The sequence below is a fragment of the Meles meles genome, chromosome 7, assembly GCF_922984935.1.
Source record: "Meles meles chromosome 7, mMelMel3.1 paternal haplotype, whole genome shotgun sequence".
Taxonomy (NCBI): Eukaryota; Metazoa; Chordata; class Mammalia; order Carnivora; family Mustelidae; genus Meles; species Meles meles.
In genome coordinates, this window is record NC_060072.1 from 7,567,992 (window position 1) to 7,691,587 (window position 123,596).

The following is a 123,596-nucleotide window of genomic DNA, read 5'->3' on the forward strand; positions in this document are numbered from 1 at the left end:
GTTTTAAAGAGCTACTTGATATTAGAATTACAGATGTGCATCACCCCTAAAAATTTCTTCATGACCTTTAGATTCCCTCCCTCTCATCCCTCTTCACCCTCAACTTGGTTCCAGGTGACCACTAAAATCTGCTTTGGTCATTGTGGGTGAGCTTGCATTTTCCAGGATTTATCTAAATAGAAGCATACAGTATGTATGTACTCTTGCTACCGTCTAACTTCTTTCAGGTGACATAATTATCTTTTTTTTTTTAAGATTTTATTTATTTATTTGACAGAGAGAGATCACAAGTAGGCAGAGAGGCAGGCAGAGAGAGTGAGAGGGAAGCAGGCTCCCTGCCGAGCAGAGAACCCGATGTGGGACTCGATCCCAGGACCCTGAGATCATGACCTGAGCCGAAGGCAGCGGCTTAAACCACTGAGCCACCCAGGCGCCCGACATAATTATCTTTTTAAAAAAATTATACATAGGGGCATCTGGGTGGCTCAGTTGGTTAAGCCTCTGCCTTTGTCCCGGGGGTCATAATCTCAGGGTCCTGGGATCACATCCAGCTCTCTGCTCAGCGGGGAGCCTGCTTCCCCACCTTTCTCTGCCTGCTGCTGCTCTGCCTACTTGTGATCTCTCTCTGTCAAATAAGTAAATAAAATCTTTTAAAAAAATTATACATATATTTTAAAGATTTTAATTATTTATCTGAGAGAGGGAGAGAGCATGGGTGGGGGGGAGGGGCAAAGGGTGAGGGAGAAGCAGACTCCCCACTGGGCAGGGAGCCCACTGTGAGGCTCTATTCCAGGACCTTGGGATCTTGACCTGAGCAGAAGGCTCATTTTAACCCACTGAGCCCCCCAGGTGCTCAGGCAGCATAATTCTCTTGAGATTTACCCATGCTGTAGTGCTGGTCAATAGTTTTTCCACTTTTACCACTGAGTGATATGGCCATTATGTTTACATGTTAGTCCATTCCCCTGTCTATGGACATTCTGATTGACTGTTTCCAGTTTCGTACTATTACAAATAAAGCTGCTATGAATATTCCCGGAAGAAAAAAAAACAAACCTCGTTTTTTTCAGTATGACCTTTTTCCAAGCTGACCTTTATAAGGTGTGTTGCATCAGTTAGCAACTTGATGTAAAGTGATAAAATAGCAGAAAAGCTGTCAATTACTACAAGTTAAATTTTAGTTAGAATGCTATCGAACTTTGTTATCTTCTGTATCAGGTGATCTTACGATTTATACTCTGGTCTCCCCCGTTAAAAAAAAGGAAAAAAAAAAAAAACGACGTGGATTTTATTGGGAGAGGGTTTACACACTGTAACTTTATTATTTGTGCACTCATAAAATGACAAAATCCGTTGGCCTTCTGATACATTCCTCGCCCTTTCCCTGCTGTTTCAAGTCTTGGGTTGGGGGCGAGGCTCACCGAGAAGTCATCACCAGCTGGTTTCTGGTTCAGCCAGTGGGACGCACAGGTGGGAAGTGGGGGGTAGGAGGGGGAAGGGTAGAAGGGAGAGGAGGGGTGAGGAGAGGAGGAGAGAGGGAGGGGAAGGGAGGGGAAGAACGGAAAGAAGGGGTGGGGAAGGGAGGGGAAGAACGGAGAGGAGGGGTGAGGCGGGGGGAAGGGAGGGGTAGAAGGAAGAGGAGCGCAGAAGGAGTGGAGGGAGGAGGGGGAGGGGAGAAGGGTGTGGGGAGGTACGGAGCAAGGGAGAAGGGGTAGGGAGGAGTAGGGAGGGGTAGGGGAGGATGGCCTAGAGGGAGTCCGGTTGTTTCCTTGCTCTCCCCTTCGCACCCCGCGCCGTCCGTGCGGTCGCCTCCCGCCAGCGGGCAGGCCTCGGCTGGCGCCGCTTCCGAGCTGACCGGAGCTCCGGGGGCTGAGAGGCGCCGGCCGAGGCTCCGCCGCCGTTGCGGGTCTTTTCGGATTTCGGGCCCCGGATCCCGCTCTCCCGCGCTTCCAGCCCCGGTGCGGCCAGTTCCTCGCCTCCTAGTGCGTCTTCCGTGTGGACTGCGGAGCGACTTCCGTCTTCCTGACGGGCTCCCGCTGGCCCTCGCTGCCCCTCGGGCTTCAGGGGCTGCGTGTGACCGCGGCTCTCGGCTCCCGGACGGTCTCAGAGCCGGAGCTGCTAGCGCGGGGCCGCATCCTCGGACGGACTGCCGACGTGCGGCGACAGAGGGTGACACACTAAGCCCCGTCCAGGGAGGTCGCGTGAGCTGGAGAGAGGCGTCGGTCTCCGGCCTGAGGCGGGCGAGGCGCCGTCGGTGCGGAGGAGGCGGGAGGGCGGGGGCGCGCGCGCGTCACGGAGGAGGCGGAGGGCGAGGGGAGCGCGCGCGCGGCAGCGGGAGCGCGCGCGGTGAGGGGCTGTTTTCCTGGAAAATGGAGGGGTGCAAGGGGCGCTCACTGTGAGGAGGGGAAGGTCCTGAAACGGTGAACAGAGTGGAAGTGGTTTGGGTTGCGCTGTGGGAGTCAGCCCGCCGCCCAGAAAAGCATCGGATCCTGGAGCGGGGACCCCGGCCGCCCTCACCGGCTGTGCGGCCCGAGGCACGGGGCTGCCGCTGTGAGGGGCTCGGACGGAGTCACCACAGCCCGCTCACCGCCGGAGCTCGGAGTCTGTGAGAGCGCGGCCGCCGGGGCTGCTGGCTCCGCGCGGCGCGGCGGCGCGAGACGCTCTGAGGACGGCTCTTCCGACGTGCGGCGCTGGCCGGCCGGTTCCCCGTACCCTTCTCCGCCCCAAGTGGCTCTGCTCGTTCCACCACTTGTTATGACACTTTCCTGGTAACTCTCACCCGGGTGTATCTTTTTAAAAAACAGGGAACTTAGGGCGCCTGGGTGGCTCAGTTGGTTAAGCCACTGCCTTCCGCGGAGGTCGTGATCCCGGAGTCGCGGGATCGAGTCCCGCGTCAGGCTCCGGGCTCTGCGGGGAGTCTGCGTCTCCCTCTGACCTTCTCCCCTCTCATGCGCTCTCTCTCTCTCTAATGAATAAATAAAATCTTTAAAAAAAAATTAAAAAAATAGGTCCCTCAAAGTACATATGACACCTCAGAATAGTCTTGATTATGGCACAGACCGGGAGATTACAAACTTCTGTTGTTGGGTGATGCCGATTTAGCATTTTATTAATTCTTACTTTAATTACTTACATACTGGTGCTCCTTTCAGCGGCACGTATACTAACATTGGAATGGTACAGAGAAGATTGGCATGGGCCCTGCACAAGGACGACACGCAAAATCAGGAAGCATTTAATTACTTCAATACTCAGTCTGCCTTTAGTTCTCGTCTTTCCCTTGCTCATATGCTAATATAATTCTTTTCCTAGTAAAAAAAAAAAAAATTTATGTGCAGCTAAATGTACACTTTGCCATTTTAAACCTCTTTAAAGGGTACAGTTCAGTGACTTTACATGTATTCCATCTTCAGAACTTTGTCATCTTCCCTTACCAGATCGTCCCCATTAGACAGTAACTCCCCACTCCTCTCCCTCAAGACCCTGGCAACCATGATTCTACTTGCTATGTCTGTGAATTTGACTACTCTAGGTACTGCATATAAATGGAATTAGTATTAGTCCTTTTTTTTTTTTAAAGATTTTATGTTTTTAACGTAATTTCTGCACTCAGTGTGGGGCTCGAACTCATAACCCTGAGATCAAGAGTCTCATGCGTCACAGATCAGAGCCAGCCAGATGCCCCAATATTGGTCTTTTTAATCTGGCTTGTTTCACAAAGCACAGTGTTTTGTTTTGTTTTAATAAAGTTTTATTTATTTATTTGACAGAGAGAGAGAGATCACAAGTAGGCAGAGAGGCAGGCAGAGAGAGGTGGGGGTCGGGGAAGCAAGCTCCCTGCTGAGCCTGATGTGGGGCTCCATCCCAGGACCCCGAGATCATGACCTGAGCCGAAGGCAGAGGCTTAACCCGCTAAGCCACCAGGCGCCCCACAAAGCACAGTGTTTTAAAGGTTCATCCATGCTGTAGTATGTATGTTACATTTTTAAAAAGTTGAATAGTATTCCATTGTATGTGTGTATCACATTTGGTTTATCCATTCATCCACTGATGGACATTTCGGTGGTTGCCATCATTTGGCTGTTGTGAATAATGCTGCTATGAATGTGGGTATACAAATATTCAGTCCCTGCTTTCAGTTCTTTTGAGTACTTACTCAGAAGTGGAATTGCTGGATCAAAAGGTACCTCTGCTTAATTTTTGGAGGAACCACCATATTCTTCTATTTTTGTCAAGAACATACTTTCTCAGGCTTCTGCAGGTGGACTGTATGCCCGTTGTATTTCACGCAGTGTCAAGTACAATTTACTCTGCATAGTGATCCCTATTGGAAAGTAGAATCGTTCATACATAATGTAAAGTCCACTGCCCAGAGTATAATTAGCGCAGGGGTTGCCTATAGTTTATTCGAGATTTTTAATTTTTATTTATTTTAATTAAACTCATATCCAATGTGGGGCTCAAACTCACGATGCCGAGATCAAGAGTTGCATGCTCTACTGACTGAGCCAGCCAGGCCTTTTTAGAGACTTTAATCTGTGTGACACGTAGATGGCACAGCCAAATACTGAGCAATGAAATCCTGAATAACATTTTCAAGATGACTAGTTTTAAAAACATTTTTGATGTATCACCGCGGGCTTCCCATTCTCAGCTCTCTTAGGAAAAGAAAGACGGCGTTTAGTGACAAGTATCCTGAACCACTAGGTTTTACAAAGGGGTGGAAATCTGCATCAATATTTACATAGTACCACAAATTCTTATGTCCAAGGTAAACTCCATTCAGTATAATTCTCAATTTTACAGTTAAATACTCTGAATGATGTGCCTTGAAATTAGTGTGTGGGGAGATGCTGATCCGCTCTGTCCTTGGGATGGCCAGGTGGATGGAACTTGGAGCAGCCAGAGCTCCCTTACTTGTCACTTTGCCACCAGAAGTCCTGGACTCCCTGAAATATGGCCAAGGAGGGGTGCTACCACGTGGTCACCCACTCTGGCGGCAGCTGCTGACCTTGCTGTTGCTCATCAAGGACAAGGGAGCCATGGCGTTGCTGTAGCATCTGGTGTTTCGGGGACCTGAGGTGCTGCTAGCCATAGGCCTCATGGGGACTGAAGACTGGGCCCGGGCTCCTGACAGGTGTAGCTCCAGACAGCCAGGCTTTCTGCTTCACATACATGAAATACTTCTGACCTTTGTGGTCAAAGCTAGGGGCAGGGTGACTGTTCTAAAAATGCATGTTTACATTCTGTGAATTAACAGCTTCATCATCTTGCAATATTTGATGTGATATCACTTTGATAAAAAATCCACGTTATAAGGAGTTTCACATTTGTCAGTGAAAGGAGTTAGGTTCTTTAAATTTAATTTCAAGGGACGCCAGGGTGGCTCAGTTGGTTAAGCGACAGCCTTCAGCTCAGGTCATGATCCCAGGGTCCTGGGACTGAGTCCCACATGGGGCTCCTTGCTCAGCCAGAAGCCTGCTTCTCTTTCTTCCTCTACTTGCTACTCTGCTGCTTGTGCAAATAAATAAATAAATTTATTTGCACAATCAATCATTTCTGTCAAATAAATAAATAAATCAAATGGGAAAAACACCGAAAGAAAAATAAATTTAAATTCAATAGTAAATTAGGGAGATTTAATCTAAATACCATAAGATGCCCTTTAAAAGTATACAATTCGAGGTTTTTTCGTAGGTTCATAGTTGTTGTTGTTTTTTTTAAGATTTTATTTATTTATTTGTCAGAGAGATAGAGAGAGTACAGGCTGGCAGAGTGGCAGGTAGAGGCAGAGGGAGAAGCAGGCTCCCTGCGGAGCAAGGAGCCCGATGTGGAACTCGATCCCAGGACCGTGAGATCATGACCTGAGCCAAAGGCAGTCGTTTAACCGACTGAGCCACCCAGGCGTCCCTGTAGGTTCATAGTTTTGCATCACCTTCTATCCAGAACATTTTCATCACCTAGAAAAGAAACTCTGTTAGTAGTCACTGTCCACACGTCCCTCTACCCTCAGGTCCTTGCAACTCCTATCTACTTCCAATCTCCATAGATTTGACTATTCTGGACATTTTATATACATGGACTAATATGTGCCTTTTGAGTCTGGCTTCTTTCACTTAGGACAGTTTTCAAGATGCGTCTGTGCTGTAGCACGTGTCAGTGCTCCATTCCTTTTTATGGCTAAATAATATTTCAGTGTATGGACATATTGCATCCTGTTTATCCATTCATCAGTTCAATAACAATTTTTAAATGATCATAAAAATGGTTTCACATTTTTTGTCACCTATTCGTAGAAATAAATTTCTTTTTAATTTTTTTGAGATTTTATTTATTTATTTGACAGACAGAGATCACAAGTAGGCAGAGAGGCAGGCAGAGAGAGAGGGGGAAGCAGGCTCCCCGCTGAACAGAGAGCCCAATGCGGGGCTCCATCTCAGGACACTGAGATCATGACCTGAGCCGAAGGCAGAGGCCTTAACCCACTGAGCCACCCCAGCGCTCCTAGAAATAAATTTCTTATAGAGGGTGATTATCAAGAATCTGAAGATATTATCACTAAAATGTCTGGATCAGGAATTGTGTATTTAAAAAAAAGTCATGTTCTCACAAGTGGGTTAAATCTATTGACATTCTAAAAATGATTTCTTGGAAGCATTATACAAATTTAAAAATTTTTGTAAAACTAGTACATACGATTTTTCTTACCACAATTACATAAAGACCATGGAATGAATTTTTTTTCTCTAAGTCATACGTATACATTCCTAGGTCCCCTCAAGTTTATTCCATTGTGCCTTACAAAAAATACCTTTTTATGTATGCCATGATGTGAAAAATGTTGGAAGGCACAACTTAGAGAAAGCCTCGGATTTTATTTAAAGATTTTAATATGGGGCGCCTGGGTGATTCTGTTGGTTAAGTGTTTGCCTTCAGTTCAGGTCATGTTCTCTGGGTCCTGGGATGGAGCCCCTGTGTCCAGCTCCCTACTCAGCGGAGAACCTGCTTCTCCCTCTCCTTCTGCCCCTCCCTCTGCTTGTGATCTCTCTCTCAAATAAATAAAATCCTTAAAAAAAGATTTTAATTTTATTATTTCTAAAATATTTTAAGTAATCTTAACACCCAGTGTGGGGCTCGAACTTACAACCCTGAGATCAAGTCACATCCTCTACCAGGTAAGCCAGCCAGGTGCCCCAGAAAGCCTGATTTTAATGAGGATAGTTCTAAGAAGAAATGGCCACACTCATGGCTGTTTATATGGCTCACTGAGAAAGTTCATAAATTTACAATTTTTCAGATTGATCCAACTTCCCTTCATTCATTCATTCATCCTTCATAAAATGTTCATGACCGAAGTTCAGTCTTGAGTGGTACAGGGGCTGACTGGGGACCTGGGGGTCAGTTTTGTGGAGTTAACCATTTCCCCCAGCTTTTTTTTTTTTTTTTTTTAAGGATTTATTTATTTGAGAGAGATAGAACATGAGCGGGGGCAAGGGCAGAGGGAGAGGGACAACATGGGGCTCGATCCCAGGACCCTGAGATCATGAACTGAGCCAAAGTCAGACCCTTAACTGATTGAGCCATCCAGGTGCCCCTCCCCCTAGCTTTCTTGAGATGTAATAAAACTGTAAGATATTTATAGTGTACATCACGATGGTTTGATATAAGTATACATTGTGAAAGCGTGTTGCACCATCTATTTAATTACCACATCTGTCAACTCACGTATTTATCTCTCACCTTCCTTTTTTTGGTGAGAACATTTAAGTTCTACTCTCTTAGCAAATTTCTATTATACAAGAGTATTATCAACTGTAGTCACCATGTTATACATTAGACCTTTGAGCCAGTTTTTTAATGGACCAGATCTAATTCATTCATTTTTCCCCTTTGATAAGATCATCTTAAGTTTTTGTTTTTAGAGATTTTATTTATTTATTTGAGAGAGAGAGCAAGCACAAGCAAGGGGAGAGGCAGACTCTGCTATGCAGGGAGCCTGATGCAGGACTTGACTCCAGGACCCCAGGATCATGACCTGAGCCAAAGGCAGGCGCTTAACCGACTAAGCCACCCAGGCTCCCAAGATCGTAAGTTGGATCATGATTTAAAAAAAAAAAAAAAAGATTTATTTATTTATTTGACGGAGAGAGAGGGAACACGAGCAGGGGGAGTGGGAGAAGAAGAAGCAGACTTCCCACCGAACAGGGAGCCCAATGGGAGGCTCGATCCTGGGATCATGACCTGAGCCGAAGGCAGACACCCAATGGCTGAGCCACCCAGGCGCCCTGAATCATGATTTATGACAGCAGTTGATAAATACTTTGTATAATATATATATATATTTTAAAGATTTCGTTTATTTATTTGATAGAGGAAGAGCACAGAGGGAGAAACAGATTCCCCCCACTGAGCAGAAAGCCCGATGCAGAGCTCGATTCCAGGACCTTGAGATCATGACCTGAGCCAAAGGCAGATGCTTAACTAACGGAGCCACCCAGGTGCCCCTAAAATATATATTTTTAAAGATTTATTTATTGAAGAAATCTCTACCCCCAACGTGGGGCTCAAACTCACAACCCCCCAACGTGGGGCTCAAACGCACAACCCTGAGACCAAGGGTCACATGCTCTTCCAGCCAAGCCAGGCAGGTGCCCCTCATTTGTAAAACAAAATGTTCTCATATTTTAAGCTATAAAGTCTAGATTTGAAAATAACACGCACACACCACACACTTTTCTATAGTTTTATAGTTTATTTTTAAAATGATAGTAATAAATGCTTTTCCCTTGTTAGGGCATGACATAACTACTTTCAGTGGGTAGAGCCTTAAAAAGTAACAGCGTTTTGTCCAAACCGAACTTACATAATTGCACAGAAGTCATACAAAGCATTAGTAAATGCTAACAAAGACTGCAGTTCTCTCAGATCCTCATGAAGCATATCCCAAGAGGCCTTGATTTCAGTGGGGATCTGAGCAGTCCCGATGCTCACCCCAAATTCCTCAGTAACACACAGGCAGAGGTAAGAACAGCCAGGAGGACCCTCGTACTATGTGACAATGGGCTTCTGCTCTAACTAAACATTAGCATTTAATCATGTATCACCTTCTCATTATATTAGGAACATGAAACACTCCAGCTTGAAGTGTTTCTATTTTCCCAGGATTAACATTTAACACTTATCAGCTTAAGTTTTGGCCTCAGATTCCAACTCGGGAAACTAAAATAAAAAAAAAAAAAATTAACCACACCATAAAAGATCTCTTGCAAGCAGGGTCCTTTACGCTGCCCCCATCCTGGGCCCTCACTTAGTTCCTAAGACACACTCAGACACAAACGAGTTCTACTATCATTGCTCATATGCCAGCTGAGGGATGGCAGACCAGGTCTAACTCAATCCCACTTTTGTTTTCTTCTACCAGTTACTGGAAGACACAATGTTACAAAGGACTCTTGAGGTCACAGCTGGCGCGGTGGGGCAGTCCCTGCGCTGTACTTGTGATCTCTGGCACAGACACAGCACTCCTGCATCAGACCTGCGATCTTTCTATTACTAAGAAAGCTAAAGACGATGTTAGTTATGTCAGCTTTGAAAAATGTAACACAACCCAATTTTTCTGTTTTAATGAGTTACAGTGTCTTCATCTGGGATTTTTTTTTTTTTTCCCTTTTCATCTGGGATTTTCTTATTTCATGGATCCTAATCTCAAATTAAGATATAATGTCTATGGTAGGAGTTTTCCCTTTCTGACCTTACAAAGGTTAGTGAAAAAATAAGGGTGTTTTCAAAGACCCAGAGAGAACTTTCAGTCACTAGGAGAAGTACCTTCCCAGCTTAGATATTATGGCCATGGGAAGAGAAGGGTTTCTACTCCAGCAGTTGCTACTACTGTCTTTCAAAAAAAAAAGTCTTGTTTCCCAATTACGAGGAAAAACACAAATTTCTGAGACAAACACACAAAAGTAAGCAGCAACGGCTATGAAGATATGCTTCCTTCATTTAGATGGCATCATCTGTGACCCAGCCATCTCGCTTCAACTGAGGGAGAAAAATCCCAGTGTCCCATGAGGACTTCTGAAGATTAAGATTTCCATTAGGAGAGCCTGGTGCGTATGTGAAGTATTATACTTAGACATGGAGGAAATGCGGGGCTTGTCTGCGGCCTGGCGAAGAATGAATGAGATTTCTACATTGTGCATCACATCAGCTTAAAAAACCCTCAACATGTCAGGAAGCCCTGAAACACTGTGTCATCCATTTCTTGATGGTTCTAGTAGTCTGATTTAATACTTAGCTACTGAGATTAATCTGGGACTCAAAGGATAATGTACTTGGCTTGGGGGTTAAAAGTCACCAGAAGAATTCTGCCACAGCCATTCTAAGCAGGACTCACAGTATCCGCAGAACTTGACTAGAATCGAAGCAGAAGCAGTCGGTTTCAGGTCAGCTGTGCTGCTATACATAAAGCCACATAGGCTTTTTGCTAGAAAGCCGAAGACCACAGAAAATGGTTTATAGGAAGGAAAGGAAATTCCTTATTCCAGGATTGTAAATGAACTAGGAAACTCAATACAAAGGAAAGGGTTGTTGGGGTCACAGAAGTGCAGAGGGTGAGAAGCTAGACTTGCGGATCTACTTCCAGTCCCCTTCTTTTAGAAAGTAGCACACGAGTTGGAGGGAGGTGGGGAGGACAGGCCCAGGGACAAGACTCCCACAGCTGCAGAGCAAAGTCAGAACGCGGCCGTGAGTGTCAATCCCCGAACCTGTTTCTTCCTTAAAATCCCTTGGATTCATGCTCTAACCATCAGCATGTTTGTACGTCTTGGGCCCATATCCAGGCTGAAAGGAGGTGAACACACTCGTTCTATGACAGAAGCTCCTGCATAAACCGTCTGGAATAATCTAGACTCGTTCACTCTGCGAAGTGAGCTCCTGTATGAACGCAGCCGGTGCTGTGTGGAGGGAGACAGGACTCCTGACGCCTGCCCTTCCAGTGCTGGTGTCGGAGAGACAAAAGGATCAGAGCATGTTTGCAGGTCCCGGGTGAGTTCCATATATCGCACTGGACACACTCTAGAATGATGATGGGCATCTCTCTGAAACCTGGGTGCTGTTCCTCTGGCATCAACAGGTAAGAGGATCTGCCCTTGGCCAGGGCAGCAGCTTCAAGGGTGTGCTATGAGGGTCAGTGCACTCAGAATCTACAAAGAAAGCATGGATGCCTGGAAAGGAATCTCCTTCAGATTGAGAACAGACAGACAAGAGGTGTAGCTCTGTAGCAGATACATACATGCTTTTCTTTCTCTTCCATTCCTTCCATCATCAAGATCTAAACACTTTCCAATCCACAGGCAACCAAATAGCAAGAAAAATTCAAAATGGTTTTGTTAGTTAGTGTTGCTAGAATCTGGATTGGAGCTGAATGGTGGGATTGCAGGACACTGGTGCCCCCAAGGGCTCATATGGCTCTGGAAGAGATGGACAGCAGACAGACAGAGATCTGGAAAAGACGGACAGCAGACAGACAGAGATCTGGAAGAGACGGATAGCAGTTATGGAAGATATGCATTGGCCACCCACAACCCCTGACAGGTGGCTTTTAGTACAGGCAGAGACACTGGTGGTTAGCTCAAAATATAAGCATCATCGACAGCTTACAATCTTAGGTAGATCTCAGATGTAGAAAGGGAAAGAGCTGGAGAGGAGAAAATTGTCTGTATGTTTAATTGTGTTAACTGGAATGCATGGACACATGTAACCACGATCTTCCTGTACATTTAAAAATTAAGCCTGCCTTGGTCATTAATTGTACAGAGTTAATGTCACTAAAGTTGTAGTAACATACCGTTCAGAAATTCGGTTTTCCAGATTTCTAGCTACTTAAAACAAATAAGGGTCACATACAGTTTCATACATTCACACAGTTGCCACACTCGCAAATGGAACACCGGAGAAACACACACGCAGAGACGCTTGGCCGGCACACGTGCACACAGATGCGGGTGTACACCCCTCTAAACCTGAGATGCACGTGGGCTGCAACGAGGGTCAAGAGCCCCTTCTGCATATCTGTTCAATGTCATTCATCTCTTTGGGGCAATCTGCAGAAAGGATGAGAGGTGAATCCTGAGTCACCACTACATCATCTTCAATTCGCACCCCAAGACCACGGAACTTCTCTGGGGCATCTCTGTCATCCTCTGGAATATAAATGCCTGAAAAGTAGAAGAAAGAATGTGCTGTTTATAAGTGGTGGTAACTGGATGATCTGGGACAGGCAAGTTAACCTCTCTGCGCTACAACTGATCTGTAAAACTGGGATCTTAGGGTATCTACCTAGAACTGTGGATATTAAATGAGAGAGTACATCTGTATAAGAGTGTGGCACATAATGGTCAGTAAATGTTGGCTGTCATTGTTAGAACTATGACTGTAGGTGTTCTGTATACCAGACTGCAGGCTCTACCAAGATTCTGTCATAGTCTAGTGGCTAAAGAAGCAGGCCACTACAGTTCCTTATGAGGATGTCAACACATGCTGGGAACCAGTAGATTATGTAAATGCGTTCTTTCTCTGCCTGATCATCCCCTGGGAAAAGGGAACTACTAAAATAGGGATATAAAGTATTTTAAAATATATTGAAAAAAAAAAACCCACTTCACTTGAACAACAAGCTGTAGAAATACTCAAAGAAGACATAAGTAACTGATGCACACGATGTAGAGTAAGAACGAAACAGGAAGACTTTAAGGAACACTTGGAAAATTCTAAGAGCCCAAGGTACCCTTTCTAATCACGAAGTCAGACAAGAACATGTCTTTTCATATTTAAGAAACTGGAACTTCTTCCATTATACTCACAGATGCTACCTTGTGATAAAAAGAAAAAGATCAGCGAAGGAATATGTAGCCAAAGCCTAAGGAAGCGCCACTGCGCCAACCAGACTGGAACTCATAGTACGTAAGGCCACAGACAGCAGTGGAGGACTGGGTAGTATAAAGTGGTGTCCCAGCTATAATTTCTATAATTTAGAGAGGAAAACACTTGAAATCTACAGCCGAAATCCATTTTCTTGACCAAAACAGAGTATTTAAAAATTCCTCTTGTATCAACAATCCTTACACTCCACTGTGACCACCACTTCTCCGCAAAATTCTGCCCACTCCCTGGATCATCAAGCTGGCGAGTCACTAGATCACCAGCTTTCCCTGAAGCTCAGGAAAAAGGACTTAGATCCTAAGGAGAGCAATGTGGGCAGTTCTGCAGAGGGGAACACCGTACGTCTGAGTAGCTTTCTGCACAGAAGCACCTGGGACCTCAGAGGCATGCGCAGCCCACCACCGCAGAGGAGACTAGTATAAATTAGCCCTGGCAAAGGCAGGGTTTAAAAAAAGATTTATTTCTTAATATCTACTTACAGAAAGTATTCCCCATCTGTTGTTTATTGGAGAAGTCAAATTAAACAAATTGTGTGATGTTAAATAAGAAAGCTCAAGAAAAAAGTTTAAAATCAAGTTCCCATCTCCACCGAAGGGATCCATTTACCTTTCTATCTGATACTATTCGGTGTCCCAAGGGCTCAGAGGCTGCTAGCACCTGGCCTTACCTGGTTCCACTGTAATCACCATACCGGGCTGGAGAGGGAGGGAACGGGGCATGTCTGGAGTGTCATGGACATCCATCCCGAGGTAATGGCCGACATGATGAGGGCAGTATTTTCGAGCAGCCTGGAAAAGGTAATCAGCACAGTGATATTAGAGCAATGACCCCTTAAGGGGAAAGCTGGGCATGTATAAGTCAGTGAGATATGGGTTAATACTTCCCCCGCGGTTCTGCCATTTTGGTTTCACCTACCCTCGGGCTAATGCTCAAGAGACCTGACAAACTTCTACCTCTTTTTTTTTTTTTAATATTTTATTTATTTATTTGACAGACAGAGATCACAAGCAGGCAGAGAGGCAGGCAGAGAGAAAGGGGGAAGCAGGCTCCCTGCTGAGCAGAGAGCCCGATGCGGGGCTCGATCTCAGGACCCTGAGATCATGACCTGAGCCGAAGGTGGAGGCTTAACCCACTGAGCCACCCAGGTGCCCCAAACTTCTACCTCTTTTTTTTTCTTTTTTTTTAAAGATTTTATTTATTTATTTGACAGAGAGAGATCACAAGTAGACAGAGAGGCAGGGAGAGAGAGAGAGAGGGAAGCAGGCTCCCCGCTGAGCAGAGAGCCCGATGTGGGACTCGATCCCAGGACCCTGAGATCATGACCTGAGCCGAAGGCAGCGGCTTAACCCACTGAGCCACCCAGGCGCTCCAAACTTCTACCTCTTGAATGCAGTTCTGCTGATGGCCTTTAAGCTAATTCACATTTCCTTTCCCATTGCTTCATATACGACATACATGCTGACGTGCGTAACCCCAGTAATGCTACAGCAAATGAGAACCTCTTTTCTTGGGGGAGGGAGGATGATTATATTCGAATGGTTCTCTTTTCAGTGTTTACAAGTCCCTCTCAAAAGCCGGCTCTGGAGACCCTGAGCATCTCACGGAAACTTGTGGAGTAGGCACAGAACAGCAAATTAACACAGTAATTATAATGCATTTACTGGGCTGGATATTCCTATCTGTTAATTAGGTTTGTTGGCTTCAACAGGAGGAATTTATAGTCTTTCCTACTGATAAAAGAAACCCTGGCAGTCTAAGCTTGGAGATGAGATGCCATAATGGTCTGTTTGGCGTGGCCACCTGGCATCTTAATTTAAAGCTAAGGTTTTACATTTTTATTGAACATCATTACATAGTGGATGCAGATGAAATTCACCAGGGACGTGGCCCCTGGGGATATTGTTCATCTCACCGATGTCGCTGAAGCAACAGACACCCTCCCCCACGACTTCTATCTTTTCAAAATCGCCACAAAGGGATTGAGAGTTAACCTCTTCTGCTTTTTGTGTCCATTCCCACCCTGTCGGCACCAGACTTCATTTTCTGTTTTCTGCACGTTGAGCTACTGACACAGATGCAATGAGCTAGAATGTGCTGCCATCTTCTGGGAGAAGTAAGTACTGACTCCTTTTGTTTAATCCATGTTCACTCTAAATCCCTCTTAAAGATGAAGACTCAAAAAGACCACTTCTAAATCTAATTAGCTTTCCATAGGATAAAACCCCAGCAGTACAGCAGTACATCAGGTGTTTTGGAGAGCCGGGGTCAAAAGAAGGGCAGTACCTTGAGGGCATTATTTCCCTTAATGTTCTTCACGATCCCCAACTCGTCCAGCTTCTGTGCGATCAGTGTCAGCATCAAGCTGTAGATGTTCTCCAAGCTCGTCCCAGGGGAGCAGAGGGTCAGACAGTCTCTCTGTATCTCTAGAACAGCTTCGTAGAGTTCTGCCTGAGGTGCTGTGAACCTGCGGACAGGAGAACCAAATAAGACATTTGGGATAATCTGATATTGCAGGAAGTTTGCTTCCAAATTTGATTAGAAAAACTCCAAGGCACTGATTGACGGCGCACTGTTGATTACTTAATCAGTACCTGTGTATCAGTACTGACAGGACCTTAATTGTGCCCTCGCCACTCAACAGGAAGAGCAATAACTCTTCAGGCCGGGGCAGCCTCTTTTCCAAATGATCAGCAGATAAACCTGAGCTGAGACTAGCAGATGGTCCCACCCAGCCATGAGTGCAGTCAGAGGACCAGACCAGGCTCACCCTTGGTCCTTTTTATTTCTACCATAAACAAACAGACAAACAACAAACCATAACTTCTTGTAGGTAAAGCATATGTTGTGAGATAAACTAGTAGATACTTTGGCTACTAGTAACTTGTAGTTTCTAGGTGTCCTTAGCATAATAATTTCTTTAGCAGTCATGGGAGAAAAAGAGAAAATATTAAGCTGGCATGGTATTTGATATGTATTTTCTACAGTTGATGGCAGTGTAAATTAGTATAGCCAATTAAATGAAAGGCCTTAATAAAGATACTCATAAAATTTGAGCTTTTAATTCTGCTCTAAGATTCCATCCTAAAAAAATATTTGAAATTCAAAAAAGCTGAATATATCAAAACATTCAGGGTGCCTGGGTGGCTCAATGGGTTAAGGCCTCTGCCTCCAGCTCAGGTCATGATCTCAGGGTCCTGGGATGGAGTCCCACATCGGGTTCTCTGCTCAGCAGGGAGCCTGCTTCCTCCTCTCTCTGCCTTCCTCTCTGCCTACTTCTGATCTGTCTCTGTCAAAGAAATAAATAAAATCTTTAAAAAAAAAGACATTAAAAACATTCACTTTTTAAAATAATTATAACAGACACACTTTAAATGCCCCTAATAAGAATGGTTAAATAGAACAATATAATTGAATATAATGAGTAATGAATAATCCATCTCCAGGTTCAGCCATTAGCAACCTTGTTATATTGGTGTCATCTGAGTGTACCCATACTCCAACCTATCACAGTATTACTAAAGAGTCACCAGTTCTTTTGTAAATTTTATATACACTTAAGTACACAAATATGATCTGTACAACTCTGACCAACGGATGTACTGATCCCAATAGAGCTGGGAACGCTGAGCCCTAAATTCTGTTGAGTCTTTGCCAGCAGAAGCAGCCCTTCTACCCCCAGCTAAGGAAACTCATTCTGTTTTGACTTAAAACCTACAGGAATCTCCCATGGGGTAGTTGCCTTAGCAGACAGTTCTAGACCTATAATCAGATTCTACCCTCAGCAGGCCCGAAAAGGTTAGGTATAAAGAGTGACCCACTAGGAGGTGCATTGTAATATAAACAAACAAACAAAACACACAAAAAAACCGATGTGGGGTAAAAAACCCAAAAACAACCAATGTAATTTTTCCTATTGACATAAACAAAAATCTCGGAATATGGGTGGGAATGTACGTGGACAGTGCAGGATAATGATGGGAGGAACATAAAGTTGGATAAGGCTGAATGTATTGATAACAGGTCCATTAAGCAGAGATTCTGGATTTAGTGTCGCAGCTCAATGGTCAGAAAGGCTCTACCGCTCTATCTGGTTGGTTGGCTGAAATACACACCACATGGCAGCCTACACTAAATGAATTCAAATGCCAGAATTGCACCGCTGTCCTAGAGAAGAAATTTCCACATCTGCAACATCAATCTTTGAGTTTCCAGCCTGCTGGCCTGCCTTACAAAATGCAGACATGCCAGCCCCAACTGCATGAACCAATTCCTTAAAAATCAATCAACCGGGGCACCTGGGTGGCTCAGTGGGTTAAGCTGCTGCCTTCGGCTCGGGTCATGATCTCAGGGTCCTGGGATCGAGTCCCGCATCGGGCTCTCTGCTCGGCAGGGAGCCTGCTTCCCTCTCTCTCTCTCTCTCTCTCTGCCTGCCTCTCTATCTACTTGTGATCTCTCTCTATCAAATAAATAAATAAATAATCTTTCAAAAAAAAAAATCAATCAACCACCCTATCTATACTTATACACACATACATAATACAGCCTAGCGATTCTGTTTCCCTGGAGAGCTCTGATCCAGATCCAGATTCCCATCATGACACAGAAAGTTTCCTCACAGTTACTTCTTCTTCTTCTTTTTTTAAAATATTTTATTTATTTGACAGAGAGAAATCACAACTAGGCAGAGAGGCAGGCAGAGAGAGAGGAAGAAGCGGGCTCCCCATGGAGCAGAGAGCCCGATGCGGGGCTCCATCCCAGGACCCTGAGATCATGACCTGAGCCGAAGGCAGAGGCTTTAACCCACTGAGCCACCCAGGCGCCCCTCTCACGGTTACTTCTAATCAGTATTCCCACACCCAGAGGCAAAGGCTGTTCTGATTCTTTTCACCTTAGTTTTCTAACATATAAATGGAATCATAGAGACAAACGGAATCATACAATATGTATTCTTTGGTGTCAAGCTTTCTTCACTGGGCACAATGTCTGTATGACCCATCATGGTATTGGTTCTATCAGGAGTCTGTTGCTTTTTATTGCTAGGTGATATTGCACTGTCTGGAGAAACCACACTTGTGCGTTCAGTCTCCAGGGGATGGACATTGAGGTTGTTTCCGGTTTGTTCTGAATATTCTTGTACAAATCTTTTTGTGGACACTTTCTCATTTCTCTTTAATCAATATGCATAAGTGGGTTTGTTAGGCCAAGGGATCAGTGTTTATTTAACTTTATAAGAAACTGGCAAATTTTTTCCCAAAGTAACTGTAGCATTTTATGTCACCACGAGCAATGTCTGAGAGTTCCAGGTGCGACGCTCATTGCCAACACTTGATATGCTTGGTCTAAGTGTAGCCATTCTAGTGCATATGCAGAGCTTTAATTTGCATTTGCTCTGTGACTAACAGTAAAGACTACCCACAGTTGCTCATATTACCTTATTATCCTTTACTTGTTTTATTTTTTTAAGTAGATTCCACACCCAGTGTGAAGCCCAATGTGGGACTTGAACTCACAACCCTGAGATCAAGAACTGAGCTGAGATCAAGAGTCAGATGCTGAACTGACTGAGCCACCCAGGCGCTCCCATCTTAGTATCTTTTTGATAGCTCTAAGACTTATAGCGATATCCCCTCCTTCATTCCTGATTATGATAATTTGCCTTCTTTTTATCTTGCAAGGGAGTTTATCAATTTTATTAACTTATTTAGGGAACAACCGTTTAGCTCTGTTAATTTTCTCTACTCACTGTTTTTTTCCTATTTCATTGATATGTTGGTCTTGTTTCCTTCCTCCTGCTCACTCTGGGCTTAATTTCCCCATCATTTTAATAGCTTTCTAAGGTGGAAGTTTATATTATTGATTTCAAACCTTTCTTTTAACATAAGCATTTAGCTATATATAAATTTCTGCTATACCTGTATCTGACACATTTTGATTTATAGCATTTTCATTATCACTCAATTTGAAGTACTTTGTGGTTTCTTCCCTTTCCCCTGTGGTTTCTTCTTTGACCCATAGGTTAAAATATATTCACTAATTTTCAAATATTTGGAGATTTAAAGATACAGTATTGGGGCACCTGGGTGGCTCAGCGGGTTAAAGCCTCTGCCTTCGGCTCAGGTCATGATCTCAGGGTCCTGGGATCGAGCCCTCCATCGGGCTCTTTGCTTGGCAGGGAGCCTGCGTCCCCCTCTATCTCTGCCTGCCTCTGCCTACTTGTGATCTCTCTCTGTCAAATAAATACATAAAATCTTTAAAAAAAAAAAAGATACAGTATTGTTATGACTTTTTTTTTTTTTTAAAGATTTAGTTATTTGACAGACAGAGCGATCACAAGTAGGCAGAGAGGCAGGCAGAGAGAGAGAGGGGGACGCAGGCTCCCTGATGAGCAGAGCCCGATGCCGGACCTTGAGATCATAACCTGAACCGAAGGTTATGACCCACCAAGCCACTCAGGCACCCCTTGTTATGACAACTAATTTAATTTCATTGTAGTCAGAGAACATATTTTGTAAGACTTCAGTCTTTTGAAACTCATTAAGACTTGTTTTATTGGTCTAGCAAATGGATTTGGTGATGTTCCGTAGGTTTTGAAAAGAGCGTATATTCTGAAGTTGCTGGGTATAGTGTACTACAAATGTCAATACCATCAAAGTGGTTAATAATGTCATTCACATCTCTAAACTGATAACTTTCACCACACTTAGTAAGTTTTTGGCCATTATTTCTTCAAAGGTTTTTTTTCTGCCCCGTTCTCTCTCTCTCCAATTTCTGCAGCTCCATACAATTAGATGTATGTTAATTTGCTTGAAAATGACTGAGAGGTTTCTGAGATTTTCTCATTCTTCTCAAATATACTTCTGTTCTTCAGACTGGGTAGTTTCCCTTTCTTTTCACGTTCGCTTGCCTTCTGCCTCCAATCTGCTGGAAGGTCCATCTAGTGAGTTTTCCATTTCAGTTATAATTTTTAGCTGTAGAATTTGCTTAGTTAAAAAAAAAAAAACTTTCTATTGCAAACAAAACAGATACAGAAAGATACAAATAAATATATACCTTAAGAAATCAGTGGAAGGTTGATTAGTCAGATAAAAGATGGAACCCGGTCAACTATTACAGAATTCCCTCCTGTGTGCTTCACTGCAATTCTCCCAGTATGTACCATTATCCTAACTTTCACAGCTATCATTTCCTTGTGTTTTTTTGTATTTCCTTATTTATTTTTTAAAAAATGTTATTTATTTATTTATTTATTTTTAATTATTTATTTGACAGACAGAGATCACAAGTAGGCAGAGAGGCAAGCAGAGAGAGAGAGGAGACGCAGGCTGCGCAGAGAGCCCGATGCGGGGCTCGATCCCAGGACCCTGAGATAATGACCTGAGCCGAAGGCAGAGGCTGCGCAGAGAGCCCGATGCGGGGCTCGATCCCAGGACCCTGAGATAATGACCTGAGCCGAAGGCAGAGGCTTAACCCACTGAGCCACCCAGGTTCCCCTCCCTTATTTAATTTTAAAAGATTTTTTTTAAAGTAATCTCCATGCCCAATGTGGGGCTTGAACTCACAACCCTGAGATTAAGACCTGGATGCTCTTTGACGGACCCAAACCAGATGCCCCACCTTGTGATTTTTTATTTGTAGGTACATGTTTCTTATTTTTTTTAAATTATTTTTTTAAATATTTTATTTATTTATTTGACAGACAGAGATCACAAGTAGGCAGAAAGGCAGGCAGAGAGAGAGAGAGAGAGAGGAGGAAGCAGGCTCCCTGCGGAGCAGAGAGCCCAATGTGGAACTCGATCCCAGGACCCTGAGATCATGACCTGAGCCGAAGGCAGAGGCTTAACCACTGAGCCACCCAGGCACCCCATGTTTCTTATTTTATTGATTTATTTTTTTTATTTTTATTTTTTTTTAAAGATTTATTTTGTTTATCATAAAATTCACCCATTTTGAAGTGTACAGTTCAGTGCGGTTTTTTTTTTTTTAAAGATTTTATTTATTTGACAGAGAAAGACACAGCGAGAGAGGGAACACAGCAGGGGGAATAGGAGAGGGAGAAGCAGGCTCCCCACCATGCAGGGCTCGATCCCAGGACCTGGGATCATGACCCGAGCCGAAGGCAGACGCTTAACGACTGAGCCACCCAGGCGCCCCTTCAGTGGTTTTTATATTTTCACAAATATGGTTGTGCAACCATGATCGCTATTTCTAATTCCAAAAGATTTTCATGTAAACCCCCTCCCCCCATATCCATTAGCAGTTCCTCCCCATTCCTTGTATTAAAAAATGCTTTATAACCCAGATATGCATCCTAGGGCAATTTTCTTCCTGCTTATTTTAAATGAATTTGATATGCCTTTTCAGTCTCTTTCAGTCAACAGATTCCTTTTTCTTTTAATTTCCTTGTAATTTATGTGTTAAAGAATCCAGCCTGTTTGACAAACAGTGTTTATCACAGTCTAGATTTTGCTAACTGCATTCACAGAATGAAAGTCGTGTCTCCCCAAAGTTCTTATGTTGAAGCCCTAACCATTAGTTTGGCTATATTTGGGGATGAGGCCTCTAAAGGAAGCAACTAAGGTATATGAGATCATAAGGTGGGGGCCCTGCTCTGATAGAATTAGTGTCCTTATAAGACACCAAAGGGATGCCTGGGTGGCTCAGTGGCTTAAGCCTCTGCCTTTGGCTCAGGTCATGGTCTCAGGATCCTCGGATGGAGCCCCAAATCGGGCTCTCTGCTCAGCAGGGAGCCTGCTCCCCCCCCCCCCCCCGGCCTGCCTCTCTGCCTACTTGTGATCTACCTCTCTCTGTCAAATAAATAAATTAAAAAAAAAAAGAAAAGACAAGACAAGACACCACGGCTTGCTTTCTCTCCCTCTGTCTCTTTGTGTAGAAGGGGTCATGTGAGCACACAGCATGACAGTGGCTGCTTAAGGCCAAGAGAAGAGGCCTCAGGAGAAAATCTACCTTGCTAGCACCTTGATCTTGAAATTCCCAGACTTTAGAAGTGTTGAGAAATAAATTTCCGTTGTTTAAGCTACCCAGTCTGTCGTGTTTAGTTATGGCAACCTAAGCCGATGAATACACATCCCCTTGGTGTAGTTCAACATATTCCTTTGTCTTTTTTGTTTCTTACAAATTGGCAGCTGGATCCCAGAACAAATCAGGCTCAGGTTCAATCATTTTGGTAAGGCTGGCTGTATGTAGTACTTGGCAAAATTATAGGAGGCACATAATATCTGATTGTCTCTTGTGGTCTTAGCAGCCACGGATCCTTAAGTGCTTACATCCATACATTAATGGGTGTTGCAAAATGGTAATAATTTTATTTATTTTTTAAAGATTTTATTTATTTGACAGAGATCACAAGTAGGCAGAGAGGCAGGCAGAGGGGAAGGGGCGGGGGTGGAGGAGGGAGAAGCAGGCCCCCTGCTGAGCAGAGAGCCCAATGAGGAGCTCCATCCCAGGACCCTGGGATCATGACCTGAGCTGAAGGCAGAGGCTCAACCCACTGAGCCACCCAGATGCCCAACAAAATGGTAATAATTTTAATTCTACAATTTCCTTTTCATTCGTTTCATGGAATTTTTATTAACATATAATGTATTATTTGTTTCAGGGGTACAGGTCTGTGATTCATCAGTCTTACACAATTCACAGCACTCACCATAGCACGTACCCTCCCCAGTGTCCACGATGCAGCCACTTCATTCCTCCCACCTCCCTTTTTTATGGAATATATATATATATATATATATATATATATATTTTTTTTTTTTTTAAAGAATCTTGTTTTTATTTGTCAGAGAGAGAGAGAGAGAGAGCGCGCGAGCGCATGCACAGGCAGGCAGAGAGGCAGGCAGAGGCAGAGGGAGAAGCAGGCTCCCTGCCGAGCAAGGAGCCCGATGTGGGACTCAATCTCAGGATACTGGGATCATGACCCGAGCCGAAGGCAGCCGCTCAACCGACTGAGCCACCCAGGCGTCCCTTTCATGGAATATTTTAAAGAGATATTTCCTCTAATCTATTTGGCTATCCAGTGACAGAGTTTATCTATGAAAGTCAGGATGAATACTTGATTCTTTCTTTTATTTACCGCTTTTCAATATAATGAATTGATTTCCATCATCCTCTGAAGATGAACAATTTTTTTAAAAAATTACTATTACAATTATGAACTTATGAATTTGAATGTATTTGATGGGTTTACGTTATTACCATTACTGAGGCCCAAAGTTTCCCATCATTGACCTGTGCAACCTCAAGTTGGTTCCTGAATCTTTTTGACAGGATGTTACTGGTTTTTGATCATTTCCTTGCTATTTGGTATTTTAAGACGTTCCAGGCTTCGTCTTATAAATTTCCTGATCCGGACCTGAAGCCAGCCAACTCTCCAAGTTTTCATTCAGTTTAGTGAAAAATTGTATTTCAAGATCATACTCCGGGCTCTAGTGATGCTCACTGCTACTAAGCTGGTCATAGTTTCTAGCCTGATTTTCAGTGGACAGAAAAGGGAAGGGGGGAAAAACATAAAGAAAATCATTTGATTCTATACTGACACTTCGATTAAAATTTGAGACTACAGAGCTTATATGCAACCTATTATAATAATGTCATTTACTTTTTTTCTTCCATATCCTGTATCCTGGTTCTCAAGGACAAAAGGAAGACAGCACTAAAATCACCCTAATTTATTTATTTATTTTCATTACTTGTTTGTTTATTTAAGTAATCTCTACATCCAGAATGGGCTTGACCTCATGACCCTGAGATCAAGAGTTGTATGCCCTTCTGACTGAGCCAGCCAGGCGCCCCTCTTACTCATTTATTTATTTTATTTTATTTTTAAAGATTTTATTTACTTATTTGACAGAGATCACAAGTAGGCATAGAGGCAGACAGAGAGGGGGAAGCAGACTCACTGCTGAGCAGGGAGCCAGATGCGGAGCTCGATCCCAGGACTCTGGGATCATGACCTGAGCTGAAGGCAAAGGCTTTAACCCACTGAGCCAGCCAGGCGCCCCTACTCTTTTAACTCCCTACCACAGACATGCACCATTTCAGAATAACAATACAAATATTGTAACAAATATAACTGCTGAAAATACTGAAGTGTTTTTTTTTTTTTTTTTTGCATATGCTCCTCCCATTCTCCATTTAAAAAAATGTAGTACTATTCTACATGATCAGAGCACAGGGTCGTTACTATGATGCTCTCTTCCTCTTAGCTTCATCTAGTCTTAGTTCAACAGTGAACGATTTCTCATGTTCTCACCAGGAGTCCTTATGTCAATGTCTCTAGTCAACTCTGGTCTACTGAAGTTCAGGCTCCAGCACAGCACTGATCAATAAACCTGTGCTGATGGGCTGCCCTGTGTATCTATCTGTTGTCCAATATGGCACCCACTAGGCACACGTGACTACAAAGCACTTGAAACGTGGTCAGTTCAAGTGAAAAACCAGTGTAAATCTGGTTTGATACTAATTTAAATGTAAGTAGTCCCATGGCATTGGTGACTAGGTTTCATATTGGATCACATGTCTAGCTCTAACAGATTCCTCGTGGGAGTAATCCTTAAGTTTCTACACAATAATCTGTGCCCTTTATAGCTTAAAGTTGCTTTTGCTGCTTATAAAGTCTTTGGCTTACACTTTTGTTCTTTGAGTATCTCTAATGTTACTTTATTCTCTACTCGTTTTTTGTTTGTTTGTTTGTTTTTTACGATTTTATTTATTTATTTGACAGAAAGAGTCACAAGTAGACAGAGAGGCAAGGCAGAGGGAGAAGGGGAAGCAGGCTCCCTGCTGAGCAGAGCGCCCAATGTGGGGCTTGATCCCAAAACCCTGAGATCATGACCTGAGCCGAAGGCAGAGGTTTAACCCACTGAGCCACCCAGGTGCCCCACTCTATTCTCTACTTGTATATAGCATTGCTTTTGAAAAGTCTGATGATAACCTGATTTCCTTCCCTTTATATATCACCCTTTATATATGTTCTTTTTTTCTGGATCCCAAAGGAATTTTTCTTTTTCTTGCAGGTTCAGAATTTTACTAGAATATGTCTTATTGTTGCTTTTTCTGGGCTGATATTCTCAGCTCCATGATGTGCTCTTTCAAAAGTAGTTTTAAGTTTTCATTTCAGGAATATTTTATTGTAGTTTTTAGGATGTGTTCTGTTCCCATGCTTTCATTTTCTTCAGAGCTTCCTTTATGCATATGTTCTAACTTTTTTTTTCTTTTTAAAGATTTTTATTTATTTGACAAATAGAGATCACAAGTAGGCAGAGGCAGGCAGAGAGAGAGAGGAGGAAGCAGGCTCCCTGCTAAGCAGAGAGCCTGACATGGGGCTCGATCCCAGGACCCTAGGATCATGACCCGAGCCTAAGGCAGAGGCTTTAACCCACTGAGCCACCCAGGCGCCCCTATGTTCTAACTTCTTAGCCCATTTTAGATATTTGCTATTTTCCCTGTAATCTTTTTCTCTTTATTTCATTTTGATTTTTAGAATCTTCTTCCCTTCCATCCTATTTGTTGTTAAGGCTTTATTGTGCTTCATTGTTAGTGCATACCTTTCAGTCCAGTCTTTTTTTCTGGTATGATTTTTTATTTCTAGTTTTTTCCTGCGTGTTGTCACTTTGTTTCTGAGATTTTTCCAATTTTGATTTGTGTTGTTCTTTCATGTCTTGAATGATGTGCTTAAAAATTCTAGCTTGCAGGGGCGCCTGGGTGGCTCAGTGGGTTAAAGCCTCTGCCTTCGGCTTGGTTCATGGTCCCAGGGTCCTGGGATCCAGCCCTGCACTGGGCTCCCTGCTCAGCAGGGAGCCTGCTTCCCTCTCTCTCTGCCTGCCTCTCTGCCTATCTCTGTCTGTGAAATAAATGGATAAAATCTTAAAAAAAAAAAAAAAAATCTAGCTTGCTTCAACATAGTAGGCCGGTTTTGATCTCTTTTGTAGCCATGTCTTTCCATTATCAGGAGGGATGTTATGTGCTCCTTATTCCTTATTTTTTTTTTTTTTTGGCCTTTAATTAACTTTGTATGAGATTAACCAAGATACTTTTTTATTGCTTACTTTACGTAAAACTCACTTTTCTGAACCTAGAATAAGGCAGGATTTAGGAAAGATTTAACATCCCAGCGCTCAGTCTTCTGTCGGTTTGCTGTAGTGAGCAGGGACGCAACGTGGCAGCTTACTTTCAATTCCTCTCCCCCGCTTTGATTGGGAGATTTTCATTCCTTCCTCTCTCTTGTCCCTAACCTGCTTACTTTCCATTCTACTTCCAGCAGTTTCTTCTGAGTGTGAGAAGGGAGCACTGCACCCTCAAACTTTGGAGTGACAAATCTTTCCCATTTTCGGCTTCTGTTCTCAAACCGGCTCACCACCTTCTCCGGTGAGTAGCTGCTGGTTCTCTGGGAGTTCCTTTGTTCTCAGATCCGTCAGACAGCTTCCTCCACTATGGGCGCTTCCTTATTTCTTCCAGACAGATCTTGATACCATCTCGGCCTTGTGGCTGTGTAGAATGTATTCATAAATGTTTGTATTTTACAGTTTAAGTGATGTCCTGTCACCTAGTATTTGGTTTTGTTACCTGGTAGCTCTATTACTATCTGATAATTTGGAGAGAGTAAGAAACTATGCTTTTGCTACCATCTCCCCAGAATCTCTGGTTATTTCTTAGTTTCTTTTTTTAAAGATTTTATTTATTTATGATAGAGATAACATAAGTACAGGGGAGCTGGAGAGGGAGAAGCAGGCTCCCCACTGAGCAGGGAGCCCAATATGGGGTTGGATCCCAGGATGCTGGGATCATGACCTGAGCCGAAGGCAGATGCTTAACGACGGAGCCCCCCAGGTGATACCCCTATTTCTTAGTTTCCTATTTCTTACTGAAACTCTCCATCTGTTCATTCACTCTACTTATATATGTTCCTTTAACTCTGTGAACGTATCTATGAAAGCTGCTTTATAGTCCTTGTTTGCTAATTGAAATATTAGGGTTACTCAGGATCTTTTATTGACTATTTTTCTTGATTATGGGTCATTTTCTGATTCTTTTCCTGATTCTTCTCATGTCTAGTGATTTTTTTTTAACTGAATACTGGAATTACTTTTGTAATCAGAAAATAAAAACTCCAAAATTTATTTATTTTTAAAAGACTTTTTAAAGTCTTTACCCAACATGGGGCTTGAGCCCCAAGTTCAAGATCAAGAGACACATGCTTCACTGACTGAGCCAGCCAGGCACCCTCAAATTTATTTATTTTTTAACAATGTGAGTGTGTGTGTGTTAACTAGGTGTGTCTAGATGCCTGATCCTATGATTTAGTGAATAAAACAGTCTTCGAAAATAATTAGGAGCTTTGCAAAGGCAGTTAACCTGAGCTAGAGGGGGCCTGTATATTTGTTTAGTCATTTATTCCTAATATACCCATATTCCAACTCATACTCTTAAGCAGCAACGGGATCTGTAGAAGTCCTACCTGCCATTGACAGGCCAGGTACGGGTTATGTCACTCACATAGCAAGAAGACTCACAACCTCCATCCAGCAGCACCATTTCCCCATCCTGCAACAAAAGTATGATATGTCAAAGTAGGTGACCTTATGATTAAACTCTTTGTGTCCTTCATTTTATATATATATATATATTTAAAAAGCGAATTTAAAGGAGACTACTCTTATCTGGTTCCTTCTTATAAGAAACAACATCTCAATTTTTCAAATGAATTCACTGACTCAAGGAAGTGGCCGATGCATAGTAGTGCATAGGCCCTGAAACCATACCACTTGGGTTTGAATTACTAGGAGTAAACAGCACATCATAAACGGTACCATTATCACTATTATGTTTAAAATTCCTATATAAGTTGGTATCCAGGGCCTTATTCAAATATGATTTACCCTTAATCATTTAACTTTAGAATATCATTTCCCCCCTTTGCTCCCCTTCAGAATACATGTGGGGGAAAAAGAAAACTTTGGGATTATTTCTCTCTTGTTACTTGTCCTGTTACATTGAAATTATCTATTGTGTCCTTGAAGACAGGGTACATCTTATTTATGTAAAAATAAGCACACAACTTGGCATGTAGTAGAATAATGGTTCAATGGGTGTATGTATTTAATAATGGCAACCTTCATAAATGGATGTTGGATTTTGTTTTTGGCACAATGACAGAATACCTTTCTTGTTAGAAAACAACTAGATCTTGGATACAAACATACTTTATGGAAGGCTGACATTACATAATATAAGAGATGCCTTAAAGACTTTTCTCTCTTGAAAAAAGATACCCCAGAACTGAAACTAGAGCCGAGAGTAGTGATAAGGTAAGTGGTACAGTATATACAGAAAAGGTGATAGTCCCCTGAGGTCCTGCAGCAAAGAGTGGGGACAATGAGCCAGCGATTCTCACATTAATCCAGGATTCCCACAGGGGATACAAGAGTCCCAGGTCATTAGGACCACTTATCTTTTGGCAAAAGCATATTCAAACAACTTCTGGAGAAAATTTCTCCCAAATTTGGACTGACATGATTTCCAAAAAATAACATCAAGTAAATAGATGGGAGCTCACAACCAAAGGTCGTCAAGCACACAGGGTAGGTCAGCAGGAACAACACTGACCAAATTTAGAGCTTCCAGAACTTCAGGTAAGGGAATGACTAGATACAGAATAGCTATTATGAAAAGCTTAAAGGGATAAAGAACAGAACCACAAAGAAGAATAAGCAGTAAGAGACAACTGACAAGAACTATGCTGACTCTAAAGGAACCAGAAGGAAAGAAAAAACTACTTCTGAAGTCAGTCACTCCGTGGATGGCCCAAGAAGCAGATTGGATAACCGAAGGGAAACTGGCTTCCTGGAAGAGAGACGCACCCAAGCCCCCTAGAATATGACAGAGAGAGACAAGGCAAATGTAAACACGAAAGTTAGCTTACTGGAAACAGAAAGAGGTCTAACACACATCTACCTGAAATTGCTGAAGGAGTGAATAGAGAGAATGTAGGAGAGACGATATCAGTGTCTGAGAATTTCCTAGAACTGATGAAGGCAAAATGCAAATTTCAGAAGGGGAAGGTATCATAATGACTATATGTAAAAATAAATCTATTCTTAGACACACAATAAAACTGAAAAATACCAAAGAAAACTTAAAAAAATTATTTATCTATCCATTTTTTAGAGAGCACACGTATGTGCAAATGGTGTGGGGAGAGGCAGAGAGAGAGAGAGAGAGAATGAATCTTAACCAGACTCGACTCCACACTGAGCACTGAGCCCATGGCGGGGGTGGGGGGTGGGGTGGGGAGCTTGATCTCAGGACTCTGAGATCATGACCTGGGCCAAAATCAAGAGCTGGATACCCAAGGGACTAAGCCACCCAGGTGCACCACCAAAGGAAAAGAAATCTAAAAGCAGTCAAGTTCCCATAGGGATGGGAAGTTCCCATAGGAATGATAATTAGTGTTTTTTTTAATATTTTATTTATTTGACAAAGAGAAATCACAACTACAGAGAGGCAGGCAGAGAGAGAGGAGGAAGCTGGTTCCCCATGGAGCAGAGAGCCTGATGTGGGGCTCGATCCCAGGACCCTGGGACCATGACCTGAGCCGAAGGCAGAGGCTTTAGCCACTGAGCCACCCAGGCGCCCCATAATTAGTGTTTTTGTTTGATTTTAAGATTTTATTTATTTGAGAGAGAGTGGCGGGGGAGGAGAGAGAGAACATACAAGCACAAGCACAGGCAGGGGGAAGGTCAGAGGGAGAAAAAGATTCCCCACTGAGCAGGGAGCTCGATGCCAGGCTGGATCCCAGGACTCTGGGATCATCACTTGAGCCAAAGAGAGACGCTTAACTGAGCCACACAGGCGCTCCTTGTTTGTTTGTTTTTAATCTGCAAGACTGAAAAGAATCTAGGATTGTTTCCTTGGTATAGCCATCATCAAGAATTGAGAATAAAATAAAGATATTTGACTTAAAAAAAAGAAAAAAAGAAAGAAAAAATCTAAAGGATTTTCTTCAGGCTGAAGGAAGCTGATCCCAGGAGAGCCATCGAAGATGTAAGGAGGAAAGGTGAACATGCACGTAAACCTACACAAACTGTGTCAGAAGGGTTCTGCTTTGGCCTTGCTGAGAGCTCCATATACCTGTGGTTAGACGCAGAAGCACGGGGCAGCCTGTTCTGATGACATTTCTACCAGATGCCCACTACCGGGTGCACACCAGAGCTCCCCCAGATGCCCCGGTGGTAACCCGCATTCTCACAGCTTGTTGAGGACCTTGCCCACAGACTTCACCAGAAAAAGCCTTGCAAACTTTCAGATAACCAAAGCAAGACTATGACCTAGAAGTTCTCAGCTTATTTTCTCTCAGGCCAATTTATCTAATAATGGCAATACTCTCCTCTCCCTGTCTGGCTACACTGGTGCTTATTCTCCAGTTTTTTAAGAGTGGGCAGTATATCATTTAGGAATAGACACACTGGTGATAGAATTATGAAGAAAAACAACAAAAATGATTAAAACAAAAGTCAAGATGGTAGAAGACAGAAAGGGGGATGTGTTTGAGCTTGCCCAGGGGACTACTAATGTTCTTCTCATCCTAGATGGTAGATACATGGTTATTCATTCAATTTTTATTATTACTATTATTTTTAAAAAAGATTTTATTCACTTATTTGACAGAGATCACAAGTAGACAGAGAGGCAGGCAAAGAGAGAGGGGAAGCAGGCTCTCTGATGCAGGGCTCGATCTCAGAACCCTGGGATCATGACCTGAGTCAAAGGGAGAGAGGCTTTAACCCACTGAGCCACCCAGGTGCCCCTCGATTATTATTTTTAAATAGTACATTACATTTATTGTGTTTAATATATGACACATTTAACAACTTCGGAAAACCTTGTGGAATATAACGGAAGTGAGAAATTTATCCTTAGACACTTACAGTAAAAAAAAGAAGGAAGAAAATTAATGAGTTTAGCATTTAATTTTAGAAGCCACAAAAAGAACAAGAGAATAAACACAAAAAGTAGAAGGGTGAAATTAATGAAGGCAAGGGCCCAGTGTAATGAAATAATAAACAAAGATAAAATAGCATTAATGACGTGAAAAGTTGGTTTTACAGGAATAATAAAACCCAGCAAACCTCTGGTAAGATTTCTTTTTTTTAGCCAAAGTTTTTGAGATTTAATGTATGCACAGTAAATGCACAGATCTTAAGTATATAGAGTTAATAGAGTTAAGTCAGTTTTGTCAAATGCCCTCAAGCCTCTTCCTGGTCAATATTCCCCCAAGAAGCAGCCACTGATCTGATTTCTATCAACATAGGTTAGTTTTGTCCATTTTAGAAATTCATATAGATGGAATCATATAGTTTATAATTTTTTGTCTGACTTATTCACTCAGCATAATGCTTTTGACATTATTCACTGGCAGTGCAGTGGTTTGTTCCACTTTATTTGACAAATACACCACATGGCAATTTCCTTATCTAATATCCTGGTGATGGAAACTTGGGGTCTATTAGTAGTGAACTTGCTATGGACATTCTTATACAAGGCAACTTGTGAATTTGTTTTAATTTTTCTTGAAAAATACCTATAAATGGAATTGCTGGTGCACAGAGGAAATGTATGTTTATTTTTTAAAAAAGAGAAAAAGCATTGACTTCGGGCTGTCCTTTGCCCTGCGGCCTCGGCTCTGGCGGGAGTACCCAGGCCGACCTCCAGACATGTGTGGAGGCTTTGGACAGAGGCAGCCCCAGGATGACTTGAAAGTAGGGCACCTTGGCCCTGAACAGTTTCTGTACGGCCTGAGTGAGAAAGCTGCCCCATCAGGACCTCAGAAGTCTGACAGCCCTGTGACACCAGGAAAGGATATTCCTGTGAAGCTACTGTAGGACATGTGGCGCTCTACAACACTGACAACGTTTACTGCATGTTGATGAGGTGCCAGAATTGGTAAACTCATTCTACATTATCTTAATCTTCTCAACAGGCCTACAAGGTACTGCTGTTATTTGCCCAAGGGCACAGTGGGTCCAGGAACTACTGTGGTGTTCAATTAATCTAGCTCCAAAGCTAGTGTTTGATTTGGACTTTTAAGTATGGTACCCCCAGGTCTTTCCAACTAATTCTAATAAATAATTGCTTGCCTTCTTCAATTAAAAAAAAAAGATAGATAGAGAGAGAGAAAAGACAGAAATATATATCAAGAACGTAAAAAGGTACAAAACTGGACCCCTGGGTGGCTCAGGCATTAAGCGTCTGCCTTTGGCTCAGATCATGATCCCAGCGTCTTGGGATCGAGTCCCCCATCAGGCTCCCTGCTTGCTGGGAAGCCTGGCTTCCCACTCCCTCTGCTTGTATTCCCTCTCTCACTGTCAAATAAATAAAATCTTAAAAAAAAAAAAAGGTACATAACTATAATTATAAAGGATTAAAAGTAATTTTAAAAATTTAGACAAAGTGGTAGAAAAATATAACCTACCAAACTGTCTCAGGAAAAGTGAAGTATATGTTGATATAATCACTTTGGAAATGTTTGGTATTTTCTATTATAGTGCAAATATGCATACCTATGACCCATCAATTCCATTATTATGTGTCCCTTAGACAAACTTGGTAACTTGTACACCAGGTATAACATACAAGAATGTTCACAGTACATTGTTCATAATGGTAAAAACTTAGAAGCTATATAAATGGCCACCTATGGATATTTATCACATTAATAAATTAAAACTGATAGTTTTACAGTATTTGTTAATTTGTTTTAAAATAACAATAAACCTATTACATGTTAAGTAAATGACATTTTTAACTTAAAGTAATTGTTTCTCTCTCTTTTTTTAATATTTTATTTATTTATTTGACAGAGATCAAAAGCAGGCAGAGGCAGGCAGAGAGAGGGAAGCAGGCTCCCTGCTGAGCAGAGATTCCTGACTCCGGGCTCGATCCCAGGACACTGAGATCATGACCTGAGCCCAAGGCAGAGGCTTAACCCACTGAGCCACCCAGGCGCCTCTTTTTTTTTTAAACAGTCTTCAATTTAATTAATTAATTAATTTGACAGAGAGAGAGAAAGAGAGGGAGAGAGTAAGTACAAGCGGGGGTAATGGCAGGCAGGGGAGGAGCAGGCTCCCTGCTCAGCTTGATTCCACGACCTGGGATCATGACCTGAGCTGAAGGCAGCTGCTTAACCAACTGAGCTACCCAGGCGCCCTGAAAAGTAGCTATTTTTCTAAATAAAAGTATGTAGTTAGAAATACTGCACTCTTGTATAGTTTTATAAATCTTTGTCTAGCGTAACAGAAAACAGCTAAAATCTCATATTCCTCCTCCAATCTGGTGTGGTATTGCAGGTCATAAAGCCACTGGGTTACTTCCTTGTACACTTGAGAGAGTAAGAGTGGAAAAGACAAATGATGTCTGGGTATTCTTATAAAAATGTATTTATTTATTTAACAGATACAAATACTTGGGAAAAAACACTGTATTACCTTCTCACACTTAAGAATTTAAAAAAGTTCCAAAAAACTACTTATAGCAGTATATAGTTTTTATGTAGCTCACAAACAGGCAGAACTAAATAATATTATTTGGGGAATCATGTATACATTGATACAGCCACTTCAAAAACTCGAGGGAAGACAAAAATTTAGGATAAACAGTTAGTTACCTCTGGGAGGGAGGCAATAGGATAGCAAGGCATAAAGAAACACAAGCAGATGCAGAGAATTGGTAGTGTTCTTTTCTTGGGCTAAGTGATCAGTTCATGGGTATTAATTTAAAAAATATGCTGTGTAATTTACATATTTGCTATATTTATTTTCCTGAAATTATTGAAAATTAAAACAGATAAATAAAAGTGGACTTCGGGGGCGCCTGGGTGGCTCAGTCGGTTAGCTCAGGTCATGATCCTAGGGTCCTGGGATTGAGCCCCACATTGGGCTCTCAGCTTGGCAGGACGTCTGCTTCTCCCTCTCCCTCTGTCTACTGCTTTGCCTCTTGTGCTCTCTCTCTCTGCCAAATAAATAAATAAAATCTTAAAAAAAAAACCAAAAAAACTAAAAAAATAAAAAATAAAAGTGGATTTGGGAATGCCTGGGTGGCTCAGTTGGTTAAGCTGAGACTCTTGGTCTCAGCTCAGGTCTTGATCTCAGCGTCATGAGTTTAAGTGCTGTACTGGGCTCCAGGCTGACAAAACCCCTTCCCACATCTTAAAAAAAAAAAAAAAAAAAGAAAGAAAGAAAAGTGGATTTATTTTATTATTATTTTTTTAATTAAAAAAAAATTTTTTTTTAAGATTTTATTTATTTATTTGACAGACAGAGATCACAAGTAGGCAGAGAGGCAGGCAGAGAGAGAGGAGGAAGCAGGCTCCCCACTGAGCAGAGAGCCGGATGCGAGGCTCGATCCCAGGACCCTGAGATCATGACCTGAACTGAAGGCAGAGGCTTTAACCCACTGAGCCATCCAGGCGCCCCAGAAAAGTGGATTTAATAAAGGCATATACAGGGCACCTGGGTAGCTCAGTTGGTTGAGTAGCTGCCTTCAGTTTGGGTCATAATCCCAGGGTCCTGGGATCGAGTCCCACATAGGGCTCCCTGCTCAGTGGGGAGTCTGCTGTTCCCTCTACTTGTGCATGCTCTGTCAAATAAAAAAAAAGAAAAGAAATAAAGGCATATACAATTCTCTACGTGTATAGTCACTTGGGGGGGGACTATAAAAGATCAGCTTCCTCACAGCTAATAAGGCACTATTAAAATTTGTCTACTCCCAAAATATGCATGACCCACTGTTGCCCAAGTCCTTTGAGGAGGAGTGTTATTAAAAATTATGAGCAGAAAAAAAAATGAGCAGAGGCTTTACAGTAGAATTCTCAGCTCTGCCCTAATGAGTTGCCTAATTTTTTAAGTTTATTTTGCTCATCTGTTGAACAGGCATGTTAATAACTGCTCCTATCTCAGAGTGCTAATACAAGAATCAAATGAGATAATGTCTGTAAAATCATTTTAGAAACAATAAAGTGCTTTAGAAGTGGCACCAGAGGAAGTGGCACTGAAGGGCATTTCGTGTACCTTGATGAGCTGATTATTCTTCACATAATGCAAAGTGTTTGACCGATTACCTCCAGCGACCACAGGCGGGTAGGCTAAGATGTCTGCACCTCGGGCCCGGCATTCAAATTCAAACTGAAAAACAAGAGCAAGCATGACAGAAGACAGGATTTCCTCAGGACTGTGCCGGCCCAGGCTCCCTCCAACAAACTGCCCATCTCTCCATTCAAGGACTTCTTTTCCATCATTACTGGAGAACGAGTCATCAAATCTAACCGAACTTCTTATGTTGCAATTCCACTCTACTTTTTATTCTCCCCCCATCCTGTTATTTGAGCCTATTATTAAGTCTGTTCTGTTCCTCTGCGTGCTCCAAATGTCCTGTGATTTTCAAATTAAGTCCAGAAGAGAACACAGAAAACCTACGATCACGGCTGAGTGCAGAGATACAGTCGAGTAAAGTTCCCATTTTTTATTCTTATTTAGGTAAACACTGAAATACAGCTTCTGGTTTTAATGACAGCTCTGCATTACTAATTTCAACTTTTCAAATAGGTACCAACCTACATGAGCTGGAATGCTAGGCAAATGGTAAATTCTACTCCTTTTACTTTGTCCAAGGATGGAGCTGGAGACTGGTGAGAAGCAGCTGCTCTTTCCAGTACTACTCCAATTCTTGCCCTTTGCATTTACTTGAACAGTATTCTCCGCTCACATTTGACTAAGTCTTTGCTTCTTCGTCTGTTCTGCTTTGCAATTTTCTTCATTTAATTGTACCTCTGTGTATTTTAGACATATCTAAATAAATTATCAGTGACCTTTGAGAACCAAATCCTCTCCACTGATATCCTGGTCACTTACCTAAAAGCCAGCTAGATGCCATCTGCAAATCAATGAAATTACTTTACTATTTTTGCCTCCAATAAAACCTTTCCAGTCTTTTAAAGCTCACCTTGGCATAAAGAAAGCCTTCCTCCACAGGAGCTTTACTGGCAAACATGGTCTCTATGAAAGCCTGTAAATAGAATGGAGGATGAATGAGACTTCATTTTAAATAGGTTGCTTACTCAAACATTAAAAATACTGGAGCTCAAATGAAAAGCACCCTTCTCTCCAATTTTGTTGACCTGAAGTTGTGACTTTGTGCGCATGATAATACAGAGTTCTAAAGAGGAAACTATTGCTTTCAGGACTATTTGACTGACAACATTTAGTGGAAGGGCGACTCAATAATCACTCAGAATATATAGTGGTGTGCTAGAATAAGCTACAGTTACACATTTATCATTTATGTAATGAAGTAGCCCAGAAATGTATGGTATTACGGACTGAATAGTCCAGTCTATAGTAGGTTTCCCAACCTCAGCAGTGTGGACATTTTGGACTAGATAACTCTTTGTGGGGTGCCAGCAGCGCTTCCCCACTGTGATAATCGGGTACTGCCAGATGTCCCCTGGAGGACATAAGAGCCCCATGTTCAGAATCAGTGACCTAGAGTATAAATCCTTAATTTCTCTGTGGTAGCCATTCCACATGTGTTTGTTTCCTTTTTTAATGAACGTACAATGTCTATAATTCACCACTGTACCCTAATCCAAAAAAGATTTTGATTAGATCTGATAGATACACAAAATACAACTCATGGCAGACTTAAAGAAAAGCAAGCCTTAAAAAGAATGGAGCTCAAGGGGCGCCTGGGTGGCTCAGTTGGTTAAGCAACTGCCTTCAGCTCAGGTTATGAGCCCTGAGTCCCGGGATCAAGTCCCACATCCTGCTCCCAGCGCCTCAGGGAGTCTGCTTCTCCCTCTGACCTTCTCGCCTCTCATGCTCTCTCTCACTGTCTCTCTCTCAAATAAATAAATAAAATCTTAAAAAAAAAAAGAATGGAGCTCAAAAAACTAATAATGCAAACCATAATGACCTTCACGATTACTATGGCAACTGTGGATGGGCCGCAAATTTATCTGAGTTTTCTAGCAGCCAGTGTGAAAAGGGAAACTGGCAGCTGTATTTCCCACATCTGTGGGATAAAAATGAATCAGCTGCACAAGGACAGGATTATATGATTCTACCACTCGATTCTCTCAAGTTGTTGTGTTCGAAGAGTGAAGGCAACATGGGAAGGAATGTTTTTGGTAACATTTCTCCAAATACAAGGCAATGACATCACCACAACGCCCAACAGAGGGAAAGCAAGTGGGCTGGCCAGGGAAACAGCTGAGACTTGCTCCTGCTCCCATTCTGATCCTTCCTCAAATGTTTCCTCCTCAGAGAGGCCTTCCTGACCGCTCTATCTCACTCAGCACCTCGACCACACTTCATCCCTTTCCGCTGCTTCCTTTTTCTTCACATTAAATTCACAGCATTTAATTTTAGCTGACTATACAACATGTTTATTTAATATGTCTCCTCAACTGGCATGTACAATGAGGACCAGGACACACGGCAAGCCTGTTTTGCTCACCACTGTGTCTCTAGAACCTAGGAAAGTATCCAGCACTACAGTAAATAATAAATAGCTGCTGAATGAATTAGCAATTACAATGGAAGTTAGATACTTACTTACATACACACACATAGGAATATTGATAATTTGTCAGCGCTACATTTTTAGTATGAAGCTAAAGGAAAAAAAAAGGAGAAAGTGTGGTATCTCCACTGAGGCTCACTCAAAAGAGGGATTTTTCGTCTCTGAGCTGCACCCTTTGTATTTTTATTAATTTCCTTTCAAAACTTTACTAAATAGCACAGAAATTTTGCGCGTGCACACACACACACCAACCCCTTGTATATGCCTTCATCCACTGATGGGTAAATGTGGGTTATTCGCAACTTTCGGCTATTGTGAACACTGCTTCTGTGAACAATGATGAGAGTACTTGTTTTTGATTCTTCTGGGTATACACATAGGGGCAGAGTTGTTAGGTCACATGATAAATCTATGTTTAAGTTTTTCAGAAACCTCCAAGCTATTTCCATAGTAGCTGAACCATTTCACAGCTTTTTTTGGCATCTGCATGTCTTCTTTGTAGAAATGTCTTTTGCCCTTTTTAAAATCAGATTATATTGGGGCACCTGGGTGGCTCAGTCGGTTAAGTAGCTGCCTTTGGCTCAGGTCATGATCCCAGTGTCCTGGGATCAAGTCCCACCTGGGGCTCCTTGCTCAGCAGGGAGCCTGCTTCTCCCTCTGCCTGCCACTCTGCTCTCTCTCTCTGACAAAAAAAAAAGAAAAAGAAAAAGAAAATCAGATTATTGTTTTTTTGGATGTTGAATTGTGTAAGTTCTTTATATATTTCAGATATATTTTTGGATAGTTATGTCATTTGCAAATACCTTCTCCCATTCTGTAGGCTGCCTTTTAGTTTTGTTGATTATTTCCTTCACTGTGCGGTAGCTTTTTATTTTGATGTAGTCCCAATAGTTTATTTTTGCTTTTGTTTCCTTTGCCTCAGGGGACCTTTTTTTTTTTAAAGAGAGAGAGTGTGCGCACATGCGTATGAATGGTGCGGTGGTGGGGGCAAGCAGCGGGAATCTTTTTTTTTTTTTTTTTAAAGATTTTATTTATTTATTTGACAGAGAGAGATCACAAGTAGGCAGAGAGAGAGAGAGGAGGAAGCAGGCTCCCTGCGGAGCAGAGAACCCGATGCGGGGCTCGATCCCAGGACCCTGAGATCACGACCTGAGCCGAAGGCAGTGGCTTAATCCACTGAGCCACCCAGGCGCCCCAAGCAGCGGGAATCTTAAGCAGACTCCACACCCAGTGGGGAACATGACATGGAGCTTGATCTCATGACCTTGAGATCATGACCCTAGCCGAAGTAACAGTCAGATGCTTAGCTGACTGAGCCACCCACACGCCCCACAGGGGACCTATTTAGAAAAGAGCTGCCATAGCCGATCTCAGAGAAATTACTGCCTGTGCTCTCTTAACGGATTTCTATGGCTTCAGGCCTTGTATTTAGGTCTTTAATGTATTTTGAGTTTATTTTTGTGTATGGCGTAAGGAATTGGTCCAGTTTCATTCTTTTGCACGTTGTTTAGTTTTCTCAGCAGGATTTTATTGAAGAGACTGTCTTTTCCCCATTCAATATTCTTTCTTGCTTTGTCAAGATTAATTAGCCATAAAAGCATGGGTTTATTTCTGGGCTCTCTATTCTATTCCATTGATCTATGAGTCTATTTTTGTGCCAGTACAATACTCTTTTGATGACTACAGCTTTGAAGTAATGAGCAGTCCAGAACTGTGATGCCTCTAGCTTTGTTTATGGCTTTGGTTATTCGGGGTCTTTTGTGGTTCCATACAAATTTTAGGATTGTTTGTTCTAGTTCTGTGAAAAATGCTCTTGGTATTATGATAGGGGTTGTATTAAACGTGTAGATTGCTTTGGGAAGATAAAGTATTTTAACATTATTTGTTCTTCCAATCCATGATCATGGAAGTCTTTCCAGTTCTTTGTGTTGTCTTCGACTTCTTTCATCAGTGTTTTATAGTTTTCAGAGTACAGGTCTTTCACCTCTTTGGTTAGGTTTATTCCTAATTTTAAGTGGGATTGTTTTCTTAATCTCTTTTCTGCTGCTTCATTATTGGGTGTATAGAAATGCAGCAGATTTCTGTAGACTGATTTTGTATCCTGCAACTTCACTGAATTCGTTTATCAGTTCCTGCAGTTTTTTAGTGGTTTTTCGGGTTTTCTCTATATATTATCACATCATCTGCAAATAGTTAAAGTTTGACTTCTTCCTTACCAATATGGATACCTTTTATTGCTTTTTTTGTCTGACTGCTGTGGCTATGACTTCCAGCACTATGTTGAGTAAAAGTGGTGAGTGGGGACATCCATGTCTTCTTCCTGACCTTGGGGGAAAGGCTGTTTCTTCCCACTGAAAATGATGCTGGCTGTGGGTTTTTCACATATAGCCTTTATTATGTTAAGGTATGTTCCCTCTAAACTTACTTTGTTGAGGGTTTTATCATGGATCGGTATTGTACTTTGTCAAATGCTTTTTCTGCACCTACTAAAATGATCATATTGTTCTTATCCTTTCTCTTGCTGATGTGATGTATCATTTTGATTGATCTGCAAATATTGACCCACCCTTGCAACTCAGGAAAACAAACCTCACTTGATCATGGTGCTAGTACTTTGTTGAGGATATTTGCATCTATGTTCATCAAAGATATTGACCTGTAGTTATCATTTATTGTGGGGTCTTTATCTGGTTTTGGTATCAGGATAATGCTGGCCTCATGGCATGAATGTGGAAGTTTTCCTTCCTTTTCTATTTTCTGGAATAGTTTTGAGAGAGTAGGCATTAATTCTTTTTTAAATGCTTGGTAGAATTCGCCTGGGAAGCCATGGGGTCCGGAACTTTTGTTTGTTGGGAGTTTTTTGAGTACTGATTGAATTTCTTTGCTGGTAATGGGTCTGTTCAAATTTTCTTTTTCTTCCCGTTTTAGTTTTGGTAGGTTATATGTTTCTAGGAATTTATTCATTTCTTCTACCTTGTCTGATTTGTTGGCATATAGTTTTTGATATTATTTTCTTACAACTGTATTTCTGTAATGTTTGTTATTTTTCCTCTTTCATTTGTGATTGTGTCCTTTCTTTTTCTTGAGGAATCTGGCTACAGGTTTATCAATTTTATTGGTTTTTTTCAAAGGATCAGCTCTTGGTTTTGATCTCTTCTTTAGTTTTAGATTTTTAAAAAGATTTTATTTATTTATTTGACAGACAGAGAGCACAAGTAGGCAGAGAGGCAGGCAGAGAGAGAGAAGGGGAAGCAGGCTCCCTGCAGGAGCAGAGTCCGATGCAGGACTTGATCCCAAGATCCTGGCATCATGACCTGAGCCGAAGGCAGCAGCTTAACCCACTGAGCCACCCATGCACCCTGTTTTAGATTCTTTATCATTTATTTTCTACTCTAATCATTATTTCCTTCTTTCTGCTAGGTTTAGGCTTTGTTCCTTTTTTTTTTTTTCCCCCTTCTAGTTCCCTTAGGAGTAAGGCTAGGTTGTTTGAGATTTTTTTTTTCTTGCTTCTTGAGATAGGCCTGTATTGCTAAAAGCTTCCCTGTTAGGACTGCTTTGGCTGCATCTCAAAGGTTTCAAAATGTTTGCTTTCATTTTCATTTGTTTCCATGTGCTTTTTTATTTCTTCTATTTCTTGGCTGACCCATTCATTGTTTACTAGCATGTTACTTAACCTCTATGAATTCGTGGTCTTTCCAGATTTTTTCCTGTGGTTGACTTCTGGCTTCACAGTGTTGTGGTCAGAAAATATGCATGGTATAAGTTCAATCTTTTGGAACTCGTAGGTTGTTTTGTGACCTTATATGTGATCTATTCTGGAGAATATTCCATGTGCACTTGAAAATAATGTATTCTTCTTAGGATGGAATATTCTGAATATAACTGTTAAATCCATCTGGTCCAGGATGTCATTCAAAGCCAGTTTCCTTGTTGATATTCTGTTTAGATGATCTTTCCATTGATATATGTGGAGTGTTAAAGTTCCCTACTCTTATTGTATTATTATTAATTCTTTTATGTTTGTTATTAATTGTTTTATGTATTTGGGTGTTCCCATGTTGGGTGCATAATTATTTAAAATTGTCCCCTTCATTATAGTGTATTTCTTTGTATCTTGTTATAGTCTTTGTTTTAAAGCCTATTTTGTCTGATATAAATATTGCCACTCTGGCTTTTTTTAAAAAAAGATTTTATTTATTTGAGAGAGACAGAAGCAGGCTGTTCGCTGAGCAGGGAGCCCCACCCATGTCTTAATCCCAGGACAATGGGATCATGACCTGAGCTTAAGGCAGATATTTAGCGACTGAGCCACCCACGTGCCTCTACTCCAGCTTTCTTTTTACAACCATCTGCATGATTACTGTTTCTCCATCCCTCACTTCCAATATGCAGGTGTCCTTAGGTCTAAAATGAGTCTCTGTAGACTATAGATGGTCTCCTATAGACTGTAAACATAGATGGGTCTTATGTTTTTACCCATTTTGTCACCCTATGTCTTTTGATTGGAGTGTTTAGTCATTTACATCCAAAGTAATTATTGGTAGATTAATTGCCATTTGATTACTTGCTTTGTGGTTGTTTCTGAAGATTTTCTCTGATCCTTTCTTGTCTTTCTCTCTTTCATGGTTTGCTGGCTTTCCTTAGTGATATATCTGGATTTCTTTCTCTTTACTCCCTGCATATTTATTAGTGGTTTCTAATTTGTACTTACCATTAGGTTTATATATAACATCTTTTGCATATAGCAGTGTATATTAAGTTGATGGTTGTTTAAGTTTGAATCCATTCTTTACTCCTCTCCTCCCAACATTTTAGGTATATGGTATCATATTTGACAACTTTTTTATTTTGTGAGTTCCTTGGCTGATATTTTAAAAAAAGATTTGTCAGAGAGAGAGAAAGAGAGTGCACAAGTCGGGGGGGGGGGGGGCGACAGGCAGAGCAAGCAGAAGGAGAAGAAGGCTCCCCACTGAGCAAGGAGTCTGATGTAGGACTCAATCCCAGGACCCTACCATGACCTGAGCCAAAGGCAGCTGCTTAACCGACTGAGCCACCCAGGTGTCCCACTTGGCTGATTTTTAACAGATGCATTCATTTTCACTACTTTTGTTTGTGTTTCCTACACATTGTGTTTCCTGTCATTTTTGGTCTTTCCTTTCCACTCAGAGTCCCCTTTAATATTTCTTGCAGGACTGGTTTAGTGGTCATGAACTCCTTCAGTTTTTGTTTGTATGGGAAGCTCTTTTATCTTTCCTTCTATTTTGAAGTTAGCTTTGCTGGATAAGAGGATTCTTGGGTGCAGGTTTTTCCTATTCAGCACTTTGAATGTATCACGCCACTCCTTTCTGGCTTGGAAGTTTCTGCTGAAATATCTGATAGCTTTATGGGGTTTCCTTTATACGTAACTGTCTTCCTTTATCTTACTGCTTTTAGAATTTTCTTTTCTTTTCTTTCTTTTTTTTTTTTTTAAAGATTTTATTTATTTATTTGACAGAGAGAGATCACAAGTAGACAGAGAGGCAGGCAGAGAGAGAGAGAGGGAAGCAGGCTCGCTGCTGAGCAGAGAGCCCGATGCGGGACCCGATCCCAGGACCCCGAGATCATGACCCGAGCCAAAGGCAGCAGCTTAACCCACTGAGCCACCCAGGTGCCCCTTTTCTTTCTTTTTCTTTTCTTCTTCTTTTTTTTTTTTTAAGGATTTTTACTTACTGGGCACCTGGGTGGCTCAGTAGGTTAAGCCTCTGCCTTCGGCTCAGGTCATGATCTCAGGGTCCTGGGATCGAGTTCCGCATCAGGCTCTCTGCTCAGCAGGGAGCCTGCTTCCCCCTCTCTCTGTCAAATAAATAAATAAAATCTTTTTAAAAGAAGATTTTATTTATTTGTCAAAGAGAGAGTGTGGGGAGGGGCAGAGGGAGAAGCAGGCTCTGCACTGAGGAAGGAGGGTGATGTGGGACTTGATCTCAGGACACTGGGACCATGACCCAAGCGGAAGGCAGACGCTTAACAACTGAGCCACTCAGGCGTCCCTATTTTCTTGTCATTGTATTTTGCCATTCATTCATTCTTTTATTACTTAAAGTTTACTTATTTAAGCAATCTCTATACCCAATGTTAGGCTCTATCTCATGACCCTGAGATCAAGAGCCGCAAGCTGTACCAACTGAGCCAGCCAGGTGCCTCTGTATTTTGCCATTTTAATTATGTCTTTGTATGGATCTGCTTTTGTTGGTGGTTCTGTGCCTTCTGGATCTGGAGGTTTCTTTTCCTATATTAGGGAAGTTTTCAGCTATTATTTCTTCAAATAAATTCTGTCTCTTTTTCTCTTCTTTTTCTGGGACTCCTATAATATGAATGTTGTTATGTTTGATGGAGTCACTGAGTTCCCTAAGTCTATTCTCATTCTGCATAATTCTTTTTTTCTTCCTTTTGTTTATCTTGATTACTTTCCATTACTTTATCTTCCAGGTTCAGATTTCTGTTTCTTCCAGCCTGCTGTTCATTCCATCAAGCAGGTTTCTCATTTTGTTTACTGAGCCCTTTATCTCTGCTATATTATTCCTTATCTCTGGGTTAACAATCTCACTTACTCCATTCTTTTCTCAAGTCCAGTGAGTAGCCTTATGTTCATTGCTTTAAATTCTCCATCAGGCATGTTAGTTACATCTGTTTTGTTTATAACTCCCTGGCCATGGCCTTGTCCTGTTCCTTCATTTGGGGCAAATTCCTCTGCCATTTCATTTTGTCTAAGTCTCTGTACCTGTTTCTGTATGTTAGGAGAGTCAGGTACAGCTCCTGTTCTTGAGAGTCATGGTTTTATGAGAACTGTATTGCCCTGTAATGCAGTGTTGCAGGGCCTGGTGCTTCTGGGAGTAACTCCAATGTGTGGTGCTTGCACCCTGCTGTTGTGTCCTGGCTGCTTTATCCTTTAGGCCAGTTGTCTTCAGGGGCTCTCTCTGCCTGTTGTGAGTGGTGTCTGGTCCCTGGCCTGAATGTGGTGGATTTCAACAAGGTGTGCTCTAGTTTGCTTGTGAAATGAGACCTGTTGCTGCTGCCACTGGAACCAAGGCATTATAAAACTCCCGGGCTGGGAGACACGGTGTTGGCAGGGGTTTGGGCCAGTCTCTGGGGGAGGGTGCCCCATGAGCTGGACTGAGGGAGTGTGAGTGGGAAGGGCAGTTCCATTAGAGCACTAGGGGGTGGGGCTTGGTGTAAGCAAGGTACGTAGCAAGTGCTGATGCTGTGCTGATTCTCATAAGTGGCCCTGTGCTTATGCTGAAGGGTATAGGAGAGAAATGGAACCTGCCAGTTCCTTTATTCGCACAGGGCTCTCTCCATGACTGCTGCCTCTCTGGGACATGCTCTGAGATGAGCAACTAAACCCCTCACTCACAGTGTGTGCCCCAGATGCTCTTCAGATAGCTGTTTCCATGCCGTATGTCCACAGGCTATTTGCCTGCCTTCTCTCCAAGAACAGCTCCAATGTCCTCTGAGCTCTTCCAGAGCCAAGTATGCTAACCTTTCAAACTCCAGGCTTTAAGCCCTGCTGGTTCCAAGAACTCATAAAATTTGGGCCATCCTGCTTTCCAAGCCAACTCTTTTGGGGATTTGTTTTCCCCACAGCTCCCTTGTGTGCTAGTTTGCATCTTTGCCCTTCACTGGGACTGTGGCTCCCTCCCCACCACAGTGGCCACAATCCGATTATTTCCCAAGCCATGTTTCTGCACTTCTTACCTACTTCCATGTGGCTTCTTCCCTACTTTTAGTTGTAAAGTTTGTCCTTCAGATCAATTTCTGGGATACTTAGGATGATTTGATAGTTATCTAGTTTTATTTGTGGGATGAAGTGAGCCTAGGATTCTCCTATTCCACCAACATCTTCCTCTCCTGTGTCTTTTGCTTTTAAATTGTAGTCATCTGTGCTCGCTTCGGCAGCACATATACTAAAATTGTAGTCATCTTACTGGGTATGAAGTGGTATCCCATTTTGGTTTTGATTCGCATTTTCCTAACTGTAAATGATATTAAGCATCTCTTCATGTGCTTAATGGTCATCTGTATATCTTCTTTGGGGAAATGCCTATTTAAGTCCTTTGCCCATTTTTTTTTTAAAGATTATTTATTTATTATTTATTTGGTGGGGGAAGAGAGAGTGAGCATGACCGGTCGGAGGGACAGAGGGAGAGAGAGAAGCAGGCTCCCCACTCACCAGGGAGCCTGACTTGGGGCTCGATCCCAGGACCCCAGGATCATGACCTGAGCTGAAGGCAGACACTTAACTGACAGCCACCAAGGCACCCCATCTACCCATTTTTTTTTTAAAGATTTATTTGACAGAGAGAGAGGAAGACAGAGCACAAAGAGGGGGAGCGGCAGGGAGAGGGAGAAGCAGGCTCCCTGCAGAGCAGGGGAAGCCTGATATGGGACTCAATCACAGAACTCTGGAATCATGACCTGAGCTGAAGAGAGTGGCTTAACCAAATGAACCACCCAGGCACCCCCCTCTACCCATTTTAAAACTGGGTTGCCTTTTTGTTTTTGAGTTGCAGGAGTTCTTTACATATTCTGGGTACTAGACCTTTATTGTATATATTGCTTGCAAATATTTTCTCCTATTCTATAGCCTGTCTTTTCACTTTTTTGATAGTGTTGTTTGATTGATGCACAGTTTTAAATTTTGATGACGTTGAATTTATCTGTTTTTCTTGTGTTGCTTATTTTGGTATCATATCTAAGAAGCCATTACCAAATTCAAGGTCATGAAGATTCACCTCTATGTTTCTGCTTAGAATTTTATACTTTTAGGGGCACCTGGGTGGCTCAGTGGGTTAAAGCCTCTGCCTTCAGCTCAGGTCATGATTCCATGATCCTGGGATCAAGCCCCACATCGGGCTTTCCACTCAGCGGGAAGCCTGCTTCTCTTCCTCTCTCTCTGCCTGCCTCTCTGCCTACTTGTGATCTCTGGCTGTCAAATAAATAAATAAAATCTTAAAAAAAAAAAGAATTTTATACTTTTAGCTCTTAAGTTTAGGTCTTTGAACCATTTTGAGTGAATTTTTTTTTTAAATTTATTTATTTGACAGACAGAGATGACAAGTAGGCAGAGAGGCAGGCAGAGAGAGAGGGGGAAGCAGGCTCCCCGAGCATGGAGCCCGATGTGGGGCTCGATCCCAGGACCCCGGGATCATGACCTGAGCTGAAGGCAGAGGCTTTAACCCACTGAGCCACCCAGGCGTCCCTTGAGTGAATTTTTATATATGGTGTGAGGTAGGGATCCAACATCATTCTTTTGCATGTAGATATCCAGTTGTTCTAGGATATCTGAATTATTTTTAATTAAATACATGCTAAAGCATTATTTTGAAAGGAAAAAAATGATTCTGATAAAGAGGATGAAAATGCTACTACCAGCTTGGGTAACTGTCAAGCCATCCCTGGTTTGAAAGAGCACTGGCTTTGAAATCAGTAGAATCAGGAAATGACAAAACCCGAATTTTAGCAGTTAGCAAAATAGACTGGAAGGGAAAAGCAAATCACTGTCTTGTTAAAAACTCAGTGGTGGGGACGCCTGGGTGGCTCAGTTAAGCCTCTGCCTTCAGCTCAGGTCATGATCTCAGGGTCCTGGGATCGAGTCCTACACTGGGCTCTCTGCTCAGCAGGGAGCCTGCTTCCTCCCCCTTCTCTCTCTATCTCTCTACCTGCTTCTCTGCATACTTGTGATCTCTCTCTGTCAAATGAATGAATAGAAATCTTAAAAAAAAAAAACAAAAACTCAGTGGTGTTTGCTGCTTTGCTGAAAGCAAGCTGACTCTCCAGAAGAGTTTCACCTTCATGGCCGGCAGGTGGAGCTCCAACCAAAGGAACCCAGACCACTTAAAAAATTTTTTTTCTTTTCTTTTTCTTTCTTTTTTTTTTGATAAATCAGCTGTGAGACACACTGCAACTAATTCAAGCAGGGCAAACTGATGATGGAGGACAAAATATCATGAAAGGGATTATTCAGTGGAGGAAATAAGCCATTTTGCAGTTTTAGATACAACAATTTGATTAATTCTTTTAAAAAATGGCTCCTGAGAATTTTGTATCAGGGAGCAGTATCTCTGGCTTTAAACACTCTAATGAGAGTAGGGAAATTTTAGGGTTCACTGTGGTTCACAGGACAATCCCTAGTTTACTAGAATGGATTAAGGGAGGGGTTCAGTATAGAAGGCAACTGCCCTGCCTCTCCCTTGTCATATAAATGGCCAGTGCCTCCTGAAGCTGCATCGAGGCTCTGGATGTAGATAGTACTGCCCTGGTTATCTGATGAAGGAAATGAACATCCTGATGGGAAGCTCCTTACTCAGGTTATGACTGACACTGTAATAAAGGATTTCATATATGACTTTGTTGTTGGACCCCAGGAGGATGTAAAAAGATAGTTTCAGATCTTTAATCTCAACTTCCTCCTATGGATAATAAAAAGATAATGAGTTTAGGACTTCACAGGAGAAATAAAATCCAGTAAGAAAGAGGACATGCAAAAGAATAAAATTGGGCCCTTGTCTTTTTTGTTGTTGAGTATAAGTTCTTTATGGTATTAGAATGTAATCAAATATAGACTTACAAATATTTCTCTTGTTTATAAGTTATCTTTTTACTCCCCCAATAATGTCTTTTGATGCACAAAAGTTTTTAATTTTGATGAAGTCCAATTTATCTATTTTTGTTGTTGTTGTTACTACTGCTTTGGGTGCCATATCTAAGAATCCACTGCCAAGTCCAAGGTCATGAAGATTTACCCATATGTTTCTGCTAAGAAACACATACAAAAATTAACTAAAAAAATGGATCAAAGACCAAAACATAAGAGCTAAAACTATAAAACTCTTAGAGGAAAACACAGGGGGAAAGCTTCATGACCTAGGTTTGGCGATAATTTTTTTCTGGTATGACACCAAAAGCATAGGCAACACAAGAAAACTGATAAATGTTGTATGAGTCTATTAGGGAAGTTCATAGTAGGCTTGAGGTTACTAGGGGCTGGAGGGAGGGGAAATGGGAGTTATTGTCTAATGGTTACAGAGTTTCTACGTGGGACTATGAAAAAGTTCTGGAAATAGATAATGGTGCTGGTTGCACAACAGTGCGAATGTACTTAATGCCACGGAGTTGTACAGTTAGAAATGGTTAAAATAGTAAATTCTATGTTATATAAACTTTAGATTAAAAAAAAACACAGCAAATGGAAAGAAAATAAGAAAGGGGCAACAATTCAGATCCTGAAACAATTCAGTTCTTTATGTTTAATTAAGAATGAAATTAAAAGGCAGAAACTGAAGAGTGCCAGGCTTTGATGATTCTACAGTAAGGCAGAAAAAAGGCAACTGCCTCAAACTTCTCAGGGTATAAAAATCCCAAGGCAGATACACTCAATTTATCGGAGTTTAGAGGAATTTTAGAAAGAAAAACATTCCAACAAGCCACTATCATCAGATGTAAAAATACTGGCTTTTAATATAAAGATAAGAATGGAAAAAGAAGATCGCCCTGCTTCATATCATGCCAGGTCATCTCTGGCAGGGAACTCAAGACATTTTAACAAATGGGTGAGTGAATGGCTGGAAGTAGAGAAGAAACGCTTTTAGATCTACTGAATAAGGAACACATTGTGCAGCACTAGCCTGGGCCTGCAAATGAACCCCTTAGGGATGACAGAATTAATTCAAGGGAATGTGGGGATGCTACTGTGAAAAGAATAAAAATTAAAGTCTGTTTGAAAGCTGGAATTCATGGGGTGCTTGGGTGGCTCAGTTGGTTAAGCGACTGCTACGGATCAGGTCATAAGGCCACATCAAGCCCCACTTCGGGCTCCCCGCTCAGTGGGGAGCCTGCTTCTCCCTCTCTCTCTGCTGCTCTGCCTGCTTGTGCTCTCTTGTTCTCCGTCAAATAAATAAAAATCTTTAAAAAATAGTAATTTTTAAAAGCTGGAATGTATGATTAAAAAAGAGGATACTGTGATGTCTCCCTGACTGTATAATTGATATGAATATAATGTTTGAGTAAAAATTCCTCCCCGTACTGGGTAATAAGAAAAAAGGGAATAACTTGGATCCTCTCTTCATCTAGCACTCATCAGACATGCAACATGGTAGCCTTTAAAATTAACCTACACCAATTCAACTAGTAAATTTGAAACATTAGTGGATACTTTGAAGGCAGTAAGAAATTACTATCCTAAATAAAGAAATGTCATATACAAGTATATTAGTGTCCATAAACTAACTGAAATAGGCCAGTGTGGCCAATGAGGAAGACTGATAAATCAGGTCAGGAACAGTACACTATAGGAGGCTCCAGAAAGCCACACCCTTTAGAGCCTCAGCTGTCTCCAGTATAGTCCCCACCATTCAACTCATACAAGCTAAAGGTGACCCGTATTCTCTATTGATCCGGCTAATGCCATTTTCTCGTTAACAATTACCAGTGAGAGCCAACAACAATTTGCATTCATGTGGACTGGTTTACAACATACAGTATTACCTCAAAAATATTAACTCTTCTGAATATTGTCACAATCTGACAAGGCAGGACTGAGATCTAATTTAGCTGGACAATACAATAATATTGATGGTATTATTAATTTCATTTTCTCTTTTATTTTATTTAGTTTTTAAAATAGGCTCCATGCCAAGTGTGGAGCCCAGTGTGGGGGCTGAATTCACACCCAGGAGATCAAGACCTGGACTGAGATCAAGGGTCAGAGGCTTAACTGACTGAGCCACCCAGGCACCCCAGAATTATTATTTTCACCTGAAACTCCAGGTCAAGTTAAAAGCGACTTTCCTAAGGTCATAAATCATATGACTGACTGGAGATGACTGATTAACCCTGCTAGAAATACAGGGCTCCATAAAGACTATGGAATTTGGGGAGATTACATGGGTTGGAGCAATCTGTGACATGTCACAGACCACTAAGAATAAAGTGTTATCAGTTCCTGACCCTCACATTGAAGAGGTTCAACAACACCTACTGTGCCTATTTGGTTATTTATTTATTTATTTTCTAAGATTTCATTTATTTATTTGACAGAGATCACAAGTACGCAGAGAGGCAGACAGAGAGAAGAGGAAGCAGGCTCCCTGCCGAGCAGAGAGCCCGATGTGGGGCTCGATCCCAGGACCCCGGAATCATGACCCGAGCCGAAGGCAGAGGCTTTAACCCACTGAGCCACCCAGACGCCCCGCCTATTTGGTTTTTAGAGAAACCATACTTCACTTAAGGATGTTGTTGGCCCCAATTCATAAAATCACAATGAAAAAGGCCTTACTTGATTAAAGCCCTTAACAAAAAAAGCCTTCTTAGAACTGCAGAAGGCTACGGCTTAGGCTATTATGCTAGGACCATCTGATCCTCACACTGAAATGGTATTAGGAAATGTCAGCCACTGCACTTATCCCAACTGGAATTTCCAGCAAAAGCCATAATCACTATTCCAAGATGACCCTTGGCTTTGATATTAAGGCATTTTGATGTTGCTTTCCACTCTCTGTCTTTTGAAAGACAGCTACTCATTTATTTTGGGACATTTGCTGAGTTTGCCCCAATAACTAAAAGACTTATAAGAGCAAATTAAGACCTGAAATACATATCATATCATTGCTGATGTCAGAAAAACATTACAGTAAGAAGGGCGATGCCCAAAAATGTTTTATCATGAAATGGAAATGCACTACATAAAGCATGATACCAGGGGACGGAACAGACTCATATTTATGAACCTTTTTTCCTTTCCTTTTCTATGAGCCTTTTTTTCCTTTTCTTGTTTCATCCAACTGACCAAGGATGCCAGGTAATTGGTCTGGTTCACAGATGGTAGTTTCAGAATTGAGAGTAATTCTGTACAGAAAGCAGGTGCTCTGAGTCCAGCAGAAGGTAAAATCCTCACGGAAGAGGGTAATGACAAGTCAGTCCACTGAGCTGAATTATATGCTGTGTTCTTATCTGTGATAGAACTAGATACAAATGAAAGTCCTGCTATTTGGGCAAATACTGATCCCAGGCTGTTGCCAACTGCCTTGCGATTGGTCTAACAAATGGGCCATAAATAACTGGAGAATAAAAGAGCCCCACATGGGAGGGCGCTGCTCTCTGGAAATCGCTATGAAAAAAAATTTTTTGTTGTTGTTAAGGTTTTATTTATTTGCAAGAAAGCGGGTGAAAGTGAGATAGAGAGAGCACATGAGTGGGGTGGGGAGGGGCAGAGGGAGAAGTAGACTTTCCACTGAGGAGGGAGACCGATGTGGTGCTTGATCTCAGGACCCTGGGATCATGACCTGAGCCGAAGGCAGAAGCTTAATTGACTGAACTGCCCAGGTGCCCCTCTATTTAAATTCTGAGGGCACATCAAAGCAGGCCATAATGATGCTTACCGAAGAAACCCAATGCCAGGGTTTGAAGGTAACTGCAATCAATAAATTGATGGCCTAGTAAGTTCTCTTGAAATGGCAATGAAGGTCCATGAAATGAATGGGACGTAGAGAACTCAAGTCAGGCAGCAATGCACAAAACAATGACAGACCACTGGGCTCCACTGAAGCTCAAGAAAAAACTGCACTGGTTGCCAATGGTACAATCCCATTTTTCTGTACTTATCCAATCTGTCCCCCCTACTACTGGAAATGGACTAACCAGAAAATTCTACTTCAGGGGGAAAGGTGTGGGTTAAATTAGTGATGAAAGAAGGAAGAAAGGCCACATTGTTGCTGAGGGGAAGGGAGCCAATAAATGAGTGCCACGAAAGGGAAAATCTAACATAATTTTGGTGCCTAAAGAGATGCTTAAAGCAAGAAAGTAATTTTTTCTCTTAGCTTTGATTTAGAAGCCTGTTGAGGCAAAGGACTCTGACAGAGTCTCCTTTTCTGAAGAGCCTTTTTGGCTCTTTTTGAGCTGAACAATAACTATCCTAATAAAAACACTTCCCAGGGTGACATATGTCCTCAAAAACGGATGAAGAAATAAATGGGAGCTCTGTCAACAATGCAAATGCTTTTTCATTCTCATTTCACAGGATGGATTGATTATAGAGGAGCTGTGCTGGGAAGCAACCTGTGTTGTAAAATGTTTAGTGGGCTGAATTTGAAAAACATTGCCTAATAATCTAAAAGAACATCATGTGCCACTAATCATGATGATGGTTTAAAAAAGATGCCAGAGGGGTGCCTGGATGGCTCAGTTGGTGAAGCCTCTGTGTTTGGCTCGGGTCATGATCTCAGGGTCCTGAGATCGGGCCCCGAGTGGGGCTTCCTGTCTCTTTCTCCCTCTCCCAGCACCTCACCATGGCTCATGCTCTCTCTCTAATAAATAAAATCTTAATAAATAAAAACATACCAGAATATGGTGTTAGAATTTTATCTAATGCATATCCCTTTTGCCAAAATAATATTATGTGTAAAAATAGCTATTTGCCCTGTTATCGTTGGTAAATAGGCAAAAGGACAAGGTGTCCCACTGATAAAGAGTAAGGAGTAGGTATAACTTGGTGGGTCCACATTCCTGAGAACTATGAAATTTGTTTGGTTATGGGAAGTGCTATGAAACACTCAAACCACGATTAGGAGTGATTATTACTCATATGATCTAAGCCTGGGGGAATTAACATTTTTGAAGTACCAAATGTATTTCCTAATTGTATAAAGGCAATTAGTACTCAATGACAACATGGCTGCTGTTGGCCCATTTGAAATAAGAGAGCGTTAGTGGAATTAGAAGCTGCTTAGGAGGGACGCCTGGGTGACTCAGTGGGTTAAAGCCTCTGCCTCCCTGGGGTCCTGGGATCAAGCCCCACATCGGGCTCTCTGCTCAACAAGGAGCCTGCTTCCTCCTCTCTCTGCCTACTTGTGATCTCTGTCTGTCAAATAAATAAAATCTTCAAAAAAAAAAAAAAAAGGCTGCTTAGGATTATTTGGTCAGGCAGATTTTATTGTTGTTGTTTTTTAAAGATTTATGTATTTATTTTGAGAGAGCACAGGAGTCTGGGGTGGAGCAGGGGTGCAGGGGGTGGGGAGTGGGGTGGGGAGGGGAAGGGCAGCAGAGGGAAAGAATCACTCAAGCAGACTCTCCATGGAGCACAGAACTTGATCCAAAAACCCATGAGATCAGGACCCTAGCTGAAACGACGAGTCAAATGCTCAACGGGCTGCGCCGCCCAGGCATATTTGCTGTTATTGTTGTGTTTTAAAGATTTTACTTATTTGAGAGAGTGAGCATGAGTGGGGGATGGGCAGAGAGAGAGGGAGAAGCAGGCTCCCGCTGAGCAGGGAGCCTGACACGGGGCTCAATTCCAGGACCCCGGGATCACGACCAGAGCCGGAAGCAGATGCTTTATCAACTGAGCCAACCAGGTGCCCTGGCATATTTGTTTTTAATGAGGACAGACAGACTGCTGAAAAAGACCTACGAAGGGGCGCCTGGGTGGGTCAGCTGGTTAAGCAACCAAGTGTTGATTTCAGCTCAGTCCTATTATCAGGGATATGAGATCATGCCCCAGTACTGGACAAATTTTAAACAGGACTAGAGTGCCTCCTACAGTAGATCATAGGGACGCCCGCCTGGCTCAGTCAGTAGAGCATGAGGGGCCTGGTCTCAGGGTTTTGAGTACAAGTCCCACGTTGGGTGTTGATATTACTGTGGGTTAATCTGAAATGAACTTGAGCTGTTTTGCTAAATTCCTGCATGGCACTGACTCTGGTCGAGACACAGCATGAAATACACTCATTAAAAGTATTGTGACGGCAATAAACACATGAAAAGATGCTCAACATCACTAACCGTTAGGAAAATGCAAATCAAAACCACAGTCAGATACTCTTTCATACGCTAGAATGGCTACTATCAAAAAATGGAAAACAAGTGTTGGCATGGATATGAAAAATTCTAACCCTGTCCATTGCCAGTGGGAATCTAAAATGGTACAGGTACTAGGAAATCTAGTATGGTGGTTCCTCACATACTGAACATAGAATGACCATTTCATCTATAGATCTACTTCTGGTTGTACACGCAAAAGAAATGAAAGTAGGGGTTTGAAAAGGAGAATGTGCATAGCAGAATTATTCACAATTCTTAAAGACAGAAAAAGCCCAAATGTCCATCAACACAGGACAGAGAAATAAAATGCTGCATATACATAAAATGGCATATTATTCAGTCTTAAAAAGAAGGGAAATTCAGGGGTGCCTGGGTGGTTCAGTTGTTAAGTATCTGCCTTCAGCTCGGGTCATGATCTCAGGGTCCTGGGATAGAACCCCGCATTGGGCTCCCTGCTCAGTGGGGAGGCTGCTTCTCCCTCTCCCACTTCCCCTGCTGTGCTCCCTCGCTTGCTGTGTCTCTCTCTGTCAAATAAACAAACAAAATCTTAAAAAAAAAAAAAAAAAAAAAAGAAGGGAATTTCTGATATATACCACAGCATGGTTAAATCCTGGAAATATTTTGCTTGATGAAATCAACCAGAAATAAATTAACAAATATTGTATGACTCCATTTATATGAGGTGTCTAAAGTAGTCAAATTATAGACTCAGAAAATAATACGGTTGTCACCAGAGGCTAGAGGGAAGGAGAAATGGGAAGTTATTGTCTAACGGGTAGAGAGTTTCAACATGGAATCATAAAAAAGTCCTGGAGAGATATTGTAGGGGTGATGGCACGACAAGGATGTCACTGAACTGTACACTTAAAAATGGCTAAAGTGCAAATGTTATGTTATATATATTTCACAATTACTGAAAAGTGTTACCAGGAATTTGGGGACAGTTTGTACCAGCTTCTGAATACTGGTAACAGTGAGATTAATGGTTTATACTTGGTCTCTCTTTGAGCTCTCTGAAGGGCTCTGCTATTGTACAGCAGGAATAGGCCAGTATGACCAAACCACAAAAATCCCTAGTTGACATTCCATTTTGGGTTCCCTGGTTCCAAGGTGTTCTGTGTGTACATCTGTGGTTTCTTATCCATGAGAGGAAAATGCATTCTGCCTGGCCCTTACTGAAGACCTGCAAGACAACAAGAGCCTACCCCTGGCTTCTCTGGACCCTTCTGTGAGACAGCCATTGACTATGACAGGTATTCTTACTATAATGCTGTTGCTGTACTATACCCCTTTCCTATAATAAATTGTATTTTAGCTTTGCAAGCACTGTCATTTCGGGTACCCAGGTCTTCCTTAGCAATCAAACTGTGTTTAACTGCCACTATTACTGTAGTGATTATAATAAAAGGAAATACAATGATTTAATTTATGTTGTTCTAAGGAGAAACAACTAAGATCATGGGTGAATGATACAAGAAGGCAGATTTATTTTGCCTTGGGAGGTACTGAGCCAGTCTCTAGACATGTTCACTAAACATCGAAGAAGAAAGTAGATGCTCATCTACTCTAATATTACTGCACTGGGCACCTCAAGGTACCCACCGAAACGTAAGAACTTCGATTTTTTAATTTGGAACAACTTTTTCAATAGGAATCATACCTGTGATGTTAGCTTCCCAGCAATCTGCATTCTCTCAATTTCTGCAGGAGATTTGATCAGCCGGAGGCGCTGTACCAGCTGCTGGACAGCTCGAACTTTATTCTTGCTCCTGGCTTTGACCTCAGTCAGATGCTGCATGTAGTCAGAGTGAAGCTGTGCGTGAGAGGGCCTCATCCAGTCATACCAGACCAGATTTGTCTCATCTTAAAATGAGCAGCAAAAAAAAAATTTAAAACAAAACAGCAACAAGAAATACCAACTGTCACGAACAAGAGTGAAAATTACAAAACCTGTGATATATAACTTTCAAGTGTTTAGCAAAAACTCTCTCAGGACTGAAGCAACTGAAGGGTGATTATGTATCACTGGAAAGGCTAATTCCCTGCAAATGGCAAGATATTCTGACATCAAATATACAGCTTTTCTGCCCCCAAACTTCGGAGTTCCTTATAAAGATGGTAGATGGGGCTAAAGCTTTTCCTCCAGCTTTGATTTCATTCATTATTTATTAAAATTTAAAGAACCCCACAACTGAGCTGGAGGAACTAGTGAATAACTGAACGTAAGAGGACAGAAAAAAAAATACACAGATCTTGACCTCCTGGTTAAAAGTGTTCTCTTTCTTTCCAATCTCAGTGTTAGTGAAAGGAGGTTCTCATCTCATTTCGAAGCAATTCTACATGGCGATGCAAACACTCTAGTGGATAATGTGTGCTAACCCACGCTTAGCTAGAAAGCCTTGCCTTTCCCATCTGTCATGTATTCCCATTTAACAACCACATTCTCCTTCTAATTCTAGAGACCCAAGGAACTGGTCTATATGAGCCTGAGATATAAGATGTGAGAACTCATGATGAGAATCACTTACATCAGGTCTCCACTCATCCTTTCCTTTTTTCCTGATGTGGCCTAATAGCACCATTCCCAACAACTGAAGTCTGAATGGTTGCATGTTTTATATAAAGTATTTGGGACAGAAGAGGGAGAAAATCCTGAAGATTCTGATTGGTTACATACTAATGATACAAACTCCTGAATATTTTCATTTTAAAATAAAAATGGTTTTAAGTATATATAATAGGTCAAATGCTAATCTTATTAATAGAAATTTAACTGTACTTTTAAAACAGTAAAACTACCTCTACTACCTGTTCTTAGTATATGAAATCAGTGCCCACCTTTTTTTGGTTTTTGTACTTTTAAATATATATGATTTCATGAATCTTTTCCTTTGCCTACTACTTTTATCTAGTAAACTACTAACATTAAAAATGGTGAATGAGAAATACTTTTGAGAAATACACTTGGTGTAAGGTTTTATTTAGCATACTGGGTTGATGAAATTCGCATTGTCGAATAAGACAGCTAGCAGCTAATTAAAAAAATAAAGCTAAAAAGAAAATGATTCTGTGACCTACATTTATGAAGACTTTGAAGATATAAAAAGTTCTATGAATTTAGCTGAATAATTATCTCTGTAAAATAGAGAATACTTGCATAAAGCAATGAAAACAATTCAAACATATTAGAACTTGCATATTCAAATGAGCACATTCTTTCAAAGGAGTCTTTGAAGGAAACAAGTCCAATAAATTCCATGATCATTGGAAACAATTTTGGAATTCTCTTTTAGAAACAGACTTCAGAAACGGTTTATAACCCATACAAGAAAATCAGACTATAATTTTACAACCATACATATTTTGCCTAAAATTAGTACCTTCCAACTTAATCAGCTATTTACCAAATTTGGCTCTAAGTGACTTGGGACACTTCAAAAAATAAAATGCTTCCCAGAGCTGTAGATTTACAAGAATCACTAAAGACAGTTTATCATGTAGTGTAGGTTCTGAAAAGTTTCTGAAAAGGGATCCTAAAACATGAGTGATTATAATTTTACCAGAATAAATGTAGAGAAAATGACTATTTTGAGGAGCATGGACTCAACTGTGTACTATAAGAATCACCTAAGAATCCTATTTAAAGTCAAATTCTGATCTAGTAGTTATGGAGTAGGGGCCTAAGACTTTACATTTCCAATGATCTATTATGTATCTGTAATTGTAATATGTGTCACCAGGTAATTCTGATGCTGGTGATGCACTGATCATTCTTTGAGAATACTGCTTCCTTTTGAAGAGGTGGCAGAGTAATCATTGGTGGTCTGAGGTCAATGGACTGGTCAGTCATCCTGAAGAGTGACCCATGCTCATTCTCCACTCTAAGTGTTATGGGAAAGATGTATGATCCTTTCGTGGTGCTCAAGGAAATGCTACGACGATCATCATTTTAGAAAATTAAAAACTTCATCTAAATAAGCAAGAAAGATCTTAATCCCAAATCTGGCCTGTGATTTGACTTCTGTTCCCATTTGTTACCTTTCAATTTTGGTACTAGATGTTGAAATTCTTCCAGTGTGTAGGCTTCATCCACTCCCGTTAAAGCTACTGCTCCATCGGTGCCAGATCGTGGGCCATCCCAAAGTTCTCGACTAGGGTCTCTCCGAGGCACAAAAAGCATGGCCTTATGTGCTGGTAATTGCTTGCCAGGGAGGCTTTGAAGAACGAGAATGCTATCGGGCTCTTGGAATCCACACAGGTATAGGAAATTGTTGTCTTGGTGGAAAGTATAGGGGATATCATTGCTCATGTAGTACGTAGGGTTGGACAGCAGAACCACTGTCTGGTCTGTCCCACTCTGCCCTTGTGTTTCCTTGTGGATCAGAGACATTAGTTTGTGCCTGCGAAGTGCATATTCCACTTGAGATAATCCTGGCGTCACCTCTCCTAGAAATAACAAATAACAGTGATGCTTTGGATTTATATAGTGCCAAAGTACTTTTAAGGTACCTTAATATCAGATGGAGATACCAAAGTTCATTTCTTCAATTTATGTCAAATCTCCTGATAGCACATGGGGGGAATTAAGGAGATGACCCAGGTTTCAACTTTTCTATTCCACTGCAAAAAGGCTGAAAGAAATGACAGTTAAACGTGGTCCTGCTGGAAAATTGGGATCATGACCCCTTAAGAGCTCTTTCATTCTTTTATTCATTCAATCAAACATTTATTGAACATTATTATGTGGAAGGCATTGTTACGCATATAATTAAGGTTGATCTGAAGTATCAATATAAAAGGTGAGAAGGATGATATTACCTGTGTATGACTTTCCTGAAAGAATGTAAGCTCTATGAAGACAGATTTTTGTCTATTTAATGTCATATTCCCAGAACCTAGAATAAGAACTGGAATATACTGGGCATTTGATAAATATTTGTTAAAATGATGTATAGTTTGTTTTTCTTTTAAAGATTTTATTTATTTGACAGAGACCACAAGTAGGCAGAGAGGCAGGCAGAGAGAGGAAGGGAAGCAGGCTCCCTGCTGAGCAGAGAGTCCGATGCGGGGCTCGATCCCAGGACCTTGGGATCATGACCTGAGCTGAAGGCAGAGGCTTTAACCCACTGAGCCACCGAGGCGCCCCAAATGATGTATAGTTTTTAACATAATAGAGTTTAAGGTCAAAGAGTTTTCCCCAATTTCAAGAGCTAAAATAAATTTCTCCTTCTGAATTTCCAATGCATACATAATACTACCCTTCTAATAGGACTTTTCACTCTCTACTTTGTATTAACAATAGAGCTGGGTAACATAACCTCCTTGATGTTCCTTCCCTGTGGGAAAATCTTTGTATTTTCCAAGTGGGGCCATCTTTATATTTTTGAAACACTTGATAGTATTATCTACCTCTTGGGGCTGTCATGAGAAGCAAACTTGATCAAGCATGTTGTTCTCAAGGAATGAAGATTCCCTAGAGAATGTTTAGAAGCCATGAATTCAGGGGCACCTGGGTGGCTCAGTCAGTTAGACTTTGATCTTGATTTTGGCTTAGGTCATGATCTCAGGGTCCTGAGATGGAGCCTTGGGTAGGGCTCCATGCTCAGCAGGTAGTCTGCTTCTCTCCTTCCGCCCTGCCCCTTGCTTGAGCAGGCGTGCTCTCTCTCAAATAAATAATCTTAAAAAATAAATAAAGCTACAGATTCATTTCTCAATAAACTGCACATAGGCACACACAAATTTCTGACATCCAATTTCAAGAGTCTCTGATTCACTTAAGCCCACCCCCAAAACTCATACTGGGAACCTGTGATATGAAATGTTAACATATTAGTTCTCAATATTAGTACCCAGCAGACTGCCTGGTTGCTAAGCCCAGTGGTAACTGGGTGGTTTTTCCCTTCGGCAATGGAAATTATGCGTGCTTTCACTTTAGGTTGCAAAGCAAAAAAACCATTAAAAAAACACTCATGAAAGCTATATTCCTCAGCCTACACTTATCAATATTAATAGCAAAACGCCACCTAATGCTTACTGAATGTTTCTTATGTGTCTGGTACAATTCTAATTACTTACAGTATCAACTCATTTAATCTTTACATTGACTTCATGATGTGGATTACTATTATTATTTCCTGTAGTAGCTGGTTTCCATATCCAAGTAGAAAGACAGCCATGAAATACTGCTACATGAAAAAGTTACAGTACAAGATGCGTAATACGATCCCAATTATTAAACAAACAAACAAACAAAAAAATAAAAAGAGAGGGGGCTCCTGGGTGGCTCAGTGGGTTAAAGCCTCTGCCTTCGGCTTGGGTTATGATCTCAGGGTCCTGGGATCAAGCCCCCGCATCAGGCTCTCTGCTCGGCGGGGAGCCTGCTTCCCCCCCATCCTCTGCCTGCCCCTCTGCCTACTTCTGATCTCTTTCAAATAAGTAAATAAAATCTTTAAAATAAATAAACAAATAAAAAATTAAAAGAGAGAAAAAGGAATTAGGGAAAACCCCCCAATGTCTGGGGTGCCCAGATGGCTCAGCTGGTTAAGTGTCTGTCTTTGGGTTATGATCCTGGAGTCCCAGGATCGAGTCCTGCATCAGATTCCTTGCTCAGCGAGGAGTTTGCTTCTCCCTCTCCCTCTGTCCCTCCCCCTGCTCATGCATGTATGGGCTCTTTTGCTCGCTCTCTCAAATAAATAAAGTCTTTTAAAAAAATGAAAAAAAAAAATCCCAAATTTTATAGTGGCAATCTATGGGGACTGACTTAAGACAAAGACTTTTTAAAAACATGCTTTATTTATTTATACAGAGAGAACATGCACCAGTGGGGGTACGGAGGGCACAGGGAGAGGGAGACAGAGAATCTTAAGCAGGCTCCAGGCCCAGTGCAGAGCCCAACACAAAGATCTAACTTACAAGCCTGAGATCATGACCTGAGCTGAAATCAAGAGTTGGACATTTAAGCAACTGAGCCACCAGATGCTCCCTTTTAATAGGCTTTTTAGTATTATTTGAATTTTGTTTCAATGAATATATACTCTCATAATTAAAATGCCAAATAAAGAGTCCACTAGATCAAATTCCAATTCTTAAGTAGATTTTAATGCTCTCTACCAGGTGATTCCAATTTATCTGGTCAACTTTTTTAAGACAGCTTGAGGTATTATTTACATAGCATACAATCTACTCACTTAAATGTATAATAGTTTTGCTATTTTCACAGAATTGTACAAACACTACAAAAATCAATTTTGAAGTATTTCATCACTCCCAAAATAAATCCCTGCCCATGAGTAGTCACTCCCCATTTCCTCCCAATCTGCCAGAACCCTTGGCAACCACTAATCTACTCTCTGTCTCTACGGATTTGTCTACTGTAGACATTTCATAGAATGAAATCACATAATATATTGTCTTCGGTGATTTGGCCAACTTTTTTCTTATCATTCCTCCAATTATTCTGAAATTAATTCCTTCTTACGGCTTCCATAGGTCTAATCTCTTCTTTCCCTATCACCTTGTTTACAATGTGTCCCTTTTCCAAAACCTCTTCTCCCTCTGTAGCAATTCCACTCCCAAGATTTCTGGCTCAGTGCATGTTTGTTTTTAGATAACTCTCATTCAAAAGGCTTTCCCGATGAGCCCAGATCATGTTGATTTGTCCCTCTGCATTATTTTTTTAAGTTAATTGTTTCTTTTTATATATATATACATATATCCTATAATTGTGTATAAACGTAATCACAGCATACTGAACTCTTTCAATAAATATTTTCCCCCTTTTCCTTTGCCGTTTGATTCGTCACCTCCCTTCCCTCCTCCTACCCACATGAACACCTCATCCGCATTGGTCATCTAGCATGTATCCTTTCCTATTTTTCTCAATACTCATATTCTTGCATTTAGGGGTTTTTGGTCATTAGTGTTTTATATAGACATGGGATACTACATTCTTCTGTATCTTGCTTTTCTACCACAGTGACACCTGATAGAAATCTCTCCCATCAAGTCATCTTGCATAGTTTCAATTCGTTCTGTTTGATGTCTCCATATATTTCTTAGGGTGATGTATCATAACTTATTGGTCCATTTCTATACTGGTGGGCATGTATACTGTTTTCAGTTTTTCACTGTAATAATAAACATTTCTGTACTTATTTCCTGGTACTTTTATGCCTACGTACTGGTGCTTTTAGTTCTATGGGACAGTCCCAGGACACACATTGCTGGGTCAAAGACCTCTGAATTTTTCTTAGTACTCATGTTCGATACATGTAACTCAGTTGTTTATGATTGCCTTGGAACAGTCTAGTTGTTTTACCTCTGTATAGTTTGTCTCTCTAGCAAACTCCATAGTTTGCATTCCATTAATAAAATATTAATTTTTATTTATCTACAAGGGAAAAAATATACTTTTATTGATGAAGTTGGTAATAAATAAAAGATAAGTAAGCCAACAGAGTCAGTTCTAGAAGAGCTCACACTGCATTTCCACCTCCTCTGCCCCTGCCCCCAACTGAGCTGGCTAAGAGTCCTCTAGGGTTTGTGGGCATAATACTGAACTTTGTACCAGAGTCCAGGAAAAGCTTAACTATTTATCTCTCTGCTAATTATTCATGTTAAGTCTCTCACTGTTACCCAACACTGGACATTTCCCAATGTACCCAAGCAGTAAATACTTTTATAAAAGCAGAGGCTGGTTATAATTTGTGGCTCATCCAACCTTTTCTTTTTGTCTTCTTTCTCTCTACAGTCCACTTAATAAAACTAAATTAGAAATCAATTCTTTTTTTTAATTTTGAGAAATAAGGAAATTCACAATTTTAATGACTTTAATCTACGTGTTCTCTTCTGTTCTCGTTAATAAAAAAGCGTATACAGAGATATACTGGAAAGTGACTTCTGAAAAAACATACAATTATTTCACAATCAGAACAGGATTGGAAAACTGCCTTTTACTCCCTTCAAGATATTCCTCTCCTAGGCACCCTGGTGGCTCAGTCGTTAAGCGTCTGCCCTCTGGGTCGAGCCCCACGTAGTGCTCCCAGGTCTGGGGGAGCTTCTCCCTCTCTTCTCCCTTTCCCACTCCCACTCCCCCTGCTTGTGTTCCCTCTCTGGCTGTCCCTCTGTCAAATAAATAAATCTTAAAAAACAAAAAAAGATATTCCTCTTCTTCCTGAATCCAATTTCATACAACTGACTACATGAGAAACATTTAAAACACTGGCTACATTTTCCTAAGCTTATGAATCATCAACACTATGGAGTGATCATTAACTAAATGCTTCCAAACTTCTAAAATCTCAAAGTAACAAAGAACTCTTTGGTCATGACAAAAAATTTTCTTTGGTCAAGAAAAAAGACATCTTTTCTTATCACTTGAAGGAAGAAATAAAAAAGGTGTGACGAAGTAATGAACCTTAACCCTACAGGTAAACCTGGCAGTTGTTATGGCCTTTGGTCATAAAACTAACCGCTGTAATGGTCAATCTGGCCTGAATTTCTTCCGATAAAACGGTATGTAATAAGAATGTCTATTCGTAACTTTGTGACATTGTAATGCAGTAAAGAACGAAGTATTTTATCATGTGGAATCAATTAAGGAGGGGCTATTCTATTCTATTCTAACAAGCTTCTTTACCAATCAAATGGCTCCACGTCACAATCTGGATTCTGCAAATAGCAAAGTCTCACAATCAACTAAGACTCTACAGCTAAGAGGAAAAGTTCTTCCTGGACATTCAGGACTGGACCTCTCAAGAAAGTAAGAAAAATGTTCTTCATATTTAATCAGCCAAGCAGAAAACCCAAAGAGGAAAGTTTTACAAAGACTAAAACGGATGGAAAGATGCAAGCCTTTGCTACGACCTAGGTATGTGTTTTAATTATTTCCTAAAAAATAACTAGATTAGGATTTTAACATGGTCTGATCTTCAACCAGAGTTCTTAAAATGAATGCTTTAATATTAGGTAGTTTTTATTGTCTACAAGAAAGCAGTTTATAAACTGATCTATTACTATCTAGCTGGAGAACAGGGTTTAAAAAAAGTTAATGTTTCCTTTATAAAGTAAAACATAGACCCTCTCTGAAAAAATGAAGTGACCAAATAAACAATAAAAAAAAATACTCTGAATAGATTTTATTTGCATATATTGAGCAAAACAAGCTTGACAGAATGAGTACATGCTGTATGATTCCAAGAAGAACCTAAACAATCCACGTTGACAGAAACTGGAGCAATGGTTAAGGACGGAGTGGGGACTGACTGGAGCAAGAAGACTTTCTGGGGTGATGAAAACATTCTATATATCTTGACTGAGGTGTGTGAGGTATACTGGCATCTACTTTTGTCAAAACGCACTGAATTCTGATTCATGATATGTAAATTTGAGATCTATGCAATTCATGATATGTAAATTTCACATTTAGAAAAGTATACTACTCTCGGGGCACCTGGGTGGCTCAGTGTGTTAAAACCTCTGCCTTCAGCTCAGGTCATGATCTCGGGGTCCTGGGATGGAGCCCCACATCGGGCTCTCTGCTCCATGGGGAGCCTGCTTCCTCCTCTCTCTCTCTGGCTGCCTCTCTGCCTACCTGTGATCTCTGTCTGTCAAATAAATAAATAAAATCTTAAAAAAAAAAAAAGTATACTACTCTCTAAACTTGAAATACCTCTTACACTAAGAATTCCCTCTGGTGAATTTCTTATTAAAAATCTTATGACAAAAAAAGCCTTTTTAGAAATTCCAGATAGTATTCTTCATCACAACTGTTTCGTACTGTTTTGTGGTTAAGTGTGGACTCATAGTCAGACTTTCGTTGAGTTGGAATCCTGGCTCAACAACTTAGTGAATGACTTGGGAAGAGCAACCAAACTGCTTTATGTTTTCAGTTTTCTCCTTTGTCAAATGGAGATAATAATAGCAATTACTTCTCAAAGTTGTCAAGAGGATTAAGTAAGTTAAAATACTAAGAACAGTAAGAACTATATAAATATTAGATAGAATTATTATCACCATAAAGAATTTCACTTAAAGACATTGTCATTCTGGTAATCAAAAGCCAGGGAGGAAAAAAAAAAAGCCAGGGAGGACAATGAACGAGTAAAATTTACATGGAAAGCCACTATCCCTATCAAGGTAATTATTTACACAGAAGCCCTGAAAATCTTTGACGTTCTCCTGCAATAAGAATGAGTCTCAAGCAATTCAGAAGCTTATTATTCAGTTCTTTGTAAGATTCCTGATTCTTGTCTACGGCAGATTCTTGCTGATCTTACTTCAGAGAATTTCTCAATATGAATGGGAATGCACAAAGGTTAAAGAGAACAGAAGTTATTTACTTTTAATGTATCAGTATTTAAAACACAGGAAAATCATTGTATCTCAAATTACTTTTCTCCCAGCATTAAAAAACAGAGAAATACTCCATAATTCTGCACTAGATGGCAGTTTATGGAATTTCTATAAGCTAATTATCATACAATAACTGAAATGAGTAATGAACAAATCCCATACATACAGGTTAAATGTATAGGTTTATTCGCTTGTCAATTTATACATGAAACCACTTCAGTCTTTATTCTGAATTAAAATCTACTTGAGACAATGAATAGGAAAATGCACAACTAATACAAATATGGGATTATTTTAAAAATTCCATAGATACACAGGAAATGAGAAAAGAAAATGTATTACTTGGGGCACCTGGGTGGCTCACCATTAAGGTCTGCCTTTGGCTCGGATCATGATCCCAGGGTCCTGGGATTGAGCCCCAGATCGGGCTCCCTGCTCAGCGGGAAGCCTGCTTCTCCCTCTCCCAGTTCCCCTGCTTGTGTTCCCTCTCTTGCTATGTCTGTCAAATAAATTAATAAAATCTTAAAAAAAAAAAAAAAAGCCCTTCCCTTGAGATTCTGATTCAGTAAGTCTATAGGATCATGGCATGTATGTATGTTTTGAAAAAGCTCGCCCAGTGGTCCAGGCAGATTCAGACTACCTGGAATTTGTCATTTCTTGGACATATACTTTAATTTTTAAATAGTGTAAAAATCTCACAGTGCCAAAAGAAATCTTGATCTTTTAGATACTGAAGTCAAGCATTTTAACAAAAACTTAAAAAAAATACACCCCTTGCTCAAGGTATAACTACAACTAGACTATGACTGAAAGATGGAGAACTAATTGGTTTTGACACTTTTTTTTTTTTTTTTTTTTTTAAATATTTTATTTATTTATTTGACAGAGAGAGATCACAAGTAGACTGAGAGGCAGGCAGAGAGAGAGAGAGGGAAGCAGGCTCGCTGCTGAGCAGAGAGCCCGATGCGGGGCTCGATCCCAGGACCCTGAGATCATGACCTGAGCCGAAGGCAGCGGCTTAACCCACTGAGCCACCCAGGCGCCCCGGTTTTGACACTTCTAAGGGAAGAAGATTCAGGAATTATCTAGCACTCAGTCTAGGACCAACCTTTCCATCATGTTAAATATTATACTTGACAATAACTGTACAGCCTCAGCCATTGTATCTGATAAGGGACAAAGAGGTAAATGGTAAAAGCATTCCCTCAAATTGTGGGCCACAAAGCTGTATCCTCAGTACTTCCCGATGAATCTGTTCCCTATTGTAACTGGAAACCAAGTGGTTCTGGGTATGTTGGACAAGTCATTTTGACAAGCCCAATTCTCTGAAAGCGCTATAAACTATATCACATATTCCAAGATTAATTGTGCCCAGGAATGTAACAATGTTAGAAATATAGATTCTTGGAAATAATGCTTTATTAGGCAGTAATTTCCTATTCTCTGGTAAGTTGCAGTGCTTATGTGAGTTGAACACCTTGGTGTTCTCCTGATGACAGCGTTACTCCTGTGGCAATGTCTGGGAACTATGTAACTATCTATCTGCACAGATACTATAAAAAGTAGATTCACAGTTTGTAACACCATATAGCTCAGAATGCCACTTACCTTCCTGCACAGAATCACTTTTTCCCTGCTTGGGTGGTAAATGGTAGACATATTAGTGATCAGGAGGATGAAATGACATTTTCTGTCTCTACAGACTTAGTCCTCAGCACCGGGATGGCAATGTAAAAAAAAAAAAGAAATTGGGGGTGCCTGGCTGGCTCTGGCAGTAGAGCACGTGACTCTTGATCTTGGGGTCGCAAGTTCAAGCCCCATGTTGGGCCTAGAGATTACTCAAAAATAAATAAGTAAATTCACACATACGTACTTTAAGGAAGTAAGTTTTTAAAATCACTAGGAGACCTTGGGAAAGTCAGTCTGATTTTTTATTTCCATCTCAAGCAGTAGTAGCACACCTAGAACAGAATTCCTTTATCTCTGAGCCATTTTGCTACATATTTCCCAGGTTACTTTTGCTTCAGGAAACTTGGGTGGATATGGCCAGGAAAAATCCAAAGGAAACAGCTCCCCAAAATTCAGAAAGAGCTGACCCAGTAATTTCATTTCTAAGAATTTATTTTTAAGAAATAACTGATGAGTATACAAAGTACACACATGTGTATACACACACACACAGACACACGTACTTCTCTATAAAAAATAAGTCCAGAAAGATACATACACCAAAACCTTAAGAGTGGTTTTCTATGAATGGTGGAATTTTAAGTTATTTTAAAAAAATATATATTTTTACCTGTATTCTCTAACACTTCTAATAATATATATGGGTCTTGTATAATAATTAGAGAAAGGATTGAGATATTTTCCAGAAGTTTTAAGTACTTGCAAGTACTGGGAAAACAGGCCAAACATGAAACTTTCTGAAACAAACCAAGTAGGAGATGATATAATTTTATACTCTAACAGACTGACTGCCCCTGTTAAAGAAATTTAAAAAATATATATTATATGCCTTTTTTTTTTTCCTCAATAATTTACTCTTTCTCCACGCCACAATCATTTCAACACTTCTATGTCTACATAGAGAAAGACAAGCGATTAATACTTTGGACACTTACATAGTTTTTGCTTCCAAAAACTGTATACCTGGTTTAACACTGATGATTCTGTTTTAAAATTCCATCTACTTTTATTCCTTCTTAGCCCAATGTCTAAAGCCCTACATCCAGAAGAGTAAAAATTACGACAGACATCTCTTCTCCTCTCATAGCTGATATGAACATAATACATTTATGAATATATGTGTGTATATTTATTTACAATCATCTTTACACAGTTATCATGTACCTAACATACACAGCAAACAGTTTAGATACAGAGGCCATTCTCTTTACAATATGATTACTAGTTTCAAGGCCTAGAAAACGCAGCTCACCATGTAAAAATATCTCACCACGAGAAATCAGTAATTTTCAAAGCTGGTAAAACTCAATGTCAATTCTACTTTTTTTTTTTTAAATGAGGCTACAAGTAGGTTGATAGGTTGAGAAATACTTAAATTAATACTAACTGGAATGCGAGTAAGCTTACCTTACAGCTTTGAAAAACTCTGATTTCTTGTGTATTTCAGTGGTGAGCTGCATTTCCTGAGTCTCAGCCGATTTCCCAGCAGAAATTCCAGTCTGAGGAAGAATCAGCAAAAGGAAGCCCTCACTGAGAGACACACTGGTATCATTCACTGAGTACAGACAGTGAAAGAAGAACATTTCTAAAGGCAATTTAGATTATTAGTCTATACACTTACATAGCAAATACAGATTTAACTTCCCATGGCAGAAGCAACAATTAATTTCCTTTGAAAATCTGACTGCTTTTTCTACAAAGCATTTGGTTTTGCCCTACCTACCTGTTTGGGATGGTATTCACTCAACACAGTTCACCTTTTAACTGCCTTTTTATCATTGTTATCACTTCTCAAAGCTGTAAAAATCCAATGGGGAAATGTAATCTCCTTAGCAATATTTTTGTTAAATGAAATGACCACTTAATAGTCTCAAGAAAAAAACATGTTTTCTTCCTTCCTTTTTTTTTTTTTTTTTTTTTTAAATAGGCTCCATGCCCAACATGGGGCTCAAACTCATAATGCTGAGATCAAAAGTCTAATGCTCCACAGACTGAGCCAGCTGGGTGCCCAGAAAAAGTCTTTAACATAAGCTCACAGGGAATGAATCACTTGATCTAGCAACTATGTCTTAGAAAGTAATGTAACTTTTCTTTTAAAATATCCTGAAATACATACTTTTCATTGATAATTCTGAATTGTAAGGCTTGTTGTATTTATTACTCTAGACAGTGCCATCAACATAGTACCAGCAGCCACATGTGCCTTTTTAAGTCTAAAATTAACTAAAATAAAAGTAAAATAAAACATTAAGTTCTTCAGTTGCACTAGCAACACTTTAAGTATGAAATAACCACTTGTGGCTGGTGGATACCGTACTGGGCAGCACAGATCTAGAACATTTACATCACTGCAAAAAATTCTATCGGATAGCATAGTTCTAAGTGAAGCATCTAAAGAGAGAGACGGTTATTAACAGTTTAAAGGACTTACCTGGTCTGAGGAGGTGTGGGTGTGTAAAGGGGCTGGGCTGGCCTAAGTATCGGGTTGGAATTCTCCTCTCTGGGATGGGCTGGAGGCAGTACCTTCGCTGAGAACACGACATGCATCCTGAAGGAAAATAAAATGAAATGGAACAATAATCTAGAAAGTCCTCACTGTATGTATACATTTAACTCTCTCCAGCAGTTCGATCTCCTTCAACATTTATATGGCCCTTCCTCTGTGGCAGTCAGGAACTGTGTTGGACCCTAGGAATATAGAAATGAGCTAATTTTTACCCTTAGCAACTTTAGTCTACTGCTATAACAGAGGTACATACACAGAGTATGACTATGGTATGAACCAAGAGCTATGCGAACAAAAGACAACAAACAAAAGCAAGGAAGGAGTAGGGGTATTTCACAGAGGTAGTTATGAAGCTGTGTCCTAAAATTCAGAAAAAGAGAATTAACATTTTTACCTAGAATATGCGAAGGATGAGAAAATACACACATGCTCTCTCATTTAACCTTGGAAATGTTAGAGCTAGATTAAATCATGTATGAAAAATGTTTAATCCTGGTATATGACAAACACTATTATTAGCATTTATTCAACAAGATTTAAGCATGTGATAGAACACATGGTAGAAAACAAGGTAAGAATGAGGACTGTGGTCTTTAAAGAATATACAGTCTAGTGGAGGTGAGACGAAACGACACTGTAACACTACATGGCGAACACCATGGTGGAGTTAAATTCACAAGCTTTTCTGAGAGCACAGAAACTAATACAATGTTGTGGGATGGGTACAAAGACGAAGATAGGCACACAGTGCTCTGGGGAACAGAGAAGCACACAAAAGGTGTTGGTGGCAGAAGCCGGGGATGCCTACTCTGAATAAGAATTAGTCAAGTGGGGGCGCCTGGGTGGCTCAGTGGGTTAAAGCCTCTGCCTTCGGCTCAGGTCATGATCCCAGGGTCCTGGGATCGAGCCCCGCATCGGGCTCTCTGCTCAGCAAGGAGCCTGCTTCCTCCTCTCTCTCTGCCTACTTGCGATCTCTCTCTCTGTCAAATAAAAATAAATTAAAAAAAAAAAAAAAAAAAAGAATTAGTCAAGTGAAGGGCACCTGGGTGGCTCTGTTGGTAGAGCACACGACTTGATCTCCAGGTTGTAAGTAAGAGCCCCATACTGGGTGTAGAGATTACTTGAAGATAAAATCTTTTTTTAAATAATTTTTTATTAACATATAATGTATTATTAGCCCCAGGGGTACAGGTCTGTGAATCGCCAGGTTTACACACTTCACAGCACATACCTTCCCCAATGTCCATAACCCCACCACCCTCTCCCTACCCCCTTCCCCTGGCAACCCTCAGTTTGTTCTGTGAGATTAAGAGTCTCTAATGGTTTGTCTAAAGATAAAATCTTCACGGGGCGCCTGGGTGGCTCAGTGGGTTAAAGCCTCTGCCTTTCGCTCGGGTCGTGATCCCGGGGTCCTGGGATCAAGCCCCGCGTCGGGCTCTCTGCTTGGCGGGGAGCCTGCTTCCTCCTCTCTCTCTCTCTCTGCCTGCCTGCCTCTCTCCCTGCTTGTGATCTCTATCTGTCAAATAAATAAATAAAATCTTTAAAAAAAAAAAAAAATCTTCACAAAAATCAGTCAGTTGAAAGAGAAATGGGTCTGGAAGGTGTTATAAATGAGATTACAAAAGAGAAGTCATAGAAGGCCGTGTGTGTGTGTCTAGGGGGAAAAGAGAGTTTCAGGTCAGTGTTGCTGGAGAAAGATGAAAAGATTATAAAGGTAAGGATCAGACCATTAAAGGCTTTATATGTATACCAAATTACAGAATTAAGATTTTAACTGCCGTCATCATTGCTTTTTTACAAACAAGGAATTGGACTCAAAGAAGTAATCTGTGCCATGTTACACATTACTGGGGAAGCTGAAATTCAAACCTAGGTTTTTTTGTTTGTTTGTTTAGATATTATTTATTTGAGAGAGAAAGAGAGAGCATGTGGGCCAATGCACCAGCAGGGGGAGGGGCAGAGGGAGAAGCAGACTCCCCACCCAGCAGGGACCCTTATGCGGGGCTTGATGCCAGGACCTGGAGATCATGACCTGGGCCGAAGGCAGACGCTTAACTGACTGAGCCACCCAGGCGCCCCCAAACCTAGGTTTATTAAACTCCAAAATCTTTGCTCTTATCCCTCCACCCTGTTGACCAGTAGGTGTTCTCTGCTGATCTCAACAACACAAACTACTATACAACCTCCTCATGAACATACCATTGCTACAACAGGAGGATGTGATGTCTGGATCAAGTTAAAAGTTTTTGTAGGGACTATGTGGTAGGAACGAGGAGTACACATTTAGTGAGTTAGGAGTCTTAAATGTTAACTCTGAGTTAAATTTACAGAGGCTAAAATCTTAAAAAAAAAAAAAAGAAAAAAGAAAGAAAGAAAGAAAAAAGGGGCGCCTGGGTGGCTCAGTGGGTTAAAGCCTCTGCCTTCGGCTCAGGTCATGATCTCAGGGTCCTGGGAACAAGCCCCGTGTTGGGCTCTCTGCTCAGCAGGGAGCCTGCTTCCCTTCCTCTCTCTGCCTGCCTCTCTGCCTACTTGTGATCTGTCTGTCAAATGAATAAATAAAATCTTTAAAAAAATAAATAAAAAATACATTTGCAGAGGATTATTGAAAAAAATTATAGCTTCTTAGATGATTAAAAAGACAAAATGGTAAAGGTTTCTAGGCAGTGTGAAAATATAATTAAGGATAGTGAAAAATGGGAAAAAGGAAAAACAAGTATTTCCTGGCATCTAGCTTTAGAAAATGTACAGAATACATATTAGGGAATATGCCCAGTCTACATACATTGAAAGCTTAACAAAGATGAGGCAAGTGATTTACAGAAATACAGAGGGCGGAGGAACTTGCTAGAGGACAACATGGGAATGTATCAACCAAGTCCTGACGTGGGAAACACTACAGGACAAACAATTCTGTTTCTTCCACATGAATTTTCTGGCAGGTAAGAGATGGAAAGAGGGGGGCGCCTGGGTGGCTCAGTGGGGTAAAGCCTCTGCCTTCGACTTAGGTCTTGATCCCACGATCCTGGGATGGAGCCCCGCATCGGGCTCTCTGCTCAGCAGGGAACCTGCTTCCTCCTCTCTCTCTGTCTGCCTCTGCCTACTTGTGGTCTTTGTCTGTCAAATAAATAAATAAAATCTTTGGGGAAAAAAGAGATGGAAAGAGGAATTTATAGATAAAAAAACCTTAAAATTATTATCAGTTAATTATAATATTAACAGAACCTGTTAATTTACTTGGAGATGGTGTCTTTGCAGATGTAATTAAGGATCTTGAAATGAGGAGATCATCCTTTATCACCTGGGTAGGTCCTCAATTCAGTGACAAGCCCTCTTGTAAGAGAAATGTAGAGAGAGATTTCAGACTGACGAGAAAACAGAAGAGGAGGAAGTAATGGGACCATGGAGGCAGAGACTGAAGTGTTGTGGCCACATGCCAAAGAAGATCTACAGTCACCAGAAGCTGAAGAGGTAAAGAACAGATTCTTTCCTAGAGCCTTTGGAAGGCATATAGCCCTGCTGACACTTGATTTCAGACCTGTGGCCTCCAGAGCTGTGAGAGAATTCTGCTATTTTAAGCCACCAAGTTTGTGGTTATTTGTTATGGCAGCCTCAGGAAACTAATACCGTGACCTACTAAGATTACAACTTGCCATAGGAAACCACTGCACTGAAATGCTCCATACTGAGGGAAGCTCTAGTTCAGGAGGAGGAGGGATGTGAGGGTGCTCAGTAATTTTTTTTTAAAAAGATGTTATTTATTTATTTAAGAGAAAGAGAATGAGAGAGAGAGAGAGAGAGAGAGCAGAGAGCGCGAGCATGAGAAGGGGAAGGTCAGAGGGAGAAGCAGATCCCCTGCTGACCAGGGAGCCTGAAGCAGGACTCCACCCCAGGACTCCAGTATCACAACTGGATCCGAAGGCAGTTGCCCAACCAACTAAGCTACCTGAGCACACCTGCTCAGTCGTGTTTAAGAGCATAAAGCGATCCTGAGACCTACCCTTGCCTCAACTAAACATCAGATTCCCTACAGTGTTACTTGCAAACACCTATAGAAATGACCTTCCTGCGGCGCCTGGGTGGCTCAGTGGGTTAAGGCCTCTGCCTTCGGCTCAGGTCATGATCCCAGGGTCCTGGGATCGAGCCCCTAATTGGGCTCTCTGTGCAGCGGGGAGCCTGCTTCCCCCTCACTCTCTTCCGACTTGTTATCTCTGCCTATCAAAAAAAATAAACTATTAAAAAAAAAAAAGACTTTCCTCAACACACTTTTGGCCCACTTTGATTTTTAGTTATTTGATCCTTGACGTTTGTGTTTCTTGAAAGGAGAGAAGGCAGAAGGAGAAGATGATAACGGGTTGGGTTGTCCATATACAAGGACTGTGCTGGTGAACTGACTGTGATGGAGTATTACGAAGAAAAGGAACACAATGAGGAATTTAGTATAACTACCAAGTTTTCTTCACCTGTAAGCAAACTTTTTAAAAAGATTTTATTTATTAGAGAGAGAGCGCGCGTGCATGCGTGAGTGTGCACACATGCACACACGCACAAGCACGGGGAGGGGCAAAGGGAGAGGAAATAACAGACTTCCCTGCTGAGCAGGAAGCCCAGCATCGTTGGTCTTGATCTCAGGCCCCTGGGATCAGGACCTGAGTGGAAGGCAGACACTTAACCGACTGAGCCACCCAGGCGCCCCAGCCAACTTTTGTCTTAATCAAAGCTCACAGAATATAGGATGCAGTTCCATTTCTCCTTATTACAACAGACAGTAGAGACCCAGTGTATTTAATACCTCCAATCCCAGCATCACTGATAATAATGATCACGATGACAGCCAACATTCACGGTTTATGACATTGCAGAAGGTATTCTAAGGACCCTACATGTATTAACTATCCTTTATAGCTGTGTGAAAAAAGTATAATTCTAAATTTTTAACTAATTTTTGAACGGGTAACATGTTCATATGGATCAAAGCTCAAAAGATATAGAAAAGATTTACAGGGAAAAGCTTTCCTCCCACATTTGTCCCCAAGTTACTCTGTACCCTCTCCTTGAGACAGCCACTATTATCACTTTTTTGCTGAAACCACATCTGTGTATTAGTATCTCCTTCTTTATACAAATAGTAGCATGTATGTTTGACGTAGATGCTATTACAATACTGACCATTTAAAGATGAGGAAAAAAAGATACACATGAGAAACTTGCCCAAGATGAAGAATTACTGAGACAGAACTAGAATCTGAACAATCTATTTGTAGAGCCCATAACCACTGGACTACATTGTCTATAGTACTGTTTTGGCAACAAAATGATCGAATGTAAAAAGTTAACGAATTCTTTTTTTTTTAACCTTAAGAGGACATACCAGAAGACCCAATCCTTCTATTTTGGACCGCTTCCTATCACAGTAAGCTTAAGTCTAACGGACACAAACAAACAATACTTTTACCTACATTTAAGTAAACAGGGTTTTTTGCCCAAACGTTAATTACGTAATTAGTTGGTAGCAAAACTAGTATGTTGAGTCCTATTTCTAAAATCCAATTCCATTCAAAGTAGGGCCATTTCCTTAGTATAGACCCTCTTCGATTCACCTGGACTATGTCCCCTAGTTGATCTGCCTTTCTTGGATCCTGTCTTTAATTCACCCTCTGTAACTATACTATTTCCACAGTGATCCCTGTAGTCCTTTGCCTCAGTGTCCTCAAAGGCATCGTCAGCTAACTCAGGTTTAAATTCAGGATCTGTCCTTAACTCTCCAGCTTCTCAAATGAGCACTACAAATCTAGAATTTTCTTTCAGAATGCACTTCACACCCTAGCTTAGCACCCTTCATGATCTGCCTGTCCATTCCTCCAGCCCGTAAGCCTCAAAAAACATTACTGCAGCCACACCTGAAGACTCCAGCTAACTAGTCTGTACTGTAACAGTACTTAACTTTGAAAATACAGTTCTCTTGTCTAAAATGGCTTCTACCTGCTTCCAGGAGTTCAAACATCACTTCCTCTAGGAAGCCTTCTAATCCTCCAACCTTGGTGATGCTGATCCAACTGCCCCTCCTCAATGCTCCCATGCGTAATTCTGTTTTAATACCTGTGACACTGCGCATAATTCCTAATTAGTTTGCCAGTCTATTATAAACTTTTGGAAGGCAGGGATTATTTGTTATTTGACTTTATTTCCCAGTGATTAGACTGGGATATATTTTGAAGGTCACAAGTCAACCGGTCTGCTTTTTGATTAGATGCAGAATAAAAAAGAAATTAAGATGTTTCTCGGGTTTTTTGGCTTGAACAACAGGATGGATGATTGCACCACTAAATGAAATGGCAAAGACTGAGATACTTATTGGATATTCCAAAAGAGTACAAATAGGCAATCTGAAGCCCAGGGGGTAAAACAACAGGCTAGATGTAGAAATTAAGATTTCACAAGCACATAAGTAGTATCTAAAGCCTTGGGACTGGATATTACCTACCAAGACTGTGTAGATCAAATGTAGTGACTATTTTAGTGTAAGAAGGGAAAGCACAGGACAGAGGAGGAAAAACTAGAGGACTGTGGTATTTAGGAAGTCAAGTGTCTTAAAGGGAAGGGCTCCTCTGTGTCAAGAGCTGCGAAATACAAGGAGGCCAAAAGGATGACTACTGGTTTGGCAACACAGAAGTCACTGGAGACCCGGACAAGACGTTTTAGCAGGATGTAAAAGACAGAAGCCAAAATGGGTAAAGGTGGTCAAAAAGTATAAACTTATAAGTTGTGGGGCTGTCATGTACCACATAGTGACCATAGTTAACGATTCTTCAGTGCATATTTGAAAATTGCTAAAAACAAAAATCTTAAAAGTTCTTATCACAAGAAAAACAGGGTGCCTGGCTGGCTCAATCAATAGAGCACGAGACTCTTGATCTCGGGGTTGTGAGTTCAAGCCCCACACTGGGCACCGAGTTTACTTGGGGGGAAATAAAGTTCTTATCACAAGAATAAAATTGTAACTATGTGAACTAATGGATGATAACTAAACTTCTTTTGGTAATTATTTCACAACGTATACATTTATCAAATCAGTATATTGTACTCCTTAAACATATATGTCAATTATAACTCAGTTAAGACTGGGAGGAAAAAAGTAGAAGCCAGACTGGAGTGTGCCAACAAATAGAATAGACGAGAGCAGCAGCATCAACCAGAGACAATAATTTTGAGTCTTACTGTAAAGAGATTAGAGAAAATGGCACAGCAGCTAGGAGGGATAAGACATCAAGGGAGGAGGAATAATGAGAAGTAAATCCTTGTGTTATAGCCTCACACTCTATTGAAATTAGTTTTTCAGTGTTTCTTCCAATTACATAAATTCCTTGAGAGCAGAATTTTCTATTTTCTAATTCCTATCTGTATCACGGGTTCTTAACACATATTTGTAGAATGTCTAGAACCTGAACTCTTAAATCCTGGTCCAAGAAATGCAACAGAGTAGAAAGAGTAGAATTTAGAATCAGATAGATTCAAATTCAAATATCAGATTCTTCACTAATAAGCTAGGTAGCCTTAGACAAATTTATTTTTAAGAGCCTCAGGCTTCTTATGGGCACAAAGTATTTATTTTGCTGGAATGCTATTAACAGTAACATGAGAAACTGTGTGTAAGTCAGTTGGTATAGTATTTGACCTAAAGATGGTCAGCTCAAATAATGTTCAGTATTACCATTATTGTTATTTTCAACAGCAGGCAAACATAATCATATGTATGCCATTCATACATACATACATGTAGACTGGTATACTGTAGAAAGTTGAAAACCAGTCTGATGTAGCTCTTTTCCCCACTCACACTACCATTTTTTTTTTTGAGGGGGAGCACAATCATATTATCTCACATTATTTTATTTTTCTTTTTTATTATTTATATTATGATGTAAACTGTAAAAATCAGAATTTCTTACTTCTATTAACATCAGTGGTTAACTGTGTCTCAAAGTAGGCATTCAATAATTATATACTGAATATATGTGTACACTTTTCAAAATCTGTAACTTCACGTTTTGATGTAGTAAACTTGGAGGTGGAGAGACACCATCATCTCAAGTCATTCAATACTGGCATGCAGAAAGCTTGTCTATTATGCTACTTCAGGAAGCCTTCCCTGAAATAGCCCAAGTCTGGGCTAGGTGTCTCTCAGGACTGCTTAGCATCCAGTGCTTCTCCCTACAGTCCTTATTATACTGTAATCAAGTTTATTTCCTATTGAACTGCTTCTTGTTCGAAATAAACAAAAATGTCATATACTTGAATACTTTCCTACGTGGTTCACAATTTTATTTTTCAAAACCAAAACAAAGAACTGGGAAATAAGTTATTAAGGCTCAGTAGCCTAAAGGTCATATTATGCAAGGGGCACGCTGTGGTCAACAACAGGTCCCTCTAGTTTATGAGGCATCGTCTGAGGCTTCCAGGAGACTACAGGAGAAATAGTCCAGAGGGTCAGGATGGTCTGGTATGACTATGGACTAGCTCTACTTGGAAGGTCTCATCCCACCCCCAACCCCAGAATGACACCATAATGCAAACCTCTCTGACATAAGCTTGTAACTCTGCTTGCCACATAATCAGTGTCCTGATGTCTCCTAGCAGTGTCCATGGTAGTAACACTGTCTTCAATGTAAAAATGTGCCTATTTGCAGTCACTACTTCTAACACCACCGCCAGGAGAGCTTGAGCTGAGAGGAAACTACAGTTCTCGTTACTCAGACCCAGAACACCTCTTCCGTACAATCTGTTAAAACATGGTGGATTACTATGAAGTTCTAGGAGTGCAGAGATACGCTTCACCTGAGGACATTAAAAAGGCTTATCGTAAAGTGGCACTCAAATGGCACCCCGACAAAAATCCAGAAAATAAAGAAGAAGCTGAGAGAAAATTCAAAGAAGTAGCTGAGGCATATGAGGTATTATCAAATACTGAAAAAAGGGACATTTATGATAAATATGGCCAAGAAGGATTAAATGGTAGAGGCAGAAGTCACTTTGACGATTCTTTTGACTGTGGCTTCACATTCCGTAAGGCAGATGATGTCTTTAGAGAAATTTTTGGTGAAAGGGACCCATTTTCATTTCATTTCTTTGAAGACTCACTTGAGGACCTTTTAAATAGTCCAAGAAGCTCCTGTGGAAGCAAAGGTACAAGATCCTTTTTTGCTACCTCAAGTAAATATCCAGTTTTTGAGAGATTTTCTTCTTATGATACAGGATATACACCATATGGTTCACTGGGCCCCAAAGGCCTTAATCCATTCTCCTCCCTGGCATTCGATGAGAGTGGGATAAGCAACTATGTATCTGTTCCAGCTTCAGATAAGACTGGTAATAGAAATACAAACATACAGAGAGTTATTGAGAATGATCAAGAAACAGAAGAAGTTGATGATGATGGCGAGTTGAAGTCCTTCCTTATAGATGGTGTGGAAGATGAAGAGGGCTGTGCAGAAGAATGCAGTTGGAGAAGAAGGTCATTTAACAATTATTCACCAAAGTCCTATAGCCCCAAACACGTAACTCAATATACTTTTGTGGATAATGATGAGCAAGGCGTATCTTGGGTCACCAGCGATTGGAATCCTTCTACGTTCTCAGCAGGATTCCAAGAAGGTGGTAAGAGGAAAAAAAAAAAGCATAAAGTGGTGCAGAAGAAGAAGTCAACTAAAAAGAATCGTTAAATTGACTCTACAGACACATATGTTCATACAACAATTGAACACGACTGTATGTGTTTTGATTAATCAGTTTTGTACAACACATGTGTTTAATACTATATTAAGATTATGTCTTTAACATGTTTAGCAGAATTGTGGACATTTGATCAAAGGCTGTTCGGATGAGGTATGTTAGAAAAAGATGAGTTTGGTATGTTAGAAAAAGATGAGTTTGTGGTGACAGTGATAAAAAGAATTTGGAAAACAGGCAAATACCATTTCACTTTTCTTTGAGCTAAACATTTACAAATCACACTTTTTTTTCAGCAGAGTTTACAGGCCCATTCTTTTTATCTATTTGAAACTACTATGCAAACTTCTGAAATATGTATAGCACTTGGAGCTAAAAATTTATTAAGATACACAGGTTCAGACCATAAAGTTATTCATGAAATGAATTTTCTCCAATAGAGACAGAGCATTTGACACATAACTTAAGTATATTATAAATAAATATTAAAGTATAAAATATTTTAAGTTAAAAATAGCCAGAATTATATTTGCACCCCCATGTTTACAGAACTTATTCACAATAGCCAAGAGGTGGAAGCAACCCAAATACCAATCAATGGATGAATATACATATGGTGAAATACTATTCAACCTTAAAAAGGAAATCCTGTTACATGCTACATGCGTTACATGTTACACGGATAAAATTTGAAATATTATGGTAAGTGAAATAAGCCAGTCATAAAGACAAATCCTTATGATTCTACTTACACGAGGTAAGAAATTCATAAAAACAAAGTAGAATCGTGATTATCAGGACAAGGGAGGGAGAGGTGTTGTTAACGGGTCTAGTTTCAGATTTCAAGATGACAAAGTTCTAGAAATCAGTTTCACAATGTATATTTAAAAATGATTAACATGGTAAATTTTATGTTACGTGTCTTTTTCCACAATTAAAAAAAACACTACACTTATCCTGGATTTCTCAAAGCAATGAGGCTATATCATGTCTGCTGGGCCTACAGTGAATCACTCCAGACAGGAAGATTTCGGTTTTCTTTTTTACTATATACTATGTTCACAGGCTCTACAGAGACATTACTCTAAAACACCTTTAGCCACGATAATTTCAGGTTATGATGGAAGAAAAATTAATTACTGATGTATCAGACTTTGAGCAAGTGGTCTTAGCTAAATGTTTGCAGACATTTGCTTATTTTAAATGAACTTAGTTTAATTTCAATACAATTACTTCTTAGCTTCCTCTAATTTTTTTTTAAATATATTGCTATTATTTTCAAAATATATGATTTTTATTCATTCTTTCATTCACTCAATGGTGTTTTTTGAGTACCTACTATTTTTCAGTACTTGGGACACAGTAATGAACAAAACACCCAAAATCTTAGCTGTCACAGAGCTTACAAACTGGGCAAAGACAATAAGCAAATATTAAGTAAAATATGATGATAGTCATAGGTGCTAAAGAAAACAAAATAAAAGGTTACAGAAGTTCTGGAATACAAGGGTTGAAACTGTAGTTAAGATAGGCACAGAAAAATGATGGTTAACATCTGAGTAAAGATGTAAAGAAAGTAAAGGAGTTAACCATGGGCATATGAGGTGAAAGAGAATTCCAAAAGGAACAGCAAGTGAAATGTCTCTAAGGCTAGATGGGTAAGGTGTATTTGACGCTCCCAGAGATCACTGTGAACAATTAAGAGAACAAGCAGATGAAGTTAGAAAGGTAACAGGAGGTCAGATGATGCAGGGACTGCTAGATCACAGTTTGGACTGTTATGGGTCTGACAGGAAGCCACTGGAGGCTCTACACAGAAGAGTGACTGATATCTGATACATTTAAACAGGCCTACTCTGGCTGTTGTGGTTTTGTTGTTGTTTTTTAATGATTTATTTATTTTAGCAGGGGGAGGGGCGGAGGGGGTCGGAGACTCTCAAGCTGACTCCCCACTGAGTACGGAGTCAGACACAGGGCTCATGAGCTGAGCCAAGATCAAGAATTGGACACTCAACCCACTGAGCCACCCAGGCACCCCTGCCTGTTGTCATTAAGAAAAGACTCAAAGTAAGCAGATGTAGAAGCAGGGAAATCAGGCTACTGCTAGAATCTAGTACTAGTCCAGTAGAATACTGTAATAGCTTGGTCCAGGATGGTGGAGGGCAGGGGTGGTGGTGATCAAATTCTGGATATAGTCTAAAGGGCCAAGCAGAATTTACTGATAGGCTGAATACTGGGCATAAGAGGAGTCAAAGTTTTTGGCTTTAGTAACTGAGAGAAGAGATTTGCCATTACCTGAGATAGGACTGCAGGTGTTAAGTTTTGGCTGTGCTACATTTGAGATTCCTGAATTTATTAACCAAAAACAATTTCTTGGATTGACTTGCATCCTGCATATTCTTTGCCAATGAATTTTTTTTTAGTGATCTACTGATCATACTTTATTAATCCTTCATCTCTTAGAAATGTAATGACTGCAAATTTTAATGTGACTAAAAGATGTAAGCAAATAATCTAGCAAAACTAAAACCCAATCACCTTTGGCAAAATACAGTTCAGTGGCATATAGCAATATAACAAATCTAGAAACCACAAAAGATTATGACATCTACTCTTTAAATGACTGCTATAGTAATGTGAGCTTTCGCTTAATTTTGTTTGATTTCTAGTTGGTAGGTGGAGAGGAAATTCTATAGAAGGACTGGGAACGATTTGCATTAACTTATTTTGAGGGGGCACCTAGGGGGATCAGTTGGTTAAGCATCTGCCTTGACTCAGGTCATAATCTCAGGGTCCCGGGACCAAGCCCCATGTAGGGCTCCCTGCTCAGTGGGGAGTCTCCTCCTCCTTCTCCCTCCGCCCCTCCCCCTGCTCAAGCTCTCTTTCTCTCACACATAAATGAAAATCTTAAAAAATAAATACTGAACAAACCTTATTTTTAGAAAATAAAGTCATAAAAGCTTGAAGTATTTTAAATGCTACTTTTATAAAATGTGTTACTTAGTAAAGTTTATCAGTCATGTATCTGGGACTATTGTGAGTTGCAAAAAAAATAACAATTTTCCAACAACAAAACCAAAAACCAGTGTCTGAAAATTTAAAAATGTGACGAATGACATGCCCTCTAGTCCATTTTCCACTCTTAACAGATAACTAAAAATTCAGATTTAATCTTACTCAATAGATTACAATCATCCAATGGTTTCCCACTACCTAGAGGAATGGGAATATACAAGACCTTTCATGAGCCAGCCACCAGCTTTTCTTCCTAACTTGGTTTTTAAATCACTTCTTCCTACACCTTATGCTGAGCCCAAAATTTTCCAAAGGGTGTTCCAAGGGTTACCAGTTCAAGACTCACTACAGAAAAAGGACCCCATGGTCAAATACTGTTTGCAAATTACTGCCAAATACCTTTCTTTCTTGGGAGACTAGAATTAGTCTAGTATGGGCATGATGAAATGCAGCACTCCCCAAACTTATCTGACCACAGAACCATTTTGGTGTAATACCTACTACTTACTTAAAAACACATTTCAAAAAGGCTCTTCCAGGCTTACTGATGATTAAGAAGCTTTATTCTGTGCCTTTGCATATGCTCCCTCTGGCAGGATGGCTCAGTTACTCTATAGTCCGCTTGATAAAAGCCTTTTTCAAGTCTCAAGGTCTCCTAATGTTTAAGGGCAAATGCACATTTCCTCTTGGCTCCTCCCTGCTGCCAGGAAACATCTATCACTGTCTTTCTCCCTACCACTGTCACTAAATTTAGTATGTTATATTACAATTACTTGCTTTTTTGCCTTCCATGATGGTAGAAACTATGCTCCATCCTCACATGTGGTGTTTAATGTTTACTGAATGAATTAACTGCAAACAGGCTTTTAAAAAATCACTTATTCTTTAGTCAATGTTTTCACTTTAGGATTGCACGGCTCTCACCGATGAGAAAGCTTCCTACTGTACTCAATACTCTGCACTGCAGAGTTTTTCTAAAGAACAGCAACTAAGAGCACCACAGGCATGCAAAGCTCTATTTATGAGCATCTCAAGACAGTAGAATTTTCAAATTCTGAAACTTAGTAAAATCCCCAAATGACATTTTTAAAGACCCATCACTGCCTTTCTTGAGCCCCCATGCCACTTGAGTCAAGATGTTAGACTCTATCGCTATACTGTCATTTACCTATTGCTTGTCTATCACCCTGACAAGACAGCAATTCCAGGGAAGTGGAGATTCATCCAAAATGACTATTAAAAAGTTATTTAATGAAAAGAACATTCTTTTTAGCTCAATGAAAAGTTCCAAAAGGACTCTACTAAGCTGAAGTTAAGACCTAATGGTGGTATTACAGAAAAAGAACTAGACAGCAATTATACAACTAAAACTGATGACTTGCAACTTGTGATCCTATGTTGGCTTCAGTTCAGTAAAATGAGGATAACTGCCCAAACTTAATCCACTTGTGAAGATCCAAGCAGATCATCTATTCAAAACACCAATATATATATATACTGTAGTGTTAATGTTAGGAAGTGGTTTAATTTTCTTACTGCTTTAAGGCAAAATGAACCATAATGAATATATTTTTCAAAGATCTTGGCATGTATAATCCAGTATCTAGTGTTAAACTTTCATGGGCACCTGGGTGGCTCAGGTTATGATCCCAGGGTCCTGTGACTGAGCCCCACATCTGGTTCCCTGTTCAGCGGGGAGCCTGCTTCTCTCTCTCCCACTGCTGCTCCCCCTGCTTGTGCGCGCTTTCTCAAATTAAAAAATAAATAAATAAATAAATAAACCAAACCTCTCATTAATAGTTTTACACAAAGTCTCAATTAAAAAAAAAAGTCTCAAGCAAAAGATGGTACCAGCTCTAAACCATAGGTTGTGGCTTATGTGATTAACACTAGCTATGTATCTATTCACCTAATCCTATGGAGGACAGCTTTCTGCCACTTAACTATTAGAACCAAAGAGTGAATTCTGTGCACTGGACAGTGATTATTTTTTATTTTTTACAGGAAAAGAATCTTGCAATTACCATCCCACTTTCATTAAAGTAGATCAATGTGAGAAATACACGCCAAGACATAGATTTGATGTCAAATACCATATGCTCTGGTTTACACATTGGTCACCTATTGGCCAAAAACCTGAAATATGATCCAGTGGCCGATACGCCCGCAAAATAGTTGACTCAGCTTTCACTGATCGAGGTTTATGTTCACCAGATTAACTGTTCGCGAGAGTACACCCTAAAAGAATGGCCCCCATTATTCCAGGGCTCCTTCATCTTGCCTTTACGAACGGGGCTTCAGACATTAAAAAGCCCCGGGAGTATTTCCAAGCATTATCTCTTCGGAGAGGAAATGCTCAAGGGATTTGTGTTACCAAACATGTTTCTTGTACACGCTGGAGCCAGCTCTCGAGTCAACTCTTTGAAAACACGAAACCAGCATTTTAAGGTAACCTAACAAAAACAAAAGCTACTTGACGTGAGACACTTTTTTACCTACGCAAGTGAAAACTGACACAACTTCTAGGAGTCCAAGTAACTTTGAAGACAGCCCTTCTGGGGGATGGCACACACTTTTCTCTCTGCAGTTATTCCGGCTTCCCAGAATACCTCAACGGTAGCGAGAACACAGGGCCCACCCTTTTCCAGAAGCAGCGGGTAAAGAAGAAATCCAAGGAGCGTACAAAGGGTTTGGGAGTGGAGGCCCCAGTCTGGGAAGGGTCCGCCGAAACAGGGATCGCCTGAGAGCAACTTGAATCCCCCTGGGGCGCCTCAGGTTTCTCAGAGAGCAAGCCCCGGAGGGGACACCGTGGGAGATGAGTCTAACCTGAGAGGCAGCGGGCGCTTGCTACGGCGGGAACCTGCTTAGTTGCTGAGAGTAACCAAAGCATGACGTCCACGCTCACGCGGCAGGTTAGGAAAAGAGGAAAACAGCCGGAGAAGCGGCAGTCCACAGAATTGCGTCGCCAGGAAACCAAGCCAAACGCCCCTCCCCTTCCGGCCAGGGGCGCTCGCCGGGCTTTCCTTCCACGCGGCGCTGAATGCTGACGTCACACCCAGGGCTGTGATGGACGCTCCTGCCGGAGGGCCTGTTTCCTGTCCTGTCGTCGCGCTCCACTTAATTCCTACACGCACAGAACGTCCTATTCTAAAATGATTCCCTGCAGGGACTGATATTTCCCGTGTCCTTGAAAGCACCAAGTGGGGGGATTGATTCAGAGAACTCGCTCAGATTTAGAATATAAGAAAGCATGCGTAAGGAGGCAGGCAACAGCGTGAACGGCCACACTTCTAGAAGGTTCTAGGAAGTGCGCAGGGGGCAGAGGCGGAGGGAATGGGAACGGACGGGCGAAGGACCCGGGGTCACGAGACCGTTGGGTAGGCGGAGCCAGCGACTGGGAGGTTCTAGTCTGTTCTGCCTCGAGGCAGCCGCCCCCTTCCACACGATCACGCTGAGCTAGTACCCGCGCCTGGAATCGGGTCGCAACCTCAGCCTCGCCTGTCGCCTGCCACTGCCTCTGGACCATGGACCCCCGCAAAGTGAGCGAGCTTCGGGCTTTCGTGAAAATGTGTAAGCAGGATCCGAGCGTTCTGCACACTGAGGAAATGCGTTTCCTGCGGGAGTGGGTGGAGAGGTGAGACCTGGGCCGAGGACCGTTGGGGGTGGGAAGAGGGACGGCGGGAGGAGGGAGCTGGGCGGGAGCCGGCATGGGGCGGACGGGCGGGGAGCTCCGCCGGGAGGGCCCGCCGAGTCGCCGCCTGTTTGTGGTTCTCCCTGGCCTGGAACCGGAGGCGACTTCGGGGGCTAATGGAGGATCGGAAAGCTTAGATAGTACAGAGGTGGGGAAGGAGGAGGCACAGCTGGGTTCCCTCACCCTGAGGTCGTCAGGGGTGTGTCTTGGGCGAAATAGAAATGCAGAGGATTGCAGGGGCTTGGGCCCTGTAGACGTGGTGGGGGTGGGGAGCTGCAAGATTTCGTTTTCGCGTGGAGTTTTCTTGAAATCTCGTGTCCTGCTTAGGTCGCAATGACACACAGCGCTTTTACGCATTACGTCTTTAAATAGTGTTTTAATAATAATTTGCTATACGAGTCATAATAAGATGGTAATTATTAGATTAACTTTGAATTTGCATTGGGCCTTACTGCGTAGAATTATTTTGGGAATCATTTATTGGTACCTCAGTAGTAGCGGTGCCATTACACTAAACACTTGAAGAAAAATGATTTTTCAAGGACCCGCATGTTACCATGATCTGTTCTTGTTGTCCTTAAATCTAGAGTACTTCGCTACGTGCACGGAATTAATTGCATAGGCATTGTGCCAGGTGCTAGGAAACCGTACAAGTGCAGTTTATTTACCGAGACAGGTGAATAAATACAGAAATTTGTTTTGATATTTACTGTATGATAGTAATACAGTAAATGATATATGTAAATGATACAATATTCTTTATATTCGAAGAGAATTTAAGAAAGGGAACTCTTCGCCGAGTCGTTTTTTTTTTTTTTTTAAACATCACTACTAGTAAGGAATTTAAATGGCACACAAATCGCACCTCGTGGTGGTGATAACGACAATGCAAAGCAATGTGACTCTTCAGAGGTACTACCGGAAACGGCGATCTTTTTATTTTAGTGATGTTTTTATAGGGGAAGGTGAACCCCTGATGACCAGATAATTTTAAGAATATTTCTTTCAGTAAACTCTTCTAAGGAAGAAACTTAAGTTAAAATGTGTCAACGTTGTATGTGGTGGTGGTTTTTTTCCTCTAAGAAGTTTCTCAATTTTTTTCTTCCACTAGTTTTCTGACTATGGTAAGATTTTGCGTATGTTATAAATGTTAAATTCTGAGATCACTTAAAATTACTGCAGTACCTTAAAAACGGTTTCTGGTAGTTAACAAGAATACCGTTTTTGTAATAAGGAAACCTACAAGATGCTAATTTCATGACTAGGAGGCCTAAATTTCAGTCGGTTTTTTCCTCTTGAATAACTTGATAATCCAAATGCTTCGCTTTAGATATTTGTATGTTTTTAATCTTTTTTATCCATCATAGGAAAGAGCCTGCAAGTACGTTGTTTATAAAATTCCAGGTAAAACTGGAAGTGTATATCACCGGACGAAATAGTTGATGCCAAGACTCAACATTATACTGAGTATATACAATGTTTTGTTCCACTGCTGGGGAGGAGAAAGGGAGCTATGAAGAAAAAGCTGAAACAAATTTAAGAACAGTGAGCTTGGGCTGGAGTGATTATGGCTATCTAGAGAATTCCAGTTTAAGACTTGGAAAATACTGTCAAATATCACTTATGTATCTTTTTTTTTTTTTTTTTTTTTTTTGGGAGATTTCACATATGTGCGGCCCCAGGGTGGTCAGCCACCTTCAGCTCAGGTCATGATCCCAGGATACTGGGATGGAGCCCGGTGGGCCGGGGTCCAGCTCCCTGCTCTGTGGGAAGCCTGCTTTTCCCACTGCCCCTGCCTGTGTTCCCTCTCGCTGTGCTCTGTCAAATAAATAATAAAATCTTAAAAATTTTTCACATAGGTAATCCTTTTTCTTTTTGTAGTCATGTATGTTTTTCTTGTGGCATCCTAAATTTTTGGTTTAAGTATGGGATGAAGCATGTTGGCATGCGTAGGGGCCCTATTCTGAAGCTTTCGTTGTCTCTTTAAAATTTTTGTGTCTTTGAGGCTTTTGCTTGAAGTGCATCAATTTCTCTCTGCCTTCATGTCAGCCTTCTTTTTTTTTTTTTAAGATTTTATTTATTTATTTGACAGAGATCACAAGTATGCAGAGAGACAGGCAAGAGAGAGGAGGAAGTAGGCTCCCCGCCGAGCAGAGAGCTGGATGCGAGCAGGACATTGGACTGAATGTGTAGACTTCTGGGTCCAGGAATGTTCCAAGGCCTAATCCTACTATAAGGGCTCCTGAAGTTGAAACCGTATCAGAGTTGTTCTCTTGTTCATACTAGATTAGTTGTAGGTACCCAGGTTTAGACATTGAAGAACAGTTTTAGTTTATTTGTGTATTATACCAGAATTTTTACCACTGTTTATAGTTTAAAATTTTATTTGATGTTAAGAATTTAACAAATGAAAAGGGAAAAAAATAAAAAAGGGGAAAAAAAGGATTTATTTAACGACATTGTTAATTGGACAAAGAGAAATAAAGAATTTTTTTGGCTCAGTCTGTGAGGATCCAGGGAGATAATGATGTTTTCAGTGAGTATGTTTGGGGTATTTTTGGTTTTCTTTATAGGAGGAAGCGTTTTTTGAGACTATTATTTCATTTTAAGGTGGTTTAAGGTCAGAGGGATTATCTTCATGTTGTAATCTCCAGCACAGTGCATGGTGTATGGCTTTGCGGTAAATACTTAAACGAAAGGAATAGGATGCACTTCTGTTTGCAATGAGTTGAGAACACAGCATTCAATTTTTTGTACAGGTGAATAACTATGACTCAAAGCAGCTCGAATGTATCATATTAAGAGAATTATGAATGAGGTCTTGTGTGAGTCCATATGAGAAAGGTCTCTGCACTAGCCCTACTTGGTGGCCTATACTGGTAAAGTCCAGTTTGCAGTGATGGGGAGAAAATTAGTGTATTTTAAATCTTGGAAGCATTAAATGAAATTTTTGTACCTATAAGTTGGTTTTAACCTCCCGGTAGTTAGATTTTATAAGGTGAGAAGCTCTAAAGGTAGCTTTTTTTTTTTTTTTAAAGATTTTATTTATTTACTTGACAGACAGAGGTCACAAGTAGGCAGGAGGGGGGAAAGAGGCTTCCCCCTGAGCAGAGAGCCCACGTGGGGCTCGATCCCAGGACCCTGGGATCATGACCTGAGCTGAAGGCAGAGGCTTTAACCCACTGAACCATCCAGGCACCCCTAAATGTAGCTTATGAATAACCTTCTTGTGTTCTTTCCTTCCTATTTTAAAATTTTTTTAAAAAGTTGAAATTTGCAGGAAAATTGAAATACAGTGCAAACATTTTCCTGCAATGGTTTCTAGTGTTGTGCCCTCAGCACCATTGTGTATTTCCTGCAATTCAAGGATAGTCTCTCTAGTACAGCCACCAAACTCAGGAAACTAAGAATGATGCATTAATGTTATCTAATTCTCAGAATTCCATGATGCACTTTATTGTTGTGACTTCTAATCTCTATTCTGAAAGAATTCTTCGATCATTCATTGGCTTTCATGACCTTGGCAGTTTTGCATATTACAGGCCAGCTATTTTGGATATAATTTCCCTCAATTTGGGTTTGTTTTAGTTTCCTAAGGATTAAATTTAGCTTAACACATTTTTTTAAAAGGTTTACTTATTTTATTTTTATTTATTTTTTAATATTTATTTATTTGACAGAGATAACAAGTATGCAGAAAGACAGGCAGAGACGGGAAAGCAGGCTCCCTGCTGAGCAGAGAACACGGGGCTTGTTCCCAGGACCCTGGAATCATGACCTGAGCCAAAGGGAGAGGCTTAACCCACTGAACCACCCAGGCGCCCCAAAGGTTTACTTATTTTAGTGGGAGAGAGTGAGAGTGTGAACCTGTTCGAGCAAGTTGGGAGAGGGGCAGAGGGAGAGGGAAAGAGAGAATCTCAAGCAGACCCCGAGCTCAGCCCCAGAGTTTCATCCCACAACCCAAGGTCACAACTGAAGCAGAAACACCGGATGCATAAGGGACTAAGTCACCAGGCACCAACATAATATATTTCTTGGTAAGACTGTCACTTCCCAAAGTTTTAACATAAGTTAGATTGTTGTGGCTGTATTTGAAGGTCTCCCTAAATACTTTCCTGAATGTTGCATTTTGAAACTTGGGAAAAACACGGCTTAAGAAGCCCTAGGCCTTCATTAAAAGTTCACTGCAAAAGGGGTGCCTGGGTGGCTTGGTCAGTTAAGCTCCTGCCTTCACCTCAGGTCCCTGGGATCAAGATTCTCCACAGCAGGCTCTGTGCTCACCAGGGAGTGTGCTTGTCCCTCTCCCTTGCACTCTGCCCCTCCTTCCTCGTGATTTCTCTCTCCTGCTCTCAAATAAAAAAAAAACTGCAAGGAACTATTGTTTGAATACTGTGCTCTTTTGAAAAGTAGTTTTGTGTAGATCAGAATTTTAAAGAATTTTGTTTATATGGCTGTTTTCTTATTAAGTCATTTTGCTGAATTGCAAACTAAGAAATAAGATTTTTTTTTTTTAATTGTCACATTAAACTGAATGGGGAAAGTGCACATTTTTCGTGATCGGTGCTTAACAATAAATTCCAAACTTTGTCTATTAGTGTGTTTGCTGTTTTAGATTTATAGTGTCACTTCACATTGGCTTCATTTTGTAAGTGAAAGACAAGCCATGGGGTGGGAGAGGATACTTGCAGCACGGAAAACTGACAGAGGGCTTGTATGCAGAGTTTACAAAGAATACCTACAGATAAGTATGATAGAAAACCTAAAAGCAATAGGCTACTGGGATGGCCGATAGATAAATGAAAAGGGACTCAACTACAATGAGATACCACTATACACCTATTGAAATGGCTAAAAATATAAAAGATGGTTAATAGCTAAATGTTGGCTGAGGTGTGGAACAACTGGATTTTTAAAGAATAATTAGCGGAATTCTTATGCACTGCTAATACGAGCGTAAATTGGTAAAGGAGTTTTGAAGAATCAAATCTGTTTCCTGTTTGGAAAACAATATCCATTTAAATCCAACATATACATATGTTGTGTCCAGAAAGTCTACCCACCTAAAATGAATGTAAACATGGGTATAACTTTAGTTGTAAAGAATTAATACCTCAGGGTATTTTGAAGTAGATTCCTTTCAATTTTCCAGGTGAATATTTCTTTCTCTTTTCAAAAAAAGTTAATGACTTTTTTTTTTTTAAAGGCAAATTTAGTTAAGTTCTTGTGACCTCCAGATAATGTCGTGGAGGAGTGCCCTTAATCCGTTCAACATTTTAGTCACAGGACTGCTGTATCGGGCCCATTTACTTCAGAGTCTGACCCAAATGGAGCATACGGCACTAATTCTTCATAATCTGTTTTCCTCCTTGTTTTTAAGTTATTTGTGTATAGTTCGTGGTGTTGCCCTGGAGTATTTGGGAAAGGACTTACAAGGCCAAGGGAAAGTGTTAATGGGTGGATCGTAGAAGGGATAAGGAGAACATCTATACTGCAAGGGGCATATGGAATACAAACAGAAAGAATACAAACAGAGGAAGCAAACATTTTGAATTATTATACTGCGACTTCATAATTATTTCATAAATTGATTATTTGAATTTAAGTGAACTCTTACTAAAGTTGAAGTTTCAGTATACTATCCTGCTGAATTCTGAACTAACAACTTGTACATAAGATTTTTGTCATTGTATGTTTTTCTGCCCCTTCCTCTGGGAATGGGCATAGGGAAGCTATACAATTTTATTAGGCTTATCGAGGCAAGGAAAGGGTTAGATTTTTGTTAGCCAGTATGTTAAAAAAAATAAAATTTTAAGCTGAAAAAACAATACTGGAGCATTCAAATTGAATTTACTCTTAAAGGTTTGAGAAGGTAACCATCTGAGTATTTGTCTTTTTTTTTCCAGTGTAAATAAATGTTGCTTTGCTCAGTGAATTTTAATTTTCTAAACAAATATCTTTTTTTCTCATCTTCCTCAAGCATGGGGGGTAAAATACCACCTGCCACTCATAAAACTAAATCAGAAGACAGTATCAAGGTAAGTTATGAATTTCATCTGTATGCTTAGTGATAAAGTACTATCAGGTTTTAAAAGTGCTGCTCTCAAATTACCACTCCTGATTTCCTCAGGGTCGCTTAGAAATAAGATCTTCATAAAATTTCTGTTGGACATGGAAGATCTGCAATCTGGTGTAACATGGAGAATTTGGGGTGAATGTGCGCCGTGTTAGGGAATAAAAGTTTGTGTGTGTGACGTGCATGACCTGTGGGTGGTGAGCTCTGTGCCTGTGCCTTGTGTAGTCTCCATCATCTCCGCATCTCTAGCTCCGAGCACAGGACTTTTTGCGTTGTGGGTACTTGATTAAAATTTGCGAAGTATGGGGTTATGGACATTGGGGAGGGTGTGTGCTATGGTGAGTGCTGTGAAGTGTGTAAACCTGGCGATTCACAGACCTGTACCCCTGGGGATAAAAATACATTATATGTTTATAAAAAAACAAGAAACCAATAAAAAAAAAAAAAGTTAAAAAAATTTGCGAAGTAAATGAAAAATAGTCCATATCAGTAATTCTTGAGTTTTTCTATCTTATCACCTGAGGATTATTTCTGAGTATGAGTCAGCATATTCGCCCAAAAAAGGTGCATAATAGATTCGGAGGAACTTACCGGTAGCTGAAGTGTAACTATGGGGGTGGGTATACCCTGAAGAATGCTTCCTTCAAGGGAAGAGTGGGGCAGAGGGAACAAAAAAAGACTTCTGGTGGCTCTTCAGAAAGCAAGCAGAGAACAGCCTGCTAACGCTCCTTTAAAGTAGGCAGGAAACCAGCCCTAACAATGGACAGAGGAGGGGATTAATGCGGAGCCAAGCTTACTAGCTCTCTGAGCACTCGTTTTCATTTCATTTTTATTTCTGATCCTCCTCCAAAGATCTTTCCCATTCTTTTTTTTGTTTCCTTTCTCCTTTCTGCCTTTCCTTCTTTCCCCCTTCCCTCCTTCAAAACAAAAATTCTTCCTTCAGAATTCTTATTTCCGTTTTGTGTTTTCACATCTAAATATTTTTCCCCAAGTTTCCTTCCTTCCTTCCTTCCTTTTTTAAGGTAGAGAACACGAGGGGTGGGGAGAACAGAGAGAATCTTAAGGAGACTCCAAGTTGAGCATGGAGCCCAACAAGGGGCTAAATCTCACGACCCTGCAATCATGGCCTGAGCCAAAATGAAGAGTCAGACTGAGCCAACCAGGTCCTCTCCCTGAGTTTTCTGATTAGTGGTCTCAGTTGATAAGAAAATTAACTATTTTATTTTTTAGAACCCTAAACAAAGTTCATCTATCTGGATATGAAATCAGAAGTTCTATCTTTGAACAGTGAAGTGAGAGAAGTTAAACCCCAAAAGTAGTTACTCTTATTTTAAAGGAGTCGTTTGTCAGTTTACTAATTCCTGATAGGATGCTTTTGATAGTAAACCTAGATAGGATATATATATATATATATATATTTTTTTTTTTTTTAAAGATTTTATTTATTTATCAGAGAGAGATCACAAGTAGGCAGAGAGAGTGAGAGGGAAGCAGGCTCCCCTCAGAGCAGAGAGCCCGACGCGGGACTCCATGACCCTGAGATCATGACCCGAGCCGAAGGCAGCGGCCCAAACCACTGAGCCACCCAAAGATTTTATTTATTTGACAGACAGAGAACAAGTAGGCAGAGAGGGAGGAAGCAGGCTCCCCGCCAAGCAGAGAGCCCAGTGCGGGGCTCAATCCCAGGACCCTGAGATCATGACCCGAGCTGAAGACAGCCTTTAACCAAACACTGAGCCACCTGGGCGCCTCCTATATAGGATATTTTGCTATATGGTAAACATGTATGAAGACAAAATTATATTTAATCTGTGTCTCTGGTAAAATATTTTGTAAGAAAACATTTTGATTTGGAATTAAATGCTAAAATGTCTGACACCTTGCATGTAGTAGGGTCTCAACATATATTTGGTAATGACGTTGGGTTTTGATTCTAATTTTTAAGAATTACAAAAAGTAGCAACCTAAGTAACTGGTTACATAATTTATACTAATACAGTTAAAGGAATAGATGGGGTGTGCTAATTGTGATACATTCTTTATGAAACGGCATTATTAAATGGAAAGGTCAAAGTGCAGAGTTGTCTTGTATCTGTGCGTTGAGAATATCTAATGGCATACTCCAGAAACCACACTGGTTACTTACAGGATGGTAAGGAAATTTGGTTTTCATCATGTATACTTTGGAATTCTTTGAGTTCTCATCATTTGTGTATTATGGGTCCATTGTTCCGTATTTGAAATTCCAAACTCAGAACCGTTGGAAATGTAAAGTTTTTTTAGTGTATTTGTTTGTCAGTAAAGCATAATCTGAACAGATGTGAGGCCGTTTATAGTTTGTTTCCCACTTGTGAATGCTGAATGCTTCAGACTTTTTTTTGCAGGGATAGTAATATGTTGATTAGGGAGAGTTGTGGACCACAGAGCCTGTTGAAAGTGCAGCATGAGTATAGGTTATGTATTTGTGTTAGCTTCCTACAATCCAGCATTTTTTAAATTCTAAAACTTGTTTAAAAGGTGTGGAGGAGGGATTGGACCTATTCTTAATTTAAATAGAGAAATGAAAAAAAGTTAAAACAAGTTTATTAAAACAGTATAAGAAGGGATACATTAACAACTGAAATATAATGTATGTGAACAGTTTACATATGTTTTTATAAATTAGTATGTATATTGGTGTGTTGTTATATACTGAAAGCATTATTTGCCTTCCCTTTGGTAGGAAGAAAAACAAGATAGTAAGAAGGCGGAGGAAAACATAAAGGCAGATGAACCATCCAGTGAGGAAAGTGATCTAGGTGAGAAGATGGTATAGTTAGTTTGTATTTGATAATCTCATGATAAGATCCTATGCTGATTTTTACTAAATTGACTTAATCAGGGCTAATAAAAATGTAACGTAGCTGAACTACATCCAAAACTTAAAATTTTCTAGTAGCCACATTAAACTAAAAATTAAACAGATGATATTAACTGAATATATCTAAACTAACATATCTAAAATATTAACATTTTAACGTGTAATCAGTATGGAAAAATTATTAGTGAGATCTCCTTTGTTCAATACTAAGTCTTCAAAATCCAGAGTATATTTTATACTTACAGCACATTTCAGTACAGATGTTAGATGTTAAATTTTTGTGTAAATATTTGCTGTATATTCAGACTTAATTAAATTTGTAGTTGGGTCATATACCCAAGTTGTTCTAAATAAATGTAAAAGTTTTCTAGTAACTGAATCAAGTACCAGAAAATTATTTTCCTGTTACTCCTTGCATCCACATTGATAAAACTTGTTCATTTTAGAAGAAATGATACGCCATGAGTTTGGTTGTTTTTTGTTTGGAACTTTTTCAGGCTTCAGAGTGACAAAAATCTTTTCCTAAATTGGGAAGTCCTTTGAGACTATAAATACATATCCCAGTTACTAAATGGGCAGTCTCTTAATTCATAGACTGTCTAAAAGCTAAAGAAATGTATTTGTAATTTTTAAAATTTTGATCAATTGATCTTTGATACTGTTAGAGAGGACCTCTTGTTTGTGGGCTTAATTGATGATCTTTCCCTTTTTGTAAAATATCTTTTTCAATCTTAAAATTTTCCAACAGTTTTAACTATGATAATATCTTATCATCTCTTCATCCAAAAGCATTTTCTTTTTTGTGTATGAATCAAGCCTTTTTATAGTTAGGCAAAGTTACAAGTTCGTTTCCTATTAAAAGTTGACTAAAGTTTTCCTGTTTGACAATAATTCGAACTTCAGGTTGCTGATTTCAGTTTCATTCTTTTTTTTTTTTAAAGTTCGTTTATTTAATCTGTATACCCAACGTGGGTCTTGAACTCAGAACCCTGAGATCAGGAGTCACATGCTCTTCTGACTGAACCAGCCAGGTGTCCCTCAGTTTAATTCTTTTTTGACTGTCAGCAGGAAACATTCAATTCACTCTTATTTGCTAAACAAGTCTCTTAATATTGTCTGTATTTTGAAAAGTTTCTCTTACTGAACAGTTGTTTTCCTTTGCTGTAGCAAATTACAGTTGTCTGTCATGAAATTTATGACACCTCTTTTCTGGTTTCTTTGCTGTTTGGTTTTGGTGCTAGCTTTTGAGTTAGAGTCTGCATCAGCATTGTGCCTTTATCTTAATTTATTTGTAAAAAATATTTATTATGATTTACATCATCGCTATAACTTATGCTATCTCCATAAAATATTTTTTAGTATATTACATTGATGTGTAGAATAAAATACTTGAACTGAATCATTTTGTTGATACTAAATCAGTGGTATGTCTCTGTAATACCAGAAACTATGCACTTGCCAACATTTTCCACTACAAGACAGTGAAAATACTGAGATGATGCAACAGTTAAAATGAAATGTAATCTTAACAAAATTTAGTGGGGAAATACTTTATATAGTGCATCAGTTTAAATAAATTATCAGTTGGAGTGGGTATAGTTGATTAGTTTTTAAGAGTCCTATGTAGCCAGTTTGGACAGCACAGGTCTTACTGTCATTTTCTTAATTTTGGCAGAAATTGACAATGAAGGTGTGATTGAACCAGATACTGATGCCCCTCAAGAAATGGGAGATGAAAATGTAGAGGTAAATTCAGCGGCTTATTTTGTGCTTGTTGTAAGGAATGTGATGGTTCCACTTACTGCAATGATTTTGAGACATAATTCTGCCAGGAAAAGAACGTACTGAATCTTTCTCTGACTTAAGGTATTTAGGAAAACGTTTTATTTTACTGCCTAAATGTTTTTGAGAGTTCACATTATGTTTACTCATACTCTAACAATCTCAGAAATCTTTGTTATTTCCTGTTTACCTGCTTTTTCAGTTTGCATCTGTTTTGACTACTCTTTAGGTTAGAGTTCACCTAACATTTATATTTAGAAATGAGATTGCTTATTAATGGGATATCTAATATCCCATTGTTTTCCAAAATGGTTTTATCACAGTGGGTATAGTTTTACCATCAAGGTAGTGAGAATTGGTTCTTGGGAGGGGGCTTGCAAAAAACCCTAGATACTACAGTGGTTAGTGGTCTTCTAGAGGGTTGTAACATACATGCAGTGTGTCTCTGTGGTATTAAAATGGAATGTGGGAATATTAAAAAGTGTCTCTACGGCTCTTTGAGGGTTGATGATGAACCAAAGGCTTGAGAAACACTGAAATTGTGTAACAATGGTTTAGAAGCTTGGTCCACGTCCTCACCAACACTTGATGCTATGAGATTTCATCTTTACCAGGCTTACCATGTGAAATGGTATGCCTTTGTGGCTTTTAATTTGCATTTTTCCGATTTCTAATAAAGTTGAGCAATCTGCTATTTATTGGTCATTCACAGATATTTGTGAAGTCCTATTGTGACTTTTCCCATTTTTCTTCTGGGTTGTCTTTTTTTCCTTCCTGATTTTTAATCCATTTTATGTTCTAGAGACTTAAAAATTTGTCATCTATATGTTTTCCACGTATTTTCTGCTAGTTTGTGGCTTGTCTTCACTTTATGTTGTCTTAATAAACAATCTTTTAGTACAGTTAAATAGATGATTCTTTTATATATTATGCTTTCTTATCTCAAGGTTATAATTGTTGTAATAAATCATTTTTTCCCTCTGAAAATTTTATGTTAACCTTTAACCTTTAATCTACCTGGCAGCACTATTAAAGAATTCCTTTCCTCACCAATGCCAAAATACACTGTTTCCATATATATGTGCCTCACTTCTGGTATTGTTTTTTTCTTGTCTAATTTTTTCCATGTACCAATGATATATTGTCCACGTAATGGCTTATTATCTGATGGGGGACCCCTAACAATTTAGGAGTATTTTGGCTGTTTTGTTGGCCTTTCTTTTTCCATATAAATTACAGAATATTATCAACCCCCGCCCCCAGTTAGATATGCATTAAATCTAAAATCAAGTTCGGGAGAAGATACAGCTTACTGTTTTGATTAACTACCCATGAATGTGTATCTTTCTAATTTTTAGATGTTTTCTGATGTTGTTAGATAATTTATTGGCATATTCTCCACAAAGATCATGTGCATCTTTAAGAAATGTAGGTACTTTTTGTCACTGTTTATTAAAAAAGGAATTTTTAAGAATTTATGTATTTTATTGTATTCTGTTGATGATGTATCATGTGACACGTCAGGTTTATAACATTGTATTTGCACTACTTGGAATATATTGGGCATTTTAAATTCTAGGGTTAACTTCCTTTAGCTCTGGAAATTTTCATCTAGTATCTTTCAAATATTGCCTCTTCCCCATTTTCTGAACTGTCATTCTGGAGTCCTAGTTAGATATATGTTAGATTTTTTTTCTCCACTACTGAATACTATTTCTTTATCACTGCTGAATTATGTATCAGTCATTTGGCTGTTGAGGTTTGAATTTGAGGGCCTGTGTTTCTCATCTTTATGTCTTACTTTGATTCATTTTAAAGTATACTTTGTTATTTATAATCTCATTTCTTTATTCATTTTCAGAACTTGCCTTTACACATTATAAACTTCGTCAAACTCTTCCTGGTTTTATTCTTTTATTTTTCCTTACTCTTGCTCATTGAGAAGGTACCTTGTTTACTTGTGGATGGTGTGGGTATGTGTATTTTGACTGTGTGCACACACATGTGTATGTGTGTGTTTGACCATGAGTTCTTTGACCTTTCATCTGGAAAAGTTTTTGAGGCCTGGGTAGAAGGTGCATTCCTCCAAAGAGGAAAGTGTTTGCTTCCATCAGACTCTTGAGTTGGAGCTACCAAGTCAAGGACCACTTTAAATTCTCAGCATGGTTTTTTTGTTGTTGTTTGTGTCTTTATACAAGTAATGGGAATTCCACTGGAAAGCCTGGCTTATCATTATGAGTTTACAGGGGAAATTTTTTTTTTCTTTTTGCTAGTTGGCTATACCTTTCTTTGGGACAGGTTTATTTTTGGTTTGTTGTTATGCCTGCAGGTATATAGGCATTGGGGAGTTCAGATTTATTGGAGGGTGCTGATTAGACAGCATACCTTCTCTTTGCTTGAATCTTCTTTCATGTGTCCTGCACATTTGAAAATAATGGCAAGGTCACCAGGTTTGACAAACCTGCTGAAAGGGTGAAAGCAGATGGATCATTCAGCTCCCATTCTGGATTTCAGGTCTCCATTTAATCTTGTTCTTTGAGGATTTCTACATTATTACGTCAAAGATGGCTCTTAAAGTTACTCAGGGCATCAGGTGTAACACACTGCCACATACTGAAGTTGTCTCTCCCCCACCCCCCCCCCACTTGGCTTTGTTAGGTTGTCTTATTATCTGGTAGAATGTGTCTGTTGTTTTTTTCTTTTTCTTTTAAGAATATTTTTAAACTTGTAGAAATTTGTGTTGGAATTACTTCAAATTTTTTGAGTAACTTGGGGTTAGGTTGAAGTATTCAAAAAAAAATGTTTCCATGAACATAGTATACATCTTGTGTTCTTTAACAGAATTTTACTTTTTTCCCCTTTTGAAAGTCTTACATATTCTTAGAATGGTATCTTGTGCTGTCCTATTTTGTAACTGATTTTTGCTGATGTGGAGGAACTCTTGGTTTTTTATGTTTTTGTGTTTCTGAGGACTTCATTGAATTGTTTTAGTAGCTCTAATAACCCGTCATGTCTTGGATTTACTAGATAAACTTGAAAACAGCTTGGTATTTCCTTTCAGTTCTTAAACCTGTCAAATCCTTTTCTTAATTAGCCAGCACCAGTAATATTTTACACAGTGGTTGGTGATAGAATAGATCTTTTGCTTTTTGTTAAAGAAACTACTTCTTAACCTTCCGTTTAGGTGGGATGGGATGTTTGCTGTAAGATTTTGTTACTAATGATCTTTGTATTGTCAGCATCTTGTACAGTGCTCTGTACTGTATGGGTACTCAGTAGATGTTTGTTGGAACAAAAGAATGAGACATTTTACTTAAAATTTAAGTCTAACAGGAGCTAGCCGTAGTTACATCTTTACGAGGAGAATTGAGTTTTAGTATTTGTGAAAAACTAGAGAGGAGTTGGTGAGACAAGGGCAGGGACATCCTCCTTTGGTTGGTTGGGAGGGAGGGTAGCAAAGTCACATCTAAACGAAAGGGTAGGAAGTGAAATTTATTGTTTATATATGAAAGATTAAAGCTCATCCTGTGTAATTTCTTATTAAGCACTTACCATAGTTATCCTCTTGCTCCTTGGAGACTAGAGAAGAATGAATGAAAATGGGGGTTGTGTCTACCCCATCCCTAAGAAAGCCCAAGCTGCTTCCTTCTCTGTTTTCTCTGTTACTTCTAAGTTGACCTACAATTTCCCCCTAGATAACCGAGGAAATGATGGATCAGGCAAATGATAAAAAAGTGGCTGCCATTGATGCCCTAAATGATGGTGAGTGATTTTTTTTCCTCTTTGCTGTATTTCTATGGTAGTCTCAACATTCTTTTATTTTTTTCCCTGCAGCAACTGTAAAATATTGGGAAAGTGGAAGGGAACTTAAATCTATTGAGTATCTTATACTGGAGAAGAAATTGTCCTATTGTCAATCTACCCATTACCCCCTTGATAAAGAGGCCGAAGTCACTCAGGTATCAATTACCTTGCCTTACGGCACAGACACATCCTGATGTGAATGGAAAGACTCCTTTCCTGACTAATCCTGGTGTTTGTCCGCTGAGGAGAGGCTTTAAGATAAAGGTGAACGTTTTTCAAAGAAAGTATTGTTAGAACAGTGGCTCTTAACTTTTTACAAAGCAGCACCCTTGACAAATGATGTCTGTTGGCATAATGTTCTTGTTCTAATCTTTACGTGTTAGATCCTCTTCAAAAAATCCGTTCACAATGGGAGAATGCTGGTAATAGAGTAAGCATAATATTTAATCAGTTAACAGTTTGTAAGAACAAATCATTTCTTAGCTTGGGTAATATGCAGACCCCGTCATAGCTTTGTGGTAGTGTGTCATAATGCCATTGTGGGAGAGCTGCTGTTGTCTAATGCTGATGTGCATTTGGACTTCATCTGTAGACTTAGAAGATGACTAAAGTTTTAGAAAGTTCCGTTTTGATTGCTGTTCCAAGTTGGCAAATAATTTTTGCTTTTCTTTTTTTGTAATCTTACTACCACCTTAGATTAGGTCGTGATCCTGTGTTTATGCCATTGCATTAGCCTTAATAGTTTGCCTACCTGAAATGTCTACTTCCTTTATTGATTTCTGTTCACTGTCTAGATTATTCTTTCGTAGAACCGTTTATTTTCACACATTCCCTTGCTTGTAACCTCTGACCAGCTTTTGCATACTTTCTGAAGATCTTTATCATAGCATTAGATCTGCTAGGGTCCGATCCCATGTATTGCCTTCCCAGCCTTGTTCTCATCTTTTTGAATATTAACCTTCCATTACAGCCAGACCTCACTGTCCTAGACTTTTCCTGTAACTTGTGCTCTGCTGCTTCTTTCTAAAGCTCTTCTTCACCTATTTCAGCTTTTAATTCATACTTATCAGTTGATCCCAGCTACTTTCTTCCTGGCCATTCCTTTCCCACACTTATCTTTTAATTTTACTACCACTTAAGATTTCTATTTATCCAACATTTATTTTGTGCCTTCTGTCTACCTGACAGTTTTGTTATTTTTTAATGTGCATTATTTCATTAAAACCTCATACTACTCCCTCTTCACAGGTTCATGAATAATTTGAGGGATCAGAGGGTTTTGACTTGTCCAGGATCTTACTGTGCCATGATATCAGCTAATTGTTTTTGTCACTTGTTTTGGCATATCGTCTTATGTTTTTCAAATATATTTATTGCCTAGCCATTTTTAATGAAAATGAAGCTGTTGCACCATCTAAAAAGTCATGTTCTTGTTTTTCCACATTTCTTCCTAAGCCATGTTCATGCATAAGTTTAACCTTGTTCTAATTTTATTTTATTAAAGATTTATTAACTTGGGGCACCTGGGTGGCTCAGCGGGTTAAGCCTCTGCCTTCGGCTCAGGTCATGATCTCAGGGTCCTGAGATCGAGACCCACATTGGGCTCTCTGGTCGACAGGGAGCCTGCTTCCCCCTCTCTCTCTGCCTGTCTCTCTGCCTACTTGTGATCTATCTCTCTCTCTCCGTCAAATAAATAAAATCTTAAAGAAAAAAAAAAAAGATTAACTTATTTGAGAGAGAGAGACAGCATGAGCAGGAGGGGCAGAAGGAGAGGGAGAGAGAATCTCAAGTGGACTCCATGCTAAGCATGGAGCCTGACTCTGGCCTTGATCCCAAGACCCTGAGATCATGAGCTGAGCCAAAACCAAGAGCTGGACATGTAATTGACTGACCCACGCAGGCACCCCATCCTAGTTCTAATTTTACAATAAGTGCAATTTTATAGCACATCCTAAAGGGATAAAACATTAGTATTCTAAGCCAGGGATTGTAGATTCAGGACTCACCTTAGGTTGGAGGGGCAGAAATACAATTAAATACTGAACTTAGGAAGCCAAAGTGCCTGGGTTTGAATCCCAGGTCTGGCACTTACCAGCCAGATAAACTTAGAGAAGTTATTCTTTGTCTCTGTTTCTGTTTCCTCCTCCTTTTTTTTTCTTTCTTCAAGCAGTTTTTTTAAAAAGATGTATTATTTATTTGAGAGTGTGTGTGCAAGCAGGGAGAGAGGGAGAGAGAATCTCAAGGAGACTGCATGCTGAGTGTGGAGCTTAATCTCATGACCCTGAGATCATGAGCTGAGCCGAATCCAAGAGTTGCACGGTTAACTGACTGAGCCACTCAGGCGCCCCTTTTCTCCTTTGTAAGATAAGGTTAATGCTACCTACCTAGTATATTGAGTCATGTGGGATAAATGAATAAATACGTGTAATGTGCCTGGAATAGTGTCTGGTACCATTGTTGTTAAGGTCCTGGTATTAAAGTGGCAATAGTCGTAATTTAAGTAAGACCTCATTAAGTCTTTTTAGCGGTCACATTACTAGTAACGTTACTAGGCTTTTTCACTTCAGTATATTTATTTAAAACTTACATGTTCTAGGCAATGTTTTAGATGCTGGATGTACAGTGAGAAAAGCAAAACAGACCAAGTTCTTTACCTCCTGGACCTCATACATTACTGGGGAACAAAACCACATTTATAATTTGATATTGGGTAGTGAGAAGCACAGTGAAGAAGAATGGCTGAGTAAAAGAATAGTCAGTGACGGAGGCAGCATTTTGCAAAGGGTGGTCAGAAGAGCATAGGATGAAGTGAGCAAGCCGTGTGAGGATGAGCCTCAGACAGGTAAGAACACGTACACACGCTAACTGGGGGAGCATATGGGGTGAGTACATGTCCAGGGAATAGCAGAGATTCCTTGAAGCTGGAGTGTGGTGAGTGCAGGGGTAAGAATGGTCGACTTGGAGGAATGAGGTCAGAGAAGCACTTTGGGAGACATACGGGGGAAATACGTGGTAGGAAGGTGGTGAGGAGGGTAGATCATTAAAGATCTGTAGTAGATCTATAAGATCACTTGTAGACCATACTAAGGACTTAAAAGTTTTTATCCTTAAGGATGATGGGAAGCCACTGGGGTGGTGGTGTTGTGAGATGTTCTTTGTTCTTGTTCTGTTTTTGAATTGGAGATCTTCATCATGAGATGCATTTAGTTTTGAAAGGGATTATTGTTACTATTTTAGGTAGATGAGATTCTAAGGGCAAGTAAGGGTATGTTCATTACAGAAGAACCCAAAATGAGTTGATGTGCCAGAGATACACTTAAGAAAATGCCTAAGAGGAAAAATAGGGGAGCAGGGAGAGCCAGAGGAGTTTGGAAGTCATTTAGACAGTCATGTAGGTCTTTACCCCTGTATAGGAGAAGTCTTCAACTAGTGGTATGTATGTTTCTAAAAAGTCATGATAAGCCAAAGTTGCCCACTAGAGGATTTAACAGTCTCACAATAAAGGACCAGTCTTGGTATCCTAGCTGTACTTAGTCATTAGCTCAGAGCAGCTTATGAAGTGTAGTCTTGAGCACAGAACATGGGGTGTTCTCAGTCAGCTGTTAGCCCCAAGGAGAGCGAGGCTGCATTTTGATGATCCTACAAAAGGAATGCAAGAAATTGAGTCCAGGTGGCCAATAATGATGGCCTGGATTAGGGCAAAGGTTCCCAGATTTTCTCTGTTTACAGTGCTTTTTCAGTCCTGATTTTTTAAAATTTGTTTTTGTTTTTTAAAGATTTTGAGTACAAGTAGTCAGAGAAGCAGGCGGAGAGGAGGAAGGAGGCTCCCTGCCGAGCAGAGAGAGCTCAATGCAGGGCTCGATCCCAGGACCCTGGGATCATGACCTGAGCCGAAGGCAGAGGCTTTAACCCACTGAGCCACCCAGGCGCCCCTATCAGTCCTGATTTTTTAACAGATTTTAAGCCAAGAGAAAGGCCGTAAGGTTTCATTGATAATGTAGTTAGGTCCAAACAATTTAATAAGGATGTTGTACCAACTTAGTGATTGCAAAATAATACACAAATTGAAAGAATATATTTAATCTTATTCTGAAGCAACAGTATTTATTTTCTAATAAGATGTATAGATATGTTGGGCATTAAACAGCTTACCAAATCTTGGCATCCTGTTGGACACTGCCACCCTCATTTCCTGTTCCATATCTATTTTTCTGCAGTTCTTGCTTTTGTTTTTGTTTTGTTTTGGTAACAACCAGTAAAAACAGTTTTTCAAAGATACCATCAAAAGGGATGTGGTGATGCAGTGTTGAAGCTGTGAACTATATCAAGTGAGTAGTTTATGCAGTGCTAACGTTCTGTCCTGTGGCCCTTTGGTTGCGGTGTGGAAACTTCAGGACTAGGGCAAGGAATGGTTTGATCCTTCTTCTTTAAAAAAAAAAAAAGAAACACAGACTTACTTATTTTGAGGGTGGTGGTCTGAGAGGAAGAGGGAGAGAGAACCTCAGGCAGACTCCCTGCAGAGTGTGGAGCCCAACCGTGGGGCCTGGCCTCGGGATCCTGAGATCATGACCTTACTGAAATTAAGAGTCTCGAATGCTTAACCAACTGAGCCACCCGGGCGCCTCAGGAGTGCTTAGATTTAGGTATATTTTGAAAGTAGAGTTAAAAGGATTTAAGTTTTAGATTGGGGAGTTGAGAATGACTCTCTAAGATTTGGGTGTTTATGTAGACCAGGAGTTCACCAAATTACAGCCTCCTGTTTTTGTAAAAATGTAATGGAACATGGCGACACCCATTTGTTACGTGTTGTCTGTGGCTGCTTCCCCACTGCAGTAGTAGAGTTGAACGGTTAGGATTGTTACAGTCTGCGAAGCCTGAAATAATTCTTGTGTGGCCCTTTCCAGAAAGGTTCACTAACCTCTGAACTAGATTGAGTGGAAGAGCCATTTATTTAGTTGGGAATATAAGGACGAGAAATAGATTTTAGAGATAGGGTTGGAATTAAGAGTTCAGTTTTTAACATGGTAGAAGTGAACTGCCTGTTAGACAGTCAAGTGTAATAATTTGAAACAGGCTTCTGTAGTAGTACTTAGTAAGACTCTGTTCTTTGCTTTGTTTTATGAGTTCTCCTAAGGTCCGTCCTTTACAGATTTACTAGCTGGGTAAATGTATTTTCCAAAGTGAACTGTGATACTTACTTTAAAATTCTGTGTTTATCTTGCCACCCCCCCCCCAATTTTTCCTGTGTTCAGGACTAAGACTTCATGCAAAGAACTATTCTAATTGTATAGTATGTTTTATTTGTTCAGTGACTTCACTGAAGGCACTTCTGCACAAAGAAGCTAACTGTGAGAGTAGGATACAATAAATGAATTTAAAATGAGGGTTACAGGCTTTTCATGAATTCTAATTTTGTTGAATTTTACACCATTTCTGTGAATTAAGATAGTAATTTTTTTAATCAACCCTATAAATTTAGTATATTTCCTTTGTAAGTTTAATTTTATCTTTTAACTTTTGGATAAAAGATAATTAATGGGATAAAGTTGATTTCTCTTTTATCCTTTTATTTTTTTCTTAAGTGTAAAAAAAAATCATGAGTCCTACTAAGAATGTGGTATTCTACTAGGGAATTATGTTTCCAAAAATTGTCTCTGTCTTGAGTGATTTACTGTATAGATGTGGTAGGACTTGCTTTGAAGAGCCATTTTGTTGTTGTTGTTTTTGTTTTTTGTTTTTTTAAGATTTTATTTATTTATTAAGAGAAAGAGAGCATGGGAAGCAGCTGAGGGAGAGGGAGAGAGAGTATCCCAAATAGACTCTGAGCTGAGTGTGGAGCCCGACGGAGGACAACATCTCACAACCTTGCGATCATCACCTGAGCCAAAATCAGGAGTCAGACTTAATCAACCCAGGCGTCCCGAGGAGCCGTTTTTATATACTAATTTAGAATAAGTCTTTTTTAAAAATTGGACAAAAGAAGAATGTGGAAGACTAGTAGGGTAAGGGGTCAACATTTTTGTTAATATTTTTTATTCTTTATTTCTCTACTTGTTTTACTTCAGGTGAACTACAGAAAGCCATTGACTTGTTCACAGATGCCATCAAACTAAATCCTCGCTTGGCCATTCTGTATGCCAAGAGAGCCAGGTGAGAGCTATAAACAAAAAAGAATCCCCTTGTGAAGAATTTCTGCTCACTTATTTAAATAGAATTGCTTCTGTGGTGATCGCAAAGGTGTTATTGTTTGAAATGAATACTTCTTAATATTACACTTATTTTTTTTAGTGTCTTCATCAAATTACAGAAGCCAAATGCTGCCATTCGAGACTGTGACAGAGCTATTGAAATAAATCCTGATTCAGCCCAGCCTTATAAGTGGCGCGGGAAAGCACATAGGTAAACAACAGAATTTCATTATTTTCAGAACTTGAAATTTTAAATCTTTTTTTTTTTTTTAAGATTTTATTTATTCGAGAGAGGGAACACAAGCAGGGGGAGTGGGAAAGGGAGAAGCACGCTTCTCACTGAGCAGAGAGCCCAATGTGGGGCTCGATCCCAGGACGCTGGGATCATGACCTGAGCCCACGGGAGACGCTTAATGACTCAGCCACCCAGGCACCTTAAATCTGACGTTTTAATATGCTTTGAAAAAAAGTTGCTTAAGGATTTAATTTCAAAGTAGTATTTGCTTAATATGAAGAATTGAGAATATAAGGAACAAATAAGAAAATAAAAATTCTTTTTTTTCCTACAAAGAGAACCACTATTTAGGAGTTTTTGACCACATATAGCCAAATTTAAGGTAAGGATCAAAATTGTTTCTAAAAAAGATCCGAGCCTTACAAATTTTCTCTTAGTTTTAGATTTTCTTTGTGTAACCTAACATTAAATAACTGATATGTTATAGAAGAAGGAATTCCTTATCTTCATACTACTTTTGTTGCTGCTAGGTCCTGAAAAATCAGGAAAAGGGGACAGTAAAGAGGTGAATTTATCTTAGATTAGTCCTCATTCCTAGAAATTAAACTTAATGTTAAACAAGTGGGTATTGGTGACTTGAGGATGAGATGTCCAGTGACACGTGTTACATGAATTGGAAGGGTGTTGAACTCCAAGTATGGATGGAAATGAAGATGGATATGCTTGGGACAGCTTTATTAGGTCACTCAAAAGGAGCCCTAGTGATTATGAAGACACGTGTCAAAGATAGAGGTGAAAGATAAGAAAAAGATGTATTTCTGCTCTGGAGGTCAGAAAGCTCATGCGTTGCGATGTGACCCCAGTAGTCCTTGAGTGTTTCTTTGCTGCCCCCCCTTTTTTTTAAAATTTATTTATTTATTTGCCTTCGGGTACAAGGTAGCATGAGCTCATCTTATGTTTTTATTGTCCCAGACTCAGATTTAACCACTTCTCAAAGACATCAGCTTTCATTTTTCTGAGCATTATACTTACAGAAACCAAAGTTTGGCCATAGGTGTGTTTGTTGCCTGTGATATATCAATATTTGTGTTATTTCATTGAACAGAATAGAAAATACATTTTTTAATTTTCTAAAAAAGACTATTTATTTGAGCAAGCGAGCGAGCATGATGAGCAGGGATCCTTACGTTGGGCTCCATCCTAGGATCCAGGATCATGACCTGAGCCAAAGGCAGATGCTTAACCAACTTGAGCATCCCAGGTGCCCCAGAAAAAAAATTTTTTTAATCATGATTTTAGGGGAACTTATGGAATCTTGAGTTTATACTGATATATTCAAATAAAATTCAATATTAATATTGTTTTCCTTTTGTATTTTTAAATACTATTTTCCTACACTCAAAGTCTTTATCCATATATATTTAATTGTGTTATTCTGTGATAACATGAAATTGTTTTACAGTCCTATCAAAATAATATTCTAGGTAAAGTTGAATGTTTTCATATTTGTTGCGACGTTTATCCTTAGAATATATCCCACTTAAGATACACAGTCAAAATACTGTTTTAAAAGTTATGTGACTTTCAGGGTGCCTGGTTGGCTCAGTCAGTTAAGCGTCCTGAATCTTTTTTTTTTTTTTTTTTTTTTGTTAAGATTTTATTTATTTGTCAGAGAGAGTGAGAACAAACTAGGGGAAATGAGAGGCAGAGGGAGAAGCAGACTCACCACTGAGCAGTTAGCCCAATGTGGGACTCGATCCCAGGACCCCAGGATCATGACCCGAGCTGAAGGCAGGCGCTAAACCAACTGAGCCACCTACGTGTTCCAAGCGTCCCAAAACTTGATTTCAGCTCAACCATGGTTTCTGGGTCATAGGATCAAGCCCCGTGCAGCCAGCTTTGGATTCTCTCTCCCTCTCCCTCCCACCTAAGTGCACACTCACTTTCTCAGTAAATAAATAAAGTACGTGTATATGTATAGGTTACCTTTTTTTCTATATACTGGACGCTCAGTGCGATAAACTGCTTTTCCTTTCTTTTCTTTCCCTTCCTGTTTATATTCAGGTTTAGGGGTTGCTTTATTTCTGTTAATTCTGTCTTAATTTTCTTCTTTACATATGTAAAACATTTGCATATTTAAGGAGTCAAAGCTGAGTTGACAGGTATACCCAGAGAAGTCTCATTTCCATTGCTCTCCCCTCTGCTCCATTCTTAACCTTCTCCCACCGACCTTTAGTTCCTAATTTACCTTTTCTCTTCTTTCAATAAAATGTGCACACATGTAGTGTATATTATGTTAATCCTGTTTTTAAGGAGTTGAAATTGTTGAATGAGCTTGAAAATCGTAGTTCTACATAATTTTTTAAAATTTTATGTTTTGAATTAAGAAAGTAATTTTTAAAGTTTTTAAATGTTCTTTAGAAAACAGCTTTATAGTTGCCGAGGGAGTTAAACTCCTAAGTTTTTATAGAGTAGAACATAATAATTGAATTGGTTTGTGAAAATTTATAGTTCAAATATTTTAACTTTAAACCTCTTGTGTAACAATTCCTTTTTTTAATAAGGAAGAAAGATACCACCATGTTAGTGGATATGTATAAAAGGCCCCTAAAATTAATATACTCTGTTTCAGACTTCTGGGCCATTGGGAAGAAGCAGCACATGATCTTGCCCTTGCTTGTAAACTGGATTATGATGAAGATGCTAGTGCGATGCTGAAAGAAGTTCAGCCGAGGGTATGTTCAAGTAGAGAAAGGGAATGTCATTACTGTGGTGCTCTGTGGCTCTAACACTTAGCTCCTGGCAGTAATTTACCTGCAAAACAGATACAAAGAAAAAAATGTTTGGTTATTTCCATCTGTAATTACTGAGTTTGTGCTCAACTCAGGTAATGTCAGTAGGTGGTCAAACCTAGTTCTCATGCTGCATTACAGCAAGCTCTGTTACTTTGTCGTCTGCAAGCCTACAGTAGAGTTATAACCAGGAATTTAAAAATGGAAAAGGGAGCATCGGTCAAGTTTACAGCAGGGAAAGAAATAGAAAACATACAAAACATGACCCAAGGTTGTGTCTGGTCTGTCCTTGTTTATTGTAGGGATATACAGCCACTGTGTAAAGCCTGAGGGCCTTGTGGAAGTTAGCAAGTTTCCTCCTTTTTAAAATGATAATATTGACTTCAAAAGCTCTAGAATACTCTGTTTTAAGGTAATTATTAAAATAATTTTAATGCATTTACATGGTAAATTCTTCAGTTTTGTGGGGTGTTAATACTACCAAGAATTTATTCCTAAAGGTTTTAAGGTATGGAAGGAAACCTTATTGAATTTCTCATGTCTACAGTCAGAGACTTTTTGATTTCTTTTTTCCTCTCATAACAGGGCTAACTCCAGTAAGGTTATGATGAGAGATGGTCTGAACATAGATTCTTTCTTTCTTTTTTTTTTTTTTTTAAAGATTTTTAAAATTTATTTGACAGAGATCACAAGTAGGCAGAGAGAGAGAGGAGGAAGCATTCTCTCTGCTGAGCAGAGAGCCCGATGTGGGGCTCGATCCCAGGACCCCCAGGGATCATGACCTGAGCTGAAGGCGGAGGCTTTAACCCACTGAGCCACCCAGGGGCCCCTGAACATAGATTCTTAAAAAATAATGATAAGCAAGCTGAAGTAATAATTGAATATGACTATCTTACATTTACTTTATTTTCTGAATAATGGATTCCATATACTTGGCTCAGGCTGTGTGCTGGTTCCTGGTACACATATTATCACTTAATCCTTATAACTTTCTGTGAGACTTAAGTATTTCTCTTCCCTGGCCCCCTCATTTTATGGATGAGAAAAGTTTCAGTGTAGTTAGACTGTGGCAAATGACTGGTGTATGCATTTCCAATCTCTCCCTTGGCCAGTATCTGGCTAGAATTGTGCGATTTGAAACCTTGTCATCCTGCAGTACTTTTTTGAAATTTATAACACTTCTAACTTAACGCCTCAGCCTCTTTTCCTTTATTTCACAGTGGACTTGTTAAAGTGTGAATTATGTAAGGTCTTTTTCTATAAGGTAAACCTGTCATTATTCAGAACTGTTTGTTGAATTTAACACCTCTCCGCAGAGAAAAATGATCTTTAACAAAACTGGTGATTTGGGTGGCCCTTATTCAACTTTTAAAGAAAACATTTTTCTATGGCTTTTTTCCCCTAGGCCCAGAAAATTGCTGAACATCGGAGAAAATATGAGCGAAAACGTGAAGAGCGAGAGATCAAAGAAAGAATAGAAAGGGTTAAGAAGGCTCGGGAAGAACATGAGAGAGCCCAGAGGGTAAAGTTTCTGTAGCTAAACCATTAAAGGGGAATAAAGTAGATTAGAGTTTGAGGATATCATTCTAATTCCCGGCTTTTATTTAATGCTGGCTTCAGTTATGTAGGGTCATACTACTTAAAGAGTTTTCCTTTCCTTCATTATTTTTAGTCTGTAGGGATATTTTTGTTCTTAAATTCCTAAGCAAGCTTACATATCACCATTTTATATTACATTCTTGTTTGTGCCTTCCTAAAATTGGAAAAAATTTTTGGTCAGGTAATTAAAACTTGTCAGTATTACTTGTTTTCTTGTGGATGCTTGCCCTAATTTGTTTAATTTTAGGATTCCTCCTGCTCCAATAGTGAATTCATTGCTATTTAAAATAGACTCTGGCTGTTTTTAAATTTTTAGTCACAAAGTCATAAAATTTAGAAAAAAGTTGTTCATAATTCATCCACAATATTGTTACTGTTCTTAAGGTGTTTATCCTTGGTTTTTTCTTTTTTTAAAGATTTTATTTATTTCTTTGACAGAGCGAGATCACAAGTAGGCAGAGAGGCAGGCAGAGAGAGAGAGGAGGAAGCAGGCTCCCTGCCAAGCAGAGAGCCTGATGTGGGACTCGATCCCAGGACCCTGAGATCACGACCTGAGCCGAAGGCAGAGGCTTAACCCACTGAGCCACCCAGGCGCCCCCTTGGTTTTTTTCTATATTAACTTTTTGCATTTTGATGCTATCAGTTTCCATCTAGTTATTTCCTTTTCCTTTCTCTTTTTTTTTTTAAAGATTTTATTCATTTGGGAGAGAGCGAAAAAGAGAAGAGAGAGTGAGAGAGCATGAGAGGGGAGGTCAGAGGGAGAAACAGACTTCCCATGGTGCCAGGAGCCCGATGCAAAACTTAATCCCAGGACTCCAGGACCACAGCCCGAGCCAGTAAAGGCAGTTGCCCAACCAACTGAGTCACCCAGGGACCCTCATCTAGTTACTTCTAATATTGTCGAATAAAAGGATATAAAGCTATATTATAATTATATAGCGTTACTTCCTAATTTTTTGTCATTTAATATTAAGTATTAATATTTAAGTCCATAAAACTAATTGATAATTATATGGAATGAATTTAGTAAGATATAAAGTTAATATTAAATGCTTTTAAAGCATCATGCTTAGTTTTTGGGGTTATAGTTACTGTATTCAAAAGTAATTTTTACATTTATATATCCTTGATGAATTCATAACTAGTTATGAGGGAAATTTATATATATTTTCTTTTACTCTTTGCTGACAATAACAGATTTGTAAACCGTGGTTGTGTTTGTTAAGCTATGCAGAGAAAGTATGGAAAAGATGAAGTTGGGAAACAAAAGTCATTGGCAGTCTTCATAATCTAACCGTGTGCTTTCATTTTGGAATTTTAACAACATTTAGAATTTACACTTTGCATAACCATAGACAGACATCAGTATTGTGAATTGCTTTCCAAGTGTTTTTTTCCTGCTTCTAGTAGAAGTAAAATACTACTTGGTATCATTACCAAAAGTAGTGCTCATTGACAACCCAGCTGGAAAATTTTGAAAGGGGGTTTGGGGTATGTGTCCTTTAGCTCAGTATTGCCATTTGAAACTTGTCATTCTCTTAAGTCCTTTGACTAGCTGAAATTTTTTATAATTTTTTCATGGTTTTGCATGGGTAAGATACGGGTAGACCATAGACTCCCCACCAGCACCACACTATATGATTTCTTTATTTCTTTGTATTAAAGGAGGAAGAAGCCAGACGGCAATCAGGAGCTCAGTATGGCTCTTTCCCAGGTATTTTTAAAGAAAATTTAAAACTATTTGGATTGTAAATAATTGGAGAATATTCTGATTTGGGGACTCAAATATGTCTATTATATTTAGGGCTTTTATTCCCTGGAATACTGAAAAGCCTTTAGAATGTTAACCTCTAGGAAGTTTGAGTCTCCTTTAAAGGTCGTATGTTAGTAGAAATACAGTGTATTATTTTCCTCGTGCTTTGAGCAATATACATTTTTATAATCGTTAACATTTAATGAGGTCTGAGCATTGTACTTTTCTAAGAGACTGTGAATTGATTATGATGTATTTTAAGTATTTCTCAATTGTCACAGTGGAATTTTATTCTGTTACACATTGAAATTCATGATATACTAGATAGAAGCACTATAGTGGGATGATTAAGCATAAAAAATATTTGGGTGTAGTGTAAAAATAAATACAAGCTCCTTTTTATAAATGTCAAGTGATGAGAAATTACTAGGGGGGCAAAGCCTTCAGTGATAGCGGAGGCCTAGCCACACGACACAAGTAGAAGAGCAGTTAAAAAGGCCCTTCAAGGACAGTTTACTTCCCAACTGAGACAGTGTGAAATTTAAAGACTAGGAAGAGGTTTTCGTAAAGTTTTAATTCTAATGGGGAATCCGCTGTTTTCAGCTGTTTCAGTAGTAACCAGCCTTCTCTGAAGGAAGGTTTACAGAGGCATTTACACACCCTTTGGTGGTCACGTGCCACCAGGTACAACATAAATTTACATGGCAGAGGCTAGAAAAGATAGCCTTTATTCTAAAAAGGTCATGTGCCAAGCAGCTGTAAAAAGAAAGAATATATATTGGGGATGGCTTGCTGTTTGAAGAAAAAAGCAAGAAAATAAATTGCAGTTCATAGTTTACATTCCGCTTAAAATAGAAATCTTTTATCCGGTACCTTTGCTTTAGAAAACAACCATTAGTGTAGATTAGTACTTGAGGTAATTTTTTGTTACGTGGTATTTTTTGTTAATAAATTTTTTTAAAGATTTTATTTATTTATTTGACAGAGATAACAAGCAAGCAGAGAGGCAGGCAGAGAGAGAGGAGGAAGCAGGCTCTCTGCTGAGCAGAGAGCCAGATGCGGGGCTCGATCCCAGGACCTTGAGATCTTGACCTGAGCCAAAGGCAGAGACTAACCCAGGCGCCCCTTGTTAATAATATTTTATTATCTAGATTTGATAAGCGTCCTGGTTAATTCTTGTTGCCTTGGGCCAGTAAATTTTTTTATGGGTAGAAACTAGTTTTTCAAAGTCAGTAGGGACAGCAAGAGAAACTAGAAATTCTTTTCAGGCCCTCTTAGATCCCCTTACCTGTGACTGTTAGTTATTTATGGGCATGTTTTAAATTGTTGAGCCAGGTGGAAATGAGTTTGTTATATGTATTTCTTTACAATAGCTTACATATAGTCACCCTTAATCTGTAGGATGTTAGGGTAATGTGTATTTCCCTTTATGATGTCTGTATTGGCATAATTGTGATTTCAGAATATCTGCAGTGGACATAAAAGGTTTATGGTAGTGAAAACCTGCGTAGAAGATAATTTCGGTTTATAATCTAAAAATACACTGGAAGAATTAAATCTCTTTTGCTAGAGCATTGTTCTCAGTGAAAGAAACACCACAACTGCTTATTAAAAATGCAGATTTTTATTTCAAAGATTTGGAATCTGTCTAGGGAAGAGGTAGAAAGCCACAGTGTGTTATAACAAGCATTTCATGTAGTACTTAAAAGAATGGCTGATCTAGAGGAATATAGTTTAAACAAAAACAAGTAAAGTCTTACAAATTAGAACTTTAAATTGAAACAAATAATGTTAGAGAATGTGAAAATAAGATGACAAAGATGATTTATTAGACTTAAATTTTGTAATTCCAAGGGATTGTTAGCTTTTTCTTTGTTTTAAGGTAAGGTTAGTTTTTTTGGGTTTTTTTACAGCTTTATTACTAGGAAAAAAATAAATCCAGAAGGTAGCAAAGTTGATTTACAGCCTTATTTTTTTAAGAGAAAATTTGAAGGTAAAATTATGTCCTGTTACATCAGTTAGAATGTTTAGACTGTTTTGTGTTTAATAGCCCCCTTGTTCTTTGCATGTGCACATGTGAGTGTACATGTATGATTTTCATCAGAAGGAAATAGTCTGCTATCAGACAACTTGAAAATACGGTTGGTGTCTGAGCAGTTAATTCATTGATTCTTGCAGGTGGCTTTCCTGGGGGAATGCCTGGTAATTTTCCTGGAGGGATGCCTGGAATGGCAGGGGGGATGCCTGGAATGGCAGGAATGCCTGGGCTCAATGAAATTCTTAGTGATCCAGAAGTTCTTGCAGCCATGCAGGTAAGAATTAGAAGTATCACTAAGGCATTTCTTAAATTAATTCTATGTGTAAAGACTAAGGTTACTGTGTTAGCCATGTTTTACTTATCTGTTACCAAATAGGTAATTATGCAGTCAGGCCATTCATTTTTTTTTCCAGAATGAGTGGCTGAAGTTATTAAAAATTGGTTTCTAGTAGTTTGATTATATCCAGCTGTCCTTTTCTAGTTTGATTATATCCAGTTTCCTTTTTTCTTTTTTTATTTATGTTCCAAGTTATTTAAATTCTAGTTAGTTAACTTACAGTGTAGTATTAGTTTAGGAGTAGAATTTCATGATTCAGTTGTCCTTTTTATCAAAATTATATATGCTTTTTTTCCAGATAGTTAAAGTGACATAATTGGCATTTGACTTTGAAGTGCACATTAGTAATATTTATACTTCAGGGACTTGTCTAAACCCCAATTAACTTGGCTGTGATAAAGTTGTCAGTCTAAATAAAGACCTAGGATTTTAGATATTAAACTTGTAAAACTATAGAAGTCTTTTTAAATATTACTAAAACCCACTGCCTTTCTTCGCAGGATCCGGAAGTTATGGTGGCCTTCCAGGATGTGGCCCAGAACCCAGCGAATATGTCAAAATATCAGAGCAACCCAAAGGTTATGAATCTCATCAGTAAATTGTCAGCCAAATTTGGAGGTCAAGCATAACGCCCTTCTGACAAATAAAGCCCTTGCTGAAGGAAAAGCAACTTCGATCACCTGATGGATGTCGCAATAATACAAACCAGTGTACCTCCGACCTTCTCATGAAGAAAGCTGGGGTGCTGTGAAGAGAATCCCTACCCCTCCGCTCCCCCATGCAACTGAAACATTCTACAATGGTTTGCCATTAGGGTATTCATTCAGATAATGTTTCCTACTAGGAACTACAAACTTGAAACACTTTTTAAACCTTAAAAATATTTAAAAACATATTAAAAGGGTGTGTTAGTCCCTACATTTTTCTTTACTAATCATTTCAGTTTTCTTCCTTTGGATTAATTGGGCAAGGAAGATATTTCAGTGTGGAAGATTCATTGCTCAGTTATCACGAGTGAAATAAAGGTTTATTAGTGGGAGGCAAATGATACATTAAAATAGATGAAGTTTGAGTTGGAGATACGGTTTCTGAGGCATTTTGACTTGTCTTTTTAAATGCTTTATTTTTTAAACACAATTTATTTTGATAGAACCATTGGGACCACCAGTATTGCGGTCGGACCTGGGTAGGGACCGGAAGTGCTTGGCAGGGCAGCAGCAACCTTACTCCTTTTATATAGTGTGCACCCTTGTGCAGATGCATTTAAATCTTACACTGTGGTGAAGGGATGATTTTCATGATGCTGCAGTAGACTTGGATTACTTAGCTGTGTTCTTGTCTGATATAGAAAATAAATGTTTTGCATTATTTCCACATAGGGGAAATAAGGGAATACTTGTTTTCTTTCTAAATATTTCTGTGTTTAGAGTGACCTTTCCTGGTCAGAAAATACCCATCTCTTTGTGTGCTTTCTGCTTGTTTTCATGTCCCCCCTTCTTCCCACCCAGTACTCTTTGGGCTAAAGATAGTCCCTTTTCACTGGCATCACTATTACCATCATTCACAGCATAATTGTGCAAGTATATGTAATGCTGGGTTTAATACGTCATACATATAGTGATTATGTAAGGTAATACCCATAACAGTTGTAGTTTCTTACTTGGCCAAGCGATTGCATATTTAAATGTTAGGTTTCTACTTCGGTGAGATCTTAACCATCTCAGAAGATGTTGGAAGGAGGGATTCCCTTTGATGTTCAGTCTTCTGAGGAAATACCTGTTGCAGTTGGGGTTTATCTGACATTGTTCATTTTCGTAGTTTGGAGAGTATGAGGTTTGAATTCATTGATATACATAGAGGGGAACCAAATTTCTTGATCCAGTATAAATTATAAAATTGATGAGATCCATGGTTCTTCATTGTGGAGTTGATGGCATTATGAGTCATTGTGTTCTTATTCAGCTCTTGAATACTGCACCATATCCCCAACCTCTCTTTTTTTCCCTCCCTCTCCTCCAAGGATAAAGAAATGATGGATTTTCTGTTGTACATTCAAATCTTAACATTAATTAAGACTAAGTCTAGGCACTGTACTAGGAATTGGTATTTTAAAGTGCCGGTGTTAACAGTTTTCAAGGGATGAAACCCTCTGTACTTTGCTTATTTGAAGAATCAGTGGTAGGAGCAGTGAAGAAAATTCCATGGAATAATTTCTGAAATAGCACATTTCTGAAGTCATAAGTAAGTTGATTCAGGTTCTAACCCTTTGCTGTACACAAGCAAATAGAAATGCATCTGTTATATAAGTGAGAAAAGGCTGTATGCTAACTGAGCATGCTTTTTACATCCTTTAAAAATACTCAGCATATAAACTTGCGTTTGAGCTTGCCAGTGGTTTTTTTTTGTTGGTAATGTGTGTTCTCTCTCAAATTTTCTAATGTGTTCTGTGAATAACCCAAGACGACCAGTTCCTTTTGGGTTCCTTATTTGATTTACTTTTTACTTAATTATATATTACTTAAGTACATTCTAACATTGCAGATATTACCATAAGTGGGTAAAAGTAAAATTGGTCTTCTGAAAATGTGTCCTGTGCTCTTAAGTTCCGCAAATACAAAGTACATTCATTTTCATAGAAACTCAGTATCATTTCTAAACCAGAAGTGTTTTTTCTTGCGCTAACAATGGTATAAGAAGGAAAAGTAAAGTTTTTTTTTTTTCTGCTTAAAAATACATAGTTATTGGATTTCTAGCTACATTAAAAATAAAGTATGGTTTCAAACTGGATATTGACCCCCCCACACACACTTTTTTTTTCCCCAGCAGATACTCTTTTCTTTTAGGTCTATAGCACTCAATGTTATTTGCTGGACATAGTAGGCTTCAGTTTATAAAGTGCTGTTAACAGTGACTTCTAAGAATATTTAGACGTTAAACAGAGCTTTACTTTTCTTTCTGGTAACAGTCCTGAGGAAAGCCATTCTGCCATAGTCAGAAGGTAGCTTCCATTTCCAAGTCCAAAAGTGCTTACTCTCATGCTCATCATCTAGCCTGAGGAAACAGGAGAGGGCGCCAGGGAAACATACTGAGATACTGATACACATAGAATATTTTACTTTACATATCCCATTTCTCTTCGTTTGTTTTTTTACTCAAGGCCATATTTACCTTAAAGGAAAGCTAAAAAATAATAGTCCACTGCGGTATGGTCATGTGCCCAATAAAAAATTACAAAAGGAAGACAAGACCTGGGGTAACAACTAGCAGGCTGCCCTTTTAGGAAATACTGGCCTAATGGGATAAGGGAGAAACAGATTTACTAATATCTAACATTAATGCACCCAAGTAGCCACTTAGGTAAGTAGTACTTACCCTGTGCCAAGTACTCTGTAATCAGTTTGAAAGCATTGACTCCATTCTGATAATGACCGGAAAGGTAAGTGCTCTTATTCCCATTTTATATATAGATGAGGAAACTGAAGCGCTTAACTAAATTGCCCAGGTTAACACCCCTGATTGTTTGTAGAGCTGAAATTCTCACTAGGCTTGTTCTTAAAGGTCTTCCTCTTACATGATCGGCTGCCCTCTCTGTACAAGGTTGCTTCTTGCAGAATTGTTCATGAGTTCAAGAAATTGGAAATACATTTGTAGAGGATTGATTAAGGAATATCACACATCATTGGGTGTACGGATTGGCACACTCAACAGATTTCTACTAATAGGGATGTAGCATAATTGAAGTGCTTGGAACACTTGTGACAAGCCCAGTAATGGGGACAAGAACAAACTAGTTTTAAAAATTATGGTGCAATAATTTTAAAGTTCAGTATTTACAACATACCTAATACCTACTAAGAGTGCTTAGTTGGGGGAGGAAAATACCCTGAAGTAAACAGGCAGCAAGTACTAAAACAGCCATTAAGCTTTTGATAGAGTAAATTTAAACTATGGCCTGTCAAATTGGGGTTTTGTTTTTTTTTTTAAAGGTTTTTAGTTCTTTATTTGACAGAGATCACAAGTAGGCAGAGAAGCAGGCAGAGAGGAGGAAGCAGGCTCCCTGCAGAGCAGAGAGCCCGATGCGGGGCTCGATCCCAAGACCCTGAGATCATGACCTGAGCCGAAGGCAGTGGCTTAATCCACTGAGCCACCCAGGCGCCCCAAATTGGGGGTTTTAAATATCTTGGCAATTTAGTGAGACCTTATGTGTAGTGCTGGTAGGAGTATAAATTTCACAACTTTACATGAATTTGTCTCTAAGGATTTTTTTACATTCATTTTTGGTGGAATCCTAACAAATTGTTAAGTATTAGGAAACAGGGTAGCAAGGAGGTAAGTAGAGCTAATGTAAAATACATGTATGAGACTGAAAATCTAGGTATCTGATAAAGAGATCTTTAAGTAGTTCACTCTCCCCAGAGTGAACTAGGACGTCAGGTTGCAGTGCAAAAATCTGCCAGTGTAGAAGCACTGTACACGAAGTGTGTGTTCTGGATAGGTTCCTTTGCCCACTGTGTGTGTGATGGCATGGGTGTAAAAGAACACGCATAATTTTTTTTTTAAGATTTTATTTATTTGACAGAGATCACAAGTAGAGAGGCAGGCAGAGAGGGAGGGAAGCAGGCTCGCTGCTGAGCAGAGCCCGATGCGGGACTCGATCCCAGGATCCTGAGATCATGACCTGAGCGGAAGGCAGCGGCTTAACCCACTGAGGCACCCAGGCGCCCCAAACACGCGTAATTTTTTTATATACTATTTGTGTAGTGGGGAACTTGATGCTTCTAACTCAGGGAGCCCTCTTCAAGGAAGATGTGTAATTATGAATACTAAGATATAAAAGTGAATGGTTAGAACAAAGGAAGCAAAAACTGCAATTTAAAAAAATTGGAAATCTCTCAAAATCACAATTATAGAGGTAGTTTGTTTTAAAATTTTTGTTTTGGGACTCCTGGATGGCTCAGTGGGTTAAGGATCTGCCTTCCGCTCAGGTCATGACTCAAGGGTCCTGGAGTCAAGTCTCTCATCAGTCTCCTTGCTCAGCAGGGAGTCTCCAGCCTCTGCCACTTCCTCTGCTTGTATGCTCCAGCTCTGATAAAATCTTTAAAAAAATTTTTTTTTAAATATTTCATTTGCCGGGCGCCTGGGTGGCTCAGTGGTTTAAGCTGCTGCCTTCGGCTCGGGTCATGATCTCGGGGTCCTGGGATCGAGTCCCGCATGGGGCTCTCTGCTCTGCAGGGAGCCTGCTTCCCTCTCACTCTCTCTGCCTGCCTCTCTGCCTACTTGTGATCTCTCTCTGTCAAATAAATAAATAAAATCTTAAAAAAAAAAAAAATATTTCATTTGCCAGAGTGCAAGCATGGGGACCGGCAGGCCAGGGGAGAAACAGGCTCCCTGCCAAGCAAGGAGCCTGAAGTGGTACTCAATCCCAGGACTGTGGAATCATGGCCTGAGCAGAAGGTAGATGCTCAACTGACTGAGCGACACAGCCATCCCTATAGAGATAATTTTACAAGTTTTTTGTTTTTTTAAGGGAGAAGGTATGTAAGAAGGGTGTGTTTGTGTGTGGAGCTGAAGTGGGGGGCGGGGAGAGAATCTTTATTTTTTAAAGATTTTTATTTGAGAGAGATCACAAGTAGGCAGGTAGAGAAAGGGAAGCAGGCTCCCTGCTGAGCAGAGAGCCCGATGCGGGACTCGATCCCAGGACCCCGAGATCATGACCTGAGCCTAAGGCAGCGGCTTAACCCACTGAGCCACCCAGGCGCCCGGGGAGAGAGAATCTTTTTTAGATTTTTTATTTTTTATTTATTTTTTTTTTATTTATTTGACAGAGAGAGATCACAAGTAGATAGAGAGGCAGGCAGAGAGAGAGAGAGAGGTAAGCAGGCTCCCTGCTGAGCAGAGAGCCGGATGTGGGACTCGATCCCAGGACCCCGAGATCATGACCTGAGCCGAAGGCAGCGGCTTAACCCACTGAGCCACCCAGGCGCCCCGGGGAGAGAGAATCTTAAGCAGGCTCCACGCTCAGCACAGAACCAGATGAGGGGCTCAGTCTCATGACTGAGCTCATGAACTGAGCCAAAATCAAGAGCCTGATATTTAACATACTGAGCCACCCTGGTTCCTCTGTTACATTTTTTGCTGTGTGCTCATGATTTGTAGTGTTTTCAGTAGAAAATGTTACCTTGATCAAAATACTTGTGATTGCTGCGATGCAGAAGAATACGTGGATATGTTACCTGCTCTGGTTTTGTGCACTACAAGTGTGAATTCTGATCAGTTCTGTTACATTCGAATAATAATATATAAAATAATATATGAATATGTAAATACATAATTACATATAAATATATAAAAATAATAATAAATGTGTGTGCTATGTAGCCCAGTATATTCTTTACAGGAGAGTGCTTCCAAATTGAGTCAATGAGAACTGAATCTTCTCGGGCACCTGGGTGGCTCAGTCAGATAAGCGTCTGACTTCAACTCAGGTCATATCTTAGGGTCTTGGGATGAGCCCCACTGAATGGGGAGTCTGCTTGTCCTTTTTCCTCTCCCCCTGCTCCTATTCTCTCTCAAATAAAATCTTACAAAAAAAAAAAAAAAAACTAGGGGCACCTGGGTGCCTTGTTGGTTAAGCGTGTGCCTTTGGCTTGGGTCATGATCTCGGCGTCCTGGGATCAAGTCTCAAATCAGGTTCTTTGCTCAGCACCGAGTCTGCTTTTCCCTCTCACTCTGTGAACTCTCTCGCTTTAAAAGAAGGGCGCCTGGGTGGCTCAGTGGTTTAGGCCACTGCCTTCGGCTCAGGTCGTGATCTCGGGGTCCTGGGATCGAGCCCTGCATCGGGCTCTCTGCTCGTCAGGGAGCCTGCTTCCCTCTCACTCTCTCTGCCTGCCTCTCTGCCTACTTGTGATCTCTCTCTGTCAAATAAATAAATAAAATCTTTAAAAAAAAAAAAGAAAAATGAAAACAAAGCAGTCTTTTGCTTAAGTTTTATAACTGACCTCTGTTTTAGTGCCAGCAAACTATTTTTATCTGCTGTTTGGGCCTGCGCTTTTCTGTCCGCCTAGGGAGTGTTGAGAGTATTCCTGGAAGCCATTTCTACAACGACTACGGTAACAACCGTACATATAAATAGATATCACTAAATCTACTCGTGTCCCCAACTCACCTTTCACTTAATTTGTGGTCACTATAGCACCACCCTAAATGAAGGGGAGTTTCAGTGGAAAGATCTTGACCCCTGGCAAGTAAAATATTTTATGAAAATTCTGTGCGGGGGGGGGGGGGGGGGGGGGAGACCGGGTAAACATTGCTAGGGCCCTCTCCTGAGCAGTAAATATGGTAATAGGTATAATAAATCATGGAGCCTGGCATGTAGTAAGCGCTCAGGAATTATCACCAGGGGTATTTGAAGGGGAAACGCAGATGGTACTGAAGCAGGAGGAGACATGGCCGTGGCACTCCAGTAGCGTGAAGCCGGAGTCCTGAGACCTTGCGTCTCAGTGTGACTGGCCTACGTTAGAGGTTGAAAGTGGTTTCTCCCGTTCTTTGTAGTTTTGGTTCTTTGCTCTAGAACGTGTGAAGATTTTTTTTTTTTTTTAGATTTTTTTTTTTATTATTTATTTATTTGACACAGAGAGATCATAAGTAGGCAGAGAAGCAGACAGAGAGAGTGAGAGGGAAGCAGGCTCCCTGCTGAGCAGAGAGCCCGACGCGGGACTCGATCCCAGGACTCCGAGATCATGACCTGAGCTGAAAGCAGCAGCTTAAACCACTGAGCCACC

General features: G+C 40.1%; 3 protein-coding genes and 1 non-coding gene across 14 annotated transcripts; 3 read left to right on the top strand and 1 right to left on the bottom strand.

Annotated features, from left to right (window-relative positions):
• The first annotated feature begins 3,139 nt into the window (after positions 1–3,139).
• Positions 3,140–3,246, top strand: LOC123947771. Its single transcript, XR_006819813.1, has one exon. It is a non-coding gene; the product is annotated as a U6 spliceosomal RNA (small nuclear RNA).
• A 6,429-nt stretch (positions 3,247–9,675) lies between these two features.
• XPNPEP3 (X-prolyl aminopeptidase 3) lies at positions 9,676–85,877 on the bottom strand. Of its 2 annotated transcripts, none has more exons than XM_046012888.1 (10): positions 85,490–85,877; positions 69,851–69,967; positions 58,417–58,824; positions 56,039–56,241; positions 35,953–36,015; positions 35,022–35,135; positions 27,416–27,501; positions 15,223–15,403; positions 13,607–13,727; positions 9,676–12,215 (listed from the first exon to the last, which is right to left on the bottom strand). In XM_046012888.1, the coding sequence occupies exons 1-10, from the start codon at positions 85,551–85,553 to the stop codon at positions 12,049–12,051; spliced, it is 1,524 nt and encodes a 507-aa protein (XP_045868844.1). In that variant the 5' UTR covers positions 85,554–85,877; the 3' UTR covers positions 9,676–12,048. The 2 variants fall into 2 exon arrangements, with proteins under 2 accessions (XP_045868844.1, XP_045868845.1); XM_046012889.1 differs by lacking the exon at positions 85,490–85,877 and adding an exon at positions 68,827–68,918 and having other exon boundaries at positions 69,851–69,887.
• On the top strand, positions 63,870–83,728 carry DNAJB7 (DnaJ heat shock protein family (Hsp40) member B7). 9 transcript variants are annotated; one of them, XM_046012897.1, is made up of 5 exons: positions 63,870–64,138; positions 66,348–66,349; positions 73,181–73,393; positions 74,246–74,387; positions 78,610–83,728. In XM_046012897.1, exon 5 carries the CDS (start codon positions 78,712–78,714, stop codon positions 79,639–79,641), a length of 930 nt encoding a protein of 309 aa, XP_045868853.1. In that variant the 5' UTR covers positions 63,870–64,138; positions 66,348–66,349; positions 73,181–73,393; positions 74,246–74,387; positions 78,610–78,711; the 3' UTR covers positions 79,642–83,728. The 9 variants fall into 9 exon arrangements, 8 of the variants coding, with proteins under 8 accessions (XP_045868853.1, XP_045868848.1, XP_045868849.1 ...); XM_046012892.1 differs by lacking the exon at positions 66,348–66,349 and having other exon boundaries at positions 63,870–64,246; XM_046012893.1 differs by lacking the exon at positions 66,348–66,349.
• A 179-nt stretch (positions 85,878–86,056) lies between the features above and the next one.
• Positions 86,057–117,363, top strand: ST13 (ST13 Hsp70 interacting protein). 2 transcript variants are annotated; one of them, XM_046012890.1, is made up of 12 exons: positions 86,057–86,297; positions 92,332–92,389; positions 95,150–95,225; positions 96,963–97,033; positions 100,765–100,831; positions 106,939–107,023; positions 107,162–107,272; positions 109,929–110,031; positions 111,494–111,610; positions 113,353–113,401; positions 115,619–115,752; positions 116,316–117,363. In XM_046012890.1, exons 1-12 carry the CDS (start codon positions 86,188–86,190, stop codon positions 116,442–116,444), a joined length of 1,110 nt encoding a protein of 369 aa, XP_045868846.1. In that variant the 5' UTR covers positions 86,057–86,187; the 3' UTR covers positions 116,445–117,363. The 2 variants fall into 2 exon arrangements, with proteins under 2 accessions (XP_045868846.1, XP_045868847.1); XM_046012891.1 differs by lacking the exon at positions 86,057–86,297 and adding an exon at positions 86,484–86,502.
• The last annotated feature ends 6,233 nt before the right edge of the window (positions 117,364–123,596 follow it).

What these genes read in the sequence shown, in the direction of transcription:
- DNAJB7 (XM_046012892.1), top strand. Translation starts at nt 78,712, where the DNA reads ATGGTGGATTACTATGAAGTTCTAGGAGTGCAGAGATACGCTTCACCT.
- XPNPEP3 (XM_046012888.1), bottom strand. Translation starts at nt 85,553, where the DNA reads ATGCTTTGGTTACTCTCAGCAACTAAGCAGGTTCCCGCCGTAGCAAGC. An exon ending in TCTAGTACCAAAATTGAAAG is followed by an intron (nt 56,242 to 58,416) that starts GTAACAAATGGG and finishes GCTCATTTTAAG; the next exon opens with ATGAGACAAATCTGGTCTGG. An exon ending in GGTGATTACAGTGGAACCAG is followed by an intron (nt 12,216 to 13,606) that starts GTAAGGCCAGGT and finishes TCTACTTTTCAG; the next exon opens with GCATTTATATTCCAGAGGAT.
- ST13 (XM_046012890.1), top strand. Translation starts at nt 86,188, where the DNA reads ATGGACCCCCGCAAAGTGAGCGAGCTTCGGGCTTTCGTGAAAATGTGT. An exon ending in AATCAGAAGACAGTATCAAG is followed by an intron (nt 92,390 to 95,149) that starts GTAAGTTATGAA and finishes TCCCTTTGGTAG; the next exon opens with GAAGAAAAACAAGATAGTAA. An exon ending in TGAAAGAAGTTCAGCCGAGG is followed by an intron (nt 110,032 to 111,493) that starts GTATGTTCAAGT and finishes TTTTTCCCCTAG; the next exon opens with GCCCAGAAAATTGCTGAACA.